The sequence below is a fragment of the Rhipicephalus microplus genome, chromosome 8, assembly GCF_043290135.1.
Source record: "Rhipicephalus microplus isolate Deutch F79 chromosome 8, USDA_Rmic, whole genome shotgun sequence".
NCBI classification, from domain to species: domain Eukaryota; kingdom Metazoa; phylum Arthropoda; class Arachnida; order Ixodida; family Ixodidae; genus Rhipicephalus; species Rhipicephalus microplus.
The window spans coordinates 32,189,622-32,311,517 of NC_134707.1; the positions used below are offsets into that span (position 1 = coordinate 32,189,622).

Consider the following 121,896-nt stretch of genomic DNA (forward strand, 5'->3'; position numbering starts at 1 on the left):
CTGGATCCGATAGGGTGTACGTTAACGAACATTTAACCCGTGCTAATAAGCAACTACTGGGAGCCACAATTGCCCGCAAGAAAGAAATGTCTTGGAAATTCGTTTGGACAAGCGGGGGCAAGATTTTCGCCAGACGGAATGAATCTTCCAATGCCGTCAGGATTGCCGGTGAGAGCGATTTGTGCAAAATATCACAATAGCTGTATTATTTTTCGCTTGAGGAATCATGGCTATGTTCCAAATACCGACTTGTTCTTTATACAACTCTGAATCTTTCAACGCTAAGTTCCATAACCGACGCCAGGAACTGTCTGTTATTCACTTTAACATAAGAAGCCTCAAAAACAAAGGCGACCGCCTCGATCACCTTTTTACCTTACTAACAACAGAATTTGATGTATTAGTATTTTCTGAGACATGGTTGCTCACACATGATGACCGCCTTCATTTCAATAACTACGCTTATAACGGTCTCCTACGTCCCAATGGAAGAGGTGGAGGCCTTGCTATATATGCTAAATGCTGCTACCCGCACTCTGTTCTTGAGGACTACTCAATAATGAGCCCCAGTGTTGAATGTTTAGCGGTATCACTGCCCAATGTAATTGTCGTAGCAATTTATAGGCCACCGACTGGAAATAAGCGAGAGTTTCTAGATTTCCTTGAAAAAATGCTTGAAAATTTGAATTCTAGCACTCTTCCATTTGTACTCATGGGCGACATTAATATAAATCTATTGCATGACGACCCGTGCACTGCCGATTTCAACGGTGTTATTTCATCTTTCGCATGTTACAATCACATTACTTTGCCTACTAGAATTACTCTTGACACAGCCACCCTTTTAGATGTTTGTGTTACAAACATTGAACCGCGTAATATTGAATCTGGATTACTGAGTTCGGACATTAGCGACCATATTCCAATTTTTTGTTTTATCAACAGAGTGCGCGAACGCAAGGTTACAGTTGATAGATATATGACGCGGCAAATAAATGATAAGAATTTAAACAAGTTTCAATGCCTCATTCGGAATATAAACTGGCATAACATATACAGTATTGATGACGTAAACAGGGCGTACTCAGAATTTATTAAGAAGTTTTTAAATGCCTATAATGACGCTTTTCCTCTAATTAGAAGAAGAGTAAATAGGAAGAAGTTCAGAAAGCCGTGGATAACCAAACATTTGCATAAAAAAATCTGCACTAAGAACAAAATGTACCACTCCTTTATTCAGAATCGGGATCCCAACATTCTAAAAGAGTATAAAAAGTATCGAAATCAACTGAGTAAAGAATTAAAGACAGCAAAAACAAATTATTTTATCGAGCGTTTTACGAGAATCCAAAACGACAGTGGTAAAGTATGGAGAGAAGTAGCTAATCTAACGAAAGGGAAAGATAATAATGCGCTGAACGAGATAAGTACGCCGGACGGAAATTTGTGTGGTTTTGATTTAGCTTGTGCTTTTAATAAGTACTTTGTCAATGTTGGTAAACCGCTCGGTGATACACCTGAACCTGATAATGTATTGATTAACAATATTACTTCTTTATCGAAGTCTGTGTTTTTCTCACCCAGTTCCTCTCAAGAAATAGTGATTTTAATCAACAAGTTAAAAAATGATGTATCTGCAGGTCATGACGATATAAAATCTGTCCCCATTAAGCGAGTTGCGCCTTTGATATCTGACGTATTGTCTTATCTTGTAAACCTAATGTTTACTACTGGTGTGTTTCCTGATGACCTAAAAATCGCCAAGGTTTGTCCGATATACAAAAGTGGCAATCGAATGGAAATGTCAAACTACCGACCAATTTCTGTGTTACCAGTATTTTCCAAATTATTTGAAGGAGTTATCAATTGCAGGCTCGAATGTTTTTTCACTAAACACAACCTGATATCTGCTTGCCAGTACGGTTTTCTGAAGAAAAAATCCGCAGAGCAGGCGCTACTCGTTATTAAAGACAAAATACTTGAAAATATAGAACACAAACACTACACTCTTGGTCTCTTTTTAGATTTTCGAAAGGCGTTTGACTGCGTACAGCACAATATCCTTTTAGAAAAGTTGAATTACTATGGTGTACGTGGTGTCACACATAACTTAGTGCAGGATTATTTACGTCATAGGATGCAGTACGTACGGGTGAATGATGTTGCATCTAACCGACTAACTGTCACTTGTGGAGTCCCTCAGGGCTCTATATTAGGACCTCTATTGTTTTTAATATATATTAATGATATTACTAAACTACCAGGCTCTCATGACATGATTATGTATGCGGATGATACGAACATATTTTTTACAGCCAAATCTCTTGTACAAGCGGAAGCTACGGTAAACTGGTACTTAGGAAACTTGCAGTCATGGCTACAACGCAACATGTTTTCCTTAAATTTATCCAAAACTAGCTACATTATTTTTAGGCCAATTAATACTGCTGATTCATATAAGGCCAATATTCAATTTGGTCGGGTAAGAATACATGAGGTTGACTGCATTAAATTTCTTGGTGTCTGGTTCCACCAGAACCTTTCATGGAACACACATGTGTCAAAATTAGCATCTGAAATAAGTAAAAGTGTTGGCTGTCTCTACAAAGTAGCCTGTCTGGTACCCGTGTGGTTGAGACTGCAGATGTATTATGCGCTTGTGTATTCTAAGTTAACCTATTGTATTCTCGTATGGGGAACAACTACGCCTACTAACTATCAAAAACTACTAGTACTCCAAAAGAGAGCCTTGCGGTGCATTCATGGGTACCGTGGCAGACCCAAAGACTTTTCCACGTTGCCATTGTTCCGTACTTACGATCTGCTTAAAGCGAACCAAGTCTACCTCTTTCGACTGTTGCAATATATTAAGAGCAATCAACTGCACACTCAAGACTTTACTTTGTCTAACGATGCATATCACTTTCGAAAACAAATCCACCGGGTCCCCAAAACGCGCACAAACTATGGCAAACAAAAATTAAATTATCAGGTCACTGTGGTTATTAATAAAATGTTGACGGATGTTGATTTTGATGTTGCATTGAAATTATTCAAAAAACAAACAAAGAAATATTTACTCGAATCTGATTTGTGCTTTGTATAAGCTTGTATTAAGTTTATATTCTGTATATTTATAATGCTTTGTATTTTGTCTACGCTGCATGCTTGGCAGCATTGTGTTACACTGGCAAATGCAGCTAACACTGCAATTATGTGTTTTCGTTTATTTATGTTAGACTGTACAAGGGAGCCGAGGCCTCTGTCAGGCACTCCAGCCTTTAGCCCCGGCTACCCCCTTTGTGTGAAAGGAAAATAAACTTCACTTCACTTCACTTCACTTCACAAAGCGTTGCTGCTGCTGTTCAAGTTCAAGTGGGTTGAGCGTGTTCGAACAGTTGACACGGAGCATATAAAAAATATGTTTCCTGTCGCATGCTTTTAGAAAAAAATTTAGAAAAAGCTTGCTGATTTTTATTTAAAGTAGAAAAGAAGGTTTAGGGACAATATTGTGATTTTAGGAATAGATTACACAAAGAAAAATCTTACACACCAATAAAAAAAAGAACAAGGTTTATTTTATATGACTGTGGGTTCGTTAGGAAGGCTGCCTGGACGTTGTGCACTCAGTTGTTGAACTATCATCTTCTGGCACAGCGGATGCGTTTGCTCCTGCGCTTTCTTCTGCAGTTGGTGTTTTGCAGCGCCTGCAACAGCAATCAATATTCGCAAGAAGTCAGAATTGCATATGCATTTATTTTAACATACATTTCACAATAACTGACATTTGTGGCTCTAACTGTAAGTTCAACTTGTGGTCTCTATAGTTATACTTAGGTGTAAGTTAAAGAAACCCAGGTAGGCGTAATACCTGGAGCCCTCCACTACAGTGTGTCGTATTGTGCTCATCAGAAGTTAAACCGCCATGATTACTATAGGTAATGACTATAAGATTAACCGATTGTGTTTTTCATGGTTACTCTGTCCTTCAGTTTTGCATCCCTAGATTGCACATAGCTCTGTTTAACTAAATGAGGTATTACACCAGTGCAATGCACACGAAACAACGAACGGGAAGCAAAATACTTCGTACTTCAATTGTGGTTCCATTCCTTCAACGCTTGCCACAAAAATGCTGCTAAGTTTGGGTGTTTGTAAAGAAAAATTGACAACTACGCTGGGGTCAAAGGAGCAGCAGAATATTACAGGATAGAGCTAGAGCTATAGTATGCATCAATGAGGATGTATGGTAAGCAATGAATATTAGGCAGAAAATAAAGTTGTTTTTGGCATTTTATTATTTCGAAAAGTTGTTACCGTAAATATAGCCACAGGTATCCCACTGAAAGTTGACTTTATGTTTGTTCTCTTTAGGAAATCATAAATTGTTGGTTAGCTGCGACCCGAGAGAATCACAGGACCACGCTTCATTCAGGCTCTTGAATGCTTGTGTGGCCGAGCAGGGATACTGCTCATTTCGCTTCATATTAGGGTAATCGATACGATTCCACACGCCGTTTCAGATAAAAAGTGTTTTAATCAAACACGTCTAAGAGGTTGTGCATACGCTAAATTTATGCTACTATTTAAATTCGGCAGTAATATTAACTGACATGCCACTCTCAATAATATGTTTAAACAACCGCACCAAACGTCTCAAAACAGCAAAACGTATTAGTCATGATTCTCTATGTTTAGGCGCGCGTTCTTAAGGCTACATCAGCAAAAAAATCAATTTTTTAAATTGCGGTCGATATCTGAATGGTTTAGGATGACTTGTTCACTTTTATTTGTCATGCTTAGTTTTCAGTATTCCAATATAGCCTAGGATAGGCACAATACAGGGAGGCTTGTATGGTACTGAACGTTTATAAGACAGTGGTATTCTGATTTGTGTCAATTATATTATGTATTTTTGTTCGCAATGGTGTCTCCTTCAAATAACGTCTTCACAACATGTCTCATTCGGCTGTCCCCGTCTTTGTCTATTCGTAGATGCCTGCGTAAATAAAGGCTGATATATATTTCCCCTGCCAGCATCAGTTTTATACCTTACAGTGGGCAGCCATGAGCAACAATAAAATTTTAAATGACGCAATCGCAAAGATTTGAAGCGATGTTTCTGCGCTAAAAGGCGTTTCTGACAAATTATTTAGGTAGGTCATAAACAAATTTCATTGAGCTAAGCTATAACATACTTTGTTGTATTTCTGAGGGTATCTTGTTTAATTAGTAATACTAAAATAAATGTGTTTAGAGCAGTAACCATAACTCATAAAAAACACTTACAGCACTAGTCGAATAAAGTTGATGAAGTAGCCTAAAAGCAACTCGCAATTGATTTGTTTACACTTGGGCTCAAGCTATTCATTCTAGACCTATTGCTTAAACACATAATATGACTTTGCGAAGCGCACTAAGAAATCGCAAAGTTGGAAGGAACGGTATAAGAATAATTTCAGCAACTGCTCTTGGTGCGCACAGCTTCACAATAAAAGCAACTACATTTGCTGACTGATGTCACAGTGGCACGGCACTTCAGCAGTGACACCCAATATATATGCTGTCCAAAACAATAAGAACGTCTTTATAGAAAGCCGACAGCGCAGCAGCAAATGTACTGATACTTCTGTAAGTACAGCGACACAAGCCCGAGTTTTTTTTTGTCATGCGTGTGGAGAAATGAAGGAGTAAATCAAAATTAGTACATACATTAGGACTGGATCGATCTGTTTCCTGAGTTCAGTTGAATTGTACCACCCGAAAAACCTCACTTTCCACGCCCCCAACCTGTGGTCAAAAAGAGTTGTGTGTCATAATTTCCCGTGGCAATACGGCAGAAGCTTTCGCAAATCGAGTGAGGTCGCAAATAATTGATAGCTCAGTCATTATTAGTTGAAGATCTAGCTTTACGTCTTTGTTTCTTTAGTAAGCGAATGCCACTGGCATGCATTATTTTTTAATGCCAATAACTCAGTTTATGAAATATCTCAATTGTGTTCAATTTTTATTGTTTTGCTAAACATAAAATGTCACCCGACGAGAGTCATATACTTTTTCCCTGAAACGCCTTCTTTGGTGGCTATGTCTGCCACATTTCACCAAACAGTGAAACTAAAATAAAATCTGCTTCCTAATTTTAATCATTTAGAAGATCAGTTACCGTCAATTCTGGGATCCAGACAGAAAGTCTTGTTCATAAATGGCCCCTACATTATTTAGGACAAGCGCCTTCTAAATGACAATGACCGCGCACACTTTGTACCAACTACCCACTTCCTTCCCCGCTCTCGACTTCCTCGTTGACTCGGCCCTTGCAAGAGTACATTTTCTTGACTGTGGTTGACTAGCTCAGGTAAGTTTCAGACCTCTGCTCTATGCACTACCACTAGTTTCTACGCATCTTTTACAACATAATTTATGTTTAACCTAAGCACGGCATTGACGATAGAGAAAGAGTACAGACATACTGAGCACCAGGGGAAAGCGCTATTTACCACTCTCTCTCTGTCCGCTGTTGTCGTGCCTAACACATTGAGTATGTTAATTCAATACGTCACGTCCAGTCTCTCATTATTGTAACCCTTGGCACGCACAGGCAGTATATTTATGTATGCGTATTTCCCAAGAATTCATGCATGCTCATGCGTGGCTACGTATTCCTCTGAAGTCCATCACCTCAACCGCCCGATTCTTGACTTCCTCAAGCAGCCGCCTCTGCGCTAGTATAGTAAGTACGTCCACCAGATAAACCAATAAGCTTACACTATGGTGGTAATGAGAAGAATCAAGCAGCGTTTACACACCTTTTTTAGAGCTTTTGTGATATCAGAACAACAGTTCCTATAGAGTGGTATTATAGCATTGTGCTCTGACAGTACCGTAGTTGTGCGCCGCCACTTTAACGGCTTGTGTACGTAACGGCCATCGCATCAAATGGAAAAAGAACACAATAAGAAAAAAAGCAATATATATAATCCGATGGAATTGTAAACCTAAGACTCTGTGTGCGATGCAAGCATGCACTGAACCCCAGGGCCGTGTTAAAGCTTGAAACTTTCTTGCGAAAAGGCCCTATACAGACGTCATGTTAAATTAGGAATTCTTTTAACCTATGTCTTAAACAGTCTTAAAAAAGCTAAATTACCACGAGGCCTCACACAATGCAAACTGCGCTGAGAGCATCTTGTTCAAAGCTTCTTCCCGGCTACTTAGTGCTAAACCATAATTCTTCATGGTCATAACTAGAGTGCAGATAATGCATTAACTATGTGGTCCGGGTACGTCGGTGATCTACAGAATGCTTAACAATGACTTAAATAGATTTTCCCTTCATCCATGAAATCCTGTTAATTAATAATGCCGAAGTGGATGCCTTATAGCTGCACTTCTGTCAGTTTTCATTAGGTATTTTAAAATTATACCTAATTGATCAAGGCCACTTTTCGAACTTTTGCTGTGTCTGTGTTTCGCTTTCTTCGCAGGCTGGCTTTTTGCCCCAACCATAAGCAGTCACTCTTATTTTGCAATAATGCAGCGACACCATTCAGCAGCAGGTGCCATGTGTCTGCCACGTCATTTCATCACCCTCGGTGAACCTATTCATACGTTAAAATAAAACATAAGTTCTCAATTTTTAAGACGCACATTAGTCTCTCTACCTAATTTACTTGCCGTTCAAGCGTAATATGTGTTTTATATTTAAAATTGCATATGTAGGCAGCGTAGAACAAAAGAAACTAACACAATTGCATGAAGAAACTTTCCAAAGCATGCTACAATTGTTTTTTGCATGGCTTTGCCGTTCGAAAATACGTACAGCTTAGTTTTCTTTAGTCAGTACACATTTAGGCTCGGTGTATTAGTGTAGTATGAAGACATGTGCATCCTACAGGCACAAGAAAAAATAAAGCGTTTAGCTTGCTTAGCATTTGTGCCACCGTATAGTATGCTAAAAGTACATACAGAAGTATATTCGCAATAGGACGTAAGTAAAAAGAAATGTTTTACTTACATAGAAGCCAATCCTCTCGCCGTTCGATTGTAATAGGTATCATTTTGTGGAAACATGTCTCTCACCACAGCAGCACTAGCATCCTTGCTGCAAAGCGTTCCATTCGTTGCCACCACTAAGAGCAAGAGAACAAAGGTTGCGATTGCTTCCACATTTATATTACTTACAAACCCGTCACACATAGCAGTAGTTTGTAATAACATTGAAATGTGACACCTTGGCTTATGATCGTAACAGGTAATTGTAGTCACTCTTTTGTCACAGTTCACACCGCAATCTGACTTGGTAGAGACCTTAGTAAATTTTAGCACCTGGTAAAATCTTCAGACTTGGAAGGCTCAATAGTAAACGTGGGTGTTTCCTTCATCTCTTTATTCTTTTTAAGAATAGGCCGTATACCACTTGCCAGTCATATGCATGTGTGCCATCTGGCTTATTCCATGTATGCCTCTGCTCTGGGGTGATTACCGCGGTTACCTTAATTTTGCGTTATCTGAAGTGCACCCAGGAATCGACCACTAATCTTCCATAAACTATGATTTATGATCTTTAGTGTGAGTATCCGATGATCAGGTGTTGGAGCATGTGTCTGGGCATTGGGAGAAAAATCGCTCATTCAGTAGGCATGCGCAACTTTCCTTGTTCAATTTAATATTCGGCAAATAATGTTTAATGTGTGCCATACAGTTTTGCTTTCTCGAAGTTAAAAACCAAGCTATATGTCTTTATAATTTTGCAGTCTACCAAAAAAGCTCATTTTACGATGTTAACGAAAGTCTAACATTTTATTTGTGTCTAGGGAATCAACTTTCTACATACCTCCGGTAGGCGCACTTGTGTTAACGGGTTCTTCCTCAAGGAATGCGTCTCTGTAAGAAAGTTCCAAATGGCAAATTTATGTAAATGAAATGCATATTGACAATTCAGTCAGATATCCCTATTGCAAAGCATTTCGGCACTGCCTTGGTGTTATAGATGATTATTGGACGAGTGTGGCGCTCTGTCTGAAACACTGGCGCATGATGGGTTAGAGCATGGGCTACTGGCCCATTAGCTAGTGGCTAAAATTGGGCTTTTGAACTTCCGGAATAATTACGCGTGCGAGGTAAGAATTTTGGCTAATCTATGAGAGCTGTGAAAAAATCGCTTAAAACGAAATCCGAGCAAAGTGCTTTGTGGTGAGTGATACAAACACGTTATCACTTATGGTACAAAGTTTTTTGCCTTTGGCTGCTTTCTAGAACTAAAAAAATCGCTCTTTAGCTTTTCAGTCATTGTTTTATGTAATGAGGTTAACCGTAGATGCAATTACTAGCACGCATATCTGACTCCCACCAAAGGACGCTGTCTACTTCTACATCAATTTGCCAGAGATAATATTACTACTACAAAACGCCAACTAAATCTGATACACCATAAAGGCAGTGGCTATCCATTCTTTAGCAGTTAGAAACTTCTTGCGTTTAGTTGTCATGCACTCGCACCACCCACGACGTATACGCTCAACGTAACATTGATATAGAAGTAGTCGATTTTTTCTCAAAACCAGAGCGCGAAGATCAACAGTTGACAGAAAATGTCAAAGCAGGAATGTGACCACTCGGAATCAATAAAAGTCCGACATTTCGGATATTTTGAAACCAACAATGTTCAGTTTGAGCGAGTCAAGAAAAATTTAGGAAGAAACAAACGCGTGAAAAGGAAAGTTTTTCGGGGCACTAAGCTGGCCTAAGACTACAAGATCAGAAGTTTGAAACCGTGTGAGGTGTTTTAAAGAAAACAATGCCTCATAAACAGATAAGAAAAGACGGCCTTGCGAGCTTCGAGTCAGATGAAGTTGAGAGCTGATGGGCAGTCAGGTGGTGTCCTTCAGTGCTAAGAAAGTGCAACAGAACCCCGCGCTCAGAGATAGCGCAACAGCTTAGCATGAAATGACACATTTCTGTTCGAATGCTGACGCCGGGCAATTTCGAATTGGAAATTACTTGATGCGCATCATAAAAGGTTCATTTAAAAAAAACGAAGAGGTCTAAGGTGCGGATTCACAGGCGACCATCTGACAGCAATATGCTTTCCCACCAGAGCACAATTGGCCACCATGGTGCAGTACTTGGCCCCTACTTCCCATGACTACAGCAACTAAACCCTTGTCCCTACGCCCTGTTGCAACCGGGGTTTGTGACACCGGAGATGCGGGATCAGGATGTCGAAGCAGGAGGAGGTTGAACTTCATAGAGAAGTATATTTATTTTATTTACATGGCACGGGCTCTCTGGCTCGAAGCTCTACATTGAAAGCTCTACATTGAAAACTCTACATTGAAGAAAGGCTGTCTGTTGAAGAAGCTCCATGAACCACACTGAGCAGCCCGTGAGGGCTGAATAAATACCGTTTCGTCTCCCAAGATCCCTAGATCGGGGAATAGGTTCAAATGGCACTGTCCAATAACATGTCCCGCAGCTCACATGAGTGTCATTATGCCGGCACCACCCCCAACAAACCCACAAACGCACCAACCAAACACGTGTATGATTCCGGCTATGCAGCCTCCTTCGGCGAATCTTACTTGAGCGGGGTGTAACGAGTCTGTAATCTTTCCGCTCGGGCCGACCACCCATGCTTTGTCGAACGGCAGTCGTGGTCTAAGCATCTCCCAGGAGCCAGGCCTAGACATCTGGTGCTGGTTTGAGCGTCGGCGGCTCATAAGTCACGGACGCACAGTGTAATGATCCGACGTCCGTAATCGACGGAAGCTCGGCATTGTGGCTTTTACCGGGGCACGAACACGCCACATGTCACATCGCTGCGCGGACCCGAAGGACAGTGGTGCTCCGTAGAGTAATTTCCACCACGCAGCGTCCCGCACACGTAAACAGCAGGGCGTCTTGGCGCGGCTCTTTATCTTCACGAAAGGAGGTGGCTGCCTTTCTTCCGTTTTGGCGGCTGGGGGTGGATCACATTCGGCAAACATTCTCCAATCGGTAATGGTAACCTGCCACTAACCCTTAAGAAAAAGGTCTATAACAGCTGCATCTTGCCAGTACTTGCCTACAGAACAGAAAACTGGCGGCTTACAAATAGGGTTCAGTTAAAACGGTGGACGACGCAGGGAGCAATAGCAAGGAAAATGATAGGAGTAACCTTAAGAGACAAGAAGAGAGCAGAGTGGGTCAGAGAACAAACTGAGTTTAAGGATATCGTTTTTGAAATCAAGAAGAAGAACTGAATTTGGGCCGGGCAAGTAGCACGTAGGCAGGATAACCGCTGGTCATTAGGATTCATTGAATGAATTCTCGGAGAAGGCAAACGTACGAAGGGAACAGAAAAAGTCAGGTGGGCCGATAAGAAAAAATGGCAGCATATCCACGGAGTGAATGATAGATAGTGGTGCGAAGCATCCGTCCGTCCATTTGTTCTTGCTTCCGTCCATTCATGCGTGCGTCTGTGTGGCCACCCGTGCGTCCATCAGCCCATCCGTGCGTGCGTCTGTTCGTGCGTCCGCACGTTCATCTGTGCGTCCGTCCCTGCTTTCGTCCGCGCATCCGCTCCTGCGGCCGTCCATGCGTTCATCCGTCCGTGCAGCTGTCCGTGCGTCCGTCCATGCATCTATCTGTCTGTGTGTCTCTTCGTGCACCTATTCAACACTCCAAGTACCATCCTCTCGCATCTTTTCATCATATATTCCTCATATAGAAGCACCACCACCCAGCGGAAATTCCAAGGACTGAACGAGAGAAGGCACACGCACACTTTCTTACGGCTTGCGCTTCGTGTCTACTTCAAACCTTTAACCACCTTGAGCTCATGGTATATACTAGTTCACTGTATTCATGGCACTGCGGCCCCACGCTCGCTAAACCTTTCTAAAAACCTAGGAGGTTATGCCCAGGAAGTATTACATAGAAACCTTTCTTGTCTTCTGTGCGTTGTTGAACAACGAAAAATTCGCAGCGTGCGTGTTAACTGAAAGCCGAATTATCCTGTCTCTCGTTCCACCTTAGCAGCCATTGGCATGTACATTGAGCATTATCTTTTATTGTTCAACAACGCACAGAAGAAATGTCTCACCGGCACCACCCTAGAAACCAAAATGTTATACTTGTTGACACATTACTACAACTGCTACAAGGGACGAACGGGTACTGCTATAAAAAGCTTCACCCCTAAAAAACGTTCACAGGTTCGCAAAAAACGAAAAGCATGAGACTGGGCGTATTGGCGGATCATGGGACAGGCATTTCCGCTGCAGTGGGCGTAGCTAGGCTGCTGCTGCTGCTGCGGCTGCTGCTGCTGCTGATGATGATGATGATGATCATGATAATGATGATGACGATGACGAAGACAATCAAATTGATATTAAACCCACCACCGAGATAAATGTTACATTCCGAGTCTGACGCAATACCACTACACACAACTTGAAATAAGCGAAGTGTCTAGGTTTCATGTAATAATTTACGGGGATATTCTCATTTTTTCAGGTACTTGAAATGCAATCACGTAGCAACACAGGGACTCGGAAACACATGTTCATCTCTTCCTTAGTACCTGTGTTTATGAAACTTAAACAACGAATAACCCAGGCAAGGTATAGCGGGTTTGTTTGTTTGTTTGTTTGTTTGTGGGTGTGAGTCATTCTGTGCTAAGTGTGTTCTATTTTTGTAGTTGTTATGAAATTGATGTTAAGAAACCAAAGAAGACAGAAAGAAAATCTGTCGGCCACATGGAACAAACCTGCAGCTTTTGGATCATGCAACCTACGCGGTTACTCATTAGGCTTCGGTGGCTGTCATTCTCTTCTCCAGTTTATAAGGTATTTCAGAGTGTGAGTAGCGTACTCGTATCTACAACGACAAATTTGGAAAGCTCTTTTCTTTTCCTGCTCGTTGCAGGTACCACGTGATCCTTAACAAGCAGACAACTTCCAAACAAGAGCTCGCATGCTATTAGAAGGCATCAAGTCCTTTGAAACGGCACCCTCCCGATAAATACATGATAAAGGAAATGTTTTTAAGAGCTCGTTCTTTGTTTTAGACACAAAGCTAATAAGACTATTATAATGATGCAATGGTAGGATTGGAATGTTGTAGATAGCTGGTGGATCTGGCCTTATGAAATTTGCAAGCAATTGCCCCACCCAGTTTCCTTTTTGCTATTTACATTAAACGAATATATTTCTTTGTTTTTTCTTCATTTTTAACTAAGCGTGGGCGTGCTCTAAAAAACCGTGCGAAAGCCGACGTAAGTCTAGCTGGTGGCCTGCGTGCTACTCCGCATGCAGTATGGTACCGGACCCCTATCTCACCGCAGCGGCCTAAACATAATTTTCACTCATCACCAGTCATATCCGAGGTCTGTAGCAGTCAAAAAGTTCAAGAGAAGTCGTCACACCTGCTTTCTGAAGATCCAGTAACAGCGTGGAAACACAATGTCAGTTACACCGTCCTGTGGTGAGCCTAATTGTTTTAGTTCCTCAAATAAATATTTCCGTCCTTTTCTAAGCTCACGACACCTAAACCGCTCCTCGTGTATAACATTTTCCATCAGCAGTGGTGCGGGAAAAATTAGCCAGGTGGAAAAGGGGGGCCCTGAAACACGTTTTTCAGTAACCATAGAATTTATTCACAGGAAAAGCATGTTGCCTCTCTTCGCACGCTTCGGACGAGAACATACCCTAGCCTCGTAACCTATAGCCATTACTCCGATGCTTCATAACTTTGTCCGTGCTGGCACAATCGAAGTGATTTTAACCACATGCTCTGGAGGTGCTCCTTTTTAAAAGGAAAAAATGAAGAATTTTTCGAAAATGCTTTTAATTTATTGCTCAAGAGTCCCGTTCTCATAGAAAAACTCAAGGTTGACCAAAAGGCCCATGATTCGACGGTAAGACTATGCCTCCCCGTCCCTACGTGGGAGCAGCCCGCGATCTCTGTAACGACTGAGCGTGCCATGTTCAAATCAGCCAATGGCTGATAGGTGGGCTTACTAGGAGTGATTTTTGGGCTCATTGTGTGATTTGCCAAAAGAAGAGAAAGCAATTAATAACTGACTTTGACAATTTATTGTGGATTCCAGGCCACGTACTGTGCTCTAATATTTGGCTTGCGTGTAGTCGGAAGGCTCTACTGCCGATGGGCAGCATTTTCTGACCATGCTCAAAAATTGTTGCAGGGCCCTTTTAAACTCGCTGTTGGAGCTAGAATCGGATCCAGGAATTTTGTCAAGTATTCAAACACAGAGCTATGCGAGTGTTTCAAATGGCTTCTGAAAAAACTCAATACAGTCATCACGTGAGGGCAATGTGCACTGTAGTTGAAGTCTTGGCTATCGGATTTTATAAGCTCGTCAGACACAGACAAATCAGCTCCCGTGAGTCGCCATCAGATGAACACCTGTTGAACCATGCTGCAAAATATGTTAAAAGGGGCTACTCGTCATGACCACATGACTGTAACTAAGTGTGCATTTGCTCTAATAAAACAAACGTTTGTGCTCAACCGTGAGTATCACCAATGAGTCGGACCATAGCAGTCGAACCTAACCTAACCTAACCTAACCTAACGAAGCTCACGGTTGCACCTGGGCACAAGTGCGATGGAAGTACCAGGTAAGCTCACGATATGCCCACAACTAATTATAGGGACCAAGGCTTCCGGTTCATCTTCACTACTGTCGACTCAAAGGAATAAATAAAATGTGCTAAGGGTCACTGTTGACATTCTGCTTCAAATGCCATTGACTCTCGGAATATTTGAAATCTGCCGCCATTTCTTCGCGCTGATGTTTTCATTCCTATAAACATTTATAGAGCTACAATACCTAACTGTACTTAAAGAAGCCTAAAAAATCTCCAGGCTAGTACGGAACGCGCCACACATTAACAGCAAAAGCTGGAAAATCAGCCTTTCTGGAGCGTCTTTAAATGCTACGGAGGCCAATACTGCAAGCACACTTGTATGTTACTCGCAATGCTAATAATCATCATACGTTTTCTGTGGTGGGATAGCGTCATTATATCTTTATTCTTGATTATTCGGAAAAACGGGGTACTGCTACCCACTGCTAATTGTCCTCTTTGTTGATGCTTTGGATACTGACGAATAATAAATATGCCTCAGGCTTTTGTTAGAAATTTTATTTTGTGTGATGTCTTTTTTTCTTTTTCGTTATTGTTGTAAACCATTTTGTTACGCACATATTTACCCTTACCCGACATAAAGCCAGCGTAGGGTCAGTGTACGACGTAGTTTAAATCACCCACATAGTTCAATGGTAGATCACTAGATTACCACACAGAAGGACCAGGTTCAGTTCTTACTTCTACACAGGTGTTTCGCACCGGTGATTTTTTTTTCATTTCTTGTGATAGTGGCAATGAACATCAGTGGCGGATGCATTGGCGGGAGGCAGTCAAGTACACCACCAAAACTTCCCTTGTTACATTCTCAAAATAGCTTTCTTAGTAAAGGGTTGCTCGCAACCTCGTAGCTGTTTTCGCTCTAAAACAATATCATTTAAACACTGTGGAAAGAGTGCTACTTTTCGCCCTCCTCCTCATTCTCTTTACTTGTCGCATTTAAAACTTTGCTTCAGTTTCAGTGAAATTGTTGAAACAGGATATTTTTTGTTGATTGTAAAGTCAGCCTCTTTGCTCCAGACATGCACCCACATAGCCCTGAAAGCAATGAAGAGTGTTGGTCAATAAAACCTATCGATTACATACCACGTCTTTTAACAAGCAAGATGGCTAGCATGAAGCCGTTGGAACTGACGATCTCCAGTACCAGACAGCTTCTGAAAGGCCCGCAAACAAATGAAGGACCATTGCCTTCTCTGCCCCAACACCAACGTTGGAACCAAAAAAAAGGAACCCCAAGAACGAAGTGCAACCCCCCTGTGGAAAGAAGCATGTAACTAAGTTTGTTGAATGCGCCATAGCTGTTGTCTATATGTTCCTGCTATCATGTGGCGCGGTTTATGCTGTACTGACTGGTAGGTGCGCTAGAGAGTGTTTGCTTGCCTGAGCACTCTTGCATTGTAAAAAAAACTAGATTTCTTCTGGTGCTCTCTTAGCTATGCCTTGCAAGACGTGTGGACACACTCCATTCTTTCACCAGTGTGTCATCCTGGGCCGCAGTGTCCTGCCGCGGTGGTCTTGTGGCTAAGGTACTCGGCTGCGGACCCGCACGTTGCGGGATCAAATCCCGGCTGCGGCGGCTGCATTTTCGGTGGAGGCAGAAAAGTTGTAGGTCTGTGTGCTCAGATTTGGGCACACGTTAAAGAACCCCAGGTGGTCGAAATTTCTGGAGCCCTCTACTAAGGCGTCTCCCATATTCATATGGTGGTTTCGGGACGTTGAACCCCACATATCAATCATAAATCAATATGCATAGGATCTTTTCTTTACGTTCAAACTGAGCTGCGCTGAAGCAATATCATTTTATCATGCACCAACTCACCCAGTCAGCAGTACTTGTGAACTGCAACTACGACTTTGCAGATCCATGCGACTCCAACATAGTTTGTTGCCGCAGATGTGTAATGCCACACATATACAAGTGTACTCTTTTGAGCCGTCCAGTCAGTATTACTTGACAGAGAACAGTGCTTTGAAGGCAGTCGCTAACTCTCCGAAGCTGTGCTTTTATTGCCTGTAAGCGCTAAAGAGTCAACAGAGTTGCCTTTTTCTGCCCTCAAAAAAAAACAATGGCTTTGGAATTCTGGCATCGATCAAAGGGTAAAGCGATGAACATTCTCAAACATCAAAGGCGTGATTAATAAACAGGTGTTTTGTGAATGTAGTTTTTTTTTTCTGTGAAAAAGTTAAGGAATGTCCCTATTCAATGTGTGAGGTCATTACACGAGTATATTATTAACATTTATCACCAATCGTTCTTAATCAGAAATAAACTTGACACTGATTAAACCTTTTGCGTTGGTTAAGTAAGGTTACTCCCAAGGCTGGTGTATTTCCTATTCTAAATTTTGTTTCGGTGGATGCTGGAATTGTTGGTGGATATTGTGAAAACAATAATGCACAAAAGGGAAATAATAGTGGTTGAAATAATAGTGGATGAGGTAGAAGTGGCGGCAGCTATAAGAACTGATGATAGCGACAGTGAAAAAATAGGTGACAGACTCTGGTGATGCTGACAAGCTTTTTTCTTGTTGTTAATTATGGCAAGTGAGAGGGACAGCGGAATATGCTGGCTGATAATAACAATAGAATACAAGTTTTAATGAATGTCTTACTAAACAATCTGGATGGCGGTGGCATGATCGAAGCGTGGCGGGTGATGGTGGTACGATGAAATTGCACGTTGCGGTACGTCATATTACTGTCGTTTTTATCATTCGTACGTTCAATGTGCAGCAATATATGTTTGAAACCAAAAGAGGCCAATACTAATTATTACGCTCTTCAGAACTTTCTTTTTTTTCCTTCTTGCGTCGCAAACGAACACCTCATTTTCAGTGGAGCAAAACTGCAGTGAATATTCATATTGTGTGCGCGGACACTCAGTTTAAATGCGCGATTTTTAGCTGTATTGTGATGTTTCTAGGTCTAGAGATACTAGTGCGAACAGTGACAGTAAATAAGTAACATTGTCATGCAGTTGTCAAGAAATAATTGAACTCTGACTTTGCAATAGCTCCTTGCATCGTGTAGATAACAAAGGAGCCACTATTCGATATTGCCACATGATCTTATTGGGTGAGATCTACATCTGAAAGAGGACAAAAACGATCTATATTAGCTGCTGCTTGGGTAGTCGACTCAACGAGCCCATCATATCAAGTTTGTCGTAAGAAACGTTACAAGACTGGTGGAGGTGCTGGGTACAACGTCTCATGATCCACCCAATGCCCAAGACCCCGGTTAGCAACCTGAACACAAGCCCTACACCCGTGGACACTCCTGGTCACAGAGTAAGCTGCCGACAACGAGGCCTGCCGCCTGATACACCAACTAGTGACACAGCGACTATGACGTCCACACAAGATCCCGTGCAAGCTCTGACACCTTCCTCGCCGATGTACGGCATCGTCAAAAACCCACTCACGCCTAGCCCCTTTCACGGAGAGCAGCATGAATATGTTGACGACTGGCTGAGTGAGTTTGAACGTGTCGCAGCGATCAACTACTGGGATGATGCCGCGAAGCTCCGGAATCTGTACACTTGCGTAAAGGACGGTGCCAAGACGTGGTTTTTGAACAGAGACGATGTTCTGACATCTTGGCGTGAGTTCCAGCGTCGCCTTCTGGAGACCTACAGGAGTCCCGACCGCTGCGAGAGGGTGGAGCGTACACTACATTCACGCATCCAGATGCCAAACGAGACCGTCTCGATGCACGTCGAGGACATGACACGGCTTTTCAAGGGAGTGGGCTTCACACCACGCCACCCCATGCGTGGTGTGAAGGAACAACTTTTTGCTGGTTTGGTGCGTAGTGCCCCCAAGAATGTTGCTGCGTTTTTTTACTGAAGCGGCAGCAATGGAGCAAGTACTTCACCACCGGTCCGCCCTGTTTGACCGTCAAGTGAACGCTGCCTCAACTACCGAAATTTTCGCCATTCCAGGGAGCAAGAGCCGCGAATGAATTCGCGAGGTCATCTGTTTGTCGTCCGCGATGAAATGGAAAAGATGTACGGGACAAGGCGAATTGATGTCAGTTCTATCACCAGTGGCATCCGTAAAGAGGTCCAGCAGGTGCTGCACACCCATCGTTTTCCGACGATGTCGGTTGATCCGCAAACGGCTTCTGTGTCTACTGACAGTCGCCGTCGTACGTATGCGGAAGCCTTGCGATCTGCCTCGCCTCTTTCTGGTCAAAGAGTCCCGACTCATACAATGCCGCACGTCCCGATCTAGCCAGGGCCACACATCCCGATACAGACAATGATGCTGTCAGTCACGATTCACTCAGCGCACGCTGGTTTGGACATCGATTGTCACCGTTCACCGACGCGCAAGTCTGATGTCTGGCGTACGCCGGACAGACGATCCCTCTGCTATCGTTGCGGTGAGGCTGGTCACAATTACCGCAAATGCCCATACCGGCAGCTTGGACTGCGTGGATTTTCCGTCAATTCTATTCTTTCTTCCCTAAATCGTTCAAAGGCCAAGGGATATCGAAGAGTACCTCGCGCAGCAGCGTGCACCCTTTACACGACGGGAATCGCAGTCACTGTCTCCAAGGAAATCCCGCAGCCACTGGACCACGTTTCGAGGTGACGTCACTGGAATGCTCCCTGAGCCCTCGTCGGGAAAACTGAAGGCAGCGGCCTTCGAGGGCAAGGTCACTGGGACTCGAAGTGCGGAAGACCTACCATCGACGCTTGCACGCAACGCTGAAGACATTTCGTCAGAGATTGATTGCAGCACCGAAGAAACGCCGACATCCACATCTGAACACAGTGACCACGTGTCGCTCGATATACCTGTGCTGATTGACAGTTTCCAGGTCAATGCCTTGGTAGACACTGGTGCAGACTATTCGATTATCAGCAGGAGGCTAGCAACGTATCTCTGGAAAGTGATTACGCCATGGAATGGAACGCGAATTCGAACAGCTGGAGGACACGTTGTAACACCGCTGGGTCGCTTTGAAGCCAGAGTGAAAATTCGCGAATAAACATCAACGTCAACGTGCGAGGAGAAGCGGAACCCCGGGAAATTCGCAGCTAAGCAGCACTATCTAGAAAACAACGAGGAATGGAAGGTGGGGTTGAATGAAAAGGCACTATTTGCTGCAGCCCTTGTGGGAGCCCACCTCGACGACGAGGGCTCAGTCGACCCCTCCTCCTTCCTCCTTTCTCCATAGAATCGGCTGAATGGGGTGGCGTATTTTTACGATAAGATGGGGGACCACTACATTGTCCTACCCTAACGCAGTCAGGCAAGTTTGGCACGTGTACTGGAAGCCGGTTTTTTGAACCTCACCTAACTGCCAGAAGCGTTCTTGACAACAAAGGTCGTCTATCATTTTTGGACGTGCGGGAAATCTTGGTGACGTGTGCGAAAGTTGGGTGCAGTGCATTTGTGACCATATTTGGGCATCGTGTAGACTGTGCCCTCTCCGCGTGTATTGTGTGGTGCCTTTCCCCGCCTTCTTGGGTAGAGCACCTAGATCGTCGAGCGACGTGCTGGCTGAAGCTGTGGACGATGCGCCCAGGGTAGGCGACGTGGCGCTATATAAGCGGAAGACTTTTGCATATTTTAAGTTCTACAGTTCACCAGTTTTCCTGCACAGTTATTGACTTCTTCTCGATCACTTGATCACCTCTTTTGGAATTCTCAGTTACTAACCATGTCAATAAATTCTTGTCGTTCCTACGAGCGCCTCATCTGACTTGTTGAGTCCTAGAACGGGGGCCCGCTACCAAACTGAGACCCGTGAGACCGGAGCCGCAACAACGCACATGTATGCACGCGATCAAGAATTTTATGCAGAATTTCGATGAGTGCAACCCATATGTTCTGTTTGGACTTTTATTCGCGATCATCAAAGAAAGGACTACGCATGAAAATTGTAATCACAGTTCAACCTGATCGCAGCAAAAAAAAAATCAAGATATCGTTAATAGTTCTTAGGCAGCCAATGTATCCGGAGGAAAACAAAATGTGTACTGGAACGGTACGCGCTTGCATATTTGCTGAGCACAACCTATAGCAGCGGTGTCCAAGTGTGATGACGAGGTGGTTGTCGAGGAGTCCATCCGGAATCTGTAGAAGTGTATGCGCCCCAGGTGCAATCGCCCCAGGTGCAATCCTTGTTTAGGTGAAATCATCCGAGACTGACGAGTGAAAACTGAAGAAATGAAGAAAACAATTCAGCAAGCTTGGCATATGTCACCCTTTGAAACAGCTAGAAACGGCCGTTAAAGCTGCGGTAACGTCTCGTCAAGTTTTCCTGCTCATTTGTCTACTTTGCACTTTTTTTAGGAGTGACATTGTGAACCATAATGAAAACTTAGCGCTGTTGCCATTATCAACATGCATCAATTCGTTACCGCGGCAGCTGTTTTCTTGTCTCTAATGAATATTAGAGTTTTAGTAGCAGCTGAAGATAACGTTTTTCTCGAGTATCCGACATACAAAGCTGAAAGTAAACAGGGCATTAGCTTGTTCACTATACATTCTGTGGAAAGTGGAACATGTGTCAGCCTGACGTAGTGGTAGAAAGCTCGGCTAAGGATACTAAAGGGGTGCGTACGATTTTTACTGCCATAATGTTTTCCTCACGCAGTCTCTTTTTTTCGTAGAATGCTGTAGTTATTGGCCTCCATACAATTACTTTGTTTTGACAGCTGTGCATGAGAGCTGTGATGCTGTAGAGCTGCTTAAAAAGATTATCAGGGATGACAAGAAAAACAGCCGAAGAAGAAAATTAAGAAAGAAGCAGGGCACGTGGGCAATCTATCCAGTTGGACGAGAAAAAAGAAGACTGCGTGCGAGCTGAAGATAATAAAAGGCGGGTGCATGTAGAGAAAAATTGTTGGTGAGGACAACTGAGAAGACGATGGGTGGTCGAGGCCGCCTGGTTTCGGCACCAGGACTGCAACGCTTTGAGAGCCACCTAAATTTGTACCTCGGTGAGCTACTGTCTTGCTGCTCGGTCGTCTAGCTGGCCGCGGGCGGCCGGGACAGGTTAGTGTCACGATGCCGACTTTGTGTAAGGCCCACGGGCTCGCGAATACTCCTCTGCCACGCCGACGGCACGCAGGCCAGAGCGCTCTTGGAGGTGCCTGGAGTTCCTGCCGGCACCGTGAGTATCGCCATCAAATAAAAATTAGGTCTCGTACGTCACCTTCTTGACGGAGTGCCCTATCACACCAGCAGGAACAACAGCATGGACGGACGCGATGAGCGAAGCTTGGGTGTCAGAAGATGACATCTTGCATCCCGTTTCTCCTAGAGACGTGATTTGCTAAGTGGGACCATAGGAAATAACGTAGGACTTAGCAGTGTTAGGACTTGACGATTGTGTTTGGGTACGCCTAGTTGTTTTGAGATATTCTCAAGTGTTTTTGGGTACTTGTTTAAAACTGTTTGTGCAAAGCTGAGTGTGTTTTGTGCCAACCTCTGTTTTCCCTTCATGATTTCACTTCACTTGTTCAAACAAACTGAACCGGTTGACATAGTGACAAGATGAAGCAGTAATAAACGCGTGCAGGTGAGCCACTCTGTAGGAAAAAAAAGTTGAAAAGAATGAACGGCATTTGGTCTGGTTTCTTCGCAGATCACTAGTTTTCTCTACATAATGGTGGCGAAACCCGGGACATAACTGATGACAGTTCGCCTACTTGTCGTCGGCGCCACTCTACAAAAGCTGGTAGCATGCTGAAAATGATGTAGTAATTAACACGTGTAGGCCACTTCAGCAAAAAATTAAGTTTAAAAGGATGACTGGTGCTCGGTCTCGTTTTTTCCCTGATTGATATATTTCTTTACAGAGCTTCATAAGGTTCTGCTGTTCTGCAGCATTGATCACGTGTCATGTATACTTCCTCGCGCTACGTGAAACCATTATCCAGCATCAAAATCCACCATAATGATAGATGATGGAGTCCACCATTCATATTAAGGACATATTCCTAATGTAGTTGTAACTAAGGTTGTTCAATGGCTCCTGTTTTCTTAATAAAGAAAGAAAAAGTACACAAAGACGATAATACTTACCTAACAAAAAGAAAATATGCCTCATTCTTTTCTGCTTTAGTGTCATTCCAATACTCCTTAACCTTCTCCAGCGTTTTTTCAGAGTCAATTGTAAGTTTTTTGGTATGGTTGTATATCGTGAGGTTGTCCATCTGCAAACGAAAGTTGCTAGTCGTACAACAAATTATTTTATTTTATGTAAACAACAACTCTGTCGTTCATTTCCAACTTTCAGAAAAACAAAAAATTCAGTCTGAACTTAACAATTACGCATCTATGTGCCATTGTGTTAAATATAATAAAGGACTCGATGCGTGAGAAACAGCTATGTAAGGTGATCAAAGCACGAATAAGTGGTTTATTAGGAAAATGCTTCGACAACTTCAGAAAAGAGATAAATCGAACAAGACCATTCCAACTCTCCATATTGTTAAAAATAAGATGCGCCTCCACCCAGCATCGCCAACGCCCGGCTTGTTCGCTTCGTGTTTCGGTTCGCTGCTGTGCTTCTGGACGCTTCTTCGAGCTGCCTCGTCGCTGACGACTATAACCTCCCCGCAAAACTAATAAACCTCTTCACATTTATTGGAGGGTACTCTTTCCAATATTATCAACATTCATATCATAAGGATATTGTAGTTTTTTTCTGTTTATAGGACGCCTGCATCAAGGCAGGCGTCCGCGTCCTATAAACGCCACTACATCTTTTAGTAGAGATCAGGAAGATTACATGCCCTTTATTCTGTGCAATAGTTTCTTAGCAAGCATTCTTGTATCTAGCCTTAAAAATTATTATAACTATTTGCATACTCTCCCGCACTGTGTAGGAGACTGTGGCCTTGCCTATACATTTTTAGCACACAAACACTCGTAATAATTGTATGGATCTTTAGAGCTCTTAGAAAGAAATAATATCTATAAGAACTTGAATTAGCCAGGTTTTATTCTCGAGAAGTCGTTTTTTTATTGAATGCTTTTTGACGTTTCAGACTATAACTGTTCAATTGCATTTTGCGTGAATTTTTTTTGCGTTTACTTAGAAATTATCATCAGTCTATGAAGTGTACGCAAAATCTCTAGTGTGAGCAAAGTTAACCGTGAATGCCTAAGGGCGAGCTTTTGACATAAACAAATTGAAAAGAATTAAACTTATGTTGAAAATACTCACGGGCCATCGTAGCCCATGACGCGCCACGATGGTATAGTGAATTGGGCGCTCGATTGAAGGTCACAGGTTCGAATACCGTCTGCGGGACTACACTTTCCATGGAGGCGAAAATGTTTTTCTCCCCTGTACATACATTTAGGTGCACGTCAAAAAATCCCAAGTACTCAAAATTTCCGCAGCCATCCACTACAGCGCCTTTCCTATTGCTATCTTCGTTTCGGGACGTTAAATCTCAGATATTATTATAATATTTGAGCTGTAGGTGGGAAGTGCTAGTGTCGGTCTTTTCGTCAGCTGCTGTTGTGATCTCATAAGAATGAAACCTGTTATGTGACCAAACAGCAGCGGATTTTGGGGGCGTGGTTGTCTGCCACTACTGCTGTCGTACGTAACCCCTATTCAGTGTAGTGAGAGAAAAGATCTTTAGGATCGAAGCCAATTTCAATCTCTGCCTTTTTTGAGTCAGGTTTCTACCACAGAGCCACGTTGGTGCTTGGATCTCGTTCGCAACAAAAAGAACACATCCTAAACCACTCTATTGTCAAGCGAGAAATCAAGTTTCATATCCAAACAAGCTAATGTGGTAGAAGCATACTTTACAAGCATGCGTAAGGAATTAGGAATTTTGTGGCGTTTGGGTTGTTGTTAGCTTCCTACTGTTTCCATTAATAAAAACCACCTTGAAATTTACAGATATCACTTACCATTTACCATTTACACAACAGAACTAATTAGCCACACGTTACCATATATATTACTTCATATGAGCGGCAAGACATACAATTTTTACATTTAACACCATGTAAGTACATTATTTTTGTATGCGTGCATTGTCTTTGATGTTCACTTTTTATTCATTACTCTTGGGGTTTTTGACCAAATATAGAATGAATATATCATTGTGTTTCTTTTCCTCTTCTGCTCAAAAGCGATGATACACGCTCTATGATTTATTGTGCCTAAGTGCTTATCAAATGCACTTTTTTCTGTCTCTATATTGCCACATTACTTTCCGCCAGTTTCGTTATCACACTGTTAAACAATGTTCAGCGCAAACCACGCCTACGATGTTAGAGAAGCTTCGAGGCTGTAGTAGGTTGTTGTGTTAAGTTTAAGCCCACTTCATTAGCCTCTCTGATTATTCTGGAACGTACGTCACCGCTAGCGATTAGGCTAGAATGTTCGATGGCAAGTGTGTAAATGCCGACACGCTTCGTGGCTTGTCAGTTGATTGACGGCCGACGCTCTGCTCGCCGCTATCGCTGCAACTGTCTTGCGGTTACCTGACGTTCCTGTGGCCACAAGCACGGTCCAAATAAACAGTTCGACCTGAGGCCTGCTTGTTTCGTTCATGTCACGACCTCGTGACAATAATTTGCCCTGTCTTTTTTTCCCTATTGCTTATGAAATTGTTCCCATATTTATGTTTTTTGATATTAAATGCCAAGTTCAGGTTCCAATGATGGCCTCTCCAAATCCAGAGATTTTCAGCACCCTCTGCTGCGTTGCAGATATGACTGCCACCGTGGTCAGTTGCTTCGCAGCTGCTGGAGACTGAGGGCCGTGAAAAATAACGCCATTGGAACCTGAACTTGGCAACGTTTAACGCTAGAACCTTATCTAGTGAGAAAAGTCTAGCTGCATTATTCGAGGAGCTAGACGGTGTTAAATGAGATATAATACGGCTCAGTGAGGTTAGGAGGACACATGCGGCCTATACGGTGCTACAGAATGGGCACGTCCTTTGCTATCGCGGCTTGGCTGACTGAAGAGAACTGGGAGTGAGGTTTGTAATTCACAGAAACATAGCTGGCAACATAGAGGAATACTATAGCATTAATGAAAGGGTGGTAGGTATCGTAATTAATCTGAATAAGAGATAAAAGATGAAGGTGGTACAAGCTTACGCGCCTACATCTAGGGCGACGACGCTTCAGTTGAAAGCTTCTATGAAGGCATGGCTACGGCAGAGAGTAATGCAAAAACACAGTATACAATACTGGTGGGAGACTTTAATGCAAAGGCAGGGAAGAAGCAGGCTGGAGACCAGGCAGTAGGAGATTATGGCATCGATACTAGAAACACCAGAGGAGAGCTACTAGTAGAATTCGCAGTACACAATAATTTACGGATTTTGAATACCTTCTCCCGAAAACGAGGAAACCGCAAGTGGACATGGAAGAGCCCTAATTCCGAAAATAAGAACGAAATAGTCTTTATATTGAGTGAACACACAGGCATCGTGAAGGATGTGGAAGTGGTTGGCAAGCTACGATGCAGTGGCCATAGAATGGTACGGTCTCAAATTTGCCTAGACTTGAAAAAGAAACTACAGAAACTGATACGCAAGAAGCCAATCAATGAGCTAGCACTGAGACGGAAAGTTCAGGAATTCAGAGTCTCGCTTTAGAACAGGTACTCGGCTCTTAGCGAGGAAGCCAACCTTGGTGTAGATCCAATGAATGATAAGAGAGAGAGAGAGTGAGAAAGGAAAGGCCGGGAGGTTAACCAGATATAATCATCTGGTTTGCTACCCAGCACTGGGGGCGGGGGAATAGGGGCAAGAAAGAGGGGGTAGATAGAGAGAAAAAACAACGCACGCGCACTCATAAAAAAACGAAAACACACACAGGAAGGGCGTCCTAGCTACAACAAATGAATGATAATCCGACGAGTATCCTTATGGAGTGTGCAGTGGAAGTTGGAGGCAGGGTAGTTAGACAGGACACTGACAAGCTTTCCCAGAAAACGAAGAATCTCATTAGGAAGCATCAAACCATAAAAGTCTCAAGTGAAACAGACAAAATAGAACTGGCAGAGCTTTTGAACTTGATTAGTAGGCGTAAGGGTTGCGATTTAGGAAGGTATAGCATGGAGAGAATTGAACACGCTCTAAAAAATGAAGGAAGCGTCAAAGTAGTGAACAGAAAACGTGGGATAGGCGAAAATTTGATGTATGCACTAAGGGCCAAAGAAGGCAAAATAACTACCAATAAGGATAGGATGGTTGAAATAGCGGAGGAGTTTTACAGAGATCTGTACAGTAGCCGGGACAACCACGACCTTAATACTATAAGAACTAGCAGTAACCCAGATGACACCCCACCACTAATGATAGAAGAAGTCAGAAAAGCTTTGGAGAGCATGCAAACAGGCAAAGCTGCTGGTGAGGATCAGGTAACATCAAATCTTCTGAAAGATGGAGGACAGATTCTGTGAGAAAAACAAGCCACCCTGTTTACCAGGTGTCTCCTGACGGGAAGAGTACCAGATTCTTAAAAGAATGCTAACATCATTTTAATACTTAAGAAAGGGGATGAGAAGGACTTGAAGAATTACAGGCTGATCAGCTTGCTCTCTGTAGTATACAAGCTATCGACAAAGGTAATTGCCAACAGAGTAAAGAAAACATTCGAATTCGATCAACCAAAAGAACAAACAGACTTTTGAACAGACTACTCACCAATCCACCACATTCATACTATCATATCAGGTAATCGAGAAATGCTCAGACTATAACCAATAAAATGAAAATATGCACGCGCCCACAACCGGAAACAAACACGTGTCAAGAACTAAGAAAAGAAAACGTAAAAAAACAAAAAAACAAAGAAACAAGAAAACGTAACACAGAGAAAAACACTGGATTATATGACGTCCAAAAATGACGTCCGCATCGAGCGCTTGTCTGTGTCCTCTCTGAGTGTGTGTATTTTTGCGCTTGTTTCATCACGAAGTAAGTTGCTGCTCCGCAGTGTGACGAATAATCGCATAATGAGTACTTCTATACTTCGCAAGTTCAAATATATGGCGTATTTTGTTCTTTCAATTGAGCCTGCTGTGGTCGCCCCAAAAAACTTTACAGCCGCCTCTCGAAAGGCCACTTCTACATCTTTTGCAGTGTCTGTTACGTGTGTTGTGTTTAAGCCTGGTACTTTTCATCTTTCCAATGGAAGAATGATCAATTATGTCACCATCCTCAAGTAGAAGGCACAACCGAGATGTAGAACCTACAAACTTAGTTTAATGTCAGCAGTGGGTCGTGCAATGTAGAAATGCAGTGTTCTGTACTCAAGCGCAACTGATTCTGGTTGACCTGCTCCCTCAAATATGAAGAGTTTTGTCGCCAGCGTATTTAGGCGCACCTATGGCACCCACACCAAGTTTTTGTACATGTTACCTTAGGTACCATTTGTAACGACCAAAGAAAATACCATATGTGTTATTTTAATGTACTGCGTTTAAATGCACAAATATTGTCAGCAACGCTCGGCGCAGATGACGCCTGAATGATCGGAAAAATTCACGACTGTTGCAGATCATTCTGTTATGATCGCACGCAAGACACAAATATTCGAGTGTATTATAGAGCTTGCACAATTACCAGTAATAAGAGTGGAAAGTTTGATGCCTGATTTATAAAAGACGCTGCGACCCAGTGATGACCACTTCATAGTGGGTCGACGCTTCTTGAGCCGATATATCTGTATAGCGTTTATGGATTCTTATCATTCTAGTTTCCATTTTACTGCCACACATTCGACCAAAGATTGAGAATGGTAATAACACACACACACACACACACACACACACACACACACACACACACGCGCGCGCGCGCGCGCACGCAGACGCACACGCACACACACACACACACACACACACACACACACACACACAAATCGCAACTTTCAACAATTCTATTTAGCGATTCCAAGGCTACTAATTGAGCCAAAAAGACAATGAATATGTACACAACAGTAGCACAATAGAACAGGATTATTTCTCGGCATCAAACAGGAAACCAAAAAAAATCAAATTCTTTTCTTGTCAGCGCGATAGAGCGCATGCTGATACACTTGTTACCCAACATTTCTATCTGTCCGGCTTCCTATGGTTTAATGTGTAGGCTGATTTCTCTTTGATGAAAGGAAGAAGTAAGGCGAAGTGTGTCTTTGACAGTACGGCGAGTCCCTCAGTTTTTCTATTTTTTTAGATATCATTGTTTTCACCAGCCAAGTGCGGGTTTGTGCTGGCGTGCGATAGAGACTGAGTCACACACGCGTCTGCCAGACGTACATTACGAATCCCGCGGAAGCTGCTTCCAGGAAGCGCAACGGCGCCGAGAGCGATACTGACAGGGACGATATCATGAACTATCATCCGTAGTGACGAGTCCAGTGATGGCACCTTCGAGCTGGTGAGGAGCCGAAAAGCAAACAGACGGTTTCTGAGCCCGCCATCCGATTTGAGTGCTTCCACTATCAGACCTTCCCGTAGTATCCAGCCATTCACTGTTCTGCTCATGCCAGTTCTCACCACGGACAATATGAGACGCCTCAACAGGCAAGCCGTGTCTGCACAACTGGAGACACTAGTGCCTAACGAAATCAAAGACGTCAGAGTGAACATGCCCAAGATTGTTCTAGCCATTGACGTTAACCACGCGGCTGCGCTGAACATACTGCGCAAGGTCACAGAGCTCAATGACATAGCTGTCGGCTGTCACACCGCTCGGCAAAGAAGTCATCGCTGGAGTAATTTATGATGTTGACGAGACCATAGTCAAAACAGACTTGCCAATCCTGATGAAACCCGCTACAGAAGGCACAATCATAACAAGTGTTTTTTCATCTCGGCACGTCACGTTGCGTGAAGATCATATTCAACGGCGAAACCCTCCCGTCAGACGTGGTGGTGGGACACTTTCAGCATGCTGTTCTTCCCTTCGTACCGAGGTCACTTATGTGCAGAAAATGTACCAAGTTGGGTAACGTGAGCAGCGTGTGCAAAAACACCGGCGTTTGTGCCCGATGCACTGAACCCACGTTACTAGCGCATGTCAATCCAATACTCGGAAATGTTCTAATTGTGACGGGCCTCACGATGCATCTTCGAAGGATTGTCCAATTATTCGAAGGAAAATGGCAGTGCTGAACAAAATGGTTCAAGATCACTCGTCTCAAAGGGAAGCAGCCGCATCTATTAGACGACGACGATCGCGTCATCGATGGTGTTCCAAGACATCCAAGACACCGTTTTCTCGTGAACCGTGCTCAAAGTCGCCTCCACTTCTGTCTCCAAGAACAAGCGCAGTCGGTTCGAATGATAAAGAAGCCGCCAACAGCAACGCAGCAGACGCCTGGCCGGAACTCCCTCGACTACACTCTACTCGAGAGGGGCATCAGACTTCAGCAGTGAAGCACTCCTCGTCTGATTTCTCTAAACCAACAAAGGAGGATAAGAAAATAGTCGCCATGGTCAGCTCCCTCGTGAGTACCATTCGTGTGTTCGTGGAGAGGGTGCAAACACCAATAGCACAAAGTTCTCTGCAGCTGCTGGATGCTATCAGCCCGGTTCTAGCAAGCCTTTAGAAGTCGATTGTTTAAGCAGATTTACAGCAGAACCATGGCTTATCAACGGAAACAGCCATCGTTTGCAGATGATATTCGAAACGCCTTCATATTTCTGTGGAAGGTGACAGGCCAGAGGTCCAGGATATCGGACTTCCGGCAGTTCGTGTTTGAAAACCACTTCCCGATAATGGTAATCTGTGAGCCTAACTCATCGACTATAAGAATATCAGGATACGAGTCTTTCGCCTCAACCATGAATAGAAGAAGCAGCAAAGTTATTGTTTATATTCGCAAGGACGTTACTTATTTCACCCATGCTATACCGCCAGATGACGACAACCATCTCTGAAGAAGAAGCGGTTGTATTTTACACTTATTGGCTTTTATATATATCCCCCGCAAGTCCATTTGATTGTAAGAGACTAACAGACAATACAACAATTATTCCAGGTCCTTGCATTAAAACAGATTATTTCAATGCACGTCATCCGATATGGGGAAGCTTGAGGACTAACTCGAAGGGGCGCTCACTGATATCGTTCGTGTCAGACCACAACCTGTGCCTTCTGAGTGATGGTAGCCCGACATGCCTGCGAGGAACGACGTACAGCAGCTGCCGCTACCTGACACTGGTGTCGTGTTGCCTAAGTTCAAAAGTGCGGTGGTTTACAGATATCGAAACCCATGGTAGCGACCACATTCTGATTTATGTCAGCATTTATGGCCAAGAGATTGCGTCCTCGCCGGTCATTCGGTATATAGACTGGACACTTTATGAAGATCAAGTGAAGGACACGTGGAGAAATGATTCCCCGCGTGGCTTAGAAGAAGTAAGTGCAGTTGCAATGAAAAATAGTATGCGCCTTTTCACATGCTCACAGAAGCTCACGGAGCTTGACATCAAGTTAGAAAGGCTTCGGGCGTTACGTAGACGTGCTGAGAGAAGATACGGGGGTGCGAAGTCGATTCTAGATCTCAGAGTAGCAAGGCGGATTCAGAAAAAAATACAACACCGAATAGACCAGCTGCAGGATCCCAGATAGAAAAGCTTTTGTGAGCCATCAGACCCACGCAAGCCATTGTCTCATGTATGGAGAAATCTACAGGGTCTTCGCTCAGGCGCCGTGCAACTTCATCCCTTCAGGGCTCTCGCACGTCGTTGCGACCACCGCGAAATTGACGTTGCAGACGATTTTCGCGCGATAATCACCGGCGGGACAGTCCTATTCTCCGTTGTGCTTTTATGCGATATCCCTGGTCCACGAGACCAAAGTAAGGACGCTCCATTTTCTATGGAAGAGCTAGAAGCTGCACTGACACTGTGTAGGCGTTTTTCTTCACCATGACCCAATGGGATAACGTATATGGCTGTGCGTCTTTTAGGCCAAGCAGCTAGACGACAACTGCTAAATTTATTTAATCGTTCATGGGAAGATAGCATCGTACCTCAAAAATGGAAAACGAGCCATCTTGTGCCATTTCTAAAAGCAGGGAAATCCCCTCTGGTGCTGACACCATACCAGCCTGTAGCTCTCGCCAGCTGCGTTGGGAAACTCATAGAGCGCATGATTCTCACGCGCCTGGAGTGGTTCTTTCAATTGCACAACATTTACCCCCACTCCATGGCGGGATTTCGACGAGGCCGTTCATCGATTGACAACGTTATCGATTTCGTGTCATCAGTAGAACAGCCGAAATTTAGTAAACGACTAGCACTTGCGTTCTTTCTTGATGTGAAAGGTGCATATGACAACGTTTCCCATCAAACTATACTAGACGCACTGCTGTTATTTGAACTGAAAGGGCGAATGTTTTGATGGATCCGATGCTACCTGACATGAAGATACTTTTTTGTATATACTGATGATGGCCCGACCTAAGACCACTACACGTGCCGTGGCGTCCCGCAAGGTGGTGTTTTAAGCTTAGTTCTTTTCAATGTTACCTTGCTTGACCTGACAAAAGCTCTTCCTGAAACAGTCAGTGTTTCAATATGCGCTGATGACATCTGTGTGTGGGCATCTGCATTGACACGCCTACAAGTTCGAGCAAGGATACAGAGGGCAGCGTCACAAGCATCTGACTATCTTCGCACGCAAGGCCTAACAATCTCCACAGAAAAATCTACACTGGTGGCCTTCTCGCGCAAGGTGATGACAAGATACCCGATAAGCATCAATGGCCAGCCCATCTCTTGCAAGCGTAGCCATCGTTTTCTAGGTGTCATTGTTGACCATGACCTCTCCTGGAGCCCTCATGTGACTAGCTTGAAAGCGAAACTGGTATCTTTTGCCCCCATCCTGAAAGTAATCGCTCGAAAAAGATGGGGTCCGTCATTGAGTGTCATGCTACAGATTTACCAAGCACTTTTTATTGGTGTACTTCGCTACAGTTCTCTTCAGCTTTCCAAAATTTGCATGACAAATATTCAAGCAACTCAGAGCGTGCAAGCACAGGCACTACGTGTTCGTATCGGCCTACCACGATCTACCTCAATCGCTGGAACAGTTATATTGACTCGGGATCGTCCGGTTACGACTTACGTCACAACCGACGTGCCGAGAGCACATATTCTGCATATTTCACGGATGGTATCGAGACATTTGACATTTCTGCCAGAACAACGACCCCAGGCGAGCACCGCACTCCTTACAGTGGATCGCCTAGTGGCTATTCGTACCCTTTTTCACTTTGTCGTGGTGCTCTTCTAACTTTTAATTTATGCATCTTTCAGTTCTTCTCACGTAAACAAAACTTCATCACAAGGATACTCTGGAAACAACCAACAGTGCACACTCAACATATTTATTGCGATGCTTAAGTTGGCAACATTTCTCTTCTTTCGAAATAGGACAAGTTTTGTGACATATTTTTGACACTTTCTCTGGAGAAGACATGAACACTCGGACACCCACCTTATTTCCAATCTTTTTAAGATTGTGTGCCACACCATAGATATGGGGGACAACAGTCATTTTATGCTGCTGCAGGGAAGTGTTAATACGCTGCCTGTTTTGCCTCTTTAGTTCTCTATGCAGCGAATGAGCGACGCCTGTAACCAGTCATTGCAGGTAGCCTGCTGCATGCAGTCTCAAAACCTGTTGGTCAAAGCTATTTTTCAAGAGGTGAAAACAAGACTTTTTCAAGGTACTGAAAAAGCATATTCGTGCGACAGACCTCTTCACTACTTTGGTATGGGCAGAAGAGAAAGGGAACAATGGCTTTTTGCTCCTGGGTTCATAAAACCAATATCCCGCCTGAAATTGCAACGAAAGATCAATGAACCTGAGCGTATTATCATATGACATTTCATGTGTTAGTTTTAGAGGCTGACAGACCGTCTCAAACACTTCAAGTGTCAAAAAAGCAATATTTTTAAAGTCCTTGACATCACACTTAAAAAAACCAAATGATCATCCACAAACCTGAAGTTTTTAGAACCTTAGTTCCCGGCAACCTCTTATCAATTATTTGATGTAAGTGGGTCATAAAGATATCACTAAGGATGGTTGCAATAGCCGAACCAATAGAAATACCCTGATTTTGAAAATTGGTGTTCTCATTTCAACTAACGTATGTGGACGTTAGGTACAAGGCCAGTAAATAAAAAAAACCCCGCACTGACATACCACAGGTGCTCTGAAAGGTCACTGCATCATGCTCACGTATTCACTGTTTGACAAATTCTTGAAGCATATTATGAGTTGAAGAGTAGTACGAATCTATCACATCAATGAACAACGTCTTAACCACTGCTTTGGCATTCGATACCAAAAAATTCACTATCTGCCCAAAATTTTGGTATTGAATGCCAAAGCAGTGGTTAAGAAGTTGTCCATTGATGTTAAAGATTTGTTCTATTCTTTACCTCATGATATGCTTCTAGAATTTCTCGAGAAATGCATACTTCAGCATGGTTCAGTGACCTTTCAGAACATTTGTGTTATGTGTGTGTGGGGGTTTTTGGATTTACTGGCTTTGTACTTTACGTCCACACTCGGTAATTAGAATAAAAACACCTATATTCAAAAACAGGGTATTTGTATGGTTTTTCTAACGAACCCGTCCTTAGTGATATATTTATGGCCCACTGAGATGGAATAGTTGATGAGAGATTGTCAGGAACTAAGGTTTTGAAAAACTTCACGCTTGTGGACGATTACTTTGTTTTTTGAAGTGTGATGCCAAAGAGTTTCAAAGCTTTGCTGCTTTGGCACTTGGAGTGTTTGAGACAGTTTGTCAGCCTCTGAAACTAACACATGAAATGCCAAACGAGAAGACGCTCAGCTTCCGAGATCTTTCATTGCAATTTCAGGATGACCACATTTGTTGGCTTTATGGGCCCTGGCGCAAAAAGCCATTGTCGCTTTCCTCTTATGCCCATACCAAAGCAGTGAAAAGGTCCGTCGCACAAATGGGCCTTTTCAATTCCTTGAAAAAGTCTTGTTTTTACCTCATGAAGAAGAGCTTTGACCAAGCGGTTTTGCGACTGCAGGCAGCAGGTTACCCGCAATGACTGGTTATAGGCGTACCTGAATCACTGCATAGGGACCTAAGAAACAAAATAGGCAGCGTGTTGACACTTCCCTGCAGCAGCACAAGACAACTGTTGTCCCCAATCTCCATGATGTGGCACACAATATTAAAAAGAGTGGAAATAAGGTGGGTGTTCGAGTGGTCATGTCTGCTCCAGAGAAATTGTCAAGTCTATGTCATAAAGCTTGTCCTGTTTCGAAAAAAAAAGAAAGGTTGTCAACTTAACCATCGAAATAACTACGTTGAGTGTGCACTGTCGGTTGTTTACAGAGTTCCCCTGTCATGTGGTCTTGCTCATGTGGGAACAACTGAAAGATGCATAAATGAGAGGTTAACAGAGCACCACAATGAAGTGCAAAAGGGTACCGATGATCACTTTGCGATCCACTGTAAGGGGTGCGGTTGTGCGTTGTATTTTCATAACACTCGCGTGTTATATCAGGATGGAGATTTATTAACCTGTTTGATCGTAGAAGCCACAGAAATGACACGTGATAGTTTTGAGTGTGTTAGTGCACCTTCTATCTCGCTCACGTGGAAAGAATTCTTTTTTGATGGAGTTATAGATAATAACAGATGAGTAATGTACGGGACTTGCACGTGTGCTTTTTGTTTGTTTGCCGGTAATATTTTTCGCTCTTTCACCCCCTCTATAAACCTTGACGTTTGCAATAAACGTTTAGTTTAGCTTTAGCGTTTGTGTTGTGTGTCTGTGTAATAGTTGCTGCGCTTCGTACCAAGATGGATTCATACCAAGTGGCCCGATACAATTGTTTATTAAGCATGTTTAGTCACGACCGGTTCGTCGCTCGTAGAAAAACGAATAACCTCTGCATCGTAGGAAAAGTTTTGTTGTAGCGTAAAAGTTTGCAGTGAGAGGGCATTGAAATTAGACGTGTCCACTCGCAACACTGCGACGCGGACGTAGCGAGCCTGCGAGCGCTCGACACACTCAACTTCACGGCGCTAATCGTCTTTGAGCAGTGGCGCTGCGGTGGCAGTCAAATGAACTAGGCCTTTCCATAAGAACGGCGTCTGCACAGCGTTCTATGCAGCGCGGCTGTGGATGAAGCTTAGCGTACCACATAGCAAGTGGTCGCGTTCAAGGTATTCATGACCTTACGATGTACTACTAGTACATTTAGGAGTCAAATCTCGCACAACGTCCAAGACGCGTTACGTCGCACCATGAATAAAATTACGTGCCAAGCTGCCGAATTATTTACTTGTTCATGCGCCGAGAATCCTGGCAGAAAGAGGCGCGTATCCACGCAAAACCTATCGAAGGTGATTCTTGAGGATTTTTCTGAGACCCCAGGCCATTTCTTCCGAATTGTCAAGATGCCGGATCGCGCCACTTGAATGTATCTTGTCTGGCATGAAAACATTGCCTTTCATGCCTTGCATTAGATTTGCTGTTGCCGTCCGCGTCGAACGCCACTGCAACCCCTGCAGCAACTACCTACACTCGTTTTGGTTTCTTCAATATCTCGCGAAAACGTAAATAAGCGCTGCGGTACGTACGTGGCGTCTTGTTGCGGGCGTTAGTGCGCATCACTTGAATCAACACGTTACGTACTGCACATGCGTAGTTCTGTCTCGTGGCAGTTCTGCGTATGTCAGCTCGTTACGTACGCCCAAGTAAAAGTGTCTATTAAGATGGCCTCCAGGCTACGTGCACAGAGTTGCTGTGGATGATCAACACGCATTCAATATGGACATCGTGCATGCCATTCGCTTCCACTAGCTTCAAGCGCACCTGCACTGGAGGACACGCGCGAGGTGGTACTCACTACTACTTCTTAAAGAACCGTGCAAAAATACGTGAGTTAGTATACTGGAGAGCCCGTCCAACTACACTCTTCCACGGTGGCGGACACCACTAGTTTAAGTTGCATGGACGCGCGACTTTTTCTGATTTTATATCAGGACGTGCATTTGCGGTGGTGTCATGTTTCAAGACGTGAGGAAGACGCAGACTTACCAAAAAAGACACCGACTCACGCCCTCTTACCGCCCCAGCACTGAATTCCCTCCCTCCTCTCTCTAGAAAAATTGGCAGCATATCCACGGAGTGAATGATGGAGAGTTGGGTGAAGCATCCGTTCGTTCATTCGTTCTTGCTTCCGTCCGTCCATGCGTGCGTCTGTGTAGCCACCCGCGCGTCCATCCGCCCGTCCGTGCGTGCGTCTGTTCGTGCGTCCGCACGTTCATCTGTGCGTCCGTCCCTGCATTCGTCCATGCATCCACAGATGCGTCCGTCCATGCGTCCATCCGTCCGTGCAGCCATCCGTGCTTCCGTCTATGCATCTGTCTGGGTGTGCATTCGTCCACCTATTCAACACTCCAAGTACTACCATCTCGCATCTTTTATTCATATGTTCCGCATATAGAAGCACCATCATCCAGCGGACATTCCAAGGACTGAACGAGACGAGGCACACGCACACTTTCTTACGGCTTGCGCTTCGTGTCTCCTTCCCACCTTTAACCACCTCGAGTTCATGGCATATACTAGTTCACTGTATTCATGGCACTGCGGCCTAACGCTCGCTAAACCTTTCTAAACCAAGGAGGTTACACCCAGCGAGTATAACGTAGCAACCTTTTCTTGTGAGATAGTGCTCAATGCATATGCCAATGGCTGTTAAGGGGTAATGAGAGACAGGAGAATTCGGCTTTTAGCTAACGCGCACGTTGCAAATTTTTATTGTTCAACAGCGCACAAAAGAAGTCTCCCACCGGCACCACCTTTGAGGTCAAAATCTAAGACTGGTTACACACTACGACGACTACTACTACTACGAGGGACGAGCGAGTGCCGCTTTAAGGAGCTTCGCCCCTAAAATATTCGGATTGAGAAGACGCTTCTTTTTTGTGGATGTCACCGTCCCCTGCACAACCCCGCCCCAGCAGCCGTTTAACAGGAGACAGGTCGTGGATTGCATCTCAGCTACTGAAATAGACATCGCATTCATGGGAGAGGCCGGTATAGCATTAGTCATGCGTAACCAAAAAAGCCACCTTTGTCCTTATAAATTCTCAGGTAGCACATCACAATTTCACCAGGTGTCAAGTCAGCTGCTTAGCAAATTCAATTCTGTAAAAGGCTGCAGCACGTCGTCAAGAGAGTCAGTGGATAGAACAGCTGTGTGTAACAGATCCACAAATGTTAGGGGCAAAACATTCCATCATGCCTCCGCCAGCATGCTCTTACACCTGGCCTCCACTGCTTCATTCATAGCGCAACGTCTTGATAACCAAGACCATCCGCCGCCCTTTCTTTTCTATACTGTCATCCGGCAACACATCAGGCTGAGTGGATAAACTCAACCTCTCCTGATACTGGATTAGATAAGACATCGCTGCTCGTGAGGGGACGATTGCAATAATCATTTTGAAATCTCTATGTATTGTCAAAATAGACCCTTCGATGTACAATCCACAGTTTAAATTCTGTGTCCAGACAGCCACGTTATTTCGTGTGGCCTGGGACTACCAAAATATTCCCAGTATATTGGTGAGCAAAAAACCTACAATAGTCCAGAGGGGGGCGACCCTGTCCAGCTCGGACCCAGTATAGCAATAGGCCATGGTTGACCGACGACGGACGGTGGTCTTCCAGACTTGAAGGTACAACCACTATAGTGAGATTTATTACATATAAATGTTTAATTCTCTTCTGAGCAAATTCAGGGTGTGCTCTACTTTCAAGGATGCGTTAACATCGGGCAAGATGCCCATGATGAACGGAACTTTAGGTCGACTCACGCTCTGCTTTGCATTCTATTCTTGCATCCATTTAGGGGGAGATGGTGTAATTTTGTAGGGGTGAAGCTCTTTAAGCCGTGTGCTTTGCGTCCACGATCTATGAAGTAGTAGAAGTAGTGTGTCGGAGTAGTAGGCTTCATGGCTGGACTGGAGGAGCGGCACATGCGCACTCTTATGAATTGAGGCGGAAACCCACGCACGTTAATCATAAAGAGATAGATAGCTGTGTATGATGAAATAACCTACAGAGACGAGAATCGGGTACGTGATCTCACATATAATTTGCCTTGAATTATGTTTACTGAAAAAACTAGTATCAGAAGGACGTACTTTCAGCAATATCTGACCAGAAAGGGTTGCCATGATCAAGTCGCTGGGCGTTACCTTCTTGGTTTTAGCAAGTTTTAGCGAGGGTCGGGTTGCAGTGCCATGAACTAGTGGCGGGTAAAGATAGGAACTAGACACGAAGCACAGGCCGTAAGAAAGTGCACGCGTGAAGCTCCTCTAGTCCGACCGAGCCACCTCTTGTTTAGTCCTGGAAATACCCGCTGGATGGCCGTACTTCTCTATGATGAATATATGTGTAAAATATGCGCGATCGTGGTACTGGTCATGTTCAATAGATGAATAGAAGGATGGACAGACGTACGGACGGAGAGACAGACAGATGCGCGGACAAACGGACGCATGAATGAACAGAAGCATGGACGGACGAATGGACGCACGAACGGATGCACGGGCGGACTGACAAATGGACACACGGATGTCACACAGATGGACACATGGACGGACGAAAGCAAGAACAAACGAATGTACGGAAGTGCTGATGAACTGACGGATGCTCCGCCCCATTCATCATCCAGAACTCCGTTGATATGCTGTGATTTTATGAAGGTTCTGTTAAACAAAGAAACGGCAAAAAATCTTTCCCTTCAATTCAGCAGTTTGTTTGTAAGCTGAAATAACTTTCCCAAAACAAAGAAGCAACCTCTAAATTTTGCTGTTTTTGTAAGGACAACATTTATTCGCTCATTCATTGTTGCTGCTACCTACCCAAAAATTGACAACTTTTAGGACATAAATATGCAAAACAATTCTGGTTTTAGGCAGGGACAATAGACAGTGATAGCGAGCTTTGGGCCTCATTGTAAAAATGAACAATTAAAATTATGTGTATTGTCTAGTCATTACTAAGTGAAACAAAATTTTTTTTATTCTAACCTTTTTTTTTCAATTGTTCACGAACGCATTGCTTGTGACCTCTTCCTACCTGCGGGTGCTTTAAATGAGGCAAACATCTCCCCCTTGTTAAAGTAATGTGGTGATGTACCGCAGGGGGCCACCCATTGTGGAGCTTCCAAAAACTCATATATGTAGATCCTGTTCGCAGCTTACGTGCTTATTTGAAGAATTTATCTCGTTAGGATTTAGAGATTTAAGTAGATATAAACAGTACAATAGTATGTTGTTTAACTTACCAAGGAAACATTTTTTACCGTAATATTTAATGGTATCGAAAAATTCCGAAATTTGTCTTCAACCTGGAAGGAAAAATTATTACTTTATTGCAATGCGAATTCTTCCTGAGCTTGATTGTTTAAAGTTCAAGACAATTTAGCGTAGATAGGACCAACACGTGACTGAACTCATCAAAATATGTCATTTTTTCGACAAATGGTACATGATAATACATTTTCCTCCTTTTTTCATTTACAACGACTTGATGTGGAAGATGCAAAATCAAAGTACATTGCCATTGTTTGTGTCAATGTTGCTACTGGAGCTAACACACTTTAATACTCACGACAACCTATAGTAGAAGTAAAAAATGTTCAGCTGCTTTATCATTTTCGGCCTCAGCGAACATACAATTGTAACCATTTTGAAACGCATACGACCGATTTCGGAAGTGAAACACTGACTGACGCTGGTTCAAAGCGTTTCATCGGTGAGGTTAAAGATATGTAAACAAATTCAGGGTAGCACAGCATTCTTGTCACGAAGACTGAGGAAACAGCAGATCTCGGGGCCTTCCTCTCCTCCTTATCATGCAGCTTCCCACCACTTCTCTTTCACACTTTCTTACTGTACTGTAGGCATGCTACGCTTATCCGTATCTCTTTTTCTTTTCCTCCTCTAAACCTAACTATTTTTTCCACCCCTTTGGCATACTTAACTTTCCTACAAGCAAAACTTTTCCGATGTCTCATTTCAACATATTCTCGCAGTTCTTGCACCACAATTTAATGTTTAAAGCGAAAACCATTTGTTTTTTTTTAAAGCTTTATTTAGCGCAGATTTCTAAGTCAAATTTCAAATCACAGCAGCCTCTCAAGAAATGGGAAAGCGCCACTGGATATCTTTGAAAACTAATAGCGACACATACGGAATTGTATGTCGCACAAGTGTCCGTGTAGCGCCTGCGTTTAAATGCCAAGTACTTCTTAGCAAACTTCAGTGACTTTGAGCCTATCTGCCTAACTATCTATCTGCCCCGCCGAGGTGGTCTAGTTGCAAAGGTACTAGGCTACTGACCCGCAGGTCGCGGGTTCGAATCCCGGCTGCGGCGGCTGCATTTCCGATGGAGGCGGAAATGTTGTAGGCCCGTGTGCTCAGATTTGGGTGCTCGTTAAAGAACCCCAGGTGGTCGAAATTTCCGGAGCCCTCCACTACGGCGTCTCTTATAATGATATGGTGGTTTTGGGACGTTAAACCCCACATATCAATCTATCCAGCCGCCTATGACTTTTAGGTCTCCTGGCCATTTTGATAATAATATCGGTGCGAAAATTGATATGGCATAACATGACTGGGTAAGGAGTATAACTGAATAGTCACAAGATCAAAATAATGACATGTGTGTCCTGAATGTCATGATTAACATTTTAAATGCGAGCATTTCTTAGCGAACTTCAGTGACATTGAGCGTATCTATCTATCTATCTATCTATCTATCTATCTATCTATCTATCTATCTATCTATCTATCTATCTATCTATCTATCTATCTATCTATCTATCTATCTATCTATCTATCTATCTATCTATCTATCTATCTAGGCTCTTACGTTTGGGTGCTCGCGTGGTTGCCTACCTAACTTGGTGCGAACCAAATTTAGCATGGGAGGGTAAGATGCCTTGACGAATATGATCCACTGGTCAAAACATGAATAATGTCACATTCCGATCGCGTACGTCGTCGAACACTTCCCGCCAGCGTGGCACATATCTACAGGTGGGTATGTGCCACTTGTATGCGGGTATGTGCCACAGGTGATTGACACTTTGTATCTACACTGGAGTGCCGAGAACACACATGAGGAATTTTAACACGCGAGCATTAAGAAATACGCGACATCAGTAGCGTCGGCCCTACGAATGCAGAGAATAAGTGTCAGGGTCCCAGCTTGAATCAAACCCGAGCATTCTGCGGAGCAGCAAAGCGTTTTACCATAGAGCTACGCCAGATCTCGAAACTACTTTTCAAATAGACGCTAATTTTCGTGAAACGTCAATAGTGGTTGCAGTGCTGCCTAGCCAATATTATCAACATTACATATGTATTCCTTTGACACAGCGTCACGTCGGGTTAATGTCAATTGTGGTGACTGGTCATGCGCTGAAGTTGATTTAGGTACAAGTGCTATTGGCCAGCATCTTCGCGAGCATCAGCGCTCCATATCAGGTTATGGTGTTGCTAATATACATGCTCCAGTTCGCATCACTGCGTAAGTCTAAACAACTAGTTATATATGCATCTGCAACTCTGATTGATTTGAAATGTGGGGTTTAACAACCCCAAACAACCATCTGATTATGAAAGACGCCGTAATGGAGGGCTTCGAAAATTTTGACCACCTGGGGTTCCTTAACGTGCACCCAAATCTGAGCACTTGAGCTTATAGCGCTTTCGTCTTCAATTCCTCCACATATATCTGTGTGTGCAGCATTTGTACATATATTTGGTGCCATTTCATGACATGTCGTTCAACAACAAAAAATTGCAGCTCGGTCACCTTCCCTCCGCATACTACGTATAACGTCAATTCCCAGGAACGTGTGATCTACCAAATTTTATGGCCTTGCTGATCTTGCGGTGGTTTTGTTGACGCAAAATATTGCAAAACTCATGTGGTATGACATTACTGCATGATGAACAAAAGTGACGGACCTTAACGTGGAAATCATAACATGCATATCTTGTAAGTCATAACTACATGCCATGCCCATGGTGCACTCGCGGTCGTGTCGGTAGCTTCACACATACCAAACTTGGTATTACGTTGCTTGAGTGGACAACGACGGTAGATCACACATCCAAGCATGATAATTATAATATGGACGTCATATAAAACATGGTTAAGTGCAGCGCTCATGGTGTGTTTATGGCTGTTTCACAAGCTTCACATATACCAGATTTGGTACTACAGGATATGAATGGAAGATGAAGATAAATGGCACGTCCAACTATGATAATCATGACATGCGTGTCATGTAACACATGAATACATGCTATGCTCATATCACACTCGTGGTCGTTTTGAAAGCTCCATATACACCAATTTTGGTATCCCGTGACGATAATAGACAACGAAGGTAAATGTTACGTCCAAACTTGATAATCATGACATGCGTGGGAGGTAAAACATGACTACATGCTACGCCTATAGTGAGTTCGTGGTCGTTTTGCTGGCTCCACATTTAACGAATTTCTTATCACGTGTCGTAAATACGCGACGAATGTAAATAACACGTCCAAAAGTAATAATTTTCACAAGCGTGTCATCTAAATATGACTACACGCTACGCTCATAGGGTATGCACGATCATTTCTCTTGCTCCACATACATAAAATCAGGTATCACGTGACGTTAATGGACGACGAAGGTAAATGACACGTCCAAACATGATATTATTTACATGGAAGTCATGTAAAACAGGACTACATGCTACGCTGATAGCGTGCTCGCGGCCGTTTCGCTAGCTGTACATATACCAAACTTGGTATTACGTGACGTGAATAGAGGACGAAGGTAAGTGACCCTTACAAACATGTGAATTATGACGTGGAAGCCATGTACGGCCAAATTTACGTCTGCTTCGTAACGTTGGCCTGATTTTAAAGTGACATATCAAGCTTTCTTATTCGTGTTTCGAATATCATTGATATTCACTGCAAGTGAGATTTCGCAATTTTTTAACACGAGAGGGTTGTTTTTTATGCCAGGACCCACCAAGACTTTACTGACATCACATAAGCTACGGAAGTGATATTGGTAGAAGGTACACACAGAGGTGAGAAAGAATAAACAGATGAAAAAGTGTTAGCATCTGAAAAAGTGTTAGAAACAGCTTAGCATCTCCATCCGCGGCAACAGCTGCCTGGCGCTCTACCCACTGCGTCAGAAACTCGCATACGGAAGCCTTTATTATGGCGCTTTATATCTCCCACACACTCCCCTCTAACACACCCTTGTTGTATATCTTTATTCTTTGGAACACAAATTATTTGCCCAAATATGTGTCTGTCGACATTCACCCATACGTTAATGGCTGTGTTGGGTATGGTATAATATTTAAACAAGAAGACTATATTTTACCTAATGAATCCTTTGCACAACTTTCCGGTGGTTTGACACACGTGCAAGTGAACAAAAAACTGAAAAAAAACAGTCACTCTTTCCTTCAGTAAACGCACCTCTCTGTGTACGACTACTCTTTAAATGGCTCTTCTCTGACACGCAAGGTCTATTTTAAATATGGAGGCGACATCTTCGCAGCGACGATGCTGTCGCAGAACACCGGCCTTCGATAAGTATGACGCCGCCAGAAAGACAAAGCCACGAGACACACCCAACCAATGCCTTTAATGGCAATAATGGATTACTAAATGTTCATGATGATATTGATAGTGAAGCACGCACTCATTCGCGCTAGCTGTGGAGACAGCAGCCCACTATCAATGCTTCTTCGTTGTCTGCTGATTTCCGACACATTCCTTAATGCAAACGTATCAAATACACTCTAAATAAAGCTTTTAAAAGCAGGAATCTTTGAGTGCTGCACTTAGGTGTGCTCCACGCGAAACCATTGTGCTGACATTTAAATCATTCATCCGTCATATCAATTATGCCTGCGCCATATGAAAACCTTATAAAAGACCGAACATCCACACACTACAATACGTTCAAAACAAAGCCATTCATTTATTTTATTCTGTGACGACTGAAATTTCAGTTAGGTCTACAAACTCTATTGGAGGGACGAGATCTCGAACACCTACAGTTGCAGCATAATGTTGTGGATGCCGCACGCAGCACAATAACAAAAACATTGCCCAAAAAACTGAAATATACAAGGAATAGCCACAATCTCAACCTGATATGTTTTAATCAAGGTACTAATCATTTAAATTCAGCTTCTTTCCGCACACTAAAAATAGAATACATTGTCTGGGTCACCTACAGTTTATTGCATTTAAAAGATTGGTCGAATAATTTTTTTATTTGAAGCTTGTTTATGTAGACGTTTCTTCTTTCTTTGTACTTTTCTTCGACCCACCGTGGTAGTCTAGTGGCTAATGTACTCGGCTGCTGACCCGCTGGTCGCGAGATTGAATCCTGGTTGCTTCGGCTGCATTTTCGATGGAGGCGAAAATGCTGTAGGCACCTGTGCTCAAATATCTTTTCACGAAAGAACCCCAGGTGATCAAAGTTTTCATAGTTCTCCACTACGGCGTCTTTTCCTAGACATATGATGGTTCTGGCAAACTAAACCGCACATATAAATAAATTGTCTTTTTCATTTTTCTTTCTTTTTATTGCACCACTGCATTGTCTTTATTCTTCTGTGCTGATGCAGAGAAAATTCACTCCTGTGGTAGCCCAAACTGGCTGCAGTATGTGAAAATAACAAATAATAGTCTGAGAACGAAGTGTGCGGTATTGTTGTAAAGAAGCGGTGGAGTACTGCATCACAAAATTAATGACTCTGCACTGGCAGTGCTTTGGTAGCTTCAACGCAACGGGTGCTTTCCCGGCATTGTTGTAGGACACTCTACGGTCAGTGTAAGGCGTTGTACGCGACGTTTTTAGTTAGGAGACTATGCAGAACGGGCTTCCCATTTCACGTCTTGTTAGCGTTACAACTAGTCCACAGAGTAGTGCAGCTGCCACATGTACCCGCAGCGTTTTGCAGGCTTCGAGTGCGATATCACTGGATAACAAAACTGCTGTAATAAGTTGTGCTAAAAGACAAGGACGTGGATTGGCGAATCTTGTCCAGTGAGAGCTTTGGTGCAGCAAGCAAGAATTTCGCCGGAAGCGGAAAGCCTTCCCGCATTGCCGACTCTAGGTACGACCTCTGTCTCTCGCGTTATTAAAGTGCTTTGTAGTATATTCATAAGCAGGCGTGCAGTACCCTATTGCCAGTGAGGTGCACCTTGGTGTTTTTCTCGTCAGACGAAGACACATAGAATTAGTGTTTATCGTGTACCAGTGCTCACTGCCTGCTTGTTGATCATGCCTAAATGCAAGCCACTCTTTGTCTTGGTGCACGTGTACCACTTCAGCTACAACAGTAGTTACTAAAGATCATGCTCTCTTACGTTTAGGAGTGAAGTTGTGTCAGTTTCTCTGATTCTCATTTTTTGCTTTTTTTTGTCTTTTTGTCTAGGTTAGATTTTTTGTGTTAATTTCTCTACAGTCTATTTCTTTCTCTATCTTCCTTTTATTTCTTTGAATTTAAATCTACGTTTTCGTTTATTAAATTTTTTATTTGTTTTTCCCTCTTTGTAATCGCTTTTGCGCCGATGAAAGCTGTTGCTTCCCATCACAGGCAAATTGTCACACTTGTTCTGGGAGCGAAGCAGACGACGGAAAAAATGACGGAAACAGCTCGTGCTGGTTCATAATAATAGTAGTTTTGTCGGCAGCTAATTCAAGTATTTGAGCTGGAACAGCTCCGCTGTAATAAACAAATAAATTGTGGTCTCTAAATTACAGCTGCTTGAACTAACTGCAAAAGCCGTCTGATCATGTCAACCTACTACGATGCAGTCGCCAGTTGTTCATCTGCATCAGCCTCAGCATGAGTAGCAGTTTACGGCCACCAAAATGCGCATTATGTTCTTGAAAAGCCGCCCCGCCACGGTGGTCTAGTGGCTAAGGTACTCGGCTGCTGACCCGCAGGTTGCGGGTTCGATTCCCGGCTGCGGCGGCTGCATTTCCGATGGAGGCGGAAATGTTGTAGGCCCGTGTACTCAGATTTGGGTGCACGTTAAAGAACCCCAGGTGGTCAAAATTTCCGGAGCCCTCCACTACGGCGTCTCTCATAATCAACTGGTGGTTTTGGGACGTTAAACCCCACAGATCAATCAATCAATCTTGAAAAGCCTGGTAGGTATTTTGACAGTTAGCAAAACAATGAATATTGGCACAGACGTAGTTTTTAACGGTACTTGCTGAAGACATCCTACAAGAGCTTACAAGGTGAATTTCACAGGTTTAGAGGTTCCTTTGCGCACTCCATGCTTGATAGATCCCACGATGAGTGGATCGTGGTAAACGAATGAAAAAGATGGCATGAACTGGGCTGCGAGAGCCATCACGCTTCGCTTTTGAAATAAAGTATAGGCGTGCTCGTACCTTTTTTTTTTCTTTTTAGTGCAAGAAATACAGCTGACCTTTACTTTTAAAATAAAACATTTGTGAAGGCCGCTTCACAATGGACTGGGAACTAGTTTGGTGGTAACAAGGCAATAACCGAGTAGATTGGTGTCATGGGCTTTCTTTGGAGTTATTTTTTGGACTCACCAAGGTGGTTGTGTTTATCGAGACAACAGCTACGTAAACAGCGGTATGACCTAATATAGACCTTATGCGAAATTGCTGCCATCTTTCGGCCGTTGTGTGCATGGCCGCCGTGTTAGAGGCGCCGCGCGGCACAGTATACGCGCAGGTTTGCGTGTGTTTACGCAGACGTATATGTAAGGCGTATCGACATGAGCTGTGCATTGGCTGATAATCGCGATACCGGCGTATTGCTGCGTCTATTGCAGCGAACAGAGAGAAACTGGGAGCGCTGAAGGAAAAGACGTAAGCAGCAAAATTGTCTCTTGTTTTTTTCAAGCTGGTGGCGTTTTCAAAAAGCATGAGCTCCAGCTACTGCACCCGAAATACGTGTTTGCGTTTTCCTTTGCAAGTGAGAGGTGCAATGGCATTTGTAGTCGTGATCCCGTGAATCGCTGCCTGCCTAATCAAGACAGTTTTTGCAATGTTTTTAGTAGCAGCCGTTTACCAAGTGAAGGCTGCTATTACGCATTACGCACAAGCCACATTCACGCAATGGGGTTTATCACGGCTAATTGCACGCACCGATATTTCATTGCATGTGCTGAGAACATAGAGTGCTTGAAAAACGTGTGCAATCATGCGCAAGTCGTCCCACTTAACAGCTGCTCATAACACTCCAGAACAAAGAACGAAACAGCACAAAACAAGGACGCTTTAGCACCATTGTTCCCTTCTCAGAATGAACCGATGCCACGCACTTGCTTCTAATTCAGCTTGTGCCAATACTCAAACATAGTGAACAAACACATTCAATGAAATGTAGGCACATGTAGGCACAATGAACTTTATCTGCGATAAAGTTCATTGGGAGATGATAACTTAAGTCTGAAACGTACAAGCCCTTCGTGTGAAATGTACAAACCCGAACAGCGGAGCGCGTGTTTCAAGCATTAGAAACAGTATAGTGTTGGCCATCCAGTCATTACCATTGACAGGTATGCACATCCGGTTCGGCAGCACTGCGCGATCCACCTAGAGTGCGTTATCTCGATTTTTGCTCTAGTTTCCATACGGTGACAATGGTGGAAATCGTGGGCATGTCAAGCGCTTTTAATCTTATCACTCGCAATTCTTTGCTTTTACTTCAGCGTCGCAGTGCAATCAGTGTCCTGGCACGATAAAACATAAAGAGAAATATAACCGGTTTATGGTTGATTTTCAAATGACGGTCGTATCTTGTTCGCCAGCGCTGCTTCACCTACACCCTTCTTTTAGAAAACGACCCGAAAAGGCTTCATTATAACTGGACATGCCGAGTGTTTCTTCGGAAGAGAGCGCGCAAATTGTTTCGCTTTACTGGCACGAAGTGAAACAGCGTGCAATTACCAGCATTATGAACGAACTTTTGCCTACTATAAATAGAATTTTCCAGGCATTCCGTGATGATTGACTCCGTGATGACAAGCCGTGCTACAATACTCGCCTTCGGCTGCAGTTGTTCAACCTCTGTATATTTTAAATTTTGTTCCTTCGAAATATCATACCTGGAACACAAGCAGAGAGATTGCACTATAGCGGGATTGTGCAGTGCTGCCAAACTGGATGTGTGGGCCTTTCTGTGTCAATGACTGGGGGACGGCGCGCACTATGCCATTAATATGGTTTGTGCCACGCAATCCGCTGTTCGCGTTTCATTTGATGCCGATAGCACGTATCAGCGTTTGTCCTGCAGCGGACGCAGTCAGGCAGCTTCTGCTGATGAAGATGACACACCTCTCATCGATACGCCTTCCGTGTACTTCTACGGAATACACGTGAACCTGTGCTTAATGTGCCGCGTCGAGTCTCCAACATGGCGGCTATGCACACAATGGCTGACAGATGGCAGCAACTTTGCATAAGGTCTATACTAGTTATAATCGTGAACCACATATTTCCAGGGACGTGCAGTATTCCAGAAATAATGTTTGTTTTTTTTTCAAGGAGAAAAAAAATTCGCACATATTTTAAGTCACTGTTGGTATGATTTCACTAATAACTATTTAAACATCAAGTGCTTAGCCGATATCTATTTTTCTTGCAATGAGAAGGTGAGTTCATGGTACTTATTTAAAAAGTAATTGAAAATATTAATTTTTTGCAGACTTTCTGCCTTATGGTGGTCAGTTATCACATGAGTCAATTTAGTTTCTTCACACTTACACCACAACTATACAAATGATGTCCTCTGTACTTTCCATGGCTTAATTTTCTGTTACTTACCATTAGTACGATATACTAATAGATATTTAGCATTGCACTGATACTGTACCTTTTGAAAAATTTTTTTGAAGTGTTGCTTTATATCCGTTTCATTCTTTTCGTTTCCGGTTACTTGGTGGAAGTGCGTTGTAAAATTAGAAGTGTACATGACTTTCACAATCACTGAAACATTTTGATCAGCACCTATTCTGGCCTCTCCTGCAAGAACAATGATACATCTGGTAATCATCACTGTTTAAATACTGCTAGTGCAGAGGTATATGTCAAAAGAAGGATATTTCTTCGTAGTCACTTATTGAAGCGATGGCGTATAATTCGATTTCCCTGAAAAATCGCTGGCAATCAGCTCATAGGGCTTTGTAATTGTTAAAGCTGTGAAAACGTTGTTTGTGATCTAAGCATACGCGCCGAGCAATATAATTTTTTCTGTGATGAAAATCCTTGTTTTATAATTATCTTTAGAAAAGTTGTAGTGGCAAGTATATTACTTTTTTGTATCGTGCTGACAACTTCACTAAAACTTCACTTCATAAAACTTTTTGTTGCTATTTGAGTTGCTTAAAGGATATGATGCAAGTTTTGGTGATGTTTTACATGCAATTGTAAGTGTATGAACGAGCAAATATGTTATTTAAAGTATCATCAATAACAGTATATGCTTATGATAATATTATTACTAATCTTATTAATAATATTAATAATAATATTATTTCTTAGGCTGTTATTCTGAATTCAATAGAAATATTCTTTGCGAAAACATGTTTTTTTATTCTCTGAATGAGTTATCAAAACAAGTAATGAATGAAAGATTAGGGTAGCCAACAGACTTTTTCATTACTTATCAAGTTCCGACACGTTACGAAAATGAAAGAACAAACTGCAATAATGGTTTTTTTCTTTCAATTGTGATTGATTTGAGCGGTAAGTGGCAGCCCTGGAAAAAAATGGCAGAAATAAACAAACGTAATGAGCTACGTTTTCACAACTGTACGTCCAAATTTTATTAAAAACCACCATTAAACAGGTTTACTAAAGCTACAATGAATTAATGTGACAAGAATGGTAAATAGAAGGCTGGCTTTTCTTGCTAAGACATCAGGAGCTCTACTGAACACTCTTTTAATGTAAAATCTTTAGAGACAGCAGAACTTTAAAGGAGGAGCACCTTGTGTAGCAGCTCTCATTGGCAGCCAGATCGAAGAAAGTCATTAGTAAGCGGCGAGCGAAAGAAACCTCACCGTGTGGAGCACACGTTGCATTTTCTGCTGGTCGCAGTGTTTTCACAAGTGTGCGTTCGTTATGCACGTTTCCAGAAGCCAGTTGACATGGTTTATACACTCTGTGACATTCACTGTGATTCAGTTATGACGCTGTGTCAGCACAGTGTCAGATGTGCGTATGTATGTTTATGCAATATTCATGATCACTTTGCCATCTGAGCCGTCGTGGACTCTACATGTCGCGATGTAGGTGGCACTTTGTCGTTTGAGCACAAGACACAGTAAATTTTGTGTTGTCCTAAACAAAATAAGTACTAAATGCCGAGGGGTGAATAAGAGTTTGAGTGACCCCATCCAGTAAAGTTTCGTTCACTTCGGAAGCCTTGCAGTATTGCTGAAAATGAATGAGTGTCTGCAAATGCCATTCAGCGATAAAGACCTTTAGCCATGCGTTTTAATGGTGGCACAGGTATTCACGCAATGATTAAAGTAGAGTGCGCAACAGTCTTCATTATTTGAATGCGCAGAAAAACAGACTTCATTTTCTCTGCTACCGCTAGATGAAGAAGCAGACCCTTAATTCAGAAATTAGTCAATAATAATTTTTTCAATGTCCTATAATCATTATGTGAATGTGAAAGGCACCGTAGTGGAGGGCTCCAGAAACTGTGTACCGAAATGTAAGTACGTGCACCAAGATCTATGTACACGGGCCTGAAGCATTTTCGTCTCAATCAAAAATATATCCACCGCAGCCGGCAGACGAGCAGTATAAGCTCCATCAGAGGTTAAAATGGAGAAAAAAAAAGCATCAAGCAACGTGCAACACAAGGCTGTGACTGAGTCCAGCGGCCTATCGAAGGGCAGGCTGCGCTTATTTTGCGCATATGAGGAGCGTAAGCCCGGATTTATACATTATTGTGGCAGTGCAGGTCGTTTATATAACAGTAAAGCTACAGTGGACGTGCTATATTCTTCAGCACAAAAAAAAGGCCCCATATCAGCAAGTTATTCAGCAAATGTTGTCAACAAACAATAGTCTTACGTGTGAAGAGAGTGAACTAAACATTTATTTGATGTTCTGCGCAAGAAATTGCTGAATGGTATTCTGTAGGCGCAGCGTTAGAGTTCCTCGAGCGTGCAGCGGAGGCGAACGAGCGCATCAAATCACGTCACACGTGAGACATGAGCGCTATATGGTAGTTTTCTTGGAAAACGAAACGCGTGGCTCCAAGACAGGCGTGTGCGGCCATCTCAGAGGTGGTAAGGTGTAGAATGCAAAACGTCGGGCAGGTTCCACCACCATGTCATTTTAGCAAAACGTTGGAAACACTCGCCTTTTCGTGCGAACGTTGCATGGTCAGCGCAGCGTGATAAATGCTACGGTCTTTGGAAATACTTATGTAAGCCTTTTCTAGTAAACGACGCACAGACAAAATATATACGTGTTGTTGTGGTGCCTCAGATATGCGCAATAATTGCTTTTTAATTGACAATCGCACAAGTATGAGCGCTGAATTTTCAGCAACAGTGGGGGGCACTGCGGATGGGGTCAGCTGTTGATGGTATCGGATGGTGCCATTCACAATACCCGGTACCGTTAAGAGCGGACAAATAGACAAGTGTACAGACAGACAACACACAGACAGACAGACAGACAGACAGACAGACAGACAGACAGACAGACAGACAGACAGACAGACAGACAGACAGACAGACAGACAGACAGACAGACAGACCAAAACTTATGCGTCGAAGGTCCCCAAGAAAGACTATCGTCTTTTAAAAAATCTGACAAACAGCGAAGCGCCACTGTATAAATTTGTCTATGGGTCACGAACCACCTATTCAAACTAACCCGGCAACGGGGCTGCCACCTATCACCCGGTCTCGCCGCGGCTGTTTGCACAGTGCTTCAATACTTGTGCAGTTTACATCTTCTCTGGCAGCACAGAGAGACCCTCCAGAACCTACAGTTTCATATTTTTCGGAGTGAGGACTGCTGCAAAAATAATGGTTAAAAATTATTATTTTGAAAAAGCGATATACCAATTGATTACTGGTAATGATATGCAAGAACTCAAATTGAGTCGCTCAGAATGCTGCAGTTTGGTAAAGTAATTGATTACCTATTCCCGGTTATAGCAAACCTTTTTAGAAGTAATCGATTACATGTGACGCATGCTTAATTATGATATTGATTTCATATAGTGACATTAATGAACAGAGAGTAACTGGAAGATCTGAACGCCAAGTAGTCACTGGAGTACAATGTGGTTACTGGAACAACTTGCTGTTCCAGTAACCTGAGATGCTTCATACCGCCATTGTATTTCGACTCCCCAATAGTTAAAATCAACCATACGTGTAGTTTGTCAACGGGCGCCTATTCCACAAAAAAATAGGTGGAAAATATCATGTATATATAGAAACCTATTCTCACAGACGGTGGACATCAATAACATTTTAAAATAACTGTTCTACACAACAGAACCTAGACAGAACACAACAGAACCGTTTCTACACAACAGAATGCCTAAGCTGCGTACTTTATAGAGCGGCATTGCTTGCAGCTGCTGGATCAGTTTGTCTGTTGTGCAAGGCAAGTCAAGGCCACTTTGTAACGCCCGTTTACTTCTACGCAACTGGGGTGATTTATATACCTTTCTCAGATGATATATATGCGTTTAGGCAGCGAGGTACCTAATGCGCTCTTCAGCGAAATACCAGAAAAAACAAAATCAGTTTTTTTTCAAGGCCTGAATTTTCAACGCTTGTCTTTCTGACACGAGATTCACTCTCTTCAGCACTATAGCCAGAAAAAGCTTGTTCTAACAATGAAGCTAGAGCTACCGCTATAAGGTGCTTGGTCCTACCACCAGAAAATGTACTTTCATCTTGGCACACACATTATCTAGATAGCATAAAAACTACTTTTTATATTGTGGCTGCAGCTCTTTGAATGCCGTATACACACGACTGATATACTTCTGACATACTTCATTTTGTTTTACTTTGTAACTTTTCAGCTTGTGTTTTTGCATGTGTGAGAAAAGGCCGCCTTCTAACAGCACCCATAAATGCCTGTGTATAACGCCAGTATGCATCGCTAAGCAACGCCGATGTTCCGTACCCATCACATCTGAGACCAACATGAGACGCGTGTGAAACAGAACTATTTCGCGTAAGATTGCATGTGCAGAAGTTCCGCCCCGTAATTTTCCCCTCAATGCCAAAAAGGTTGTTCATGAATAGCGCAGGGTAAATATACGTTGAAAAATATTTCGTATTATAGAAATCGACATACACCTAATCAAAGCCTAAAATACGGATAATGAGATGCATATGTCTCAGACGTAATTGGATATACTGGTGATAGATTTGGAAAAAGACGAAAAAGTATATGTAAATTTAGGTTATTGAGCAGTGAAACTGAGGTGAGCAATGCACAACAAAACAGCACGCTGAAGACGAGCACTTGGCTGTTGTCGAGAGCATCTGTAGTTCTCATATTTCAAGTGACAAAACTACCCTAAAAAAATTCACAAACCTCACACACACTGCTTTTAACGCGATAGCGTTCAAGAGCTCGTTTCGTATGAAATTCGGTGTCGGCGTCGTTGTCAGCGTCTTTGGCTATGAGCGAAACGTCATCATCCTATGCGTGACTGAAAAATTCAGAACAATGCAAATAAAAAATGGCAGTTCCCATGTACAGTGGGAACCGATGATATGCAAAGCATGCATGAGAAAGGTAGATATGTCACTTTAAAATCAGCACAATGTTACGAGGTGGAGATAAATGATGCCGTACATGACTTCCGTGTCATGATTCTCGTGTTTGGATGTGTTGTTTACATTGGGCAACTATTCACGTCACGTGATACAAAATTTAGTATTAGTGGAGCTAGCGAAATGACCACAAGCGCGCTATGAGCGGAGTGTGTTGTCATGTTCTTACATGGCACGCTTGTGAAGATTATCATGTTTGCACCAGTCATATAGTTGGTCATCGATTGACGTCACGTAACACCAAATTTGGTATATGTGGAGCTAGCAAAACGGCCACGAGCGCATCATGAAGGGCCCATTATACTCCAATATAGCATGACGCGCGCGCGTGCTGGGCACAGCAACGATACGTTAGCAAAACGTGAGCACTCTATGGCCGCGTTCACACTGAGCATTCCGGCCGCCGAAAGTGCTCCGAATCCTGTTCGGCGGCGGCGAGTTCCGCCAAAAGGGCCCTCTCCGCGCCGATCGCTCTCGGACCGATTTTTGCGGCGTCTGCCACCGAATCGGTCACCACGGACCAATAGGCGCGCTAGTCAAGGAATTTTGAAAAATGGCGGCCAAGCCCTACTCACTTGTTATGCCGCAGTGCATGTAACTGAATGTTGAAACCAATGGGAGTTTAACCTACTCTGTACTTACTTCACCTCCGTATTTCGTGAAAGAGGTGTCCGAGCTTTCTGTTGGCGTGACCGAGCTTGTTGTGGTCTTGCAGAGCAAAACAAACCCACCAACGCCGCTGGCGTCGGTGGTTTTTCTGCTCTTCGTGCATTACAAGACAGCCACTTGCCAACAAAGTAAGCAGTACTGTCTTTTCTTGCTTCTTGCGTACGAGAATCGTCGAAGTATACACCACCGGATAGCGTAGTAGCGTTTGCAAGCTGCCACAACAACCGGGTGACAGCGCATTCATCCCGCGTTCGCCCCGCAGTAGATGGCATGCATATTCGGCGGCGCGGGGCACGTCCAGTGCGAACGACGCTGCGTTTCCGTGGCAGGGGGATTCCGGTCGCTGTAGAAAGCGGATGTTTCAGTGTGAACTAGGCATATAGTATGACGCCAGGAGTGACCGGTGCGACCAGCGTCCGTCGTGGCACCTCGACGAACACCGGCGCGAAATGGGACATGCTGCATTTCGCGTTGATGCGTTACCCAGACAACACTGCGTTTCCCTCTGTTCGTGATGGGGGGGGGGGGGGGGATGCCGAACGCATTGAAACACGTATGCGTCAAAGCAACGCAACGCGGCGCGCTCCTGCGAGTATATGACAGGACGGGTGCCTGGCGTGGTAACGCCGGCGTGACCCCACGAAATTAACGCCGATGAGCACGTGCACCGCGTCACGTCGAAATGTATTGGCGCCTTGACATTGGCTTGTAGTCATGTTGTCACAATACACGCATCTCATAATTATTATGTTTGCACCAGTCACATATATTGACTTCACGTGATACCAAATTTGGCATTGTAAAGCTAGCGAAACGCCCCGCCACAGTGATCTTGTGGCTAAGGTACTTGGCTGCTTTCCCGCAGATCACGGGATCAAATCCCGGCTGCAGAAGCTGCATTTCTGATGGAGGCGGAATTGTTGTAGGCCCATGTACTCAGATTTGGGTGCACTTTAAAAAAAAACCCAGGTGGTCGAAATTTCCGAAGTCCTCCACTACGGCGTCTCTCGTAATCATATAATGGTTCTGGGACGTTAAACCCCACATATCAATAAATCAATCAAAGCCAGCGAAACGGCCACGAGCCCATCCTGAGTGTGGCTTGTAGTCACGTTACATGACACGCATGTCGTGAGTATCTTGTTTGTATGTGTGATTTACGTATGTCGTCTGTTCGCGTCGCGTAATAACGAGTTTGGTACATGTGACGCTATCGAAACGACCACGAGGGCATCATGAGCGTAGCATGTAGTCAGGTCGTTACATGACATGTATCTTATGTTTTTCATGTTTGCACCAGTATCATACCTTCATCATTCATTGACGACCGGTAATACCAAATTTGGTATAAGCGAAGCTAGCGAAACGGCTGCAAGCGCATCATGAGCGTGGCATCTGGTAATGTTGTTACATGACGCACATCTCATGATTATCATGTTTGCACCTGTCACATACCTCCGTCATCTATTCACGTACCGTAATACCAAATTCGGTATATGTGATGCTAGCAAAGCGCCTGCGAGCTCGTCATGAGCTTGGCATGTAGTCATGTTATTACAGGACACGCATGTCAGGATTTTTTTGTTAGGGTTTCTCGCTTGTGTTCGCATGCAATCATGTCATATCATATGAATTTCGCGACATGCCATGGGAACAAAGCCACCACAAAAGCTGCAAGACCATGAAATGTAAATCTTGACATTCATGACATCCATGTCGTGATTTTCTTGTTATGACTAGTCATATATGTTTTTCATACAGTCATGTTATGCTATACCAAGTTTGGTATCGATAACAGTATCGAAACGGCCAGGACTGCTGAAAGTTGTAGGCGGCTATATAGACAGATAGATCCGCGCAAAGTCGCTAAAGTTCACCAAGAAATGCTTCGGACCTAATAAATACATTATAAAAAATCCGGAGCAAAGCGGGTGGTGGTGGTGGTAAAGACTTAATAAGAAAAGCACAGAGAGTTGCACTACAAATGCACTTGGGTGGTCTCCTTATTCCAGAAGTCCACTGGAGGTCATCACTGCTCGGGCGCGGGCTAGCAGGGAGCGCTGAGCGTGCCGGGTGCAGCAGCCGAGCAGGAACTCCTCTCAAGCCTCTCTTGTGGTTAGGAGGAAGGGAGATGAAAAAGCAAGAGGTATAGCTGGGCATACTGCAATTATGTGGTACGTGTTGGCCAGCACCCCACAGTGCGCAAAGTAGCCGTGTATACCCGGCATGAAATGCTGGGCGGCTGCAGGACACAAGAAGGTATTCATCTGCAAGCGTTCAGAAGTCACTTGTTCGCTTTAGAGAGACCCCGTGCAGGTTCTGGGTAAAGACGGCGCGAGTTTCAATAGTAATCAAGGATTTCGCGGTACTGCGTAAGAGCTGAGGTGCCTGGGGGAGACGCGGGGTCGAAAGAGGTAACGGCCCGGGAGAGAGAAACGCAGGCAGTGGCTTGAGCCACTTCGTTACCAGGGAGACCCGCATGGCCAGGAGACCATACTATGCGGATGGAGTGAGGTTCAAAGCACCATGAGACAGCCTGGAGAAGGTCGGCGGCCAGATATAGTACCTTGCAGGTATTGGGAACAGGCGATGCGCGAGTCCGTGATGATCACTCTTGCTGAGCGGTAAGAGGCTGCCAAGGCGATGGCTGCCTCTTCGGCCCGAGTTGCATCAGGTGAGCGGAAAGAGATGTCGTAACGTGGTGACCCTCAGATATTACTGCGGCCGTAAAGTGTCCCGAGGAGGTTGGGCCTGAGACATCTACGTAGAAGACGCCAGGAGTGTTAGAGTATCGGGTATGGAGATGTGTTAGGATTAAGCGTCTGCCTGTATTTTGACTGGGATCCATGTTGCAAGGAAGAGGCTCGACCAAAAGTTTTTGCTGCCACAGCTCCGGATCGGAGGAATCGGGTGGTGGAAAAGAGATCGGCTTCATTGACAGCCTGTCCAGAAGGCAGCGTCCATGAACCGTCTGGGACAGGTGGTTAATTTGATTGGTGCGATGAGCCTCCCGCAACTTGGCATACGTGTTGTGCACACCCAAGGCCGCAAAGTGGCGATTGTAGGTAGCAATGGGGAGGTCTAGTGCTCGCTTATAAACCGATCGGAGCAGTGCGTTCAACTGCTTTTGGTGGTGGCGATGCAAGCGAAGGTATGGGGTAGCGTAGAGGACTCGCCTGAATACAAACGCGTCAGCCAAGTGAAGGGAGTGCCGACAGCGAAGGCCGCCACGTTTGGTGGAGACCTGCCGAATCTTACGGCTAATCTGCTCACCAGTGCGCCGAAGACGCGCATTGGTGGAGCCAGGGTTTATAGTAGAAGAGATGCAGAGGCCCAATATGCAGAGTTCTGCGACAACTTGGTGTGGGGCCAGATGGCAGAGAGAGAGAGAGATAAAGATGCAAGGAAAGGCAGGGAGGTTAACCAGACGCACATCCGGTTTGCTACCCTGCACTGGGGAAGAGATGAAGGGGAGAAAAGAGGTTGCAGAGAGATGAGAAGGTACACACAATCACGAGCACACTCGGGGAGCACACACAGTCTGCAGGCAGTCACTCAGGTTTGTTGACTTTAAGTAAAGTAGCAGTGCTTTAGTCGCTTTCTGCGCAACTGAGGCAGATGCCCAAGGTCCTAATATCTTTTGCACACAAAATGGTCTATGGTAAAGTTGATTTAAAACCATCCGGAGCTGGCATCGCTGTGTGTCGTAGCAAGCGCAGCTGCACAGGACGTGTTCGATGGTGTCTTCAACTCCGCAGTAGTCGCATGTAGGAGTGTCTGCCATACCAATGCGAAAGGAGTACATCTTTGTAAATGCAACACCCAACCAAAGGCGGCATAACAGTGTCGCATCGGAGCGGGAAAGTTGTGATGGTAGCTTTATCTTGAGCGAAGGATCCAGTTCATAAAATTGACACCTTTGGAAGCTGGTAGACGACCAGAACGTGCGTGTGAGATCTCGAGCCAGCAGGTAAAGTTGTCTTGCTGCATCATTCCTTGATAGAGGAATCCGGAATACACGGGTTCTTTCATGGACTGAGTGGGCTGCATCATCGGCTAGATATCTGAGGTGGCGGTAGAGATGATACCGAGAGAAGAGATGATTTGGTAGGGGAACACTCTAGTCTGCATAATGAGGCGTAAGTGTCCACAATAAGTGTCACTCGCTGTATGCGGTCTTCAATTTCTGCAGGGGAGCCCGAATTGTTCCAGATAGTGATGTCATTCACGTATAGAGCGTACTGTATGCGGTTGACCTGAGCGAGGAGCGCAGGAAGTTTGAGCACGGCCAAATTGAAAAGAATGGGCGATAGAACCGCTCCCTGTGGTGTACCGCGGAAGCCTAATGTATACGGACCATGTTCTGAAGAGCCGATGCAGATGAAAGCGGTGTGATGTGAAAGAAATGACCTAATGTACCGCAAAGCTTTCGAGCCACAGTTCATGCTGTTAAGATTGGTAAGGATGATGCTATGCTTTACAATGTCAAAGGCACCCCGGAGATCGAGGGCTAGGATGGCTTTTTCATTGTGGCGCATCGTAGTAGGTACAATGATGTCGTGCTGGAGTTGGAGAAGGACGTCCTGCGCAGACAGATTAGGGCGAAACCCGAAGATCGAGTCACCAAAGACGCCCTTCCTTTCCCCATATTCGGACAGGCAGTAGCGGACCATGGTCTCCATAAGTGTGGCCCTGGAGAGGTGAGCGAGATGGGCCGCAACGCCTGAATGCTGACAGGCTTGCCTGGTTTGGGAATGAATGTGACCACCGAAGTGGTTCATTCTGGGGGTAAGGGTTCACCGTCCCATACTGCGTTCATCAATTGTATGAGTGAGAGTTGTGCGGAATGGGGAAGGTTGGCTAATAGAGTGACTGTAATGCCATCCCTACCTGGTGCAGTACCTCGCTTCATTTTAGCTAACGCCGCCCGAAGATCCGGGAGCGTGAAGGGGGCATCAAGTTCTGAGTTGGGGAGCCCAGAGTAGACGTACTCGGAGCCCATGGGGCCAATCGTACGGCAGAGGTAGCGGTTACAGAGGTCTTTTGCGAGTTGACTTGTCGGGCCCTGTTAGGCATAATAAGCGCGGCGAAGCTGGCGTCGTGTTTCCCCATGGGTAGTAGAGGGATCCAATAGGCTCCGAAATAGTCGCCTTGTATTTTTTCAGTTCATCTGACCTGCAGCCCTCACGCAGGCATCGACCCAATTCGCACCCGCAAGCTGGGCAGAGTAGGGAGCAGCCTCTGATGTAAGCATTTCAATGCAGGAGCGAAGCTTACAATTTAGCTTAGATCGTTGCCACTGGCGGGTAAGGCTCTGGCGTGCATCCCAAAGGTGGAGATTCACTACCGGGGCTGATGTGGAAGTGGGAATGTGTTTGGTGTATGATTGCTGTGTATGGAGGGCGTATGATGCCCACGCCTGGTAGTCCTCTGGGGAGGAGTGCAAGGGGGAAGGCTTAGTGCGAACAGCTGACCAGTCCGTGATACGGGCTTGACCCCAGATTTGGCGCATTTTCCGAGTCGGGAAGGCGATCTTCAGCAGAAAATTATCACTGCTAAGAGTGTCATCGAGGTTTTCCCACGTAGCCTGCGAATGTTGCGCGTGAGTGAGAGGTCTAGACATGCATCGCGTGTCACCGAATTTCCCACATGCGTGGGATGCGCTGGGTCAGTGAGCAGTGTGAAACCAAGAGTGGATGTAAGTTCTTTAAGCTTCCGGCCACGAGGCTTTTCAAAGTGGTATCCCCAGTGTGGGCTAGGAGCAATGAAGTCTCCGACCACCAGCAAGGGTTGCCGAGCCGCCACTCCGAGAGCCCTGTAGTAGAGTTCCGCGAAAGTGACCCGCTGTATATTTGGGGGATAGTACACATTAGGAATATGAATTGATGGAGTACCTCGTTTCTGGGGAAGAACGAAGATCATGCAGTAATCGTAGGGGAGGTCTAGGTCTAGATCAATCTGAGCAGCCGTATATGTTTTGTGAACAAGTAGACTAGTGGTAGTGCCGCCTGTATAGAGCAGTAGCTGGAGAGGGTAGGGTTTGAACCGCGTTCCTGAAGGGCGATGACTGCAGGAAGAGAGCCCCGAGATTGAAGGAAGAGCAGAAGATGTGCGCACTTTCGCCTGTTCCCGAATCCCCTGCAGTTCAATTGAATGAATTGGAATTGAGATGATAGTGAATATGTAAATCACGGAGTCGCCATAATGAAAATATAAAGTTTTATCTCTCATCCTCCATGCCCTGCCCCTGACTTTGCAGAGTTGGAAGGGGGACGAAAGCTGTATTGAAAGCCGCTGAAGAGGAACCGGCAACTTTGCGTCGACGCGGGACAGAATTGCTGTCCGTAGGGGCTGAGCGTGAGCGAGTTTTGATGCAAAACTGGGTGACAGCCCAGGCCTGAACCACCTGAATCACCTCAGCTACATTGCGTTGAACATTATTGGTAGACATGTGGCACACACAACAGCATTTTCCAGGCGACTAATGCGGTCCTCCAATGGTAAGGTTTGGTCTATAGGAGGAATGTTCTGAGTTGCCCCTGAGCTTTAGGGGCATCCGACGCCGTCGTCGGGGAAGTAGTATTACTACGTGGGGTGGCGGAGCTGGATGGTCAAGTTTAGGGGTGGTGGGTTCAACAAATGGGGTAGCAGTGGGAGGTCCTGCCAATTTCCACTGTTGCAGTTCGAGAGCTGCGACCTGCTTAGTGAGAGCTGCGATTTGTCACTGAAGAAGCACGTTCTGTTTTCGTAGAGTGGAGAGCATTACGGAAGGGAGAGGGGAGGGAAGGAGAGGCTGAGGAGCATTCATCCCTGCCCGGCTGCTTACCTGAGGTGATCCCGTGACAAGTGTGGGGTAGTGAATTGAGGTGGCTGGCGGTGGGGTCGGCGGTTCAGTGAGAGGTGAGTCACAATTAGATTCCGTATCCGCTGGTGGGCCTGTTGATGGGGGTGCAGTCCGCTTTGGGGTCGATGGTAGCTTAGGTTTCCGATACTTTACTGGGCATCCCCGAGCACCGGTTTCATGTGGCCCGGAGCAGACGAGGCATGTCGGGCTGCATTCATGATGAGCTAGGTCTTCAGGAGTCACTTGGACTTGAGTGCCACAACGGGTATAGCGACCGGGAATAGGTCGTGGACAAGCCGAGGGTCGATGACCAATGGTGCTGCAGAGAGAACAGGCTGGGATGGTTTTGTTATACGGGCGCATGTAGGCCATGACATTGTGGTAGAAGATGAAGCGGGGAAGCTTCGTGCCCTCGAAGGTCACCACCGCTGCACTGGAGTCACCAAGTTTGCGGACCACCAGGATAGTGCGTCGCGGCCATTCGACTTCAGATTTGATGCGCTGCAGGGTTTCACACGGGTTGATGGTGATCACACCCCGGCAAAAATTTCCCCTGCCGCCTTGGCGTGGCCCCGATAAGGGAGCTCAGTTGTGACACAAACGCGTCAGCTCAGTTGTGACAAAAATAAAACGGGCTACCTGTTCAGACTAACAGATAGCTGAACTAGTTGGTAAGCGTGTATTTTCGATGAGACAGGGCGCGCACACACGAACAAAAAGGGGGTCGGGACGACACAAACACTACTAACAACAGAAGAAGTGCACAGTGGCTGAAAAGAAAGAAAACACGAAAAGTTATGCGCGCATGCACATGCAATATGCAAACCTGTCAGTCTGGCAAGCATGGTGTTCCAAAAGAAAACCAACTGCTAAGGGACGTGATTTGATTTTGTGTGGGGTTGATCAATTTCTGGATCATACATGCGCAACTGCTATAATTGATATGTCATACCTCAATCATCAGACGCGTTTCATCGTTCCTGTGCCGGCGGAGAAACTGCGCACTCGCCGAATTTTCGTCGGCTCACGCTCTCGTTAGCGTAAAGAAAGCTAACAAGGTGAGCTTTCTGGTTATCGATCTCTCATGTTACCATAATATCTTGTCAATGCAGTGGCCCATCAGCTGTTGCAGTAGTCACCCCAGCAAAATGCTTAAGGAAGTCCTTTAAGCCCAAGCATTGTTGCAGACAGGGACAGAAGGATACATAACGTTGGTATACCGCACATTTATTGCGCATCTCACAGCCGAAAGAAAATATAGTACGGCTTTATTGTTGTTTTTACGTCTGACAATAGCCTAGGCAAAATTTGTGACATTGTGCAGAGAAATAATGAGCGGGTAAAAGACGAAGTGTAGCCAGAATTGTGTTCAAAATATACCAGCTAGTTCACTTACAGCCGTACAAGGCTAGTATATAAAGTTCCTTTCATCTGTTTCCGCTTGTACGCATCACGAGCCACTGGATAAATCGACGCTCCTTGCGTTCATAAATTACCGGCATTGTCATTGAACCACCAGTGTGCATACCTTACCGCTAGGCGCAGAAGTTCCCATAAAAAAAAGGTGTTTTAACGAGCAGTCAGGGCAAGATTGTGTTAGTGCAAATTACACATGCCGTTGTCAGAAATACCCACTACGGTGTCAGCATTTTAAGGGCGAAGCTTCTTATAGCGGCACCCGTACATCTCTCGTAGTCGTTGTAGTGTGTAACAAGAATAACATTTTGACTTCGAAAGTAGTGCCGGTGAGAGATTTCTTCTGTGCGTAGTTGAACAATAAAAGTGCTTAATGAACATGCCAATGGCTGCTAAGGGGGAATGAAAGACAGGAGCATTCGGCTTTTAGTTAACGCGCACGCTGCGATCCCCATTAGCAGCCGTGGGCATGTACATTGAGCACTATCTGACAAGAAAAAGTTGCTACGTTATACTCGCTGGGTTTAACCTCTTTATTTTTAAAAAGGTTTAGCGAGCATTGAGCCGCAGTGCCATGAATACAATTAACTAGTAGATACCATGAATTCGAGGTGGTTAAAGGTGGGAAGTAGATACGAAGCGCAAGCCGTAAGAAAGTAAAAGCCGAATTCACCTGTCTCTCATTTCCCATTAGCAGCCACTGGCATGTACATTGAGCACTATCTGACAGGAAAAGGTTGCTACGTTATACTCGCTGCGCGTAACCTGCTTGGTTTTAGAAAGGTTTACCGAGCGTTGGGCCGTAGTGGCATGAATACAGTGAACTAGTATATACCATGAACTCGAGATGGTTAAAGGTGGGAAGTAGACCCGAGGCGCTGGCCTTAAGAAAGTGTGCGTGTGCCACCTCTCGTTTAGTCCTTGGAATGTCTGCTGGACGGCGGTGCTTCTATATGGGGAATTTATGATGAAAAGATGCGAGATAGTGGTACTTGGAGTGTTCAAGGGAGGCGCTGTGATCGCCGGAGGTCACGGACACGTTTCGCATGGACTCTGCATTTTCACCTTGCTGCATCGCCACAAGTTCCATTTCTACGTCTGAAAAGTGACCCAACGCTCCAAGACGACACCAGGCACCGTTGGAAATCACCACTTCCCACCGCCAAGTCGTTGTTTCGCTGCTGTGAACGCAACGCAAAAGGCCCGACTACGCTAGGCTACCGTGCTTACCCTTAGGGCCAAACCTCATAAGCGCGAAAATGCACGCGACAGCGACGAGCGACGCTATGAGCGACGAAACAGGGCGTTCGCGTGACGTGTCACCTGCTCGTTTTCGCGCGATCGCTCGGTTCTCCAGATTCGGAAACCATCGCTCATCGCCCGGAAGTGCTGGGCTCAAACAGCCAATAGCGAAATACCGGAAAAGACAATTACTACATAGGTGCACGTGACCCTGCCAGAGTCACGTATGCGCAACAAAAAATAACGCAATGTTTACGCATGTGCATAAAAAAAAGTGCTGCAAGGCACTCATAAACACTTTCCGTTTCCTTACACAACAATATATCTTATTTTTAAATACCGCTCGCTACGCGGTTTTCTTGGTGCGAATAGACGGGCTCATGCCAGCAACAGTGGAATTCGCTCGCCGAAGCCGTCGCGTGAATGAGGTTTGCCTGCGCTAGCGACTGATCGCGCGAAGCTGATCTACGTCACGTCGCTCGTCGCTGCCGCGTGCATTTTCGCGCTTATGAGGTTTGTCCCTTACTCCGGCGTCGTTGCGACAAGACGCCGTCTTTCTCTGTCAGGGTTCGCTTCCAGAGCGCGTCTTAGACAGGAAAATGGAAGTTGTCGTAACAGGAACGCCAATAACTAATGAATAACTTAATGACGGATCGTGGTCACATACTGCGTTGGCCATGCAACGCCGATATCGCCGTCCTGATCCCGAGCACAGCTCAGACGCGGTCGACAATGTGACCACCGACACCCAATGCGGCAAGCCGACTCCTTACCGTGCACGACCATCGCCCCCTCCAAAGCAACGCCCACAGCTACGGTTACCACCGGAAGACTACAAAATAGTCCTGGACCGCAGGGTTCGTTACACCTAGCGGATCTGGGACCAGCCCACCTCCTTGAAGCCTCATGCACCGCTGCCGAATTCGACTCACGCGCAGTCTCTCACAACCGACCAGATGCGCATTCACCCGACCAACAACACTATCACTGTCAGCACGCCTGATGTGAACCGTGCAATGGCTTACCTGAAGGTTACCCAAGTGAAAAATACTGACCAATCCTGTGCCATGGCTGCGTACGCCCCTGCACCCGACAACTCGGTTAGAGGCATAATATTCAATGCGCACAGCATCGAAAGTGATGACCAGATTTTCAACGAGCTTCGCGCCCACAATCCAATTATCGACATCGTAAGCGCTCGGCCCCTGGGAAAGACCAGATATTGCGTCTTAAACATCGCTGGTCATACCCTACCCAAGCATGTCCGCTACCTTGCTTTCACGCTCTTGAAGTTTCCCTCCAGAGAACGGGTAGAGGCGTGCTTCAATTGCAGACAAACTGGTTATGGGACCAACGTGTGTCCGAAGCCGAAACAAGATAACTGTCGTCGTTGTGGCGAAAGCCACCCGCAACCTACCGACAGCAAAGAACTCACTTGCCCGGCGCAATGCATCATTTGTAAAGGCGGCCATCTAACCGGCAGTCGCAACTGTACATACCGGTTGCTCAAAAAGAAGCTTCCAGGAAACGACAAGAGCACCGACAAAGCAACTCGGCACCTTTCCAACTCCCAGACCGAGGGTACTACTACCGACAATAAGAACTGTCAAGAATCTTTCCCGACGCCTGGGGTAAGGAGCACCAATGCTACCGGACCTGACAACGGGGCCCGGGACTCCCGATCTCCGTCAAGGACCCGGGATCCCCACACCAGACTTCCGGCCGTCCCACATGCAAAGAGTGTAGCTTGGCAGACGGACAAGCAGCGACAGTCGCAGACACAACCCTTCGAAAACCAACAGGTGAGGGAGTTGGCAGAACAGGTCAAACTATTAAAACAACAATTGGCTGCCGCTAATGATAAAATAAACTATTGGAACGTTAACAAGCACCCGCTAGCGCAACTATTACGAACAGTACCGAACAGATCGTGGCCTGTGCCGCGCAAAATGAAAACGCTGCCACAATTGACGTAGACGTGGTCAGGGGCACAAAACGTAAGCTGCCGAACCAACAGCCGTAATTACCACCCCAGGCCCGAACGTCTCACAAATGAATGATCGAATCGAAAGGCTATAATGTTTATTCTACAATATGTCTAGGGAGCAAACAACTCAAATCGAACAGCTCACTGAGAGTATCGGTGCCCTTGGTATGGCTCTCACTAACCTTACAGCTCGCTTAGATTCGCTTCCTGCTCTGACCGAGAATGCAACTACGGCCGGCGTAATCACGTCACAGACACCGTCCTCAACTCCCACGCAGCCTATTGCTCACAAAAGTCCCAAAATGCCCTCGACCCAATCTGTCAGGGCTACGCCATATTCGAGAAAAGACGGCCAACGCGACAAGCACGCTCTTCTGGCAGTGGAATTGCAGGAGCCACCGCAACAAGCGGGCAGCTTTGCAATTTCACCTCCAATTCACCGACCAGTCCCTTGATATAATTGCGTTACGCGAGACAGGTTATTTTGCGAAACTCTCTGGATATGCCGCATTCAACGAATTTACTACTGCCGGTAAGCAACCCGCTACAGCCATACTGGCGCAACGCAATCTCACGGTAATCCAACAGGACTTGCCATATCTATAAATAGCTCATACTCTCGTAGAACTTCTCCCCCCCCCCAACAAACGCTCAGACAGCAGTGTATACGTTTTAAATTTGTATAGTCTACCCAGAGATACTAGTACCCACGTTGCTTCACTTCTAAGAAAAGCTAGCAGAATAGCGGGTCACTCACAGCTGATAATAATGGGTGACTTTAATGCCAAACACACCAAATGGGGCTATCCCAAATGTGACCGCAAGGGCACTAAAATATAGATAACGATTAGGGACTTGGGTCTCACCCTACTCACGCTCCCCGACCGACCAACCAGGATTGGGAATAGCGTCAGTCGCAACACAACCCCTGACTTGACACTTGTTAAAAACGCTTACGCAGTTACGTGGGAAAACACTGAACGATATTTAGGAAGTGACCATTATCTGTTTTCCATCAACGTACCCATTAAAGGCTGCAAAAAAACAAAATTCACTACTAAACACATAAAAAGGGATGTCTTTCGATTCCTGAGAGACAAGCGCTTAACCACCACTATCGAAGACCTCAATGAGTGGATCACCGATCTCACTAATGATGCTAAACAGGCTACATGCGAAACCCCAATGGAGTGGGACAACCGTGTCCAGGACTCCAAGCTTGTGCACCTGTGGGAAGCACAAGCCAGCTTACATCGCCGATGGCTGCGCCAAAAGCACAATCAAAAGTTGAAACACCGACTAGCGCAAATTTACAGGGACATCGAGGAGTACTCAAAAAAACTTACTCAAACACAATGGCATCAGCTATGCGACAGGTTCAACGGTCAGCTAGGAAATAAAAACACCTGGCATCTCCTCAGGCACCCATTGGGTCCTGAACAGACTAAAAACACGTCACGCAATAAAATGCATCAGCTCATTTACAAATACACGGGCACCAACCATAAAGTGGAGAAAGAACTGAAAAACAGGTAATTAAACACACAGGTAGACTCGTCACAAATGCCTGAATACTCCGGAAATACTAACCATGAGCTAGATCGAGATATAACCGAGGCGGAAATACGTGCTGTTTCGAATAGTATTCGTACAACGGCTTCCCCAGGAGATTATCAAATTTCCAACGAAATATGGCGTAACCTAGACAATAAGTCTATTACGGCAATTACTGACCTTATGAACAAACATTGGGCGTCTGGGGCACTACCGCCAAGTTGGAAACGTGCTCGAGTGATATTTATTCCCAAGCTGGGCAAGACATTGAGTCTGGAAAATCTTCGGCCTATTTCCCTTACATCATGTTTAGGGAAAGTAATGGAACATGCGATTCTACGACGACTAACAGCTTATGCAGAGTCGAGAAACCTGTTACCCCCCCCCCCCTATGGTGGGATTCCGCCAGCAATTATCCACACAGGATATAATGCTGCAACTCCACAATGAAATAATTAATCTTAGGCACACAGCGGCTACCAGGACCATCCTGGGCCTGGCTATCACTAAAGCATTCGATAATATGTGTCCCATGCTGCTGTAATTGACTTGGCCCAAATGAACGTCGGCAGTCGCACTTACAATTATATCAGAATTTTTCTGCTTGAACGCACGGCTGAACTATTGGCGACGTAAAAAGCGACAAAATCACCCTTGGAACATGGGGCACTCCACAAGGAGCCGTGTTATCACCATTCCTGTTTAACAATACGATCAGTGGCCTGCCCGTTCACTTGGATCAGATCCCGCACATTAGGCACTCGCTGTATGCTGATGATATCATCATATAGACCTGCACAGGCTCAGATGGGCAAATCTGTGACGCGTTGCAAACAGCCGCCGACACTGTACAGGAGTACGTAAAGGAAGTGGGCCTTAGTTGTTCTCCCAACGAATCCGCGCTCTTAGTAATCAGAACCAAAAACTAGAAGGATGGCCCCTAAAGTGGAGCGCGCTCTGCAATCGATATCACAGTAAATAGGAACGTTGTCCCCACTGTTCGCACAATCAGGGTTTTAGGAATGCTCATCCAGCATAACACCCATAACACAGAAGCTATCAACAAGTTACAGGCATCCGTTCAGCAAACGACTAGTCTTCTAAGGAGAGTGGCAACGAAAAATCAGGGAATTAAGGAATCCGGCCTATGCAAGTTAATCCACGCTTTTGTAATCAGTCGAGTCACCTACTCGTTCCTCTACTACCAACTCCGAAAGAAGGATCTAGGAAAACTTAACTCCCTAATTAGACAAACATATAGACGTGCCCTAGGACTTCCCAGATACGCAAGCACAGAAAAACTACTGCACCTTGGTATCCACAACACAGTGGAGGAACTAATAGAAGGGTATTTGACAGCCCAAGAAGAAAGGCTCTCATGAACCAAAGCAGGCTTGCACGTACTCAACTGTCTCGGACGACGCACTAGTTGCATGCTCAGCAGCAAGGTTTTCCTACCAGCGGCAACTCGTGCAGACATTATAAATAAACCCCTGCCCAAAAATATGCTGGCAGGAATACGTCACGAGAGACGAAAGGCAAGAGTGGAAAACCTCGCAAAATAATTACAGGATGGCCCAAACGTTCTGTATTTTGACACCGCTCGACAAGCGAGAGACCGTTACACCATATGCGCGGTGACCGGCAGTGGGAAACTTATCACTGCAGCCACCGTAAAAACGGCCTCATCATTAGAAGCAGAAGAAGCTGCCATCGCGCTGGCCACCTCGATTCCGGCTACCAGTTCTATCCTGAGTGATTTGAAAAGAGCGCTCATGAATTTTACGATGGGCTGTGTTGGGCTGAAAGTGGCCAACATTATAAAAAATAAGAAACGAGACAATAAAATACAACTTATATGGGTGCCTGCTCACGCGGGGAACCCAGGTAATGAGGTGGCCCACCGCGTAGCCCAAGGTTTATTCAACCGGGATGTGGACTTCTCCACCCTGGACTTCCCGCAGGAAGGGATCACTACGTATAACGAAATTACAGCGTATTACCGAGAGAACCGCAAGACATACGCGGCTCCGCAGGCAGATATGTCAAGGGAACAGGCCACGGTCTGGAGGCAAATCCGAACAGATTCTTTCCCAGCCTTTATCGGCTGTTTAAAATTTATCCAGAAGAAATTAAATCAGACTGCCGACATTGCGGTTGCGTGAAAGCTACCCAAAATCACATTCTCTGGGAATGCGAGGGCAACCCCCCACCCAGAACCATACTGCCGGCTTCCTCCCTCGAGGTGTGGGAGTCGCTCCTGTCGTCAGCTGACTACCGTCTTCAGGCAGAAGTGGTCAACTGGGCCGAAATGGTCGTGGCAAGCTTTTGGCCACCACCCTTCGAACCACCAGCAAATTAAGTTTACCGACCTTGCTATGCCACCAATAAAGTTGTTTCTCTCTGGAGTGTTGAATAGAAAGACGAACGGACACACAGACAGATGCATGGATGGACGCATGAACGTACGCAGGAGCGGATGCATGGATGAACGCAGGGACGAACGCATGAACAGACGCACGCACGCACGGGCGAATGGACGCATGCACGTTCACACAGACGTACGCATGGACGAACGGAAGCGAGAATGAAGGAACGGACGAATGCTTCGCCCCAATCTCCATCATTCACTCCGTGAATATGCTGTCATTTTTTTAAAAGCGAAGCATTTCGAAGCGAACATAAGTGACTTTGAGCGTTTCTATCTATCTATCTATCTATCTATCTATCTATCTATCTATCTATCTATCTATCTATCTATCTATCTATCTATCTATCTATCTATCGATCTATCTATCTATCTATCTATCTATCTATCTATCTATCTATCTATCTATCTATCTATCTATCTATCTATCTATCTATCTATCATGCCACCTACGACTTTTAGCTCTCCTGGCCGTTTCAATAATGGTATCGATACCAAACTTGGTATGGCATAACATGACATTATGAAGAACATATTTCTCTAGTCATAACATGAAAATTATGATACATATGTCATGAATGTCAGGATTTACATTTGATGATCCTGTAGCTCTTGCGGCGGTTTAGTTCACACGACATGTTGCAAAAGTGGTATGGTATGGCAATGGTTGCATGGCGAACACAAGCGACAGACCCTAACATGAAAATCGGGACATGCGTGTCATGTAACAACATGGCTACATGCCACGCTCATGATGCGCTCACGCCCGTTTCGCTAGCACCACATTTACTAAATTTGGTATTGCACTACGTAAAGGGACGACGAAGGTAAGTGACTGGTACAAACACTATAATCAAGAGATGCGTGTCATGTAACAACATAGCTACATGCCACACTCATGATGCGCTCGCGGCCGTTTCGCTCACATGTACGAAACTCTCTATTACGCGACGAGAACGGACCACATAGGTTAATGACACATCCAAACAGGATAATCATGACATGCGTGTCATGTAACAACATGACTACGTGCCACATTCATGATGCAATCTCAGCGTTGCGCTAGCTTCGCATATGCCCAATTTCGTATTCCGTGACGCCACGGAATGACGAAGGTATGTGACTGGTGCAAACACAATAATAATGACATGCGTGTCATGTGAGATTATGACTACATGCCACAGTCAAGGCGCCAATGCATTTCGACATAACGCGGTGCGCGTGCTCGCCGTCGTTCATTTCGTCGCGTCACGCCAGCGTTGCCACACCTGACACCGATCCTGCCATATACTTACAGGTGCGCTGCGTAGCTTTGAGGGATGCGCGTTTCAGCGCTTCCGACATCCCTCCGCCACAATACGAGGGAGACGCAGTGTTGTCTGGGTAACTCATCGGCATGAAATAGTGTTACACTAAGGCATCAGCACGAAATGCAGCATATCGCGTTTCGTGCTGGTTGCCGTAGGGCCGCGCCGACGGACGCTGGTCGCGCCTGGCGTCAGACTGTGCTCGCGTCTTGCTAACGTAGCGTCGCTGTGCCCTGCATGCGCACGCGTGAACGCTACATTGGAGTATATTGGGTCCTTCATGATGCGCTCGCGGCCGTTTTGCTAGCTCCACAAACACCAAATTTGGTGTTACGTGATGTCAATGGGTGACGCAATATATGACTGGTGCAAACATGATAATCCTGACATGCGTGTCATGTAAGAACATGACAACATACCACGCTCGTAATGTTCTAGTGGTCGTTTCGCTAGGTCCATATATACTAAATTTGGTATCACGTGTCGTGAATAGATGCCGAAGGTAAACGACACATCCAAACATTATGATCATGACACGGAAGTCATGTACGGCATCATTTACCTCAACTTCGTAAGATTGGGCTGGTTTTAAAGTGAGATATCAACATTTCTTTTCCTGCTTTGCTTATCATCAATTCCCACACAACGTGGGATCTGCGAATTTTTTTTTACCAGCAGTCTTCAGTGTACGCCAGCACTCACGGCAATTTAAGCCATGCTAACCCCTTTAGGGGTTTCGTATATATCTCTCCTTACGATCACTTATGCGACAATAAATTGCCATTGACCCGCCAATTAGTTCGTCTAATTTTTCTTTTCAGCAAAACTTAGATTTCGGCCTGACCTTAAATTGAAAATAACTATTTATTTCATATTCTCGTTTGAAATTAGGAAAATCTTTACCCAGTTCAGCTTAAGAAAACCAAACCCACATCTTATTGCTATAGCATGCTATGCAGTTTGACTGGCAGGTGGTTAAGCTCGTAAGCACAAGTTAGGTAGTTTTTTGGGAATGCGTAGTTCACACATCCAGCTTTACTAAAAGGGCAAAGACAAGAGAGGTATGCTAAGTGTCAAATATTACCAGTGATTCCAAGACGAAAAAAATAAATTTTGACGCCATCAACCACTTCTAGTTGCTTTAGATATGGCCTTTCGTGCGTATTGTGAAATTAACGCAAACAAAAATTTTTGATCGGCTAAACCTTCTGGCAAGACAAAAATTTCCCGCAGGCAGTTTTTTCTCCAGACTTCTTGAGTTTCGACCAAAGAGGTGCGAAGCATGTAGGGATAGATGTTCAAGCTTCACTAACGTGAAACCTAGGAAGGGGCAAAGAATGCGGTGTTCTGAGGGAGATTGCTTTGATGAGATACTAGTAGAGCCAAGCCTGAAACCATTCATTTAGAGAAGGGTGTATCCGTCCCACAAATGTCGTCGTAAAACCACGTCGTGAAGCAAGAGTCACAAGTGTAAGTGCTTCCAAGAAACCATTCATGAATAAGCATCATGAGCCTGCAGCTTACGGGCCTCAATAATTCGTATTATTTCTCCTACCTTTTCTGGAAAACAATGCTGCTACCTAATTATGTTTAGACTAGGTTGCTCAAAGCTCTTGAAGACTTACCTGCTCCATTTCCTGCTGCTGGTATAATTTGCCATATACAAGAACAAATGATCGCAAGAAATACTAGATTCATCACAAACGTGTTGTTTCGACAGGCCATGTGAATGAGTGGGCAACACTTGTTATTAGATATGTAAGCTTTGTAGAATCATTGGTTTATATCTCCCAAACATAAAGCTCTGAAAATAAAAAAAGAAGCGAAAATTTCCACGGAGTGCATTCTCTAGTGTTGTCATTTAATAAAAGTTCTGACGAGTAGCGTCACCAACACACCTGTCGCGTCGCGTACCTTGTTTGTGCTCCAAAATAAAAAACAAAGAGCCAATTTTTTTAACGAAAGCATCTATATGATTCATATGATATTAAAACACGAGAATGCACGTCAGAATTTTGTTCATGTCGTGACCACTGTTAAATGCATGTCATGAAAGATGGCATTTTTGACCACCCTGTTCATGGAAACCACAAATATGATTTTTTTTCATCATCAGACAACACCTTTTGCCCTCTTTGATAACGTGGTAGCCAAAAATGTGGTTAAAAGCAGCAATTCACATAAGCCAATTTGTGGATGTGTGCGACATCATCAGTGAAATAAAAAGATGCTACCGAGACCATGGGTGACATAGAAGTAACCTTAAAAAAAGTAATGACAGAAACTGTACTCGCGCCGTGTAATGCAATTTCTAATTAAGTGAGTCGTGTTACTGGTACTAAGCCTGTATCCACACTTGTCTGTCTGAAGAATCTGCTAATGGCCGTTAACGAAACGAACCCACAGAAAGTCCAGGTAAGTCTGCATCTCTATCATAGCCCAACCAAAACCGCAGCGGTGTTAACAACTTCATATCGGTTCTATAAAGCATTGGTAACAATTTAAAAGTATTGAGTTTTATTTTGTCCTGTTGTTTTTATTTGGTTCTGCGGAATAATACTGTTACAATATCTAACGGTATACACGAGACCTCGACAAATTTACACTCGCGCAGCAAATTGCTTCTTTCATGTTTAAAACAATCGAAACAGCGTTCATCTCAGAATATATCGGTCCCGCATTCCATCCCCAGACCAGAACAAACTTTTCGTGAAATAAAAAAAAAACTATTTCAGAGAAATCCACGTGCAATCGTCTTTCTGGCATCGTGCTACAGGTCAGTAGTTCTCCATTTCTCCTTTTCCGATCAAATTTTCACTGCGTAGGTGAAGGTGCAGGCCCTTATGTACTGTAGCAAAAGAATCCCGACGGTTTTATTTACATAACCTTAGTGAGATGGACCCGACTTGCAAAATGTCTTTTAGGCTTTTTTATAAATATCTTAGCGTTGTTTTGTAAAGATGATTTGGCTCTTTACCACTTGAAGTATGCCATCCCGTAACAAAAGAAACGTTGTGGTAATTTGCATAAAAAAACATATGCTTTGGTACGTACGAAACATAACACGCATAACCTTATAAGTGGTAGGTCCTACAAGTTTAGATCCAATTCTGCGTGATTATTTTTTCATATGCACCCTTTCTACTGCAAAAGGCGAAAAAATAGGATTCAGAACGTACCCTACATACATGATACATTCTGTTTCTTCGCTATCTCGTTTTTGTGTTCGTAGTTCCTTTTTGTGAATGAATTATACAGCGGTGCGATCTGTTCAAACCATCGTTGTCTCTCTCTAACAGCCATTGGTTGCCCCTGTGTGCTTGCAAACGATTTGCGATGAACTTTAATTACAAAAGCTGTTTGTCAAATTTACAAGTTTAAATGAGTACTCACTGAAGTCAGGAGTCTCGCTCTGCCTTGATAACAACGTCACATAGATTCATGATTAAAGACAAAACATAGAATTCCTCTCAATATATGTCCTAAAATCACATTTGAATAATCATGTATTGAAAATACTTGAAATTGTAATTGAAAAATTGAAATTGAAATTTTATATGTATTAACTTGACTTTGAAAAGCAAAAATTAAAATTGAAGTTCCAAAAAAGTTGAAAAATTTTCCAAAAAAGAATGAGGGACCCTTAAGCTGCGCCTTTAGGAGTTGAACGCGATAGCAATATTATGTTACTAGTGCGTACTTCAAACACTCAGAGTATAAATCTTCTCAATCTTTCTATGCACCGACTTAGTGGCATTGAGGGTGACGTAGCGTGCGTGCCGTTTGTAGAGGGTGATTGGCTTTGAACTATGAAGCCACGATAACTCCATGTTCTGACACCCGATGGGAATGTACGCTTGTCGCAGGCATTATTACGGCAATATTTCATGTTGAATTGTGAAACATGTACAGAAGAGGCGCGCATTTGTAGAGCATAAAAGCTACTTTCAGTGCGTTTCCAAGCAGAGAAACTTATTTTCACTGTACTCACTAGCAAAGCGGTTTACGACGAAATAGACTTCAGACAAGATTTATACTCTATCATGGTGAGGTGTTCCGCCTCACCCCCGTCTTCTTTGTATAACACGATGTAAAAAACTCTTGATGCGAAGGAGTCGCGCTGTGTTAGCTATTGAGTGGTTATTAGCAACGCTTGAGCACTTATTGTCATATGGTTGTAAATTTGTTCGCATCATTTTGTCTTTATATGCAAATACTTTAATAAATGTCATAAAAAAAAGAAGAGATGTGGCTGTCACCCGCTTGCCACGCAAACGACCTAGGTTTGGTTTGCACTCAGACCATGATTTTTTTCTCTTATTCGTTTTATTTGCATCTTTCTCAATTTTTTGATCACGCTAAAAGGATGACTTTTTGCTCGCAATCGCTGACGCCAAAGCCGAAGCCGAGATTTCTGCGAAACAAGCTCTTCAACGCTATAGCGTTAAAAACCTTGCTGAAAAGTACTATGACAAGCTTTTTCGGCCAGTATGTCTTTCTTTTTTACTGTATCGTTGGAGAATACGAGTATCTATGAGTATTTTGTGCGTGCAGTTACAGCCCTGTTCAGACAGTACAATGATTATATTGACATACAGAAGCTCCTATTCAATGAGCCTGACGCTAAATTGTGTCATCTTTTGCGGGTTCAACGAAGCTACGAATTCGGTGACACTTTCAATGCTTGTGTCGAAATTTTATTGCTCTCGCTTCCATGGTTTCCGCTTGTATCAGCTTTCGTAGCGTGCAATAAGGGCATCACAGAGCCAGACGGGCGCGTAAAGTGCCCTTCAAAACCTGTTCGCTTTAGCGTTACCGATATCTTTTATCATTGCGTTGATAATTATACCATGCAAGCAATTGGTTTACTATCAAATGCCGTACAAGTTTGCATCGAGTCAAATGTATGCCTGCCATCATTGAGAATAAAGCATTGTGCTTATAAATAATGTCGGTTATCAGTATGCAAATAAAGAGTTGTGATAAATAGCTGGACGTCATGCAGCGTAGTATGGTTGGGGGCAGGCTTTAGCTCAGGTAACAGCTAGGCAGAACAAAGACAATAAGAAAGTTTGGTTGAACTATTTAAAAGCGTATGCGTCTACGTCTAGCTGATGAAATTTGTATCATATTTTCAATCAATCTGTGTTCCTTGTTTTTTGAAAAGCGACTGCTGCTGTGGACTCACTGCCCAAGTAAAATGTAAAAAGATACGCGTGTACGGCACATGGAAAGAAAACATCCAAAATGTTATTTTCTCCAAGTAGTAGGTGCTGGTTAACTAGCAATATCTGAATATATTTTCACCAGGTGTTCATAAATAACACAATACGACAAGAATATTGGCGCTCACATCGTCGCTTTACTAAACTACACGTGGCTTACGATTTCCACTCACTCCAGAAAGGCCATTTTGCGTCGCTGAATGAACGTTTGCCAAGCCTGCGTGCGTTTGCCAAGCCTGCGTGCGTAACCTATAATAGCACACCCAGGGTCAATGTAGCGTATTTGCGGCTACGGCATTTAGTTTTTAGTTTCCCGTAAAACGTTCCAAACACAGGCACCTGCCAACATTTCATACACAAGTGTAGATACCACTTTTTCAGCACGCAAGTGTAGATACCGGATATTTACCGAAGGGCAAACAACTTCTGGGATAACATGTTATGTACTGTTATGGGGCATATATCTGAAGAAAAGTGAGGGAGGTGGTGGGGCTCTGATCAGGCCATCTGAGCCACTCCTCTGACTTTGGAAGTGCTGTCGTATGACATGCTCGCAATATACGCATAGTCAAGTAATCGTGAACAACATTCCACCGAACAGCACCGTGTTGAACTCCACAAGAAGAACAGATGACAAACAATACGGACCATAACAATCGGCCCGTTTGCTGAGGAGAGATGACGTGTGCGAGCTACCTGTCTAACAATTGAACAACATAATGATGTAATGAACATTGTAATGGTGTCAACAGCAGCGCCGATATCCGCAGGTGCCTGCGATGCAGCTTTGAAACTCATCCACAATGCCAGTTTGCCTGTGCGTGCACGCCTATGGTGCGATTGCTGTTTCGTTTCGGCATAACAAGAAAGAGTGTTTACCGATCAGAGCCGATGCTTTCACATCCCACATCTATGATGAATAGTGAACAAAAACATGGGGTCACTCGTGAGTAGTATCTGGAGCAAAAGAAGGAACTGGCGCTTCTAATGGATCGCAAGGAAATCTGTTAGAATGGATGCTTTCATACACTAAAGCCGGCAAGGCGATTCCATCTAGAGCAGGTATTACCTCTCCTCTGACTAAAGCGAGAGAAGTTCCCCTCACAGACACTGTTAGGTCAACAATAATAGTTCATGCACTACCACAAAACATGCATCCGGTACATAATCAGAATAGAAGAGCGAGGACTAAAGCCCTCCTCTCTCATTTAAATAGTAGAAGCGAAAACGCACTCTTCGTAGACGCATCTCGGTCGAGACCAAATAGCTTTGTAGCCGCAGTGGTAGACGTGAGCGGATGCACCGTTTTTGCCATCTCGGTGAAGACCAAGTCCATCGGGGTAGCTGAACAGGTCGCTATCTCTCTAGCGCTGACGACTAGAGATCCATCCGCTACTTTTTCCGATTCCATGACGGCCGTCACGTCTTTTGACACCAACCAAATTTTTTGGGCTGCTTACAGAATTTTCATGAATGGCACAGTATTTCCTCACGTGTTGACGTGGTTCCCCGCCCACATGGGTGCCTCCGTCTCCAGCATAGCCAACTCCAACGAAATGGCTCACGCTCGGTCGCGAGGACTCATTCTCCGCCCCGGGCTAACGAGCTTCCATCATACTGAGGGGGAGGGGAATGGTGATGGCGCTGACGAGGACCCGTTGACCACCTTTCATGAGTTATGTTCGCACTACCAACTAGGTAGGAAATCCTTTTCAGATCAACACAGAGAGCTAACAAGCAGACAGCAGATAGCCCTCCGACTCCAAACTAGCTTCTTTACGTCACCGGCCACTATGGCGCTGTATACGCACATTTCTCCTAAAAGCTCGGCATGCGATCAGCTCGCCACCTTCCCTCATTTGATGTGGTGCCCTGGCTGCGCGTTTCAACAAGGAGGCATCACGTAAACAAGACAGACTTTTTAGAATGTATCGCATGTCCACAACTTGCGAAACAACTCCGGGCGGTCCAGGAAACCTGCAAATTGTTCCCCGACCCCGTGGGTGCAGCCCTCGGTGGGTTCTTAGGAACGTTCTTCCCAGGACGCAAAGTTCATCTGTCTATCTCTCTGTCTGGGGATGTTAGGTCCCTCCAAATTTTTTAGTCAGACCTATTTTCCCTATTTCAGACCCACGGTTCACAAAAGTATGTTGGCATTGCCGCGGTAATATGTAACAAAAGGGCTTGATCTCAGCAACTTGATGACGTTCAGGGTCTGTTTGATGCAAGAACAGTAGTTACACTATCAGCCACCGTTCTTCGATACAGATGGGGGAGATGAAATATGAGTGGGCACGTCGCTGGTCATCTTGTAGCACCATGTTCAAGCCGCTTCTTTTCTACGTGCAGATACTCCTGTGCGGTGCAACAGCAATGGCCAGCGCACATCAAAATGCGACCTACTTTGTCATCGAAGTACGTAATGCTACTTCCGCGCAAGCGCAAGCCATCATCGACGAGGGTTGGGCAACGCTGCTTCCGGCGCCATCAACGCCAACTCAAGTGGATAAAAAACGCCCCCCCCCCCCACATCCCCGGATTCTTTCAGTGGGCACGTCGGCTGGTCATCTTGTAGCACCATGTTCAAGCCGCTTCTTTTGTACGTGCAGGTTAGTAACGAAGTATCATCTGTTAAAACTAGCAATTGTTATTTCGTCCAGCTGGCATGCCCACGTAGCTTGTATATCTTGTATTGTAACATTAAGCAAGTGTTTTAACCCTACTGATGCTATGCGGGGACGTTGAATCCAATCCAGGACCCTCCACTGCGGAATCGTTGTCACAGTTGATTGAAGGTCAAAACAACATTCAAAAAAGGCTTGATGATATTGAGCTGAAATCAAAAACTATGGAGGAAACTTCTGAGATAATAAAAGGATTCGGCGATGAACTTCGCAGCCTGGAAAATACGGTTCAAGACTTAGAACGTAAGCTCGTTGATTCAGAGGACAGAAGCAGGCGTAACAACCTTGTTCTGTTCGGCATACCGGAAAAGAATGATGACGCCTCTGACGACCTCATGGATAGTGTAGTCTGCATTGTGTTCAGGCATGCTTTAGACGTGAACGTAAACTCAGTCGGCGCGAATTCTTAGGCTAGGGCGAAAGCAGCATGGTAAAAATCGGCCAGTGATCGAGAAGATTTTCGACCACAGGGAAAAAGTTAACGTTCTCAAAAGTTGCTTCAAATTGAAAGGGAAGGGAATCTCAGTCTCGGAGGATTTCTCTACAAGCACTCGGCACGTCAGGAAGTTTCTATGAAACAGCACTTCAGATATTAGGAAATCTGGCACAAAGGTTAAACTTGTACATAACAAAATTAAGATTGACAATCGATTGCTAACATTAGATGAAGTTCAGTGTGGAATGGTCTCTGCGAGCAGGCCGCTTACCAGAGCAACTCACAACAAATGAAACGACAAGAACGGGGGACTTTCTGATGCCTAAATATTAACGCCCGTAGCATTCTAGCAAAAAGTGATAATTTAGACAGTGTTGTGTTAACCTATCACCCTCATCTTTTGATAATTACTGAAACCTGGCTTCGCACCGACGTTACGATGAGATCACGCCCCAGGGTCACAGCATCTATCGCAAAGATAGGAGTAGTCGAGGCGGCGGAGTTGCAATCATATTTAGGGAAACCTTACAAGTTGAAAGATTAGCCGATATACCAGATCTTGAATGCGTAAGTGTGAAAGTAGATACAGGCAATCTTAAGTTCATAGTCGGCGCTTTTTACCGCCCCCCAGGCACAGACGAAGCATTCTTTGATAAGCTTAAAAAATTGCTTTGCATGGTCCACAGTTGCTCTAGTAATTTAATAGTTGGCGGTGATTTCGACGTTCCTTCAGTTATATGGGATACTGATTTTCCTGTACCGTCTTCAAATGCAGCGAAACGTTTAGTCGATATAGTCCTTTTTTATGATTTGACTCAACTAGTTAAGCAACCCACCCGCGTACAGAATGCTACGGCTCAAACTCTGGATCTTTTTTTCGTTAGCAACAGCATGCTGCGTCGTGTGGCAGACACCAATGTGCTTGATGGAATATCCGATCACAAATTGGTTTACATGTGCATTAACCTTAATGACGTTCCAAAAGGCAAAAAGGAAGAACGGGTGGTGTGTGTCTTCTCGCGCGCAAAAGACGTAGAAATACTGTACACATTAGACTTACAATTTTCTCGATTCACTTTACTTTCTGAATGTACTACTTGTACTGTTAACAACTTTTGGTGTTTCTTCAAAAACCTTGTGTTGCAGTGCGTTCATAACTTTGTGCCAGAAAAAGTGAAAATAATAACAAATATTAGCCCATAGATTACTATGCCAGTTGTTCGTTTGGGGCGAAAGGCAAACAGGATAAGAAAACAGCATCGTCAGAACACCACTCCGTCGACCATGCTTAAACTCAGTAACGTGCGTAAAGAATTAAAAGACAGTATCAAGGAAGCAAAAGATCAGTACTATAATGTCACTTTAGAAAACTTCTTGCTGTCAACCCCAGCGAAGTTCTCGCAGTAATTTGCCCCAAACAAGAAGCGTTTTCATAACATATGTGTAAATGGGACTATCGTAACTAATAAAGAAACTATTGCAGAATCATTGAACACGTTTTTTTGTTCAGTGTTTACTGATGACGATGAGAGAAGGCCATGTCCTAAAACGCTTCATGATATCCCACCAATAAGTGACCTTGCAATATCTGACGAAAGAATCTTGTCTCTGCTTCTTAACATAGATTCCAAAAAGACACCTGGTATTGATAGCATACCTAACGCGTTCCTTGTGAAGTATGCTGAATGGTGCTCGAAGTTTTTGCGCATAATTTTTCAGAAGTCACTGTCACAGCACGCGCTTCCAGATGACTGGAAATTTGGAAAAATTATCCCTATACCCAAATCACGTAACACTTCTCTCGTCTCCGCCTGTAGACCGATTTCCCTGCTTTGCTCATGTGCGAAGGTAGTAGAACATATTATATTCAAGCATCTCTTAGTTTTTCTCGAGGAAAATAGTTTAATCAATGACCGACAACACGGCTTTCGAAAAGGATTCTCAACCGTCACACAACTGTTGGAAACCGTTCATGACATTGCAGCTATTCTAGATAGGCAAGGCCAGATTGACATGATTTTCCTAGACTTCGAAAAAGCATTTGATTGCGTGTCGCATCCAAAACTTCTCGCGAAACTTAAACCTATACTAAAAAACAGCACATTAACTTCATGGATTGAGGCCTACCTTTCTTATCGAAATCAAATTGTTTCTATAGATAACGTCCAGTCTGATTCACGACCGGTGAAATCGGGAACCCCTCAGGGTGTGCTTGGGCCACTTCTTTTTTAAGTTCTTATAGACGACATCGCCAATGACATCCCAGTTCGTATTAAGTTATTTGCAAATGATTGCATTCTTTATCAGGAAATACGTAGTGCAGACAACCAGGTTCTTTTAAACGCAGCGTTAACAAAAATATCTTCTTGGTGTGCAGTGTGGCAAATGAAGATTAATGAAAAGAAAACGGTAGCTATGACCGTTACGCGCAAGCGGCTTCCTTTGAAGCACTCGTATTCCATCAATGGTCAAAAACTATCGTTCGTTAAAACTTATATATATTTGGGGGTTGTAATAACTGCAGATTTCAAGTGGAATGAGCATGTTGCCTACAATGAAAAGAAAGCTTTACAAAAACTAGCATTTCTAAGACGTTCTTTGCGCAAATCTACTCCAAAATTAAAATTAATTGTGTGTAAAACTCTTATCCCTCTGATCCTCGAGTACTCATCTGTGGTTTGAGACCCTCATAGCCAACTAAATATTAAAACACTTGAAATGACTCAAAGAAAAGCAATTCGATTTGTATGTAATCGTTACAGTGCTCTCACGTCACCATGTGAACAGTTAAAAAAGCTGACTTGGATACATTGCAAGCAAAACGGCAACACGATCGATTAAAGTACATGTTTCTACTTTACCATAACAAGCTACGCATAGAAGGGCACGCGTACATAAAAACGGTTCACCGCCGATCAACTCGTTCCGAGCATCCAAACTGGAGGAATATTCCTGTCAAACAAAAGCCTTTAAAAACTCATTTTTTCCGCGCACTGCCACTGATTGGAACGCTCTTTCTGCCGATCTGGTGAACTGCGAGACCGTTCAGTCATTCGTGGAAAAACTTAAACACCAGCAACCCACTTGACTTTGATCTTTCTTTGCGCTTCGCCCTCTATTATTCTACCGCGCATCCTGAACAGGCTTCCATTTATGTTCCACTTTCTATCACTTTTTTCATATTGCCACGTTCCATTTCCCAAGCTTTTGTTATCGTCCCAAAACACTACACAATTCTCAGCGCAAACCGCGCCTGCAGTTTTCGAGAGGGTTTCGGACTGTAGTAGATCATTTCGATAAGATCACGCCCACTGTGCGAAAGGTACAGATTGTTCTGGAACGTACGCCACCGCCAGCGGTAGCGCTAGAACATTCGACGGCGGGAGTATAAATGCCGACGCGTTTCGCCGCTTGTCAGTTGTTGATCGAAGGCCGACGCTCCGTTCGCCGCTATCAGCCTGAGACTGCTATCTGTGCGAGACTGCTGCTGTAATTGGACTTTCTGTTTACCGGGCACAGGTTCACCCAAATAAACAGTTAAATCCCAACAAGAAGTCTCCTGTCTTCGGCCACGTCACGACCCCGTGACATCTGGTGGAGGTGCTGCTTCGTTCATGTACCGGACGCCCCCATCAAGCCGTGAACCCAGCCCACGTCGCGGAGAAGACACCGACGCCAACCAAGAGCAGCGAACAAGCCGCCGACAGCAAGGGCTACCACCGGAGTACGGGCTTCTACACGACAAGGAGCGGAAGACCAAGGCCATGACCGCGACTGCAGCGACAATGACAACCGCAGCGTCCCAGCCCACGATGGTCATGCATCAACCAAGGGAAGCACCAATTTTCCATGGGTCATCGTTCGAAGACCCGGAGTCCTGGCTAGAAACATACGACCGTGTGGCCGCCCTCAACAACTGGGACCATGACGAAAAGCTGCGTCGTGTGTTCTTCTATTTGGAAGACACCGCAAGGACCTGGCTCGAAAATCGAGAGTCCACGCTCCGAACGTGGGATGTTTTCTGCGGCGCATTCCTGCAAACGTTCGCGAGCGTCACTCGAAAAGAGAGGGCCGCTGCTTTATTAGAGACCCGGGTTCAGCTACCAAATGAAAATGTCGCCATTTTCACAGAAGAAATGACCCGACTATTCCGTCACGCTGACCCAGACATGCCTGAGGAGAAAAAGTGCTTTTTCTCATGCGAGAGGTCAAACAGGAGCTCTTCGCGGGGCTGATCAGAAACCCACCGCCAATCGTCCAAGAATTTGTAGCCGAAGCGACCACTATCGAAAAGACCCTGGACATGCGCACCAGACAGTATAATCGTCGCCTGACTGCAGACTGCGCTGCTGCTCAAGCCAGTAACTCCGGAGACCTGCGTGAAACGATCCGAGCGATCGTGCGGGAAGAGCTGCGCAAGCTGTTGCCTTCGGCGCAGCCTCAAGTGAATTCAATCGCCGACATTGTGCGAGGAGAAGTTCGGCAATCGCTTCAAATTCCCATCGCACTGCTGCCCGAGCCGGAAGCTATGAGCTACGCCGCTGCACTGCACCACAACGCTCCTCCCCGTCCACGCCAAAACGCCGCCCCATCGCACTTCCGTCGACAGACGCCACCGCCGCCACCATCCCCACCGACGTCATACCGTTCGCCAGCGGCCCAGCGCAATGCACCGAGGAAGACTGTCGTTTGGCGCACCCCTGACCATCGCCCGCTCTGCTACCACTGCGGTGAGGCCGGACACACATACCGCCGTTGCCAGTACCGACAGATGGGACTGCGTGGCTTCGCCATCAATGCACCGCGCCCACGCCCAGGAGAACGACCACGTGACATCGCCGACTACCTGACAGGAACTCGGTGGACACCACGAAGCCCTTCGCGTTCGCCGTCGCCCAGCCGCCGCACGTCACCGCACCACCGACAGTACTCTGGCCCAACGCGGGGCCGGTCTCCTAGCCGGTATCCAGGAAACTAAGGGCGGCAACTGGTGGAGGTGCGGTTGCTGTGCGACGAACTACCGAAGATACTCCGACGACGACGACGCCGCGACGGAGCTTTCCGAACACAACGCCAACCAGGCAAAGCCCTGACGGCGAAAGCTCACCTACCGAAGGTGGCCTGACGACGCAACATGGAAGCAGCGGAACAAGCCGACGCAGCCGTGACCCGACGCCACACCCTAACTGTAATGCGAGACGGCGAACTAGCGACGTCGACGTTCTTATCGACGGCCACAGTGTGACCGCTCTCGTCGATACTGGAGCCGACTATTCTGTCATCAGTGGGTCGTTCGCCGCGAAGTTAAAGAAAGTTAGGACAGCTTGGAAAGGCCCTGAAATCCGCACAGCCGGAGGTCATCTCATAACGCCTGCAGGAATCTGCACAGCGAGAGTCACCATTAACGGCCGTATTTATCCTACAGACTTCATAGTCCTACAGCGTTGCTCGAGAGATGTCATCCTTGGCATGGACTTCTTATGCCTCCATGGTGCTGTCATCAACCTAAAAACAAAGTCGATAACGTTATCCACAGAAGAAGCACTACCGCCGCGCACGCCGTCTGGACACCATGCCTTGAATGTGCTGGAAGAACAAGTCACCATTCCGCCTCGCTCAAGCGTCATTATTTCAGTCGGCGCTCCTGAATCACCTGACTTCAAAGGCGTCGTTGAAGGCAGTCAGCATCTGTTGGTCACCCGAAATATTTGCGTCGCAAGAGGAATTGCAGAGCTGCGGGGAGGCAAAGCAACGGTTATGCTCACGAATTTCAGCAATGAGTACAAACATGCGAACAAGGGAACAACGGTCGCAAACATCGAAGAAATTGTCGAAGCCACCAGTGCTTTCGCCCTCGCCGATTCTGCGGAACCTGCTCAGAGGAACCAAGCCCCTCCCATAGCTTTCGACGTCAATCCCAGACTTCCGAACGATAAGCAAGAACAGCTCAAGGCCCTGCTCCTGCAATACGAAGATTGCTTTTCATCGTCATCGAAAATTCGGCAGACCCCAATCACGAAACATCGCATCATAACCGAAGAAAATGCCAGACCACTCCGTCAGAGTCCGTACAGGGTTTCGGCGCGAGAACGTGAGGCCATGAAGAGACAAGTTGATGAAATGCTGCGGGATGACATTATCCAGCCGTCCAAGAGCCCATGGGCATCCCCCGTGGTGTTAGTGAAGAAAAAGGATGGGACCCTACGTTTCTGCGTCGATTATCGCCGCCTGAACAAAATCACAAGAAAGGACGTGTATCCTCTCCCACGAATAGACAATGCACTTGATCGGCTCCATAACGCCAAGTACTTTTCGTCAATGGACCTCAAGACTGGCTATTGGCAAATCGAAGTCGACGAAAGAGACCGAGAGAAGACGGCGTTTATAACACCGGACGGCCTCTTCGAGTTTAAGGTGATGCCCTTCGGCCTTTGCTCAGCGCCTGCAACTTTTCAACGCGTTATGAATACAGTACTGGCATGATTGAAGTGGCAGACTTGCCTTGTGTACTTGGACGACGTCGTCGTGTTTTCCTCGAGTTTCGACGAGCATCTTCGGCGCCTTGAAGCTGTACTTCAAGCCATCAAGACTTCCTGACTCACACTGAAGCCAGAAAAGTGCAGATTTGCGTATGAAGAGCTTTTGTTTTTGGGGCACGTTATCAGCAAGTCTGGAGTTCGTCCTGATCCACGGAAAACAGCCGCCATCGCGGACTTCACGCCGCCCACTGACAAGAAAGCCGTGCGCCGATTTCTGGGCCTGTGCGCCTATTATAGGCGGTTCGTGAAAAACTTCGCCCGCATCGCCGATCCTCTCACTAACCTTACCAAGGCCGACGTGGAGTTCAAGTGGGAAACGCCACAGGAACACGCTTTCCAGGAGCTTAAACATCGCCTCCAGACGCCTCCGTTACTTGCCCATTTTGACGAATTCGCCGAGACAGAAATACACACTGACGCAAGCAGCGTAGGTCTTGGCGCCGTTCTTGTGCAGAGGGCTGACGGACTTGAAAGGGTTATTAGTTACGCCAGCCGATCGCTATCCAAAGCAGAAGCAAATTATTCCACAACAGAAAAGGAGTGCCTCGCCATCATCTGGGCTACGTCGAAATTTCGCCCATACCTCTACGGTATGCCCTTCAAAGTTGTGAGCGACCACCACGCCTTGTGTTGGCTAGCCACTTTGAAGGACCCTTCAGGTCGCCTCGCACGATGGAGCCTGAGATTTCAAGAATACGACATTACTGTCATTTACAAGTCCGGCAAAAAACACTCCGACGCCGACTCTCTCTCTCGTGCGCCTGTCGACCAACCGCTACCCGACGACCCGGATGACGACTACTTCTTGGGAACGATCACTACCGACGACATCGCTGAACGACAGCGGGCCGACCCGGAACATAAGGCCCTAATAGAATACCTCGAAGGCAGGACCGCCGAAGTCCCAAAGGTATTCAAGCGCGCACTTGCGTCGTTTTTTCTACGAAACGGTCTTCTACAAAAGAAAAACTTTTCACCGCTTCGGGATAAGTACCTCCTTGTGGTGCCTTCAGCTCTGTGACCAGAACTCCTGCAGGCCCTGCACGACGATCCGACGGCAGGGCACCTCGGTGTTTCTCGCACGCTCGCGAGGATACAAGAAAGGTACTACTGGCCGCGTCTTACCACCGACGTCACTCGTTATGTGGGGACACTCCGGGACTGTCAGCGACGCAAGACAGCGCCGACAAGGCCAGCGGGACTTCTGCAGCCAATTGATCCACCTTGCCGACCTTTCCAGCAGATTGGTATGGACTTACTGGGGCCGTTCCCGACGTCGGCTTTCGGAAACAAGTGGATCGTGGTAGCTACTGACTACCTCACCCGCTACGCCGAGACAAAAGCCCTGCCAAAAGGTAGTGCATCCGAGGTAGCTAAGTTCTTCGTCGAAAATATCGTCCTACGTCATGGCGCCCCGGAGGTCCTTATCACCGACAGAGGAACGGCATTCACTGCCGACTTCACTCAAGCGATCTTGGCATACAGCCAAACAAACCACCGCCGGGCGACAGCGTACCACCCACAGACCAACGGCCTCACCGAGCGGCTTAACAAGACGATCGCCGACATGCTGTCAATGTACGTCGATGTCGAACACAAGACGTGGGACGCCATTCTTCCGTACGTGACCTTCGCATACAACACGGTGGTGCAGGAGACGACGCAGATATCTCCATACAAATTGATCTACGGAAGGAGCCCGGCAACGACGCTCGATGCCATGTTACCCAACGTCACCGACGAAGAAAACCTCGATGTGAGCGAGTACCTTCATCGCGCCGAAGAAGCCCGACAACTTGCGCGGCTCCGTATCAAGAATCAACAGACGACCGACAGCCACCGTTACAACCTTCGACGACGCTTCGTGGAATACCAGCCCGGTGAACGTGTTTGGGTGTGGACGCCGATACGCCGACGTGGACTAAGTGAATAGCTTCTGCGACGGTACTTCGGACCATACAGGGTGGTTCGACGTCTCGGCCCACTTGATTACGAGGTTGTCCCCGACGGCATCACGAACTCTCAACGACGCCGATCGCGACCTGAAGTCGTCCATGTCGCACGCCTAAAGCCGTTTCATGCGCGTTAACAAACTGAAACAGTGTTTTTTTGTATTATTGTTGTATTGTTATTAATTCATTGTACTTTCTTGTATTATTATTGTACCTTCATCTTTAGTTAAAGCATCGAGACGATGCCTTTTTCAGAGGGGGGCAATGCCACGTTCCATTTCCCAAGCTTTTGTTATCGTCCCAAAACACCACACAATTCTCAGCGCAAACCGCGCCTGCAGTTTTCGAGAGGGTTTCGGACTGTAGTAGATCATTTCGATAAGATCATGCCCACTGTGCGAATGGTACAGATTGTTCTGGAACGTACGCCACCGCCAGCGGTAGCGCTAGAACATTCGACGGCGGGAGTATAAATGCCGACGCGTTTCGCCGCTTGTCAGTTGTTGATCGAAGGCCGATGCTCCGTTCGCCGCTATCAGCCTGAGACTGCTATCTGTGCGAGACTGCTGCTGTAATTGGACTTTCTGTTTACCGGGCACAGGTTCGCCCAAATAAACAGTTAAATCCCAACAACAAGTCTCCTGTCTTTGGCCACGTCACGACCCCGTGACAATATCAATGCGTTGTATTTTTGAAATGTTGCCGATTTTTGAACTGTTATATGATCTTTGTTTCCTAGTTCTGTGTGAACAGATGTTTGTCATCATAGTCATTTTTGTACGTGTACGCGTAAACCACTACAGTAGTGTAAGTACTGGCGTTTTACTTTGATGCAGTAGTTCTTGATGGTGTAGCTCTACGTGACGTGTTTCCTTTCCTGTTGTATCTTCCTATTTGTTTCCTTTTTTGTATCACCCACCCCTGCCTAAGGCCTCATGTGTGAGGCTGGCAGTACTTCTGAAATAAATAAATAAATAAATAAATAAATAAATATAGAGAGCAGAGAGGGAAGAAAGATAAACGCAGCACATTCGGCAGCACACGTGCGCACACTCAGTCATAGTCCAGTCTTGTCTTTCGCGGTGTGTGACATTGCTGTTACAGCTGCTTGTTCAAGTCCGTGTCACGTAGGAATTTCAACAGAGCTTTTGTCGCATTCTGTTGCAATGTCTTCTCTCAAGCACTCGACAGAATAGTGTCCACAGACATTTGGCTGCTGTCGATGCGCGCAAGAACGGACGCCAGTGACTGTCTCTGGATGTCATACAACGCACAGTCGCACAGGATGTGGTGTAGCGTTGTGGGTCATTTCTAAGACAAAGAAATAAGATTTTGTAAATGCCACTTCTAGCCATAAGCGAAGAAGGGCGACTTCTCTTCGGTCGAGCCTAGTGGGCATGCGGAGAGCCATCAAAGAGGACAGGTGGTGTTGACGATTCGTCTCGTTGCTTGGTGGGCTCCATAGTGAAAACGCGATTTCACGCTCAAGTTGTCGAAGATTACTTGTTGCATGGGTCCGAAAAAGTGGTATGGCTTCTTCTCGTGTTCCTTCAAGAGCTGCCCGCACGGCAGTATCGGCATGTTCGTTTCCTATAACGCCGCAGTGACTTGGCAGCCCCTGAAACGTCACATGATGCCCTTCCTCGTGTGAAGTGTGGAGAAGGCATTTAATTTCGAAAACAAGCTGTTCGTAATGCCCGCGACGCAGTGCTGAGAGCACAGATTAATAAAGGAAAGGCACGAATATATATACACAGGTCAACCCGCTTCGACAATGCAACTGCGCAAGTGCAGCAGCGTTAACACATTTCAGGACACGTGGAGCATCCACGTGCGTCAAAAAAATGAAAAGGTCAGTCTACAGAACAGGTAATACTAACAAAAACAGATGTGTGTAGCATCCTAAGATAACTGACATTTTAAAAATTGTCCTTCGTCTGCGTCCTACTTGCGCTGCGAGTTATGCAAAATGAACTATTACCAACTAGCCCATATATTCCTTCGTGTAGATAAGTACGCTTTCCTGATTGCTTTTCATATTTCTTACTACCTGCGTTGACCTATGTGTTGCACTTCAGTACGTGAATAAAAATAATCACACTACATTTCCACTAAAAATATATTTCCTCAATAACAATCTTCAACAATGGAAATGTTTGACATGATAAGACATTTGAATACTTATTTATATGAATAGATACCTTGCCCTTGTTCCTTGGAAACGTTTAAATATAATGTGTGTTTTAAAAAAGCATCTTTTTGTTAGTGGCATATTTTCCCTGACAAATTAGAAATATCAAGAGTGCACTTCTCAATGTTGAGTGCCTCAATGTTGAGTGCCTCAAATCAATGTTGAGTGCCTCGTCGGTCGTTCTCTTTATTTGTGGCTTGTTGTAAACACAAACAAAACCAAGTTTAACAAAAGAGAATAAAAGGGAGCCTAGCTTAAAACAAACAGCTTGCAAGGGCACCTTCTTTTCCCCTTCTGTATAGAGACAAAAAGTAAACATGCAATGTACAAATGTCGTTAGAGGTTCGCGATGTAAACATCCACTCATCCTAAATTACCTAGAAAATACCCTCAAAGTCATGCATAATTTTTAAGTGCTCTCTTAAACGTGTCTTAGCTAATCCTGCTACTTCATTCAGTGCCGAATCCCAATTTGTAAGTGAAGCTATTGTCAGTATGATAATATATACTGCATGCTGCGAAGTTCAGTTTAATTCAGTAGAACTAGTTGACACCCACGAAGCAACGAAGTGCTGCAAGACGATGACCCCTGAAACCGTGCGTCTGGTCATTGGCTTGATGACGCCTTGTCTTCTCAAAGCAAGAACACATCCCTATCAATATTCTAACACGCTAAACTTAATGCGTGCGTCATGCTTCCAAACGTATAGTAAATGTCATAGTAAGATTAGGTCATGTGCATATTTAGCCGAAAGGATTGTTCATTTCAATTGGCCAACCGCACATGCATGGTGTTTATGGGTGCGTGTATTGTTGCCTTCAGTTTGTCAAAATTCTCAATCTTCTCAATTGTTGTTATTAGAAAAAAATGTACGCCATCTCCCGCAAATGCTAACAGCGTGTTGATGCGAAGCTGTTGGGAGATGGTGAGCGGCACCCACAGAAGCTCGTCTATGTCGCTTTAAGCTGTTGCACCAACATTGAGAACCTCTACCTGAATAACGCTGCTGGTAGCCATCCCTTGATGCCGGTGATCACTGCCGTGATCGAAGCCAGTGACCATGACTAATTACGCTGCTAAATAGCCGGTCCCTTTAACGTACACGCCAGAGACAACGAACGTGATCCCGTGCTAACCAAAGCAGGCATGCTCTATAGCCCCGCGCGGTGGTCTAGTGGCTAAGGTACTCGTTTGCTTACGCGCAGGGCGCTGGTTCTAATCCTGGCTGCGGCGGCTGCATTTCCGATGGAGGCGGAAATGTTGTAGGCCGTGTGCTCAGATTTGGGTGCACGTTCAAAACCCCGGGCGGTCTAAATTTTCGGAGCCCTTCACTACGGCGTCTCTCATAATCATATAGTGGTTTTGGGACGTTAAACCCCACATATCAATCAATCAGTCAATCAGGCATGCTCTATCTCACGGAAACGTGGAACGCCGCAAACCGATGAGCAACAGATACGAATTCATCGTGCGTACAAAGGAATCATTTTGTTGCCATCGCCGCCGACTCGAAAGAGAGCGTAGAAGCTTAAGAATGTAGAGAAAGAGAGGGGAGGGGATGGGCAAGCGCTGGAGGGATGTCGACGCCACGCTACTGAGGAAGTGTTTCTTTGCCTTCAGCGCCAATTTGGGAGATAGAGCAGGCAGCCGGGAGCGTAGTAAAGGTGAAAGAGGGAGGCAGATGCACATGAGCAGTGGGGCCGTGGACCCAGCGAGAAGTAGAGAGGAACAAAGCCCCGAAATGACATGCTTCGCATGTCAAACACGAGCACACTGTAGAGATGATTATCCAGCAAGGCCGTGCTGGATATTCATACAAACGCTTGTAGACGATGCCACCGAAGCGAAACTTCCACTCGAGAAACTACCGTCAAAAGCGGGTATGCGATTTGGTGAACGCGTTTCCGCCAACACCACATTGACGCTGCTCAGCTTGCAACGTCGCTTCCTCGGCTCGCCATTGCTGCTTGCATTCGGCTATGAAAGACGCCAGATTTTTGGTGAGCAGCCTTAGCAGGTGCTGCAGGCACTTTGCCAGCTGGGCCTCTTCTTGGGCCAGACCCGCTGCAATGACCCGGTGCATATGAATTCTCTCACGAATAAGCTGTCGGTGGTATTCTTGAAAAGTTGTCTGTTGTTCGGGTGTTCATACTATCTCCACCACTGCTACGATGACTAGATATAACAGTGCTCCCAATGGCGCGCGTGCTTGGGCGCGACGTGGAGTGTGACGTTACTGACGAAGCAGCCAATACAGACTGCCATCATTTCTGGTGGCGAAGGGCTTTTCATTTCACCTATTAATATAGAGCTGTTGCTGTAAAATCTCGAAATTTTTGTTGCGCACATTTTGTGCTGCACGTTGATTTGTTCCGATATTCTGAAAAAATGAGCACCCACCTACCTGCCTCCCAATCGTCGACGCTAGCCGTGAAGAAAGACGTGCATACGAGAAAACGTAATATATTAATATTATTTTCACGTTTTTTTACAATACACACAGCTTTGTGTGTTGTGCGCAGTGTCTAATATATCAAAGTATTCTTCAATTCACGATCCGACAGCACGCAATGTTTAAGATTTTTTCACCTAAAAGTGTGATTAGTAGAAGGCTTTGTCTACAAAAACATAAAATGCAAGTGAACTAAAATGCCAGATTTAATATTATGAAAAAAGTGCCGCCATATCCACGAAGTGAATGATGATGAGTGGGCGAAGCTCCGGAGGTAAACCTGGTAAACCATGAATCCTCTGTACATTTTGCCCACTCGATTTTATTACATCGCTCCCCCTAGCGTACGTCGCCGCACTAAATCGAACGATTGCCTTCAACCAATGATACGCGCCAAATGTGACATCATTCCTATTTTATAAGATCTCGCGTCTTTCATCAACTACAAGTACTGCTTTCTAGTTTATAACATCTTGCATCTTTTCATCATCAGCTACAAGTACCACCATCTAGTAAACACTACAAGAACTAAACGAGAGGTGGCTACATACAGGAGACGGTGCCGCCATCTAGTGAACACTGCAAGAACTAAACTAGAGGTGGCTACATACAGGCGACGCACAGCCCACGCCCTAAGGAGCTTCGCCCCTAAAACAAGTAGTCAAACAAGTCGTGAAACGCTCGCTCTAAAACGACAATGCGAAACCACTGGCGTCCACAGGCACTAACTAGGTGACGTCCTTACAAGTAATGCTTTGCCTATCGAGGAACGAAGGACTTGAACTTGAGCTTCGAACTTTATTATGAATAAACGACCTACACGAAAAAACATGTTAGCAACACCTGGATCCTTAGCAGAATGCTAGTATGGATCCATGCAATTATAACATACATTAAATAGAGGCAGGAGAAAGAGTTGTATGAACGACATTTTAGTTAAAGATGCAGATTGTTTTGATAAACATATCACTTATACACAGATACCGAACACATTGAAGAGGAAACATCCAACTTATACACTACACTTTGAACACGTTTCTGGTTTGCATACTTAACGTAATACATCTAATGTTTCTGTACATCTGGTAATAGCATTCCTGGTCAGCATACAAAACATTAGTTGAAAATCATGTCACTTTTCATCATTTCACGAAACTTATCAGTGGTCTAATAGAGCTCTTTGTAATGACGTTTGAGCATTAATGTGAAAGCATTATGTTGTTTTACTTCCACTGGTAGGTTATTCCACAATGACGTTCCAACACTATAAAGTCGTCTTTTGCCATGAACATTTTTAAGCAGTGGTTTTAGGAACTTATCACAATGACGGGCTCTTGTTCGCAATTGTGAGGGAATAAAAAGGAAGCGGTGAAGAGGGATATTGCATGTTAGAGACTTGTACACCATTATTGTTGTTTTATAATTTATTACTAGTGGTAGAGGCATTACCTGGTACTGTCGAAAGAGTGGTTTAGATGAGGCCATATAGTTTGCGTTTGATATAAATCGGATAGCACGTTTTTGCAGGACTATAAGTGGCTTTAGGTATGAATCGTATGTATGGCCCTAAGACTCAATACAGTATGAGAGTTGGCTGTGAAATAGGGCAAAATATATTGTTCTTAAAGTTTCCGCATCGAAGTACTGGCGACATTTGAAAAGAGTATAGCAGACTGTCGCTATACTCTTTTCAAAGACTCATCGGTACTTGCGAGTGCGTGCAATTGGCACACCCGTCAGCGTCTTTGCCATACGCAATCGGCGCTAACTTGAACTCTCAAGCTGAAGTCATATTAAAAAGGTTTTTTGTGGGACGCGGATCACATTTGGCATACGCCGATGAGTGCCTCTTGTGCGCGCTCGATATGCCGTAGAGTTCCGTGTTCGTCGATAGGCAAAGCGTCTATGCAGGTCCACTTGACCTGACGGTATTCGATCATTCCAGCGACTATAGATGGCGCAGCAGTAGGTCGAAATGACGGACGAGACGGTGATGCCGCGAGCGTGCACGTCAGTGTCGCAGAGCGTGAAGACGCGTTCATTGGTTCATGACTACTGAGAGACTGAACTTGCGTCGCAGTTTATCACCGTGTGACAGGTTCGGAGCACGGCTGACTGAATAATTAGCGCGTGTGGCTGCCGATGGTGCCGCATTGTCGTTGTAAAGCAACCGTTTCACGACCCATTTAATTTCATAATGAAATGCGGCAGATAAAAGTAAAGGAGTGTTATAGCTGTTGTTCGGAAAACAAATACAAGTATTGGTGATGCCACACTTCGTCAAAAAAAGCGACACGCAGACCACCGAGCACAAATCCCTTGTTCAATGGCTGGAAATGCATTCTTACTTTAACTATGATTTTGTTGATGTTTTAAACCGTTCGAGCTTTTTCATGAAGTATAACACCATGCAGTTTCTGCAGCAAGCTCGGTTCCGGCCGCCCTTCATACAATTTCCATCGCTATTGCAACGACGCCGGCAAATCGGCATTAAACTCTACGCAGAAGAATATCATACGACCTGTAACATGTGACATGTTCATAAGAGACTTCACTGACTGTCTGTGGTGGCTAGCGCGGGCAATGTGGACCTCCTGAATGTTGAGAAAATTGGGACCGGATCTTTTCGAAGCAAGCCGTCACAGGTGCTGCTAATGTTTACAGCTTTTATATGAGCACAGGGAAACACTATATGAAGCATAGCAGCCCACGTATGGCTGAAGGAAAGAGGGCATTGCAGATGCCGCGACATCTCAGCGCAGATCTACAGTTATTAGTCTATGCGACATCTAAGCGCAGATTAATAGTAAATCGACCTCTCAGTGGAGATTCACAGTCGCTCAGTCTGCTACTTCATGAGAAGAAGTGCTGTTATTATCAAGAGATGGAGGTAATCTGTCGGCTAACTGTGCCATTCGCATTGACACCTATTCACCTGAGCATCACACCAGTGCTCTCGGCGAAATGTGATTGACTCATTTTTTGGCAGGATGACAAACAAACTGGTTGCTCAGTATACCTTGAACCAATCATTCCGCAAAGGAAATATGGAGGTCATTTTCTGAGCTGTTCTTTCCTTTTCACTTTGTGAACATACATCATACTTTTTGATTGGCATGGCAATATTTCATTCACCTATAGCCTGGCTGTCCTTGGCTGACATTGATCACACTTAACATTTCTTCTGCTTAGCCACATTGAACTGAGATGACATTGTTGGCATGGATACACTACAGAACAGTTATTTCAAAAGTATGAAATCCATCTTTGCGCGTTAATACATTCTTCATTATTCTTTTGCAAGGATTATTTATAGCGCGGTACTGCAACGTGCCTTAATAGACGTTGGGCATCTCGGCGAGATATTACGAAATGGCATATTTAGGTAGCGTGGCATCGTGATGAAGACGGAGATGTTGCTGCAAGTAAGCATACTTTATTAAGAACTATCAAAACGTTTGACACTTCTGTATCGTATAGGACTCACGCAGCCTGCATTGCTGTTTGGCCGTCGTGGCAGCTTCTTACAAGACTCTGCTGCCACTGATACAAACAGCGTTTGGTTTACCGGGTGCTCGGATCTGGCTCCGTGGCGTATTTGGCAACCCAGTACTTTGTATCCCACCTTTATTCATGAACGTGAAAAGTGCGCATGACACTGCGCGCATATAGCCTGCGAAAACGTGGCATTTCCCACGGCCGCGTGCGTCGGTGATTATGCTCAGACATGAATGTGCCGTTCTACAGCGAGATGCTTGCACCGATTTTGAACAATATATTTCGCTTCACACATGGCGAGGTAGTCTCAGGGATGTGCTGCTGGACCTCTTACCCAAAAATGGTGGAATCGAATCTCGAGCCGGGTGATCGCTTTTCTATGACTGGATGGATGAATTGATGTGAAACTTCATTGACAGTGCTGAGGGGTACAACCTAAAGGCCACCCGTTCGTACATCGGGACAGTCAGACGAAGCCCGACAACCGCATCTTGAGCGTGCAGGACAGCCCACATTTGCGCCTCAATATCGAGGCTCTTGATAGGAGATAGCAACTTTTCTTTATTGATTTGTTTCTTGCGGCATAACAAGGGGCAACGCCACAGCATATGTAGTAGACTAGTGAATTCGTTGCAGTACCTGCATGAGCAAATGGGATGGATGTCCAAAAAAATTTTATGCAATAAAGGTGTGCTGGAACACGAAACTATCGGCAGTAGTCTGAATGTCAATGTATTCACCAGATTTAACATGTCGTTAGGAAGGAGAAAGTCTCTCCTGCCAAGATAAAAGTATTGAGCAGTTTTACTATTAGCGGTCGGATAATCTTTGTTCTCCACCACTGCGGATGGGTTGGGGAATTCTCCGCATTCTGGGAAAAAGAAACCTAGCACCTTCGAGTGGGCCAGCTTGTTTGGGTTTGTGGGGTCTCCACAGAGTGATGACCTGTTTCGATGGAGGCAATCTACTATATGCCAGTGCACTTAGATTCAGTATCCCGCTATGCACCTTAGGTGCTATAAACTTTCGGGACTCTTTTACATGGCATATTACATAATAAAGCATTTCTTTTGCAAATTCACATCCGATATATGATTATTATGCTGTTTCACTTCACGACTCTTACATCGCGGACCCGTCGCCATCAAAATGAGAATATATTAGGCGTTGGCGTATGAGTCGCTGTGTGCGTTTGTGGTGCAGTGATGACCAGGTCTGGCTTCTGTGCTTAAAAGCATTCGAAGAGGAGGGGGAAGAGCTTTGTTCTTTAAATCGGTCGGTCTTGGTGAGTCGTACCTCACGCCTAGGCGTCAGGGAGGAGCCCTTAGACATGGCGGCGTCCTTAGCCCATCTGAGTGCGAAGAGTTCTTTCTCTGGATCTGTGCTGAGCAGCACGGCCTCCTACTGCTACCTACTACCCGGGACAACCACGACTTTATTACTATTAAGAACTAGCAGTAACCCAGATGCCACCCCACAGGTAATCATAGAAGTAGTCTGAAAAGCCTTGGAGAGCATGCAAAGAGGCAAGGCTGTTGGTGAGGAACAGGTAACATCAGATCTGTTGAAAGAGGAAGACAGATTGTGTTAGAAAAACTAGGCACCCTGTTTACGAGGTGTCTATCTCCTAACGGGAAGAGTACCCGAGTCTTGGAAGAATGCTAACATCATCTTAATACATAAGACAGAAGATTACAAGGACTTGAAGAGTTACAGGCTGATCAGCTTGCTCTCCGTAGTATAGAAGCTATTTACAAAAGTAATTGCTAACAGACTTAAGACAACGTTAGAATTCTATCAACTAAAGAAACAAGCAGGATTTCGAACAGGCTACTCAACAATCGACCACATTCATACTATCAATGAGGTAATAGAGAAACGCTCACAATGTAACCAACCACTATACATAGTTTCATAGATTACGAGAAGGCTTTGATTCAGTAGAAATATCAGCAGTCATGCAGACACTGCGAAATCAAGGCGTCGATGAAGCATATATAAACATCCTGGAAGACATCTACAGAGAATCAACTGCTACCATATTGCTCAATGAAGAAAGCAACATATTACCAATAAAGAGGGGTGTAAGGCAGCGAGATGCAATCTCCCCAATGCTATTTACCGCGTGCTTACAGGAGGGTTTCAGAGGCCTCTAATGGGAACAGTATGATATATGAGTTAATGAAGAGTACCGTACTAGCTTGCGCTTCGACGATGACATTGCATTGCTGAGTAACTTAGGGGACGAACCACAAATCATGATTACGGAGTTAGACAAGGAGAGCAGAAAGGTAGGTCTTAAAATTAATCTGCAGAAAACGAAAGTAATGTACAACAACCTCGGAAGAGAGCAGCGCTTTGAGATAGGTAATAGTTCACTCGAAGTTGTAAAGAATATGTCTACTTAGGGCAGGTAATAACCGCGGAGCCGAACCACGAGATTGAAGTAACTATAGAAGAATAAGAATAGGGTGTAGCACGTTTGGCAAGCACTCTCAAGTTATGACAAGTAGATTGCCACTATCCCTCAAGAGGAAGGTCTATTACAGCTGTATCTTGTCGGTACTGAGCTACGGAGCAGAAAAATGGAGACTTACATAGAGGGTTCAGCTTAAATTGAGGACGATGCAGCGAGCAATGGAAAGAAAAATGGTAGGTGTAACCTTAAAAGACAAGAAGAGAGCAGAGTGGATTAGGGAACAAACGGGGTATAAGGATATATTAGTTGAAATCAATAAAAGGAAATGGACATGGGCCGGGCATGTAGCGCGTAGACAGGACAATTGCTGGTAATTAAGGGTAACTAAATGGGTTCCCAGAGACGGCAAGAGGGTTAGGGGGTTAAAGAAAGTTTGGTGGGCAGATGAAATTAAGAAGATTACGGGTACAAATAGGCAGCAGCAAGCACCGGACCGAGTTAACTGGCGGAACATAGGAGGGGCTTTTGTCCTGCAGTGGACGTAGTCAGGCTGATGATGATGATGATGATGATGATGATGATAGCATGTGGAGTGAGTCCGTTCTTTTCTTACGTAATTTACACCCGTTCGTGTATTGGCCTAGGTTATAGTGGCTATAGGTCACCGTGTACGGGTTTGCGTTTGAAAGAGGCGGCGGGCCGCCGTTTGCTGCTTGATAAATGGTTGGTGTGCGGGGAATACCGGACTCTTTCCAACCGACAATCTTGTTTGTGATTTCCTTGTTGCAACCAAGTGATCTTTCCTTCAGCCTAGTGGGAGTAATCGCTCAGCGCATAAGTCCTCAAGCCGTGGTGTGAGCCACTTTGTTGCCAGGAAGATAGGAGTGCGCAGGTGCCCAATAAACGCGGATGTGTCCATCGTCTCAGAGTTGGACGAATATTATTTGTGCTTTATGCTAATTTTTTATTTTTAGATCGGGTCGCAAAGTGAAGTTTTCCTATGAGATGCTTTCTGCGTCAAACAGCCGCCCTTTTGATAATGTGATGTTAGTGACGCAAAGAATGTGTTTGAATTGTTTGTGAATCTTTTGGTTAGGCAACTGTGTTATAAAGCAAAGAGGCGGCATAGCATTAGCTTTCAATAGTTTACCGCTCTGGTATCATCGGGTCATGTTCTCAAGACCTGCTTATTCGCTTGCTAATTACTCGGCGCAACCCCCCCCCCCCCTTTGCCGTAAAAGTAGGATTGTCTATGAGCTCTGAAAGCACCTTTAGGACGGATACCGCAAATGCAGTTAGAAACATAAGTACGCCATCAGACTATTTTTCGGAGTAGCAAAGTATCGCCCTCCTTCCGTAAGATAATATACGCAGTAATTCAGAGTTCACTTTGCTTAGTCCGTTACTGATAAGGATTATGTACTATGACTGCAGTAGTTGTGACTTCTGGCATGGTTCTGCACTTCTGCGACGCCGTATTTGTTCTATTAGTGTGACTCTGTATATTATGATATAGGTATGAGTGTGTTTTTGTGCTTGAATATCTGATCGATATGCAGGCTATATTGATTTGAATTCCACATCTTGTTACTTCACTATATTTTTCATGTAACGTTGACTCACTTGGACCTACCCCACACGCCTGTTTCGGAGATGAGTAGCAAAGAAAAAAAACTATCTACTCCTTCCTAACATATTTTCAGAAAAAATTGCTTCACTTAGTTCTCAGGAGCTCTTTCTTTCGGAATATATATGTTGGCATCGGGTCTTCATAAACTTGCTGACAATATTATGTGTGCTGCCGTGGTTCAAGTGAAACAAACGAGGGCACAAAACTGCAGGCGAACTTACAGAAAACCATGCTACTAACCTTAGACATACACTCCGGAGAAAAGAAATCATATCGTATTTCTAAGTTGTTCGCGTTGAAATGACACTGACTGCTGCGCTCTTTTTTGAGAAGTTGACATCATTTACAGATAAACACAAAGACGCGAGCTGAAATTTTCCACTCGTATATTTACGCTCTTCTGTTCGATTGCTGTTTCTTCCATTTCAACTCTTTCTAGTTTCGATGCGTATAGCCACATCGCACGCATTGTATGAGTCAGAAATGACGTACTTTGGTGGTATTGGTCAATATTTATGCCCGCGATTTCAAACAACTGGTTTCAAAACAACTTGCAGAATGGACATTTCAGCGACAATTTTTCAAAACCATTTAGCAGCATGCTATTGACAACCTTCCATGACGCAGACCTCAGCGAAACTCTCTATTGCGTAGTTTCTTTGGAAACGACATTACGCGATATCTTAGATTCTGTTTTTATTATTAGTCATGAAGCCTTCTGCGAAGCTCTCCTCCTAAACAAGTATTTACGTGAAGTATTCCATAGGTGCTTAAACATTTATTGAATTTCAACAGCACTAATGTTCAAGTTCGCAAAAACTTCGTTGTTCGCGAACAGATATTATCAACGTAACAGCCTTTTTTTTTAGCCTAGAACGTGCAACTCACTTACCCGGCCGTTACACCCTGTCTACATCAACTTGTGATTCGCTTTAAAGAGAAGTGAGCATATTTGCCCACTGTGAATTGCACTGATTGGCAACCGGGAGAGAATGAATACCATGAAAGGTGAATGCTGAAGGAAGAGAAGAAAGGAGATTTGGTGGGGAGTTGAGTGAAGGGCAAGAATAAAGAAAAAGAAATTATGAGGCAAGATTTGAGCCCGGGTATTCACTGTGTAAAAGCGAGCCCCGTAGGCCCGTGCGATTAAGGTGTGCTGGGGGAACAAGAGTTTACGGGAACCATGTTTTGCGTTTTCATTGGTGAGTGAACTAGATGGTTATAGGAAAACGAAGCAAGATAGAAAAGAAGAAATTGAGAACGAAAACAGCAAGGGGAGCGAAACCAACAAATCATACAATAAAGTCTAAGAAAGAGCGAAAAATAAAAAGAAGAAAGAAGCTAGCGCTAACTCTCACAAGGCTTGCAACAACAAAACGTAAGAATTCTGAGGTCTAATCTAGTTGGTTTAAGTTGTTGCTATAAGCTTTCGCTGGGTTACGGTAAGTTATTTTGAGGTTAATTCTCACAGCGAAAAAGTCCGATCTAAACAACAGACAATCATAGATATGGCAATGGTATCCAAACTCAAGAGACAGGAACCCGCAGCGAAAGCAAGCATTCGCACCTCACATAGATCTCCGACCACATCGTCGTTAACGTAAGGATTCAACCGGTTCAGTGTCTCCTTACAGCGACTGTTTCTTTTCACGTCTCTTTACTCTTTACTTGAAAGTACTCGGCGTTTTCGGCCCACCGCTGTCGTTTCACAGCGATTTCTTCGGTTAACTGTTCCTTCCTCGTTTTCATTGCACCAATGCGAACTAATTTGATTTCCCACATTTATGTTGCACATACCCGCTCATGATGATGATTTTGTAGCAGGGTCAACATATTGTGGCTGGTTTAAAACGCTTGGCTGTTAATAGGCAGTGAAGGAATGAATTAGAAAGAATGAGAAATATCAAGTTTAGCACACCATGGCCATGTGTACATATATCAAACTGGTAGAGAAGAGAAGTCAAGGCGATCGACAAAGAAACACAAAAAAACACCAGAATGTCCACTGATAAGAAAAGCGAGATGCACGCATCTCTTTTTGTACTGACCGACCCCGTCTCCGCATTGCTTTTTTCCTCCCCTGGAATAGGCGTTCTGGTGCCAGACGAGAAAGCTTGACTGCAGGATGCCTTAGGCAAGCACCCACTATGCCATCCAGCGTTATGCTGATAAGGGAGGTGCAATATTTGTACTTTGTGTTTATTTATTTATTTATTTATAATACCCTCAGGGCCAAATGGCATTACAGAGGGGAGTGGATTACATTGAATAACACATGGTACATGGTGGGGAGGGAAAAATACAGCGTTAGTACGAATATAATCAAAAGTCAGCGTACAAACAAAAATACGTTAAATAGGTCCTGCGTATACAATGTTAGCTACGGTATCACGAAAAAGATGGTTGTCGTTAATAGCAACAATTTCAGGAGGAAGGTGGTTCCACTCGCGAGAAGAACGAGGCAGGAACGACTGCGCAGCTGTGTTAGTACGATAAGTGATAATTCCAACCTTGTGACGGTGATCGACACGGTTGGAAAAATACTGGGGTTGCAAAATAAGTTCGTCGCGCAAGATGGGGTGGTGATACAATTTATGAAAAGTTGATAGGCGGGAAACTTTTCTTCGAAGTGACAGGGTAGGCAGGGACAGATTATTTTTCATTGCAGATATACTGGCAGTGCGATTGTAGTTCGATAATATGAAGCGTGTGGAATTATTCTGAACTAGCTCAAGCGATGTAATTAAATTAATGTGGCTGGGATTCCAAATCGAAGAAGCATATTCTAGTTTAGGTCGTATTAATGTTTTGTACAGGGCTAATTTCAATGAAGATGGAGCTTTGGAAAAGTTACGGCGTAGGTACCCAAGCGTACGGTTAGCTTTGTTGATTATTTGTTCGACGTGCATTGCCCAAGAGAGATTGGATGTTATGTGGACGCCTAAGTACTTGTACGAGTTAGTAGATTCAAGAGGTATGTCGTTTAAGTAGTAAGTAAATTGACTGCAAACACTGCGGGACACGCGCATGACTTTACATTTGTTTATGTTCAATTCCATTAACCATGTACGGCACCAGTTATCAACAGTGTTAAGGTCTGATTGAAGAGTACACGAATCGGTTATGTTATTTACCTCACGAAAAATAACGCAATCATCAGCAAATAAATGAATTCTGGATTTAATGTGGCAGGGGAGGTCATTAATATAAATTAGAAATAAGAGAGGCCCAATTACCGATCCCTGAGGAACGCCGGAGTGTACTTCAGTAAAACAAGAATTATACCCGTTAGCGCAAACAAATTGTGAGCGATTTGTGAGAAAACATTCAATCCATTTAAACACGTTATGATCAAGTTTCAGTTGGCTTAGTTTGTGAAGTAAAATTTTATGACATACCTTATCAAATACTTTGAAAAAATCTAAAAAGATGCAATCAGCTTGTGATGAGTTGTCCAAAATGCGGTGTAATCTGTTAGTAAATGATACCAGTTGTGTGTCACAGGAGTATGATTTACGAAAGCCGTGCTGAGATGACGTGAAGAAGGAATTACTTTCAAGAAAATTTACAAGGTTTGTGAATATGATGTGCTCTAATAGCTTACAGCACGTACTGGTAAGGGAAATGGGACGATAATTAGCAGGGGAACTTTTACTACCAGATTTATGAATAGGAACTACTTTCCCGATTTTCCATTCAGATGGGAGAGTAGAAGTGTCGAGTGATTGCTGGAATATCTTGGCTAATATGATGGAACTAATTTCTACAGTATTTCTTAAAAATTTACTATTAATCGAATCATAACCAGGGGAAGAATGGTTGCCTAATTTGTTGATAAGGGAAGCGATACCAGAAATGTCTACTAGAATTGGTGGCATGGGGAGGTGATTGTAGCAAAAGGTGGAAGGAAGTGGAACATCAGATGTTTTTGTAAACTGGGCAGCAAATGTGTTGTTGAGGGCTGTTGCACACTGATTGATGGGAACTGTGTCACCAGATGAGTCTTGCAATAAGATGTAATTATCTTTTGGGGGATTGATAACGCGCCAGAACTTTTTTACATTTGTTTTTAACATTGACGGCAATACATTAGAGACGAAGTTATCTTTAGCTTGTTTGAGTGCCCTGACGTAAATACTAGATGCGGTATTATAAGCGGCCCATCGTTCGTTAGTTGGCGAGCGCTTAGCTGAACGATAAAGGCGTTTTTTCTTGTTAGACAGGCGTTTGATAGTGGTATTGTACCATGGCGATTGTGAGTGACTAGCAATAGTGTAGGTTGGTATATGCTTTACGGTGAGGCGATGAACTTCGGCAGCAAATATATCCCAGTTAGACTGAACGGAACGGTTGTTAAAATCGGTCAGAAAGACGTCGGTAAATTCAGATAATTCACGATTGATAGCATCGAAGCTAGCTTTTTTGTAATCGCAAACAGTTTTTTTCATTCGGATGCTTTTAGGAGGGGTAGCGTGTAAGTCAAAGGTGAGCAATGAGTGGTCACTAATACCTGGTAAACAGGTAATAGTTGAAACAAAGTCTGGATGGGTGGTTAAAATCAAATCAAGAGTATTTGTCGTAGTAAATGATACTCGGGTGGGTTCGGTAACTAACTGTGACAAAGAGAAGACAGAACAAAAATCTAGGAAATCTTTAGAAAGCGCTGAAGAGGGTGATAAAACCGGAGGGGAGGTATGCCATTTGATATTTGGGAAGTTAAAATCACCAAGAAGGAACAATGGATACGATGGAAATCGACTGATAATAATATTGACAGAATCATGCAATTCGTTAACGAACGTAGAGGACGAAGATGGTGAGCGGTAGCACACACCTATGATTACTTTGAGATGACCGAGCGTTAATAACGAGAAAAATATTTCTAGGTTACTGTTCACATAAATGGGAGATGAAGGAATGTCTCGCGAAACAGCTAGCAACACTCCGCCACCTCGGCGCTCCGTTCTGTCACATCGATAGACTGTAAAATGTGACGCATTTACGAAAATTTCCGAATCATGCACGTGTTCAGGAAGCCAAGTTTCAGTTAATGCGATTATGTGGGCAGAACATGAGTCTATTGCGCTTGATAATGAGTTGTGTTTGTTTAGAATGCTTCTTATTTAGTAAAAAGTACAGAAACACGAGGCGTAGTCTGTCGGCCACTGCCCCTTGCGTTTACCTACGGTGACGTTCGCAGCAAAGTGTCGTTGGTAGGACCAGAGCTTCGGCTACTTGACGGAAGTTGTTCGATGCTATCGCTAGCTGCATTATAAATGTAGATTTTGCGGTCGAGATGCAATTTAGTGTAGCGCAGTTGAAAATCGGGGGATCCGGGGTAGTTTTTGCCAAATTCAATTAACTTTTTACGAGCAATTCGAGTGCAGGGTGAATAATCTTCGGATACAGATATGTCACTTTCTTTGAAATGTTTTCGCTTCGAGAGAATAAGCTCTTTTGTTTTGAAACTGGCAAGTTTTGCTATGACAGGGCGACACTTGTTTGGGGAGTATGTACCGAGACGGTGGGCCCGTTCGATGGCGTTACTGGGGAGAGACATATCTGCATCGGCTAGTAAGGTATTTAACTTCGACTCAGTTTCTTTCCAGGGTTCTTTGGCGTCAGGGATACCGTGAAATATTAAGTTGTTACGGCGAGACCGGTCTCCAAGTTCGTTTAGACGCAACTGCAAAAGGTTATTTTCAGTGGTTAGTTCTTCTACAGATTTCTCTGCGGTAGATAGTCGATCACTAAAGGCATCGAGATCCTTTAACTTGCTTTCAATTTGATCTAATCGGCTTTGTATATTTGTCATTGTTGTTTCGATTCCTTTTTGGCCGGTCCTAATCGTTTTTACTTCTGTTACTAATTCTGCTTGACTGAACACAGCAGTAATGAGGCCATAGAAAAACACTCAGCAACGGTCTCGCACAACACCCGTGGGCACGGGAACAGCAATAGGAATGGATCATCATTTTTTCTAGCATGCAATGAATACTTGTTACACACCTGCATGGTGAAAACAACACGGGTGAATGCGACGCCGTTGGCGCTGCTCCCGTGCCCACTGAAGCCTGCCGGGTGGGGCAGGTCGTATATGTGTGCCGGGGAAGATGATGTCGCTGAAGATTGGGCTGGGAACCGAAGGTCGAGTTCCATCCACGTGTCGGGGTCGATGAAAGTTGCGTTGTCAGGTCTTCCTAACAGCTGCACGCAGGCGTAGTGGCTGTTTCCAACCACGTTTTGCGGGAGTGCGTACGAGCAATCGGAGCACCACGATACCACGGGCAGCCATGACACGAGCAATGCAAGCAAAGCCTGCATGGTGAAAACAACACGGGTGAATGCGACGCCGTTGGCGCTGCTCCCGTGCCCACTGAAGCCTGCCGGGTGGGGCAGGTCGTATATGTGTGCCGGGGAAGATGATGTCGCTGAAGATTTGGCTGGGAACCGAAGGTCGAGTTCCATCCACGTGTCGGGGTCGATGAAAGTTGCGTTGTCAGGTCTTCCTAACAGCTGCACGCAGGCGTAGTGGCTGTTTCCAACCACGTTTTGCGGGAGTGCGTACGAGCAATCGGAGCACCACGATACCACGGGCAGCCATGACACGAGCAATGCAAGCAAAGCCTGCATGGTGAAAACAACACGGGTGAATGCGACGCCGTTGGCGCTGCTCCCGTGCCCACTGTTGTGGCTGATGGTGATGAAAAATGAGCACGTTCCAGACGACACATTTTCTTTCTGCCATTAATCAAAACGAACGTCAATTTGACCTCACCCACGAAGAGCGATGCTGACGGAGAAAACAAGGTAGGCCAGAGGTGATTGTTCGGGAAGCAGTGGCAAAGTAGAAATGCCTACAACAAGCTGCTACAATGGATACATGCATACATACATACATACATACATACATACATACATACATACATACATACATACATACATACATACATACATACATACATACATACATACATACATACATACATACATACATACATACATACATACATACATACATACATACATACCCATATCTTGGTGTGTCGGTAACGGTAACAATCAGAAAAGACTGTCGATATCACTGCTATCACATTAATAAAGTGATACGCAGCAATGTTGCGGAGTCGCCACTCCAAAATAAGAAGGAAACCGGAAGCATAGCACATTTTCGAGACCCCGGAATGGAGTAGGAATGACAAGGCAACAAATATTGGGAGGATATCATCGTAATAGAATTAAGGGCCTCTTCAATGGAACGGAATAGGAATAAAATTACGTGTTTTTTTCCGAAAAGAGAACACATTTTTTTGACGTGCTGTTTTTTAAAACTTCAGACCCTCGATTTTAACAATAAAACAGTAATTTGAAAAGGCTTGGCTAATTACAAGCACGGTACATCTATAACCAAAGTATATACTATAATTATGTCCTTATATAGACTGTCTTGCTTCAAAATGTTTATATATTCTTTGCGCAACCACGGCTCTATGGCATAGTATTCGTCGTGCGGTACTATCTGGTGGCGGCATCCCTATTTTATAAATTGTGCTTTTTCTCCGTTGGTGGAGCCTCGGCCACCTGCTGTGTCTTCATCCTTCCCTGTGTTTTTGCTTCTACTACCGTCGGCCACTCGGACACATACTGGAGCAAGTGTTTCTCTAAAGTCGATGCGTATTGACACCGGTGCGATGCTTTTGTTCAACGCAAGCTGTGGTATGCCAGCTTGCGCCGCAGTCTCACCACATACTACCCCCTCCAGTTTTTTCACAACACTGTCCCCCCCCTGCCTATGCACATAAGTGACTTTCACTGAAACTCTCTATCACAAAGGCCTGTAGGTTAGCGTAGCACATATTGATACAGAATGAAGTGTGCGCGATGAATTGTTGAACAAGGTGAATCGTACAGAGAGAGGTAGCATATAGGTTTTGAAAGCACTGGTTTGAGTAGCCAGCCAAAGCAAGTGATCCCGCTAACCAAGACTGTGCCTTTTTGAATCCCTACACGATGATTCGCTGAGTCATTCTTTTTCCATTGTCAATGCACATAACGATCAACAATGTTACATTTGTTTAAACGTGCATTCTTCTGAAAAGGCTTGCTTCATCAGCCCCCACTCCCCTAACTATCTGCTTAACAATTAATTATTTGTCACAAAAAGTTTTGATCTACAAGTAAGTGAGGATAGTAATAATACGTTGATTAGTGAAACGTCCTAGTTTGCAGAGTAGCTCGTGAATGGTGCTGAGTCGAGTAATGAATTACCCATTTTTTTCTCAATGAGCTTTCATGTACATGTATACTGCCACATCGAATTCATTCACTTACAGTAGGATAGTAAGTGAGAAGTGATGGTCTACATAGAATAATTAGTGGCCAATAATGCATGTAATTGCATTGGCAATTGCACATCACAACAGCATACATCGATTTATGAACAAACACGCAAGAGAACGTACAGGAAAACGCGCACATAAAATATCAAAACTCAGCCGGTATCGTATACTGCAGCAGCTGTTTGAAGGCTATTCAGACTCTTAATTTGAAATAGCACACTGAGTAACGTTAACAGCCACCGGATTCTGAGAAATAATGGATGTTTTCTACACATCATTGGCAGACCTTCTGTATATGTGTAATGTGAGAAATAAATAAGACAGATACAGCCAGCACCCTTGCTTCGGGCTGGCTGTTCTAATCTCAGCATCTTCTTCCTCCTTCTCTACTTCGCCGTAGCTACCCGCGCGCCAGAGCCACACCATCTTTCTTGTCATGACAGTGTCACCACTCAGCACGACATTTACATTATAAAGTAATTGAAGAAGTTAAGATTCGTTTCAGTTTTTTTTCTTATTGTGTCACAACCACTGCAAAATATACGATGATGTTTGTGAAAAATCTGGCAAGGTATGCGCCTTAGTAGTTACCTAATTAAAAAGACCAAGAAAAGATTCTTAGTTAGTAACGACAAATGTTTCAAGCTTTACTAGCTGCTGCGTATAGTAAAAGGATGCCGCGAAGGTATTAAATTGCCCTCGTAACACGTAACTGCTTACGTTGTCGACTGTTTACTGATTTTTTTGAGATTGTGCTCACCATGCAAATACCATAGTTAGTGGAAGAATTGCCCCTATGTGAAATAGTATATAGTGTAGTTGTACTGCGCGAAATAGGTCACAAAGCTATATACTATTCCTGGACATAGGCGATGTGATTAGTGCAGTTTTGAAGTTTCTATACACCTTTTGGTTTAAGCTTTATATGTTACAGTAATTTTTAGCTCGATAAAGCTGTCAAGACACGTCTTTACTACACTGAGAAACTGTAGGAATACAACTGAGCTGCCTAATGAATCCGTAAGACAGAATGGGCTGAGCTTTTTTATTCCGTAAAGTAGAGAAAATAGAATTGCGGCAAGTTACTATTCTTTGGAATCGAATTAAAATGAAACAAAGGGGCCCAATCCGCAACGCACATATGCAGTTCACCTACGGTGATTACATGCGTAGCAATAACTACAAAGAAGCTCTGAAAGCATTGCTTGAGGCACCAATCTCAGTTTTTAGCAGCCCAGCAAGTCTCTGATGATTACATCAAGTTCACTAAATATCAGCAATTATGTGTACAAATGCAACCGTTGAGCGATATTTCTTTTCGAAATGCGACACAGCCTATGTCCGTTTTTCTTTCATTTTTTTAGACAGGGGGCGTGTTTTGTTTGCACTGCATGTGCGTAGATCAACTGTGGCGCTAAGTTTGTGTGGTTCCTTTTAACTCCTATTAAAATGAAGCAATATCTCCAAAAGTGCACGTTGTAATGCACATTGTTAAGCATACAAAGAAACATTGGTCAGCAGGTCATTAGCGGTCATTGTAAATCGAACCAAAATTTTTTGCTGAAGTTGACCAGAATTTTTGATATCGGAAGCATGGCACTCCTTGTTAGCAAATTCATTTCACTAATACCTATTATGAACTTTGAAATGATGATGGCATACCTAAAACGGGACATGCAGATGGCAAAAAGCCATTTTACATTCATTTTTTTTTAAGATTGGCTCTTTGCGATGAGGGAAAAAGTGATATGTGCAAGAAGCATCAATTCAATAGATTCAGATCGGTTGGAATGATGTAGCAGGGCACTTCATTAAGCTGCCATGATTTTGTTCGGCATCTGACAGTGGGCAGTTAATTGATCATGTTTTTTATGTACAGCAATCTTCTGGGAACAGTTTGTTTCAAAAGTGAATGATGTTTAAGTAATTGTCTTGGCTGTTTTGTGAACTGAAAGCGTGCTCCTGCCCTGGACTATGTGTACATAATAAACACCTCATTTCACGGGAATTCCAGAGTTCACGTCATTGGTTGTGAGACGCAATTTGATGTCCATCAGCCGAAACTTAGAACAATAAAAATAAATAATAACAAGCTTCAGTTCGAATTGTGATTGAACCCTAGAATTATGTATGACATGTAGTTGTACTGTGGCAGGAGCAGGAGAGTTTTTGAAGCTGTTTTTTAAAAAGACCTTGAAGCACTATTTTTTAAGTGCTTCTGCAACTAAAAAACCAGGAAGATGAGAAAAAGCGCGATACAAGTCGATAGTCTGCGCTCGTTCAGGTTTCACGGCGAAAGCTCCGATGAGATCAGAACACAGGTCACGTGTGGCGCCGTAATTGTCCGCCACTGCTGCTGCTGCCCGTAACCAATATCCCAAGAAGTAAGAAAAAACTCAGTAAATAAAAACATTAAAGATACAATGACATTTGAACCCGGTCCGCTGCTTGCCAGCCCAGTGATGATGGGCCACGCCAGCGCTTGAAATTCATTTCATGACTGACCTTAGGCAGGCTTGATATCACGAAAGTAATCGCGCAAATTTGAGTAGTGAAGCGTTTTAGAACATCAAAGCAACAAGCAGGCGCCACACAATATGAATTGTGCAAAGAGTGGGTTATGCAATACTCCAAACCATTACAAATGCTTGTTCTTGTTTACCTATTAACTGTGGCGTATACCCACATAAGGCATAATTTTTGCCGTCGTCAGCCACTGCATAAAATATTGTACAATATTCCTCACACGTGTGTAGCGGTTACCACGCTTCTCCGAGAATGATAAGCGATAACATAGTGAATGCCATCCTACTACACCAAACTTATGATTGCTTATGGTGCAGTGGGTACTCAGCAACTGTGCTTGTTTATTATCCAACCAGAGAGTGTTGAGAAAATGGCGACTGGTCGATTATAAGGTGCATTTTCCTCTTACTTTCCGCACTGCTTCAATCCTAGTAACGGTAGTTGATTAATTATGATTTGAATTGCCATTTGCGAATTTGAAAATATGTCATGAGCCCATGATTTAGCAATAGAATCGTTTTGTCGCAGGGATGTATTCCTGAACGGTGAATAAAACATCCATGTGGCTCTAGAAAGAAAGAAGAACAAGATCTGATAAGTGAAGCGAAGCTCGTGGCGAATATTTTAGCTCTTCAAAAACTTCCGTCAAATCAAAACAAATCAGTCAAAATGACTGATTCTTTTTCAGTTTGTACAGCTCTGACAGCTTCTGCGAACTTTGGAATTCTATGGACATTCAGAACATTAGTACCACCGCGGTTGAGACTCCTGAGGTTACTATGGGTTGCGGGACACTGTGCATTAGGAATAAATGAACTGGCCGACTCCTTAGCACGAGCAGCACTTGATGACCCAATTTTATCCATACTGCCAGATGTTGAATGTATTACAGCAATAAGATATCGACAATCAACATGCTGCACTGATATGATAGAAAAAGTAGCTACATGGACAGAGTATAACCACCACAATTTTCCATGGCGACCCCACTGGAGCCAGTCGAGAAAGCTCAAAGTTTTAAATACTAAATTCCAATGTCGTGTCGCCCCCCCCCCGCCCGTAAACCTGTATATTCACAGAGCTAGTCAGGCAATATCACCCCTTTGCGCATTGTGCGGAGAAATGGAATCAATAGAACGTCATTTTTCGTATTGTCGCCGACACAATATACTTAGAAAAAAGCTTCTAGTTATAAAATTTCTGAAAATAGGCGTTAAATTGACGGCGGAAACTTCACTAAGCTTTGGTGCCTCAGTTTTGGGACGTTGCCACAGGGATGCTTTCAATGCCGTTTGCGAGTGTATTCAAGCATAAAAACGTATACCTTAGTGGTCTTCATTCAAATAATTATTATTTCTTACCAAAAAAATTCTAAATGGTGAGGTGAAGTGAATGCAGCTGTGTGGTAATCACAACACCTGATATCTCAAAGTTTCTGAACTTGACTTTTCCATTTTTTTATTTTTTTGTTTGCTCTCTTCTTATGTCGTTCTCCTTACGTTAGTCATACTATAATACATATTCATTATACATAGTTTAATGCTCACAGTAAAAATGCACTACCCTCTTTCTTGGCCAATCCCCCTGAGTGGCTGTGAGCCATGAGTCCAGGAAAACCAACCAACAAACAAATGCAGGCCTAGTTCTTGAAGAAGTGGTGCTAGTATGTTTTTTTCTGAAAACAGAGAAACGGCAAAAAGATAATAGGTATGAAAAGTCGTCACCTCCTCATTACAGTAAATGCACATAGGGAAATTCAATAAACCTGATCTATTCAAGTAAAATTGAGGGACGTAACGCGGCAACAAAATTTTGTGATGGCACTTTCAATCATCCAACTAGAGAGTTCGCTGCGTCAGGAAAACAACAGTTGGTTGTAATCCGGAGAAGCCGTGATTGCAGGAACTGATGCATTTTGCCTGATTTTAGGCGTTCTAAATCGGTATGCAGTAATGTTTGCTGTAGAATTGAAAATAGGAATGATTGAAAGCAGCGCGTTCGCAGAAAAGTCAGCTATTTATTTAACAAGTCTTCGGGCCCTGGTGCCCAGAATAAGTAAATGCTTCAAAAATGACAGAGAACCAATGATTTCAAAAATCATTGGGGGTAAGCCACCGTATGTGCACAGTGAAGAACGCATGGATAATGAGTCAAGTATGATTGCTACGACTGGAATAGATGTATTCAATTTGCGCACAGCTAAAAAGAGTGCTTCTAATTTAGCCAGTGTAATGATGATTGTAGTGGGTCATGCAAATCTCGGCACACACATTGTCAGTGCTAAGCACGAGACGCTCGGCCCGGACTGTCGCTGATTTTGCTAGCTAGGCCTACGCTCCTACCTGGTCTCGGATAACAGTTTTGACTGTCTCCGTTCTATATTATAATTGGTGGAGGTGCGGGGTCTCCTTGCAATCCTGGAATTGCGAAGCCGGACTGTACCTGCTGTCATGACCACTGCATCTGCCACAAGCCCTCCTCCTATGGCTTCCCAGGCCATCGTGTGCTCCGGCGTGGTCCGTCAGCGGGATCCTCCCATATTCAGCGGCACTGACGACCACGACGTCGACGACTGGCTGGCTACTTACGAACTCGTGAGTGTCTTGAACAAATGGGACAAAGCCACGAGACTGGCCACTGTCGGCATTCACCTCAGTGGCATTGCCCACTTATGGCTTCGGAACCATGAGACCGACGTTCCCACCTGGACAGCATTCAAACCAAAGTATTTGGTCGTCCTTCTGTCCGCAAACTTCGTGCGGAGATGCGCCTTCAGTCGAGATCTCAACTGCCTGGTGAGAACCTTACAAGTTACATAGAAGACGTCATTGACTTGTGCAAGCGCGTCGATGTGAACATGACAGAGGTGGACCGCATCAAGCATATTTTGAAGGGTATTGACGAGGACGCTTTCCAGATGCTCATTTCAAAAAGCCCTGCTACTGTCGCCCAAGTTACCGAGCTCTGCCAAAGCTATGATGAGCTCCGCCGGCAACGTCTCGTCACCCGCCGTGCTGTCCCACATCAGGAATCGATGTCCGGCTTAACTCCCTCGCAAGACCCCGTCCTCCTCTCGCAGATCAAAGATTTCGTGCGCGAAGAAGTTACCCGCCAACTCTCGCTCATCTCTGGCCTACCGGAGCGCAGTGCACCGCTTAGCCCTACTCTACGGACTATTATACCAGATCAAGTGTCTGAGGTCCTTCCTCCGCAGCTGGTGCCACCAGTCAATGCACCATTGACGTACGCCGAAGCAGCAGCACGACCACGACCACAGACGTTCCAAGCGCCGCCTCCACAGCCTGTTCCTGTTTATGCCGCCCAGCCGCCACGACCTCCAGTTCGCCGAGTCCCTAATCCATGGCGCACTGCCGACAACCGACCGATCTGCTTTTCGTGTGGTCTACCTGGGCACGTCGCACGTCTGTGCCGCCGCCGCCCACTCCACTCACGTGAAAACCTACGTCCATACGAGAACGATTACACGTACACTCAATACACCCCAGGACCTGAATTGTACGCTCCTCGTCCAAGCCACCGACCAGCTCCTGATCGCAGATCTCCTTCTCCACGTCGATGCTCGCCCTCCCCGATGCGCCAACGCCCCCCTACAATCGACGCGGAAAACTAAATGACGCAGTTCCCGAGGCAAGAACTGCGTCCTCGTCGCAAAGCACAAGCCCTCTTCGTTCGCCGCCGAATGTAATTAATGCCGTTCTTGAAGGTGTACCCGTACTTGCCCTTATTGATACTGGTGCCACAATTTCTGTCATCGCCGAAAAAGTTTGCCGTTCAATTCGAAAAGTGACAACGCCTTACTTGGGTTCATGTCTTCATACTGCCACTGCACAGCCTGTGCAGCCTGTGGCCGCGTGTACTGCCAGACTTGTAATTCAAGGAGTGCCCTACACAGTCCAGTTCGTAGTACTCCCGCACTGTTCTCATGACATCATTTTAGGTTGGGATTTTCTCTCCCATCACCAAGCCGTCATTGATTGCGCCCGTGCCGAAGTCGCCTTTTGTCCCCTTGGTGATGCGCTACCAGTGCACGGTCGCCCTTCCGACGCGAAGTTGGTCATTAGTGGCGACACCCAAATCCCTCCACGCGCTACTGTCTTCGCCCTGTGTCGTGTTCCACCGTCGTCGACGCTACCGCATTCTTCACGCCTTCCGCTGCTTTCGTTCATCGCCACCTATCACCGCTCCCAAACGCTCTCGTTACTCTTCAAGTTGGTGCGACCAACGTGCCTGTGGAGAATCCGTTCCCATTCACGATTACGCTACTTCGAGGCGAATGTATTGGTTCGATAGAATCATTCGAAACCATCGCTACACTTGACGTTCCTGATAAATCATCGGAAGTCAGCGCCCTCTCCTGTAGTTCCGTGAATGACCCTTCCACTACCGACATTTTCAACCGTGTCATCGACGAAGGCCTAAACCCACAACAGAGGTGTGAGCTTTTGAGCCTCCTTGACAAGTTTCGACCATCTTTTGACAGTCACAGTGCTACTTTAGGTCGCACATCTACCGTATGCCACCAGATCGACACAGGTAATCACCCACCACTACGGCAGCGACCATATTGTGTTTCACCAACTGAACGCCGTATCATCGGTGAACAAGTAGGGGATATGCTAAAGCGAGGCGTCGTTCAACTGTCAAACAGTCCTTGGGCGTCGCCGGTTGTTTTAGTTAAAAAGAAGGATGGCAAGATACGCTTTTGCGTAGATTATCGTCGCCTAAACAAAATAACACGAAAGGATGTTTATCCTTTGCCTCGAATTGATGACGCCCTCGACTCTTTACAAGGCGCAGAGTTCTTTTCCTCCCTTGATCTACGCTCTGGGTACTGACAAGTGCCCATGAATCCGGATGATAGGCCAAAAACTGCATTTGTTACACCAGACGGCTTATACGAATTTAACGTGATGCCATTCGGGCTATGCAATGCGCCGGCAACATTTGAGCGCATGATGGACACTATCCTACGAGGCCTCAAATGGAACACGTATTTGTGCTACTTAGACGATGTAGTGGTATTCTCGCCCGATTTTTCCACGCACCTTCGTCGCTTGGAACAGGTTCTACGCTGCCTCTCTGCAGCAGGCCTCCAACTCAACTTGAAGAAGTGTCACTTTGGAGCGAGCAAGCTGACCATTCTCGGACACGTCGTGTCGAAGAATGGCGTTCTTCCTGACCCCGCTAAGCTACGTGCTGTTCGCGAGTTCCCGAGGCCCGCGTCTCTCAAGCAGCTGCGTAGTTTCATTGGGCTTTGCTCATACTTCCGCCGCTTCGTCCGAGATTTCACCTCGACCATGGCGCCTCTGACAGACCTACTTCAGGGAGACCGCAATCTATCTGCGTGGTCTCCAGCTTGCGACAGTGCCTTTTCGAAGCTCCATGATCTGCTTACAACACCACCCATACTGCGTCATTTCGATTCAAGCGCTCCCACAGAAATCCACACAGATGCTAGCGGTGTCGGTCTTGGCGCTGTACTCGCCCAACGAAAGCCTGGTTACCAAGAATATGTTGTTGCGTACGCGAGCCGCACTCTTACAAGAACAGAAGCAAATTATTCGGTAACTGAAAAAGAATGCCTAGCGATTACTAAAAGGGCCATTACTAAATTTCGGCCTTATCTGTACGGCCGCCCTTTCAATGTTGTTACCGACCACCACGCGCTCTGCTGTTTATCCTCCCTCAAAGATCCCTCAGGACGCTTGGCACGATGGGCTTTACGGCTCCAAGAGTACGACATCCACGTCATTTATCGCTCAGGCCAGAAGCACGCCGATGCCGACGCTTTTTCGCGTTCGCCTGTTTCTACTGATATTGCGAGTGTCTCCATCCAAGACAACTTCCTTCCACTATCAGGACCCATCAACATGGCTGCGGAGCAGCGCAGAGATTCGTGGATTGCGTCTTTGATGGATTACCTATCTGAAACACTCGCCCACCCGCCATCTCGAGTGCTACACCGACAAGCCTCTCACTTCGCCATCCGTGATGGAATACTTTATCGCCGCAACTGCCACCCTGACGGTCGCAAATGGCTACTCGTCATACCCAGGCATCTCCGCGCCAGCATATGTGCTGCTTTCCATGCCGATCCGCAGTGTGCGCACGCCGGTTTGTTTAAAACCTACGCCAGGCTGCGTTTTCGGTTTTATTGGCGCGGCATGTACGCATTCGTTCAAAAGTACATTCGATCTTGCACAGAGTGCCAACGCCGCAAGCACGATCCTAGCCGTCCTACTGCACCAATGCAGCCATTACCGTGCCCAGTGGGACCATTCGACCGGGTTGGAATAGACCTTTATGGTCCTCTACCATATACATCAGCTGGGAATCGCTGGATTATTGTAGCGATCGACCATCTCACGAAATATGCAGAAACGGCCGCTCTACCAGCCGCGACGGCACGTGACGTTGCGTCTTTCCTGCTGCAACGTTTTGTTCTGCGTCATGGCGCTCCACGTGAACTTTTGAGCGACCGAGGCCGCGTCTTTCTCGCGGATGGTATTCAAGAACTTCTTGCAGAATGCCATGTAATTCACCGCTGTACTACTGCATATCGCCCACAAATAAATGGCTTGACCGAGCGTTTCAACCGTACTCTTGGCGACATGCTTTCTATGTATGTCGCCTCCGACCACACCAACTGGGATCTTATCCTTCCTTACGTAACGTACGCTTACAACACGGCACCTCAAGCGACGACAGGCTTTTCTCCATTCTTTTTACTTTATGGTCGAGAACCAACATCTCCAATTGACACCATTCTCCCCTACCGACCCGACTCATCCGAAAGCACACCACTTTCCGAAGCCGCGCGGTATGCGGAAGAATGTCGGCAATTAACTCGCACCCTTACAACACAAGAACAAGGGCTACAGAAATTTCGTCACGACGATGAACGGTCCAACTACCAATTTTCGCCCAACTCTATTGTTTGGCTGTGGGTGCCCCCCAGTGCTGCTCCTGGTACCTCTACAAAGTTTGTCAGCAGGTACCATGGACCTTATCGCGTCATAGAACAAACTTCCGCTGTTAACTACCTCATCGAACCCCTCACGGCCACTGTGTACCTGCGTCGCCGAGGCCGCGAAATCGTACATGTGAATCGCCTCAAACCATATCACGAACCACTTGTCCTCACGACACCTTATAACACTTACTTGGCACCATCTTCAGCGAGGGGGAAATATGTAATGATGATTGTAGTGGGTCATGCAAATCTCGGCACACACATTGTCAGTGCTAAGCACGAGACGCTCGGCCCGGACTGTCGCTGATTTTGCTAGCTAGGCCTATGCTCCTACCTGATCTCGGATAACAGTTTTGACTGTCTCCGTTATATATTATACCAGAAATACAGGAAGAAAGCCTGCTATGCACAGTAAAAATGACCAAACAAGTACAGGGCAATATATCACGACACCCGATTTTTCATCTTATTTCGATGCGTTCGCTGCAATAAGTACCTTTGTTGACAGAGTACCTAAATGTTCCGTAAAGATATTTAAAATGTCGTTAGTTAATAGCTGAACAGAGTTGGGAAGATATCATGGGAAGATATGGTAAAAATTTCTGGAGAATTTTGCTGTGCAGTTACAAGAAGCACATCGCCAACTGGCACATTTAGAGGCCGAAGTTATAATTGAAGAAATTCTATTTGTGGTATGTAAAATCTGGGCTAATGCGTGGAGAAAAATAAGTCACGATTAGAGTTAAGAATATATTTACCAGGGTGAATAGTTGCTTCTTATAATCGTGAAAATCTCTGCACAGTTAGAATGGTGAAGCGCCTGACGGTGTTTATTTTTTCGGCACTTATCAGTTTTTTTCCGTGTGTGCTCTTTGCAATAGATCACTATATAAATCAGTCGTATAGTTTCGTAGAATAAGGAGTATCTCTGACTCATGTTTTAGTTCGTGGCAGATACGTGTACACCTCATCACTTGGGAAGGCATCGGTGAGTAAGAAGTTAAAATGCCCATCCACTACAAAGTACGTATACCTTTTCAGGAGCTGCACTGAGATATGGGGTGGAGCCACTTCTCTTACTGTTTGTTTTCTTAGGTCAGTCCCGTTGTTTTCTTTATTGCTTTTTTAGAGGGAGCAGCTTCATGATTTCAGCAGTAATCGTCGTTTAACCTTGCGGGAATATAGTTATTGTTTGTTTTGCTGTTCGGGTTTCCACAAACTCGAAAGTGACATTAATAATAATAATAAATAATAATAATATTAATAATAATAATAATAATAATAATAATAATAATAATAATAATAATAATAATAATAATAATAATAATAATAATAATAATAAAAGTTTGTTTGCCATCTCTGGACAGCTTGACTAGCCTACAACCCTATGTATTTGGCTGTGCGGCAATATTACACCAAACATATTACATATTAATATAAATACATATATACCTCTGCACTTTTACATGATAATACAAACACAAAGTCACACACACGCACATATACATACAGGGACATGTTATTGCTTTAATATATTTCAAATGCCCCGCCGCGGTGGTCTAGTGGCTAAGGTACTCGGCTGCTGACCCGCAGGGCGCGGGTTCGAATCCCGGCTGCGGCGGCTGCATTTCCGATGGAGGCGGAAATGTTGTAGGCCCGTGTGCTCAGATTTGGGTGCACGTTAAAGAACCCCAGGTGGTCTAAATTTCCGGAGCCCTCCACTACGGCGTCTCTCATAATCATATAGTGGTTTTGGGACGTTAAACCCCACATATCAATCAATCAATATATTTCAACACACACTTTGCTCCTAAAAGGCCTCTCTATAATGATCATGCTCAGAGAATACCAATTGCTGATGTGGCTGGTGTTCATGATATAGCCATATCATCATTTGGAATTTCGCATACGTATTCACTACAAATAGTTATTAGGAGTGCAGCAACGGCAACTGTCCCTCGGCCTGAGCATTCAACACAGTCATGTCCACCGATTGCTCTTTGTTTAAGTTCCATTTGAGTCATATTTGCCTATGTAGAATTTTGCAAATGTTTTACTGAATTGTGAAAATTCTCTTGTGGCTATACCACAGTTTAATTTCCGACACTCATTACTTCAAAGAGCAGGAACATTTTGCCCACATAACAAAGCATTGTACTGAAGAATGCTTTGCTAGCATATTTTAAGGTAAGTGCTTCATGCAATGGCACAAACATGAAAGCGACCTTAATTGCACGCTAAAGAATTCGCCATTGTCACTATTAAAGTTAGCATTTTCAAAAGCGGCCCATTTCTAATAAACATCTTTTCCAAATTTGCTTCGAAAATTTTCAGATGACATTTTGCACCGCAAATAAATATTATTTCCAACAAAAACTCCCAAGCTGTTTACCAAATATCCATTGTTTTTTTTTCAGGTTTACATTCGGCAAATCTAGGAGCCTTCAAGAGCTAATCAAGGCGCCCAGAGCAAGATTTAGAGCTGAAGACCATCGATAATTTTCTTGAGATACTTTTGTTTAAAAGGTTGTCAGATGTCAAATGTACAGTTTTCAAGAACGCAGCCTCATTTAAGGTTCAATTATATTTACAAGTGTTGTTTGCGCCAGAGCGAACACTAAACTGCTGAGAAAAAAAACGCGGGACTTCAAAGCAGCCAGGAAAACTAGGCCTTGAAACAGAACTAGATGGCTCCTTGCGTTATACGTACGACCATGAAAATAAAAAAAGATTCGAGTGCCAAATGCAGCGATAATACTGAAACTCTACAACGCACTACGGTGAAGCATTTGCTCCGATATTGAAAATCTGGGTCGTGGTTGTCCTTGAGGCCATACCAGGCTCTAAAGAAACATTTTATTTCGCCACAAGATGGCAGCACTCCTCAGGCGTCTTGCTTAAAGGAAGAGGAGGAGTTGTATTTTGAACACGGCGCGCGGCCTACCTTTTCCTGGCAATGAATCAAAACCTTGATAGTAGAGCTCAGGCG

The 121,896-nt window shown here is 44.8% G+C and overlaps 1 protein-coding gene and 1 long non-coding RNA gene across 4 annotated transcripts; one reads left to right on the forward strand and one right to left on the reverse strand.

Annotated features, from left to right (window-relative positions):
- Window positions 1-3,556: 3,556 nt before the first annotated feature.
- Window positions 3,557-73,800, reverse strand: LOC142768443 (uncharacterized). 3 transcript variants are annotated; one of them, XM_075870416.1, is made up of 8 exons: window positions 73,647-73,800; window positions 49,612-49,760; window positions 39,988-40,050; window positions 22,700-22,830; window positions 8,834-8,883; window positions 8,015-8,129; window positions 5,713-5,790; window positions 3,557-3,707 (listed from the first exon to the last, which is right to left on the reverse strand). In XM_075870416.1, the coding sequence occupies exons 1-8, from the start codon at window positions 73,744-73,746 to the stop codon at window positions 3,599-3,601; spliced, it is 795 nt and encodes a 264-aa protein (XP_075726531.1). In that variant the 5' UTR covers window positions 73,747-73,800; the 3' UTR covers window positions 3,557-3,598. The 3 variants fall into 3 exon arrangements, with proteins under 3 accessions (XP_075726531.1, XP_075726532.1, XP_075726533.1); XM_075870417.1 differs by lacking the exon at window positions 5,713-5,790; XM_075870418.1 differs by lacking the exons at window positions 3,557-3,707; window positions 5,713-5,790 and adding an exon at window positions 7,797-7,888.
- Window positions 47,499-121,638, forward strand: LOC142768444 (uncharacterized). The gene is made up of 3 exons (XR_012885288.1): window positions 47,499-47,603; window positions 79,596-79,855; window positions 121,325-121,638. It is a non-coding gene; the product is annotated as an uncharacterized LOC142768444 (long non-coding RNA).
- The last annotated feature ends 258 nt before the right edge of the window (window positions 121,639-121,896 follow it).

Excerpts from the sequence above, each read along its gene's own strand:
- LOC142768443 (XM_075870416.1), bottom strand. The coding sequence starts at position 73,746 with ATGGCCTGTCGAAACAACACGTTTGTGATGAATCTAGTATTTCTTGCG. Across the intron at positions 8,130-8,833 it reads CACAAGTGCGCCTACCGGAG|TGGTGGCAACGAATGGAACG; the intron begins GTATGTAGAAAG and ends TCTTGCTCTTAG. Across the intron at positions 3,708-5,712 it reads CAGATCGATCCAGTCCTAAT|GCGCTGCAAAACACCAACTG; the intron begins GTATGTACTAAT and ends TTGCTGTTGCAG.